The following is a 144,179-nucleotide window of genomic DNA, read 5'->3' as shown; positions in this document are numbered from 1 at the left end:
GTCTAAGATACGTTTTTGATATTCTGAATAGTGAGTTAAGAACTTTTGCTATTTTTGAGAAATAACTGACTTGATCGTCGGAGTGTTCTCGGGTGGACGAACCACCGCCGGAATCTCTTCTTTTTGTGACAGGTCGTTCGGGCTTAATCTATTCTGCCAATGTTTTCTCCAGCTGAGTTCTAGTTTGGCAGTGTGATCAGAAATTCACTCACACAGAATTGATGTGTGAAAATATAATTACTGACAAACTCTTATAAAAGAGATCAAAGTAGAATTGATGTATAAAAATAGAATTACCATCAATCCCTAATCAAGGAGACCTGGAGTGGTGGTATTCACAACAAAATGTATTGCTATGTTTGATTCATTGGTTTGAAAAGAAATTTAAAATATAAAATTATTAAAAAAATATGTATAATATAATTATATTTTATTTATATTTTACTATTTTTTTTAAAAAATTCTTAAATCAAATACAAACTAAGAGGTGGTTTGGCATCCCCTAAATAATCTATCTTTTTATCTTTTTTTCATCACACCACCTCTCTACTTTTCTGCATATCTTTTTATAAAAAGATAAAAAATATATTTATTTAGATCATTCCAAACAACCCCTAAATCATTGAACCAACCACAACACAAAAGAAGTGGTGGTAATTTTCAAAACTAGACAAATCTAAAAGTAGTGTGGGTAATTTGTTCAATAAAATAATGTCCAAATAGTGGCACAATCTTAGTAGGCTTTTGAAATAGAGTGCTGTATTAGTACCTATCAAAATTTTTTGGACCCCCCATTTCTTTAGACCCCAACTCTAAACCCTAAATTTTAATAATATTTTTTTAGACACCTTACTTATTACCAAATCTACCCATATTCATAATATTTTCACAATGAAATGCACACCCACCTGAATCCATTCCAACATTAACTTTAGCTTAAATCCACAAGTAAATGCACGCAATTCACATCCCCAACCACACCCACTCTCTATCTCCCTCTCTTCTCTCTCTCTCTCTCCTCATCAGTGATGTCTCTTCTCTCTCTTTTCTCTCTCTCTCTCTCTCTCTCTCTCTCTCTCTCTCAAAACCCCTTTTGTTCAGATGAGAAAGTGAAGATTTTTCTCTCTCTTCTCTCCCTTCTCTCTCTCAAAACCCCTTTAAATCTCTCTTCTCTCTCCAACATTAACCACATCTAAAAAGTAGTTCCTGAAAACACAATGCATTTACTTGTGGGGTTGGTGTTCTTCATCGATTGGGATTTCGACGACGTGGGTCTCTTTGAAATTTGCCATTGATTGGGAAATTCAGATGAGAAAGTGAAGATTGATGCGAATTGTAAGAATAGAAAACAATGTATATATATGGAAAACTAATCTCCATATTTTCACAATGAAATACACACCCACCCAATTTGGTCACCACTGTGTAGTCGAAAAAATATATTTTGTTCAAAACTGTTTTGTCGAACAATAATGATCCTGTCAGCACTGTATGTCCGAACAAAATTTGTTCATCATTGTGTAACTTGAATCCATTCCAATTCATAACTTAAAATAACATGAATTAAATTCATTCAAAATACATAACTTAAATCCATTCCAATTCACTCTTTTCCATTCTAAGTTAGTTTAACAAAGAAAATTACATAACTGACTATCTACATTAATGTTCGGAACTATGTATTGAACGAAAGGATTATGTTCAGTACTGTATTATCGAACATAATTCTAACAGTCAGCAAACCAGTACCGAACAACTCGAACGAAACAAGAACGAACAAAAACGACCGAGAATGTTGTCCTCGTCCTCCATTGCTCTACACAGTGAAATAATTGATGAAGTATACGTTATACTTGAAGCAAAACTTTTAAGTTCAATAGCGTTGATGATGGTGATGAAGATGACACATTCAGGATTTAAGATAATTATGAAAAATAATAGATTTAGGGTTTATGTTAGTTGGTTATGAAAAGTAATAGGTTTAGGGTTTACAAACATGGAATACGTATAGTTGGAGTTGGAGTTGGAGTTGGAGTTGGAGTTGGAAGTGGGGGTGGAGGTGGGGGGTGAGTGTCCAATATTATAAAGTATTAGTTCTTATTGATAGGTGAGTGTTTCATTTAATAATGTCTTTTAAGGTAATTTTACTTTAGGGTATAATTGTAATAAAAAAAATTATAAAATGAGGGGTCCAAAGAATTTTGACAGGTGCTAATAGCAACACTCTTGAAATATCTTTGAAAATTTCTAAAAAGCCTTGAATTAAAATTATTAAACACCAAATAATACTATATATATTAATTAATATACATACTAATGTATTAATAGATGATATGACATCATTTATATAATTTTAAATATTTGTAACTTAATAAATGTGATCAATAATAATATCGTAATACTAATTAATATACTAATGTGTACATTAATTGATCCATGTAACGCCGTCATTAAACATCAAAAGAAACTACGAAAAAGAAGACCCATAATTTGGGTCCTTCAAGATAAAATTTTGACTCCGTCCCCCATTAGTCTCATAAATTTTTATATCAGTATCAATTAGATTAAAACTCCATTAGAAACATGTCAATATTTTGGGACCATTTGGTGGGGCTTTTTTGAGCCAGCTTATGGCTTCTGGCTTTTAAAAAGTTATTTTGAACTGTTTGGTTAAACTTATTTTAAACAGCTTTTGATTCTAACAACTTATTTTAAGTCAAAAAAACTGATTCTGAAAAACTACTCACCCCTTGCTTCTGAGAAGTTAATTCACAGTTATACTCTTAAATTTTTTTATTTTTTATTTTTTTAAAAATAGAAAAAAACCCAAATGGACTATAACATATTATTATTATTTTTTATGAAAAATATAGACAAATAGCTAATAATAAAAAATAAAAATTAATTGAAAAAGTTACTTCACAGTTTATTTAACAAGCACTACTCAGCAACTTAAATCTATAATCCAACAGTTATACCAAACAGATTAACAGCTTCTGATTAAAGTCATAATCTATAATCTGTTAAGCTATAATGTTTTAACAGCTACACAAAACAACACCTTTATAGCTTCCATTTGGAAAGTGAGTTGGCTTTTTAATTTTTTGACTTTTTTAATTATTTTAGCTTGTGCTAAAAAACTTAGATTGGGAAAGACTTTTTAACCTTTGGATTTTTTTAACTTTTTTACAAAAGAAGAGTGTAATGATTATGGATTAAATGTGATATTTTATTTTTTGTAACTAAAATAACCTATTTTATCTTTTTGTAATTAAAATAACCAAAACAAGCCCCAAATAACTCTTCTCAAACGGAGCCCTATCTATATCAATATCAATTAGATTAAAGAAAAATGCTTGGTGAGTCCCGCCATTAATGATGTGATGTTTTGATCTTGGAGTTGTATTTTTTTTTTTTTTTTTTTTTAATGCATTAGTGCTATTAGTGATGATGTTTTTAATGGGATGAATCATTGTTATTAGATTAAAACTCCATTAGAAACATGTCAATATATAAACAATTAAACGTTCAAAGTTCTTAATCCCGATAAAATTTCAAATCAAATCTCAACCTAACTACTCAATCGCCTAATTCACAACACTCAAACCAGATTACAAATTGACCCAAATTTCTACAATAATATATATATATATATATTTGAGGCTCAGATCTATGTATATGATCAGGCGAGAATCCGGATTCGCCATGGCTGCAACAACGGTTACCCGTGAGAGAAGAAAGAAATGGGAACCCATATCTCTATCTCTCACAGACCCACCGAGTTGCCCCGCCAAGAACGGGTCGGGTTCTCAGTGCCCGACTCATGTGCTCAGAAGAAATTAATCGTCACAGCCTCTCTTTGTTTCGGCGGAGACAGCGCTCCCGGAGGGTTGAGTTTTTGTGCTGTCATCAACAGCCTCAAACCCCATCGGAAGGACTGCCAATGATTATTATTTTATTTTTTTTGGATTTTTTTGGGTGCAAATAGAATTACCCGCGAGAAGAAGATGGAGAAGATCCAATCTTCCACTCGCAAACACAGAGAGAGAGAGAGAGAGAGAGAGAGAGAGAGAGGGTTGTTGATTTGGGAGGTGAAATCATCGGCTCCAATGATCTTTGATCTGTGTGAGAGAAAGAGAGATCATCTTTTTGGGCTGCAGAGAGGGGCAACCACCCTGAAAAACATCCCAATCTCTCTGCTGGGAGCCTCATTCATTCTTCGAGCGTAAACCCTAGCATGTCTCAATGCCATTTATTTGTAGTGCATCATCATCAAAGATTAATTTTATATTTTTATTCAACCTTTAGCAATGTTACAAATTCGACTCAATTATTCAAAAATTACTCATAATTATAACTTCGTAATTTAGAATTATTTTATACTAGCCTATCACCCGTGCTATGTACGGAATAATTATAGATATTTGTATTTGTTTTAGATTTTTTCTAATATATAAATTATGTTTTTTAATATTTTTTTTCTTATCACTAACCATAATGTATGGGAGAAGTTGAAAAGGGTATTGCAGTAACTATACACGAATTGTATCTATAATTATTTGTATGAGGGGATTTTCAATGCTGATCAGGAAATTTTGACCAAATCAATAATTGCAGGCATGTGGAAAGATATGTGGATTGAAAAAAGTTAATAAATACTAATCAGAGGATTTTGACCAAATCAATAAATGCTGAGTTTTTTTTTAAATAAAAAATTTTAAAAATTCAGATTGGGATATTGAAACTCCCATAGGTCTTGGGGATTAAAAACTCCATTTTGCTTAATATATAGATAGATAGATAGATATATCTATTTCTTTTTATTTTTATTTTTGTATAGTTTCTATTCGGGTATTTTTTTTCAATTTATTTAAGATGGAGTTGTGGGTATCTTTTTTTTAAAATTTAATTTATCTGTTATTTCCATTTGTTTTTAATTATTATTATTTAAGTAAATTATGATGTGAGTTAGATATGTGATAGACATGTGAGTTTTATTGATTTAAAGTTTATTTAGATAAACTTTAAAGATTTTTTTTTTAGTTTTTTATTTTTTTTGTTATGTTATAATATAATATATAAAATATAGGTAGATATCTACAACTTTAATAGAAAATATTATCTGATTTTTTGAGAAAGAGAAAATGAATGCAAGTTTTAATATTTTTTTTTGAAAATTTGTGAGAGAGATTAGGAGGGAGAGATTATGAAATATTTTTGTTATTAAATAAATAAATCAGTCATTAGTTTTTTAATCTATTTTGTAAATTAAAAATCAATAATTTTGAAAAATTGATTAATTTGTCCCATTAAGTGATTTAAAATTTTGACAGATATACATAAAAAAAATACATAATTATATTATTAAATAATAATTCAAATTTAGATGTTATATCTTTTTGAGATCTATAGCTAAATTCTTATCTTTTTATTTTTTATTTTTGTGTGTAACCATAGTCTATGGGAGAAATTGAAAAGGGTGTTGCAATAATTATGAGAGAAGTCAAAAGGGATTGTGGGTTGGGAGAAGTCAATAAATGCTGAGGTTGGGTTGGGAAAAGTCAATAAATGTTGAGGTTTTTTTTTTTTTTAAATCAAAAAATTAGAAAATTAGGATTAGGAGATTGGAGCTCTCACAGGCCTTGGGGTTAAAAACCCCCTTTTGCTTAATATATAGTATAGATAGATATGATTTTACAATATATAAATTTAATTTGGGATCAACTTGTGTCCAGTTCGAGATCGGACTGGACGCTACTGTTGGGCCCATGAGGGTCCACCACGGGTCCCTTTTTGATAATTCAAACCATTGAATATGTAGAAATCGTCAAATATTATATGCCTGTAAAAAATTACGTTAATCGGATATCGATAGCTATGTGATCAAAACAGTTTTTTTTTAACCGTTAATTTTTTCACTGTCCATTTTTTTCTATACAAAACTGATTTGATCAGATAACTATCGATATCCGATCAACATAATTTTTTTTAAGCATATAGTACTCGATGAGTTCTACACATTCAACGGCTCGAATTATTAAAACGGGACCAATAGTGAGCCGCCACGGGCCTAAAAACACTACCTAATCTGATCTCTGACCGGACACAAGCCACTTCCATTTAATTTCTACTACACAACCACTCATTTAATTATCATTTATTTTTTGGGAGACCAATTGTGATGAGGTGAATGTTCTGAAGGTGTAGGATAATATAGACATTGGGTAAGCATATTACTACAAAAGGACTTAGCGCAAAGCTAGGAACTTTAAAAAAATTATTAAATTTTTTACTAAACATTCATACAGATATGGGATTTATACTCATTTATCCTATACCCATATGAAAATTTAGTAAGAGATTTAATAATTTTCTTAGAATTTCTAGCATTTTTCAAGGAGGAAAATGGTAAAGGAGAAAGCACTAACAAGGTAAAAGTGATGGAATCAATGTTCAAGTTTTGTGTTTTAATTGATATTTTTATTAATGTTTATTTTAGGGAAACTTATTTATAAGTCATTTTTCAAACACTTATGCTAAGCTAAGTCCTGTGTAATTTCTTATAGAGTCTCAAGTCCTATTTAGATAAGAATATATTTCACAAGATCCTACATAAATGTAACGTAACGTGACACTTATATAAACGTAACGTAACGTGACACCTATATAAACGTAACGTGACACCTATATAAACGTAACGAAACGTGTCACGTTACGTTTCGCAAACTTAATGAGTTTTTATTTTTTAAAATTGAATGTGAAAATGTTGCTGGTTTATGTTGGTGTCACGTTACGTTTGAATGTTACCATAGATCATTGGTGTCACGTTACGTTTATGTAGGTGTCACGTTACATACATGTGTCACGTTACGTTATGTTTATATAGATATGATCTATGGTAACATTCAATTTCCTATATATGGTTTTACTATTATTTATGATATTAACAACTAATATTGAGGGTAAATGTGTCAACAAACTTCCCATAGGACTTATGGGAACATAAGTTTTTTAGTAGGACCATATGTAGCATAAGTGTCCCCGATAGGACTTATAAATAATTTTTCCTTTTTTTTATATGACATTTTTTTATTTTTATTTTGTTAATTTAAAAAATTTAGATTGAGTTCATATGGCATGTTAATGTAAAAGCATTACTAAAGAAGACAAAAAAATCATATAAAAAATTCAAAAAAAATTTACCTATTTACTTTTGAGTTAATCATCAAAAAGTCCTATTTACAAATATTATAATAACTTAGGTCTTATCTAACATTTTTTGAACCAATAAGTTATATTTAGTAAAATTAAGAATATTATTAGCTTTTTTCAATTTTTAAAAATGAACATTATAAATTTTAAATGGTAATGTTTTGGATAATTGTTTCATTAACTGATAAAAAAAATAGAAGATGTGATTAAATATTTTTGCCCTTCTACTTATTAGTTTGATTCAACTATCTAATAAAATTGAGAACATTATCAAATTTTTTTTTCAGTTTTAAAACTAAGAATATTATCAGTTTTTTCATTTTTAAATTTTTTTCTTCAGTTTTGCACATCAATGTTCCATCATCATGCTCCTTTATAAACACAAAATTTTCAATTTTGCACAAATAAATAATTCAATTTTTTCAAAAAATTAGTTTTTTTTTTTTTTTTTTAGTTTTTTCAATTTGAAAGTTGATATTTTAAAGTTTTGAAAATCAAAATAAATGTCAAATTATCATGTTTCTTTATAGATAATCATAAATGATGAACAATCATTGTTGGAAGAGCAATTTCAACTATTAAAAATTTAATGAATTTGAAGGTCCAAAAAATCGTAATTAAGACTTAATAGAGTATAAGTTCATAAATTAAGATTTATGTATAAATGCCCCTTTACTTTTTGCATGTATATTCATAAAAAAATTAAAAAGTTATTCTTAAACATTTCTAAACTTTTATCTCATATTTTAGCTATAAAAAATTAGGTACTCGGTCCGTCAATCCAATTTTAAATTTTGTTTGACTAGAAGTCTAGCTGCTCAAATATTTTGTTCATAAGGACAAACGTAAAGAAAATGAACAAAATATTCTGTCTATATATACATATATGCTATATACACAAACCAAACCCTTACAACCCCCACAAGCCGTCTACTCTCTCGCTCTAGTCTTCGCTTCGTCACTCCGTCGCACTGATAACCGTTGTCCACCCCTCAACCTCCACTTCATCCACGCATCCGCCTCACCTGTCGCTTCTGATAGTTAACAAATGACGCCACGCCGAAATTCTTGAATTGTAATGGCACCGTGATGTTCAGCAGCAACAGCAAAAATTGAATTGATATCTGGAAAAATAAAAGGTGTGCAAAAGTAATAGATAATGAAGAGATATTGTAAATATTGTGCTTGGGTTGCAGTGTATGTTTTTTCCATGGTTGGGAATCACATATATATAAGTATACAAAAGTATATGTTAGAAACTATCTTCCTAAAAACCAGATTATGGGGTTGTTTCACACACTCATATCTGTATACACGTCAAAAAACAGATTCCCTCAGATTATGGGGGTTGTTTCACTCACCCAAATCTTTAACCATGTATCCATATTATAACAACTCCTTTTTATTAGGAGATAATAACCACACTACCCCCATCCACATACATATCTCATATTAAGTAGGAAAGCACTTAATTGTGGTTTAACCAAATCAAACTACTTAGTCAACTTGATCAATCACACCCATTATCCTTTCTGTAAATAAAAGAAAAAAAACTAAACAACCAAATGTTAATCAAATATAATAATAAATTAAAACATTATATATATGAACAAATTAATAAATAAAATATTGAGGGCTATTTGGCCACTCAATCCAACATCTCCCACTTGGCCAATAGACCGAGATATTCTCAATCATTTTTAATCCCTATCGCATTCACATGTTTTCTAAAATCATTTGCTGCAATAGCTTTTGTTAGGGGATTTGTAATCATTTCTTTAGAATAAATATAATGTATAACAATCTCTTTTTTTTGAAACATATCAACAACATAATGGTATTGACGATCTATGTGTCATCCTCTTAAGCCAATCTCATCATTTTTTCATGGTATTTATAGCAGCTTTGTTGTCACACATTATAGCTATGGGCTTCTTGGATATTTCTTTTATTTTTAAATCATCAAGAAATCTCTTAATCCAAACAGCTTCTGAAGTTGCATTACTACATGCCATGTATTCAGCTTCCATTGTACTTTTAGCCACACATGATTGTTTTCTACTACACCATGAAATTGAACCTCCACCTAAGAGGAATACATAACCTGATGTGGATTTTCCATCATCAATGTCTCTAGAAAAATCAGCATCTGAATAACCAATAACTTCTAAATTTTCATTCTTACATTGATAGGTTAGTTTGTAATCTTAGTGCCTTGAATATATCTTAAAATTCTTTTAACAACTACCCAATGCAATTCTCCGGGATTACTTTAGTATCTACTAACCACACTTATAGCATAACTAGATCAAGCTTAGTACATAACATTGCATACATAATACTTCCAACAGCTTGAGCAAAAGGCTTATTTTCAATATTTTGTTTTTCTTTTTCACTTTTTGGGCGCATTTTTTTTTTTTTTTTTTGTTGATAAGATTGTTTGCTTATGGATAGGTGAATCAATGAGATTTGAACTTTCCATATTAAATATTTTCCAAAAAATTTCACAATATTGTTCTTGAGATAATTTTAATGTCTTTGATTTTCTATCTCTAATTATTTGTATTCCTAATACAAAGGATGCCTCACCCATGTCTTTCATTTCAAATTGACTATTTAGAAAATTCTTAATCTCTTCAATCGATGCAATATTATTACTAGCAATTAAAATATCATCCACATACAAAGATAAAATAATAAAATTACTCCCACTATTCCAATAATATACACAATGATCATATTCATTTGCTTTAAATCCGTATGTAGTTATAGCATTATGGAAAGTGTAATACCATTGTCTAGATGATTGTTTAAGTCCATATAATGATTTCTTAAGTTTGTACACTTTATGTTCTTTGCCTTCAACTTTATAACCATTTGGTTGTACCATATAAATTTCTTGTTTTAATTCTTTATTCAAAAATGTCGTTTTAACATCCATTTGAAATAATTCTAAATCTAATGAAGCTACAATTGACATTAAAATCCTTATTGAAGTGAACTTAGCAACCGGAGAATATGTTTCCTCATAGTCTATTCCTGGTTTTTGTGTGAAACCTTTAGCTACTACTCTTGCCTTATATTTATCAATAGTACCATCAGATTTATATTTTCTTTTTAAAATCCATGTATTCCCAATTGGTTTTCTATCTTTCGGTAAATCCACTAATTCGCACACATTATTTTTAATTATAGAATCTAATTCATCTTCAATTGCTTCTACCCATTTGTTCAAATCAGGGGACGATAAAGCTTCTTTGACGATTAAAGGATCATCATTATTTTCTTCACTAATAAATGTAAGATAGTCTTTTAACCTTGTGGATGGGCTTCTTTCTCTTTGAATTTTTCCAATAGTATCATGAAATGTTTCCATTGGTTTTGAAATAATTTCTATATTAGGTGTTCTAATATCATTATCATTTAAAATTTCTTTCCTCTAGGAATCTCAAATAATTCTACTAGCTTTGTAGGATTTCTTGTGTCAATTTCCTCTTCTAAAAATCTTGCATCTCTACTTTCCATTACACTAATAGTACCATCACTATGATGAATAGAAAATCTATAACCTTATGAATTTTCAGGATATCCTATAAAAATTCCTTTGATAGTTGCACTATCTAGTTTGTCTCTTTGTTGAGCTGGAATTAATATATGAGTAAAAGAACCCCATACTTTTAAGTTATCCAAAATAGGCTTTCTACCAATCCATAATTCATGTGGAGTTTTATCAATAATTTTTGTAGGAACTAAATTTAATAAATACATTGCAATAACAATAGCTTCCCCCCAAAATTCTCATCCAAGTGAAAAATGATTTAACATGGATCTAACCATATCTAATAATGTTCTGTTGCGGGGTTCGACAACGCCATTTTGTTGTGGTGTATAACTCATAGTGGTTTGATGTATAATTCCATTATCTTTAAAAAAATTCACCAAATAAATTTGATATATATTCACCATCCCGATCAGACCTAAACATTTTAATGTCTCTTCTTAATTGTTTTTCAACTTCCTTTTTATATTCTTGAAAATTTTCAAATACTTCAATTTTTTTACGCATTAAATATAAATAAACATGTCTAGAGTAATCATCAATAAACGTTACAAAATACTCCATGCCTCTATGTGTTTTAATATTTAATGGTCCACAAACATCTGAATGTATTATAGCTAATAATTCGCTTGCTCTTTGTCCTTTAGGGAAAGGTAATCTAGTCATTTTTCGGGATAAACATGATTCACAAATAGATAAATCTATATTTATTTTGGAAATTAATTCCATATTTATCATCCTTTTCATTTTATTTTTGTTTATATGTCCTAATCTTAAATGCCAAATATAAGGATCATCAACATACAAAGAAGAATCAATACAAGCAGAAGAACTAGCAAAAGCATTATTGTTAACACTAGAAACCACGTTCAAGCGATGCAAACCATCAACCTTACTACTCCACATAAGAATCCTACCATGTTTTCCAATAGACACTTTTCCAGAATGGAAGCGCACTTCAAAACCTTTTTTATCCAAACGAGGGACTGAGATAAGGTTACACCTCATGGTGGGTGAATATAATACGTCAGTCAAGTAGAGGTTTCTTTGCCTAGATATCATGATCTTTATAGTTCCAATACCAACAACATCATAGTAATTGTTATTTCCCATGTAAATTCGATAATCACCGGTTTTCACCTCTCTTAACTCCACAAAAGACTCTCTAGTCTTTGCCACATGGCGAGAAGAAACAGAATCCACCCACCAAGCTCCAATGTCAGAATCAACCAAAAGAGATTCGGTCACAACACAAACAATATCTTTGGAGCTTCCAGAATAAGGTTTCTTCTTATTTTTATTCACACGACAATCAACTTGATGATGTCCAGGTTTCCACAATTAAAACAGGCTTCTGTGTTCCATTTGTTATAGCCACTATTATTATTGCCACTAGTTTTAAACTTTTTACCTTTTCCTTTAAAATTCTTAGAAAAAATTTTGTTTCCAAAATTCGAAGCCTCTGAGGAAAAAGCAAAGAAATTTTTCTTTTCAAATTGTGGTGGCTCAGATGGACCAGCAGAGGTAACGGTTAAAAAAGATTTAGTGGTTTTCTTTTTGGCTCCTTTCAGCCTCTACTCCTAATAAAATAGGTAAATTTTTCATGGTCACAAGTGTTGAAGACAAATTAAGAGCAACAACGACAGGCTCCTAAGAATCAGGTAAACTATGTAAAATTGTGGACACTTGCATTCGATTCGGAATAGGGTTCCCTAAAGTCGCTAGTTCTTTAGCAATGACTGATAATTTATTAACATGTTCAATTACTCTCTCATCTTCCTTCATTAAAGTCCCATTAAATCTTTCAATTAACAATTGAACATATGATTCAGATGAAGCGCGATAAGCATCATTAACAGCATCAAACATGGGTTTAGCATGCACATGATCTTCAATTAAAATTTCAATATCTGGTTCCATGAAAGTGAGCATGATGTCTCTAGCAATCTTATCATCTTGAATAAATTTTTCATACATTCTCCTATTGGCAGCACTACAATTTTCAGGAGGTGGATCTGGTACATCAATATCAATCACGTACTCAACCTTGCCTTGGAAAAGAATGTGATGAATACGACGTTTCCAAGTAGAAAAATTAGTGCCATTCAATTTTTCAGTTTTACTGAGTTCTTGACTGACTGCTTTACTAGCCATAATATAAATTATCAATTAATTATAAGTTCAGATAGACTGACCATAAACGCGCACAAAAATATTGTTGTATATCGAATCTCCTTGGCAACACTGCTTTGCCAGAGTTGCTCCCACTATCTTGATCTCCAAAAAAATAAATGGACAATGCTTGAAGGTGTTGAATCAAAGCAGCACTAATGATTCCAACACTAATTGGTATATTAATGATGGAAAACTTTGCATGGACCCACACAATGAACAATATGCAATGTTGGTTGTTTTCAAAGTCAACACTGATGGAATTGTTGCTACTTGTCTATGGCCAATTAAAGAAATCTTATGGGCTTCGGCAATAGGCTTCAACTTTCGGTTGCTCTGATACTAGTGATAGTTAACAAATGAAGCCACGCCGGAATTCTTAAATTGTAATGGCACTGTGATGTTCAACAACAACAACAAAAATTGAATTAATATCTGAAAAAATAAAATAAGTGCAAAAGTAATAGATAATGTAGAGATATTGTAAATATTGTGCTTGGGTTCTAGTGTATGTTTTTTTCATGGTTGGGAATCACACACACACACACACACACACACACACACACACACACACACATATATATATATATGTATACAAAAGAATATGTTAGAAACTGTCTTCCTAAAAATCAGATTGTAGGGGTTGTTTCACACACCCATATCTGTATACACGTTAGAAAACAGATTCCCTCATATTATGGGGGTTGTTTCACTCACCCAAATCTTTAACTATTTATCCATCTTATAACAACTCCTTTTTATTAGAAGATAATAACCACACTACCCCCATCCATATACATTTCTCATATTAAGTAGGAGAACACTTAATAGTGGTTTGACCAAATCAAACTACTTAGTCAACTTGGTCAATCACACCCATTATCTTTTCTGTAAATAAAAGAAAAGAAAAAAACTAAACAACCAAATGTTAATCAAATATAATAATAAATTAAAACATTATATATATGAACAAATTAATAAATAAAATATAGAGGGTTATTTGGCCACTCAATCCAACAGCTTCTGCCTCTGTCTCTGCCTCACCCTCTGCTTCTTCTTCCGCCGTGGTCTCACTCGATCTCCCCTAGGGTTTCGTTATCGATGGCCGCAAACTAGAATTGAGATCGGTGATCGAACCAGTCCTCCACCGCCAACGTCATTGTTAGATCATCTTCGTTGTCAGATCATCTATGTGTCACTGCTAGAAGCCTCCAAAAGCTAGGGTTCATCTCTCTCTCTCTCTCTCTCTCTCTCTCTCTCTCTCTCTCCTTCGTCACCATCGGTGAATCTAAGGTTATTTTCTTGAATCATGGCGATGAGTTCCAAAGTCTTCTTGACTCTGTTCGGCATCAAACTATGGAGATTCAACTTGTCTCCTTTACATCATTACCACCAGAGAATTTCTCTCTTATATAGATATATAGAGGCGACCAAAACCCTATGATTTTGATCTATCATATTTGAAGAATCATAGCATTCTTCAACTAAGTGAAACCTATGAATTCAATTTGCTCTCGGTTAATTCCTCTAAGATCTATTTCAATGTTGACATTTCTCTGTTTCTCATATGTATGTTTGTGATTTGTACAATTCTTCATGAATTACAAGTTAATTGAGATTTGTGAGCTCTTTTAATTTTGAAAGCAGTGTTAAGAGATCAAAAGCAATGATATTGAGCATCGTAAGGCGAAAATTCTCTCATGGAGGCTTGTCTTCTTCAGAAGTCGAGTAATCGAAGGAGGTTTCTTGATTTCATGATTCAGTGTTGTTCAGACTCTATGGTTCCGATTTGGAAAATGAATGTGCAGAAGAAAGCTTGGCAATGACGGTTTTCTTTGATTTAAGGCATTTTTGTAGCAGATTAACCACCATTGATGCCCTACTTTCACTCGGTTCTAATACAGATGCAGTTGAAATGGATCACTTGGCCGTTGTCTTGAGAGATTGAGATCCTTTACCTCATGTGTTAAGTTCATGGGTAAACATCTTTAAAAAATTCATCTGGTTATTTTGTTTTTTTTTTTTTGAAATTTTTGAATAGATATATTGTTTTATTATTGTTGTTGTTGTTGATAAGATTTCATTTCTTTTTGTTTGGTTCGAAAGAAAATGAATAATAAATAGGTTGTTTTGTTGTTGTTGATGATAATGATGATAAATTTCAACAGGTAAGGGAAATATGTTTAGCAAATTTCAACAAATAAAAAAATAAGTTTTAGTGAATTTTAATAGATAGTTACAAAATTAAACAGATAAAAAATGTAATTGAAAATTTGTAGCAGATAGTTGAAAATTTTGAACAAATAAATATAAATTTAAATAGATAAGAGCAAAAAATTGAAAAAATAGTTACAAAATTAAAAAGATAAAAAATATAATTTGAAAATTTTGAACAGATAGGGAAATTTTTTTGAACAGATAGGAAAATTTTTGAACAAATAGTGAAAAAATTGAACAGATAGAAAAAAAAAATTAGCAGATATATATAAATTTGAACAGATAGTTAATAAAAAGTCAAATAGATAAAAACAAAAAAAGTCAAGGGGTAAAATTAGAAACAAAATGTCCTTCAGAACTTTTCACCAAATTATTTCACAAAGTGTAAACCTCTCATCAACAAAAAATATCCACAGGACCTAATGCCTTATACTCTCCTTAGATTAGATTTATCATCAATTTTATCTATAATAAAAAATTACTAAAAAAATTACTAAAATATCACTTCCCAAACGAATTCTAAAGGTGTTGATTTTTTTCACATATTAATAATTTTGTATAGGTTTTTTCTATTAGATATAAGACAAAATTTTAAATTTAAAATATATATGATAAATGAAATATTGAAGAAGGTGAAGTTTGGAATTAGTAAATTTTCGTGTGTGTGTTTTTTGTTTTTTTTTTTTGGATTTTTTAAAAGTAAAATAATTTGATTACTTTGAGAATTGTTAAAAGAAATAATTTTTATCAATGAAAATGATGAATTTCAAACTTTTTTTTTTTTTTGAAAAAATTACTCATAAATCCCATTTGAAGAAAAATTGTTTCATTTAGTCCTAGAAGTTTTCTTTCAAACCAATTAGTCCTTTTTATTTTGGATATATTGTATTTTTTTGATTTGGAGGTTTGGGAGTTTACTTGTTTGCTCTTGTGTGTGATTTTGTTTGGATTTTTTTCTTGATGTTGAGTGTGTGTGAATGAGGTAGGTTTTTGTGTTTCTATTTTTTTGTGGGGATTTAGTAAAGTGATTTGTAGGTGGACGACGTCATCCCGTTTATGGTGTTACAAGAAAATACATTTTCAAATACTAAACAAACATAAAGATTTGACATTTACATAACAATTTGACTTACAACACCACTACATGTTAATGAAATGCAATTTCACTTAGTTAAGTGTAATGTTGATGATTTACATGTTAATGAAATGCAATGTTAGTCGCATTTGTTCATTGGGTTTTGTTGTTCTTTTGCTGAATGGTTGGAGTGAAATTGCGTCGTCGATACACAGCGGAAAGTGAATAATTTTGTGGTCATGGTTGACTTTAATGACGTCACTCCAATGAGATTCGAGGTTTCATTTACTCATCATCAACTTTTGCGGTTGTGTTAGTGAACGATGGCGTTAGTTATGTGGCCCCCAATGTCGATTTCCTTCTTGTTGTAGTTGATTCGGTTTGTGTGTTCAATGTTAGAGTGTATGTTTGTCTTGATGACATATAGTAGTGTTAGTTACTAAATAATGATTTAGTAGATGTTAATGGTTGGGTGGGTTTCAAACTGCATTGAGGATATGGTCATGTAATGGCTAATTTCTTTTGTAGTTGGTGTTCTGATAGTGTAAATTTATGTTTGACATTGGATTGTTGTGGCATCAGTTATATTGTAATGCCATTAACATGTAAATCATCAGCATTACACTTAACTAATATTGATGTCACTATCATTCCACGTCACCTCCACAATATATACCACTGACAAACAGGGGAAATAACAATACAACAAATGGCATTGCAATTAAACTGATGCCAAAATACACCACAAGAATCCAATGTCAGACATAAATTTACACTACCAGAACACCAACCACAAAAGAGATTAGCCATTACATGACCATTTCCTTAATGCAATTTGAAACCCACCCAACCATTAACATATACTAAATCACTATTTAGTAACTAACACTACTGCATATCATCAAGAACAAACACACACTCTAACATTGAATACACAAACTGAATTAACTACAACAAGAAGGAAATCGACATTAGGTGCCACATAACTAATGCCATCATTCACTAACATAGTTGCAAAAGCCGACGAGTAGTGAATGAAGCTTCGAATCTCACTGGAGTGACGTTGTTAAAGTCAAGCATGACACAAAATTATTCACTTCCGCTATGTATCGACGACGCAATTTCACTCACAAAAGAGGGTTTTTTTATTTCTAGGGTTTGGGAGGAAAAACGAATGTTAATTTGTGCAGGTTGTAATAATGAGTTAACATTACCAAAAATGTTTTCTGCAGAAATGTAGAGTTTTCATAGCACTAACATTGCAAACGTAGAATTTGCCGTCTTTATCTCTTTCGGTTTGATCAAGTGGGAGGGAAACCAAAAAACTCCTTAGTAAGCTTTTGGACAGATTTGTAATTTTCACATTAACCAAACCCCCTTTTTACCCCTCACGTCTAGGAGAAACAAGCAGTGTAATAATGTCCAAAACTGTCATTAACATTGAAATGAGATTTATTAGTCTACAAGAAAAAAGGTAAGACTAAATAGTGCATAAGATCTAAATGTGAGATTTATTGGTACTTTATCCTTTTGTTTTTTAGCTCTTTCCAATCAAATTATAGTTTATTTATACATACATATATATATAACTTATTTAGCCAAAAAATTAATTTTTGAAAAATGCTAGAGATCCCAAATAATTTATCAAATGTCTCACGTGGGTGTAAGACCCACACCATATGGGTCCCACACCCATGCGAGATATTTGGTAAAATATTTGGTAAAATATTTGGAATCCCTAACATTACTCTTAATTTTTTAGCTTATAAAAAACATTCTCTAAGGTTGTATTTGGATCAATAGAGATTTGAAAAGAGAAAATGTTAGAAACTCACAATTTTAAATGGACAACAACATAACAAAGATTAAATTAAAAAAAAAATCTCAAATATTTTTTATACATTGTTTATAGAGTGAACAAACAAAGCTCATATTACATATTAAAAACATATTTGTCAAAAACATTAAGAGGTTATTTGGGAAGTTGGATATTAACACATTTTTTTTTTATCTTTTTATCTTTTTTAGGTCACATTACCTCTTTACTTTTTTACACATCTTTTCATAAAAATTTAAAAAATGTACTCATTTAGATCATACTAAATAACCCCTAAGTCTAATCAAATCATTTCAAATCCATTATTAAAAAATTCTTAATTCTAAACTCGCCCATTTTGTCCACCAATATATATGAACTTTTTTTGTAATTACTATATAAATTGGGCATATTAACAAATATTTAAATTTATTTAAGTTATAAAAAGAAATATAGATTGTAGCCCGACTTTCTACGCTCTTTTTGGAAGGCGAATAGCCTTACAGTTCGAACTCCACGTGTGATTCTAAATCTGATTTCACAAGTGCAATGTAAAATAGTGAAAACACAAAAAGAGTCCAAATCTGGCAATTTTTTTTGGAAAATTGATATTTGAATCAAATGCCAAAAAAATGGATTATTTTGCCAGATTTCAGAGTCGCCAACTAAATATTTTTGGGAAACTAAGGAAACCCAAGACTCATGCCAAAGGCCATTAGTCCGTCATTATCAAAGTGTCTCGGCTCGGGAACTTAGGTACAAGAGAGGAACGCCATGAATTGATCACCCCACTCACCCGATCAAAGATCGACCTCTACTAATCATGATGTGATTTTTATTTACATTACATGCTCTTGTTCCAATTATTAGCTATTTTTACTATGTGACGCACGCATAAGTATAGACTAATTTGCAAAGATTAGAACACTTTAATTTCATGTTTGTTTTTGAAAATTGTTTCGAATATGTATCATTTGAAAAAGTGATCTCATATGCACATTTACTCAAATCATCCCAATTCAAACAATTAGCCTTCATTTATAGGCATTCAAGCAAATATATCATTTAAGCACTTAGCCTCATGGTTTTCATGCTTATCATGGCAACAATCACGCGCATACGGTTATGCTAAAGTAATAAGTACTCACCTAGTACTCCAAGGCAAGCCAAAAGAAATAAAAGAGTTAGAAAAAATGCATAATCCTAAGGATGCAAAATGACTAATGCGACACATGTAATATGCCATTTTAAATAGGCTCCACTATTAACATGGCATACAAATCAATTTGATAGCATGCGGTAACTCACGTATTCAATGAAGTAATAAACGACAATGCTTGTTAGAATAATGAAAAGAGCCTCGATGCATGCGAGACAAGTGTATGCAAACATGGAAAATGTTAAGAGAAACATGATGTTCTAAGCTAACCATCGTAAGCAAATAAGTAAAAGGGAGAAAGACATGGGGTTGGAAAACATACACGTTATTACATATTGGCTTAAGGGGGTTCGAATCAATGTTCGAGAGTCCGAATTAAACTATTTATTACAAAACTAGACGAATAAATGGATGAAAAATAAACTAGCTAATTACTCTGTTACAACAAGGATAATAATGATAAGCAAAATTAACTATTTAAGCTAACTAGCTATAACAATTACAAATTAACAGGATTAATTATAACAAGACTAATAAATTAATTAATTACAACAATGCATGGAGCATTAATGCACAAGGGCTGCATGCACAAGGTCTAAGAGCAGCACTGTTTTCCCCAGGTTTCGTTTAGTTTCACCTTCAGCCACTGCCTTCTGTTTTCTGCAAAATACACTGCTGACCCAACATTGATGGCCGTCCGACCCTCAATGAAGTCTGGCCGGGCCTACAGAAGGCTAGTCGTGCCTCAATGTCATGCAAAATTTTGTTTTGTGCTCTGAAGTGAAAATCGTGCAGACAGAGTGTTTTCAGCTTTGTTTGTCCCTCTTACCCTTCTCTATCATGGTAAGCCTCAAGAGAAGTTGTAGACCGCCCAAACTTTCTCCGCGCGCCGCCACTTTCGGAGAGGGCGCAGATTGGGGTTCTTAGTTACTACAGTTCGGACTCCTATCACGGTTCTGAATCTAATCTCACAAAGTGCAATGTAAGACTGATAAATCACCAAAGAGTCCAATCCGGCAAACGTTTTGGAAAATCAAATTTTGAATCAAAAATGCCAAACTGGACTACTTCGCCAAATTACAGAGTCGCCATCTAAATATTTTGTTTTTGAAAAATTTAGGAAACCCTGACTCGTGCCAAAGGCCACGTGTTCGTCATCACCAAAGTTGCCTCGGCTCGGAAACTTGGGTACGAAGGGGGAAGGTCATGAAATGAACACCCCCGCTCGCTCGATTAAAGGATTGGCCTCTACTAACATGATATGTTGTTTCATAAACACATGTGTTCTTATTCCGGTTATTAATCTAACTTACTATGTGATGCGTTCAGCATACAAATATAGACTGGGTCACTCAATTTGGAACAAAACATCTCATGTTTATTTTTCGAAAATGGTTTGAAGTTGCTACTCGCAAGTAGGCTAAAGCGCGGATTTGCCACCCTCAAGTGGGCTTAAAACATGATCATTTGCCACTTCAAGTAGGCTTAAAACGCACATTTGATGAATTGTTCTAATTCAAGCAATAAAGCCTTCATCCACAAGCATTCAAACAATTAATCATTTAAGCACATAGCCTCATGGCAAGCATGATATCATGGCAACACTCACACTCATGCAAGGATGCTTAAAGCATAAACACTTACAGTGTACTCCGAGCCAAAACAGAAAACTAGTTACAACAATGTATGAATCCTAACTATGCTAGATGCCTAATGCAACACATGCAATTTGCAACTAAACAGGCTCGGCAATCTAAGATGGCATATGAATGCAACGAGTTGATACATGTATTCAAATAGGTATTGAATTGACAATGCAGTTTGAATGATGCGCCGAACCCGGTGCATGCAAAAACAAATGAATGAATGCAAACATGCAAGCATAAGGTATGCTAATTAAAATATGTCCTAATCTAACCATCGAAAGCAGATAAGTAAAATGGAGAAAGACGTGGGGTTGGAAGACATTCACACACACACACGCACACTTATTACAACATTTGCCCTCTCAACGGAGGGTCCAAATAAACAAGCTAACTAGTTATGCTAAGCTAAGCTAATTATTACAAACCAACTAATTAACTATACTAAGCTAAATAAATATTACAAACCAAATTGAGTTTGAATAACTAGCTAATCTAAGCTAATTAAAATATTACAAAGATGAATTAAATTAACTAAACACATCAACTAATTAATTACAAAACCGGCAAATTAACTAACTAAGTAAAGCAGTTAAATGGCCTCGAAGGCGAGGGAGAAATGCTCGGTTTGCTTCGTCTAGAAATGCACTGCATTACGATGAGTTGTCTCTGTTTGCACTCGCGGTGACCTCAGAGCATCAAACAGACTTTCAGGTTGCATCTGCCCCAAAACAGAAGCATTATGGAAAATTTTGCTGCCAATGGTAGGCTGGCCACTTCAAGTGGTCGGCAGGCTACCTCAACTGGCCGGCCGGCCACTTCAAGTGGTCGGCAAGCTAGTGCAAATGGCCGGCCGGCCACTTCCTTTTCCAGAATCTCAACTTTGCTGCAACAGAGATCAACAAAGGCACAACACTGCATTTATAAGGAAATGTGTGTGCAACTACTCTCCTTATCATTTCTCAAGCTCAAAGGGCATAGTACTCGACTCTCAAGCCACCAATCATGCATCTCAATGCATGATGGCCAAAGAGTCAAACTCGCACAATGTTAGTGAATGCACAAACAACACATAAGAGCCTCCACCTCTATCATGCATGATCAAGAGGGTTGGCGACCAAGAAACGCAACACGTTTCATCACTTTGAGTATGAAACGTGCCACATTCCTTGTGTTTGGATTAACGTCCGATCCAAACACAATGTAATACAAACAAGATGCTTATCTTTCAATGCTAAAGTGGCATGCACAAGACTCTATCATGTAAGCAAATCATGCATGGCATGTTTAAAAGCTAAGGCATCAAAGCTAGTGAAGTGTATCACACATGAGGCATGCATTATCAATCTTAAATGGTCAAACCACATATGGACAGACCTAAGATGCTCCAAAACGGTGGCCAATACACACCAAAACTTAGGCACAAAAAGCAAGGAACGCATGCTCATTCGTTTGCTTGCAAGCAAGGCACAAAGCTTAATTTTCAAACACATTGAAAGAGTGACATATATAAGAGCATGATAGAGGTACAAGCACTGAAATCATATGCCAAATGATGACATATCATGGAAACAACATAGGTATACCATGTTAGGGTCCTTAAGCATTAAAGCTAGTGAAGTACACAACACTAGGGCTATACAATACAATGCTCAATGGACTAAACCAGTCCTAAACAGACCTCATGCATGCCAAGACAGTGGTCAAAATGATCTAAAATGATAGCATGAAAGGCAAGAGGACGATGTTCATGAATTGGCTCACAAACAAGACATAACACTCAACTCTCAAAAGCATTGAAAGAGTGAAAAATGTGAGAGTGTGGCAAATGACATATGCTTTGAAATCATGTGTTAAATGATGCCATATCACACAAACATCACAAGTATAGCATGCTAGGATCCTTAGAACTCAAAGCTAGCCAAGGACTTTACACAAGAGGCATGCAATACATAACCCAAACAACCAAACCATCTCTAGACAGAGCTCAACCATGCCAAATCAAAGGTTAAAACATGTTGAAATGATAGCCCAAAAGCTTAGACAAGCATGCATACGTATTGGCTCGCAAATAAGGCCTAAAGCACATCTCTCAAAAGCATTAAAAGAGTGGAACATGTGAGAATGTAATCATGCTATATACACTGAAATCATGTGAGAAATGAGGTTAAGGCATGCAATCATCACATTCAAAGCATGTCAGGGACCTCAAACACAAAGCTAGTGAAGCCCAACTACACTATAGCTATATAAAGCTAAGCATATATGACCAAGATCACTTAAAATAGACCTCAAGCATGTTAAATCTGTGGCAAAAATGTGCTGGAGCAAAGCTAACTCATGCTAGAATGATGAACTAAAGCATGAAGCATGAAGCATGTTAGGCCAACAAGTGGGATTGCATTACAAGTGTCAAAAGCAAGCAAGAGGTGACCCAAACACCCAAAAATAGAGTTAAAGCATGACAAATTAGTGGCAAAAACATGCTTAAACCAAGCTTCAAAAGGGTAGAAAAGCATGCTCGTTTGATAGGCCAACAACACAAGCAAGCAAGACAAGAGGAGATGAGACCACCCTCTCCTATTTGGGGTCTCAAAACCACCTTTCCACCATTAAAATTCCTTTGGAATTCAATGGTTAAAAGGCCAAGAAAAGGTGATCTCAAAGGCTTTAAGAGATAGCACAAAGCAAAGCAAAACAAGCCACAAAAGGGGGTAGACCACCCCTAACTAGAACAAGGCTTTAAATAACCATTTTAGCACTCAAAAAAAAGGTTTTTGTAGTTGACAACTAGGCCAAAACAAGCATGCAAAGGTGGCCAAACACTTGATCAAAATAAAGCTTAAAGAGGGAAGACACTCACCCTTGAAGCACAATTTTAACACAACAACTTCTCTGAGCTAAAACCAGCTTTTTGAGTCCAAACAAGACCCTCAAGTACCTCAGCAACAAGATAATGGTGTTTCACTAGGTGTTGTAGTGCAAATGTGTGAAGAAAACACACTTTAAGACACAATAGAGCACAATATAAAGAGAGTGTGTGAGAATTCTAGAGAGAGAAATTTTGTCTCTAAAAAGTCTGAACCTCTCTAAAGAGGGAGGGAGCTCCCCTTATATATGCAATGCAAGCAAAAAGCTTGCTTGACAAGCTTGAAACTTGCCTCCATCCCTCCATACACGTGTATGGAGGATGATTCAGTGAGCCACAGCTAGCCCAAAAGATCTGAAAATATCTAAAAAGGAGAAAAAGTGGCTACCGACCAGTTAAGGTGGCCGGCCGGCCACTTCTACTAGCCGGCCGGCCACTTGAAGTGGCCTACAAGAGGGAAAAGTGACCAGCAGACGCCAAAAGTGGCCGACAAGGCCCTCTTCTCCTCAAGGCAAGAGGCAACAAGGTTTGGCCCAAAAACCAAGGCCAAAACACAAAGAGTTAAGAGGCTCAAAGACAAGGCACCCAGCCAAGACCTTCGGGCGCTCAAAACAAGCACAAACATGTGCAATCATCGCGTGCACAAACGATGACATCTAAGTCTTAAGGTCGGTCAAAAATAGGGTGTCTACAGAAAGACAAAGTCATTTCCGAAATCATTAATGAGAAAATTGATTGCTTGATGAGTTAGGGCATGATTTTGGACAAAAATTAATGAATGCAATGAATCAATAACCACCCCTCCCTCCTATCATGGGGTAAGCTCAAAGAGGGAGGTTGCAATGCTTCAAGAATCATCAAAATGCCATGAATTAGCATTTGACGACTCTTGACACAAGGAACTTGGCATAATGTCCGGGCAAGTTCAAGCAATTCTAACCACTTTCTTTATATGGGTTGTTCCAAGTTTTAAGCCAATTTTATGAAGCCTTGCTATTTTTTAGTCCATTTGTCCCAAAGTGATATTTAAGTCCTCTAAACGAGAAATAACGTCAAAAGAGAGGTTCTTCTAAAAACATGAGAGAGAGAGACTATACCGTTGACAATGAATCTCTGAAGAAATTAAGTCATTAAATATAGGTCTTACTTACATGTTTTGAGCAACCTCAATCGGTTGAAATCCTTCTCAAGAATGAAAGAGATAGATGGTGGATTGATTGTTAAAATTAGACTTTTAGACATGGAAATAAATTGAAGAAAAGCTTAGAACAATATATAACATGTTATGTATGCAAACTCATGAGACAACAAATGAATTAATTAAAGCTTGAACTAATTAAACAACTTAGGGCAGCCCTCAAACAGTCCTTATTAGATGAAAATAGGGGCTCAAAGTTAATGAAAAGAGCCTAAAAAACCAAACAACAAAGAGAGGGAACAAGGCCAGTAAGCAAGAACAAAGAGAGGTGGCTAACCCCTCCACTTTTAAAACCTCAAAACATGATTTTTGGCCCTTTTTTAACTCTGAAAATCAGTGCAAGGAGCAAAGAAAAAGAGCGTAAAAGAAAGGTTTGAGCTATAGGTAAAGCTATAGAAAGAGTGTAAACTCTCTCTACTCTTTTGGTAGCTCTTCAAACCCAATCTTAAACACTTAAAATAGACTCAAAGCAATACAAAACAAGAAAAACTAGGTAGGAAATGAAAGATATGAAAGCAAGAAGGAAGATAAAAAGCTTATACATTGCAAAAAAGTTAGCTTTTGATTATGATCCAAGCTTAGTCTCAACCCACTCTCAAGCTTGAATTATGCTTCTTAAAGATCAACCAAGGCTCTAAGATGGTGAGACAAGGTTGTGTATGGTGTATGGAGATGACACAAGGGAGCTAGGTTAGCTCAAAGGTTGTTTGCCATGGAAGAAGGAGAAATGAGGTGCTCTCAAGGTGTATATAGGCTTTCTAAATTTTGTTCAACCCTCAAAACAATAACACAGCTTCGTTTTTATAGAATTTGAGCTTAAAATGTGATAAATATCTTCAAAAAAAAGATAGTTGGCAGGATCCCACCCAGAACAGTATTTATCGTCACCAAGACCCGACTAGCCATCATTGATGCACGGCCGGGCCTTGATGCCCTCCCTTATTGTTTTTGTTCAAACTCAGCTCAAGGTGGCAAAAGGTCCAAAAATGAGACTCAGAGATTCAAACAAGGTAAATGGTGACGATTTGAGGTTATTTCGAGAGCCTGACTGAATCCGAATTGCTATGAATTCAAAGAGCACAATTCAACTTTCATCATCGAGTGTATCGAAATAAAGTGCTCGAGTCTTAAGGGTGGTAAAAAATGGGGTGTTTACATATATATATATATATATACAAACTTTTCGTATGTTTATCATTTTTTTAATTTATTAGTTAGTTATATAATACAAAAATAATATTAATATGAAAAATTTACCTATAAATTTCATCTTGAGAAATGGTGATTTGTTTAGTACAAAGAATTTTTATAGACCAATTAGTCCCATTAATTTTGAAAATGCATATTTAATATATTATTTGGAATTCGGGTTAACGATTATCCCCTTATATCTATTATGTTTCTTTTGCTTCTTTTTTTTTTTTCCCCTTTTCTTTTATGCTAGAAAGGTAAGTGTAAACACCCTATTTTGACCGACCTTAAGACTTGGGCGCTTTTTTTTATTACTCAATGATAAAAACAAGAATGTGTTTCTCATAGCATCCTCATTAAGAAAGATGGAATTCGAGCTTTATTCCTAACCCTAAGCCTGTTTTGGCCAAGTACTTGAAACCCATTCAAAACTCTCTTTCAAAACTTTATTTCCGCGCTTTGTTCTGAGCATTTCCGTAGTGTACCGAGGCTCATTTTTAAACTTTGAAATAAAATATTTTCTTAGGAAATGAGCAAAGAACATAGTGGAAATATGAGGAAAGGATGATGATTTTGTCAAAAAATCCTATTTCATGCAAAATAGTCAAGCCAAGGCCAATATTTTTGCCGTCTAGCCAACTTTTTTGGCTGACCAACTAATTCATTGGCTGGCCATCCAACTTTTTGGCCGGTCGACTAATTTGTCCAGGAACAGGGCAATTTCAGCATAATTCTTGTTTAATGCATGTAGGGCATGCCACCTTAGATACTTCTGATACATTCATGCACGAAATGCATACACACTCAGCCTCCATTGCCTCAAGGGCTTGCCCCTTTAAAAAAGAGAGAGTTAAAGCAATAACCCATCATCTCTCTTTATTTTTCATTATGGTTTGTCCTTCATTGTTGTCTTCCACTTATCTCCCACCATCTTTTTGACTAAGTCTTCCACCATTGCCTACACAAGAGATTAGATTGTTGAAAGGGGTAAGGAGGATAGGATAAAAGAAAAAGTCTGGCTTGAGTTAAGAGTTGGCCAAAACTTTCATTCTTGTACCTACACACTATTATGGCTCATCTTTCATTACCAAAACCATCCAGAAACTCATTACAATCAAATTCTAGAGCTTTGATTAAAGAAAGAGTAATCTTTGTCAAGTTTGAGAAAATAAGTGAGTTAACCATTTTCCACCACACATATTGTTAAACAATCCCAAAACACCATTATAGCTAAAATTTTAAGTTTTCGAATTGAGGATTGAGAACATAATTCACAACCTTGAGGGTGATCAAAAGGAAGTTTGGAAATCAAGAAATTCATCCTTTCTTTGGAAGGTGAATTTTCAATCTTTTTCATTTTCTTGTACTTTCTTTCTTATGTTAATTTTTTTGACTTTGATTGCATATTATAAACTGTTGTAAGCTAACTAGAAGTGGTTAGTTGAGCTACCTACATATCCCTTGTTTGTTTTGTTTTGGAGTTGCAACAAAATAGGTTTTGCCAAGCCTAATTGGCCGGCCGGCCAACTTTTTCTGGGATAGAACAAAGCAGTCTTCCAATGATGAGCAGAACAGTTTCTGGCAGTCTCCGAGACTGTGACAACCCTCACCACTGATTAGCGCTAATCTATGATTAAGCATGTTAAGTGACTGATTAACTGAAATTCTGACTGATTGATTGAGTGTTTTAGTTTGAATGTATGTCTATCTGTTTGACTGCTAAATTATCTGTTCATGTATTATTGTAAACTGCAAATTGAAGGCTTTATCGGCAGCCGAATCTGAAATTGATTGATGCTTTATACTAATTGAAATTTATGTGATTTTATGATAAATTTAATTGAAATTTGATTTGGAATGACTAAATTGGATTAAATAAACTAAGTTACAATAGTTGGCCTTAATCACCATTTTGCCACTTAGTGGCCCACTTCATAAAACACATTTGAGCTTTATTTCTAGCACTTTGTTCAGTCATTTCTTGAGCCTAAACCGACAAGAGAGAGAGAGAGATGGGAGGAAAGCTTGATTTCATCTTGTTTTGGCTTGGAGATTAAGAGAGTTGAAGGGAATTTGCATAATTGAGCTTCCACATCTTGAATTCAAGGCATAAGGTAGAGGTACCATCTTCTTGAACTTGTATTTAAGTTAGTTCTTGCATGGTTCATGATATATTGAAGAGTAGAGTCAAAAATTAGCTTAATATGTTGAATTGAGTAGGAATTCATGCATGCATGTACATGTTGTAGAGTTTTGAAGTTGTTTTCATGAAAACTCCCACATGCATGTTCATATTATGGTTCTAGTTCATGAATTCCTCATGTTTTTGAAAGGATTGGCTCATTTGATCTTTTGTTTGAAGCTTTAAATTCATTTAAGCTCATGCATGTTACATTTGAGTCTTGTTCATAAAAGCTCCTTGAAATTTGTGTTCAATTGAACTACCTTTGGGCTTTGATTTCTCAAATTGATCTTTGAAACATGTCATACTATGAGTTTACAAGTGTTTTCTAGAAAATTAGCCCAAAGGGATCGAATTTGATGCATTAAAAGTTGATTTTGAGCTTGAAGGTTCAATCTGGAAATTCTAGATTTTGGGCTCACGCTCGAGCAGGGGAAGTGACGCTTGAGCGTGAAATGCGTGTTTCCAGCACTTTTATATGTTTTACAGTCCGCTCGAGCGGAGGAATGCTTGCTCGAGCGAAAACTTGTGTCTCGCGCTCGAGCAGAGGTCGAGCGCCCGTCGAGCGTGAATTTCGTGCATCCAGTACTGTTACAGTCCGCTCGAGCGGGGGAAGTTACGCTCGAGCGGAGCTCTTTTGTTTGCATGTCCGCTCGAGCGGGGAAAGCCACGCTCGAGCAGGACCCCTGTTTCAGCAAAAATTTGAAAAGTGTTTCTAAGTACATCTTTGCATCCTCATTTCATCTTAGGCATTCCGAGGCCTAGTTTAAGGCATCTTAATGAGGATATTGATGTAGAACCACACCGAGTCAAGATAGGGACTAAGTTATTGTTTCCCAAACGTGCAACTTAGTGTGTGTTCATCCTGTAACTGTGTAGGGTTGGCATCTGAGGACGTTCACTAGCTTATCTGTAGCCTAGAACTCTGTGAGTAACAATGTTGTAAAGATATATTCAATCATGAATATTTTCTAAATGATCAACTGTACTGCTTTCTGAAATGATATTTCTTACCGAATGAATGCTTGTCCTATTTGCGAACTGTATTCGTGGCATCCGTAGCAATTTACTGTTACTGTACTGTATTGTTACTGTCACAGAGATCTCTGTCGGTTCCCATGTTAGAACCACTACTGTTTACTGTTATGATGGCCATCAACTGACTGTTCAGTCTATTAAGACCTACTGTACTGTTTGCTATTGAATGTACCACTTATGACTGCTATGATCGAATAACTGATATACTGTTCAAATGACTGTTTAAAATGCTGAAAGGACATTCATTCTTAACCTCTTTACGCATTTGTTATTCACTGGGCTTTAGCTCACTGTTTATATATATATATGTAGGTGTCTAGGCACCGGAGCGAAGCTAGGAGCATTGGGTTAAACCCCCTTTTTGTCAAGCCAACCAACGTGCCTCACCGCAAGGTTCCAAATGTGTTCAAGCTTAGGCTTTTAGGGTTGTCTCAGTTCACCCTTCTGTCTCTGTTTTATAATACTGTATAGACTTGTATTGTATCGTTATGGTAGGGATTGGTCCTTAATCTGAATGCCTGTATATGATGAATGTACATACTGTTTCGATTTCGAATGTGAATGTGTTATGAAAAGTCTTTTTGCATACAGACTGTCACAGCTCATTGGACATCTTTTATTACTGTTTTGGCTTCCGCTAACCCCTGTACTCTATATTATTGTTATTACTGTTAAGCAGGCCTTCGGTAATCACGGATTACTGGCCGGTTACGGTGCTAAACCCATAGGGGCGGGTTTGGGTCGTGACAGAGTGGTATCAGAGCGATACTAAACCACGAGTTATACCGCACACACGTGTCCAAATGAGCTATAGGATGTCCTAGAAAAGTAATTAGGGCATTGCATGAGCATGAAAAAGTATGTGTTGCCATGACATGAATATATGTGTTAATATGTTTAAGTATGCAACTGCCTATGTTTATTATCATTGTATTGCATATAGTGAAATGGACAATGCAAGGAATGCTGATGAAACAGAATCATCTGATGCCAGAATGGCAAGATTAGAAAGAACAGTTGAACTGTTGACTGAGGCCTTGAGGCTACAACAGAACCAACAGCCCCCACCTCCTCCAGTCCAACCCAAATAGAATGTTCATGATGACATAATTGCTCTAACACAAAAGTTCAGCAAAATGAAACCACCATCCTTTCAGGGAGGCCTTGAACCATTAAAGGCCGAAGCATGGGTGTTAGAAACAGAGAAATTGTTTGAGGTATTTCCGTGTTCTGAAGCATATAAGGTGCCATTGGCTACCTTTACTTTGTAAGAGGAAGCTAGACGGTGGTGAATGCTTGTCCGCGACACCGACACTGTTATGACCTGAGCTCAGTTTAAGGGAGCCTTCTTTGAGAAATACTTTCCACAGTGTGTCAGGGACCGAAAAGTGACTGAGTTTGAACAACTGAAACAAGGCACCATGTCGGTAGTAGAGTATGAATCTAAATTCACTGAACTCGCCAGATATGCACCACATATGGTTGATACTGATTACAAAACGGCCAAGAAGTTTGAAGGCGGCCTTAATGTTAAAATACTTGACAGGATAAACGTTCTGAAGTTATTGAAATACGTGGATGTTCTTGACCGAGCAATAATGGCTGAGTCAAACATCGAAGCATTGAAACAGACTGAAACACCGGGAACTGAATGGCGTGGTAAGAGACGGGGCTTCAAATTTAAGAAAGGCCAGAATAGTTCATTGAACAAGAAGCAAAGCACTGGGTCTTTGAACAGTTCTAGCCAGAGTAACAATTCCATACCGCCCTGTTCAGAGTGTGGCAAGAGACACAAAGGGGTATGCTATAAAATTTCTGGAGCTTCTTACAGGTGTGGCAAGGTGGGTCACATGGTCAAAGATTGCCCTTCCACTTCTCAAGGCAATAGTAAAGCTATACCAAGCGCAGCAGCATCAACTGCTCCACCGAAACCCAACCCCAAAAGCTATTGGAAAAGAGTCTATGAGGCAAGGCCGAGTGTTTGCACTCGTACCGGGAGATGTGCAGAGTACCGAGACCATTGTGTCAGGTATACTCTCAATTTGTACTCAAAATGCTTATGTTCTGATTGATTCGGGGTCTACACATTCATATGTATCGCATGCTTTTTCGCAAAAATTAAATAGACCACTAGAACCTATGAACTATCTGTTAGCTGTATCTTCACTTGTTGGAGGATCTATGACTTGTGCTTACATGTACCCCGCATGTGAAATTATTGTTGGGGATGTTCATTTGTATATTGATTTACTGTCTCTGAATATTGATCATTTTGTACCATCCAAGGAAGTGACACTCGAGCATGAAATGCGTGTTTCTAGCACTTTCATATGTTTTACAGTCCGCTCGAGCGGGGGAATGCACACTCGAGCGAGAACTTGTGTCTCATGCTCGAGCGGAGATCGAGCACCCATCGAGCGTGAATTTCGTGCATCCAGTACGTTTACAGTCCGCTCAAGCGGGGGAAGTCACGCTCGAGCGGAGCTCTTTTGTTTGCATGTCCGCTTGAGCGGGGAAAGCCACGCTCGAGTGAGACCCCTGTTTCAGCAAAAATTTGAAAAGTGTTTCTAAGTACATCTTTGTATCCTCATTTCATCCTAGGCATTCCGAGGACTAGTTTAAGGCATCTTAATGAGGATATTGATGTAGAACCACACCGAGTCAAGATAGGGACTAAGTTATTGTTTCCCAAACGTGCAACTTAGTGTGTGTTCATCTTGTAACTGTGTAGGGTTGGCATCCGAGAATGCTCACTAGTCTATCTGTAGCCCAGAACTCTATGAGTAATAATGTTGTAAAGATATATTCAATCATGAATATTTTCTAAATGATCAACTGTACTACTTTCTGAAATGATATTTCTTACTGAATGAATGCTTGTCCTATTTGCGAACTGTATTCGTGGCATCCATAGCAATTTACTGTTACTGTACTGTACTGTACTGTACTGCTACTGTCACAAAGATCTCTGTCGGTTCCCATGTTGGAACCACTACTGTTTACTGTTATGATGGCCATCTACTGACTGTTCAGTCTGTTAAGACTTACTATACTGTTTGCTATTGGATGTACCACTTATGACTACTATGATCAAATAACTGATATAATGTTCAAATGACTGTTTAAAATGCTGAAAGGACATTCATTCTTAACCTCTTTATGCATTTGTTATTCACTGGGCTTTAGCTCACTGTTTATATATATATGTAGGTGTCCAAGCACCGGAGCGGAGCTAGAAGCGTTGGGTTAAACTCCCATTTTGTCAAGCCAACCAACGTGCCTCACTGCGAGGTTCCAAATGTGTTCAAGCTTAGGCTTTTAGGGGTGTCTCAGTTCACACTTCTGTCTCTGTTTTGTAATACTGTATAGACTTGTACTGTACCATTATGGTAGGGATTGGTCCCTAACTTGAATGCCTGTATATGATGAATGTACATACTGTTTCGGTTCCGAATGTGAATATGTTATGAAAAATCATTTTGCATACAGACTGTCACAGCTCATTGGACATCTTTTATTACTGTTTTGGCTTCCGCCAGCCCCTATACTCTGTATTATTGTTATTACTGTTAAGCAAGCCTTCGGTAATCACGAATTACTGGCCGGTTACGGTGCTAAACCCATAGGGGGCGGGTTTGGGTCGTGACAACGGCACATGAAGTTTCTGTCTTTCTTTTAAGTTGAGAGATTTGTACGGTTTTATTTTGTTGTAATATTTTCTTCCTCTCCTCCCTTATTTGGATATGTAATTATTCAAGTGTTGTAATAATTTCCCTCCTTGCCCCGTTCCTTGCTATCTCCGTTCTTTTACTTGTTTTTCTTATTTGTAAATATATATCATATCCATGCTTTGTATCTATATTTCATGCATCTTGATTCGGCTAAATTTGCACTTATAGATTTAATCAATTTCTATATAATTATGTGTGCTACCTCATATTCTTGAGATGATTCATATGTCATATGTTAGAAGCCGAATCTTTAATTGTATTTCATGAGTAAATTGCATTAGGATTTTGTATATAAGATCATGCATATTTTACTAACTTTGTTTTGTAACTATTCGCGGGACATCGATAAATATATAAATTTTTATGCTTTGCATCCCCCTTGTATGTGTTTTTATTACTATGTTTAAGCATCCTACCATGTGGCTACTTGCTTGTCTGATATATCTCTATGAATGCCAATGGATAGAGGTTGTATTGTTCAATTTGGAATAATATCGATTTTCATATTTGTAAACTCAATTTCTATTGAGTTTCACATTCTTAAAACTCTTTCAAAACACATGAAATCAAGTTATTCCAAAATGAATGACACAATCTATACTTGTTTATAGTAAATTTTAGGATTTATTAAATAAATTGGAATATGAACATATAAAGTAAATAAAACTCATATCATGGTTTAATAGAAGCCAATCTTTGATTGGGTGAGCGGGGGTGCTCAATTAAAGATCTTCCCCTCTCATATCTAAAGTTCCGAACTGAGACATCTTTGGTTACGACGAACAGGGACTTTAGCACAAGTCACGAGTTTCTTAATTTCCCAAAATATTAGATGGCGATTATGAGATCTGATGACACAGACTATTTTTGGCGATAAAATGGATTTTTTATAAAAAGTTGTCGGATTTAGACTCTCATCTACGTTTCATATTACCCTCGTAAGACTAGATCAAATAAATCGAGGGTCCAAACTATTTGTCGTATACAGGTACCCCTGGGTGATGTTACAGTAAGATACACAACCTATGAGAATAAAATTTGTGATGGATTTTTATATGATGATCTTTTTTATTTGGAATGACATGAAATGCGAGATTCTTCAAACATTCCAAAAGGCATATAAAAATGACTTAAAATATGTGATTCTTTAAACAATCCAAAAGGATTTGAGATTTTTCAAACATTTCAAAAGGAGTACGAAAACTCCTTAGTAAGTTTTGGACAAGTGTATAATGTCAAACTATAACACTCTAATTTAACAGTCATACGTAATACTCCAATGTAACACACAAAAAAACTCTTAAATGTATTTTTTTTCAAACGTAACACTCCAATAAAAGATGTAGGATTCTTCAAACCATTCCAAAAGGAGTACAAAAATTTCTTAGTAAGCTTTGACGAATGTATAATTTCAAACTGTGAGTATTACGTTTGAAAAAAGTACAATAAGAGTTTTTTTAGTGTTTTTGTATGTTATATTGGAGTGTTACATTTGGGATTATATTGATTGGAGTGTTACGTTTGAAAAAAATACAATAAGGAGTTTTTTAAGAGTTGTTTGGCATCCCCTATATTAGGGCACATTTTTATATTTTTATCTTTTTTGAGTCACATTTCTACTTTTTTGCACATCTTTTCGTAAAAAATTAAAATGTACAGTTATTTAGATCATTCCAAACAACCTCCTAATGTGCTATATTGGAGTGTTGTATTAGAGTGTTACGTTCTTATTTGTAATGTGAGATTTGTTCTAGACTGGGAGAAAATGCAAAACCTCTATAGTGCAAATTATCCAAATGTGTAATTTTACATTTGAAAAAATTCACTTTTATCCATCAAAAATTAAACCCAAATGTGCAAGTGACTACTATTTTATATAATTTCCACTTCAATAGGACCTTTGAGTTCATGAAAAAAATAGAGGATTAAACAATTCAAAAAATCACATTTTGAGATTTATTGGTATTTCAGCGTATTAATATTTCATAAATGGACAAAGTAAATTAGGAGATTTGGTCAAAACTCCCTCATAATAAAATTTTAATGCATTAAGGACATGTAGAAAAAAAATTTCTTGAAAAATCCAATACATACCACTATTATTAAAATATTAAACTTTAAAATAATATAACTTTTGATATAAATGTTGGTTTTAATAAAATTAGTATTTTTAAAATCTTTTCATCAAGATCTATCAAATACAATCCGTATTGACTATGAAATTCTTTTTAAAAAAATTATTATTATTTTTATCGTCGAAATTGATATAAACAGTAACAGTAACATGAACATGTTACTCTGTTTAACAGTTATTCTATTTGACAGTAATATGTTACTTTGTCTCACCGTAACATATTGCTCTGGTTGATAGTAATATGTTACTCTGACAATATTGTCCAAAGAAAAAAATATATATTTTACTTTGTCTTTGTTCAATTATATATTTTCTCCTTAAGGGTTATGAAACAAAATAAATTGTGGTGTCTTTTTCACTAAATAAGGGTTCAATTGAGGGATTTTGGCTAAATTTTTCAAGTAAATTGGGATATAAATAGAAAAAATTATACATTTATGAATTTTATTTTTTAATTATTAATATTAATAAAATTTACCACTTATTTATAATTAATTTTCAAAACTACATAAGTGAAATTTTCACATAGAAATGCTTTTTTTTTTTTATATCTATACACAACTTTTAATTTATGAAATTATACTCTATAAACTCTTACCTAAGATTTTTTAGTCCTTCAAGTCCCATTAAATTTTTAATAGTTGAAATTACCCTTTCAACAATGATTGTTCATTATTTATAATTATCTGTAAAGAAACATGATGATTTGACATTTATTTTGAATTTTAAAATATCAACTTTCCAATTGAAAAACTAAAAAAAAAAATTATGTGAAAAAAAAAACTAATCACTGTGTTTGGTTTGAGTTTTCTGGATTAAATTTTTCAAAAATTGACTTTTTTGATTTTTGTGTTTTTTTATTTTTAGTAAATATTTTTTAAATTTTAGACATTTTTTTTTACTTTTTTAGATACACCTTACTTAGATGTATCTAAAAAGTAAAAAAATTGTAAAAAAATATTTTAAAAAATTAATAAATACATAAAAATATAAAAAATGTACTGAATTCTTGTATTTTTGATATTTAATGAATTTTTAAAAGATTTTTTTTACAATTTTTTTACTTTTAGGTGTATTTATGTTAGGTGTGTCTAAAAAGTAAAAAAATTGCTTAAAATATTAAAAAAATTCAATAAAAACAAAAAAAACACGAAAAATAAGAAAATAGAATTTTCTGAAAAATGTTTTAAAAAACTGAAAACCAAGCAAGGTGAATATTTTTTTTGACAAAATTAAAAAAACTAAATTATTTTTTTGTGCAAAACTGAAAATTTTGTGCTGATAAAAGAACATGAGAATAGAACATGTGTACAAAACTAAAAAGAAAAAAAAAACTTTTAAAAATGAAAAAACTGATAATATTCTTAATTTTAAAACTAAAAAAAACAAATAATATTTTCGATGATATTAAATATTTGAATCAAACCAATAAATAAAAAAATAAAAACGTTTTATCTCATACTCTATTTTTTTTATCAATTAATGAAATAATTATCTAAATATTACTATACAAAATTAATAATATTCTTAATTTTAAAAATTAAAAAAAACTTATAATATTCTCAATTTTGTTAATTAAGACTTATTTTTACCAATCTACACTTCACCATTGCACATGTATACAACCACCATATCACCACTAACTCCTTTATTTCATATTTAGATTTATTTTGTAGTGATAAATTTATTAATCTTTCTTATTCTTTGTGTATATGGAAGAAGGTGATGAATTCTTACAAATAAGTGATTAGTAAAAATAATAGATATTGATGAATAAATTTATAATAATAAACTTATTAATATAATCAATAAATTTATAGTAATAAATTTATTAATAAAAATCTACAAATAAATAAATTTAATTAATAACACTAACCCTTAAAGTTCCCCAAATTATTAACATCAGAAGAAATTATGAAAAAGACCCATAATTTGAGTCTCCGTTCCATAAATTTTTATACCCAGTAAACTCGGTTCAATATCAAAACAAAATAACCTTCAAATTTTTTAAATCTGGTAAAATTTCTAATCAAATCTCAACATAAGTAACAAGATTCTACTATAAAATCAACTCTATATAAATCTTAACACTCATGTTTTATTTGATTGAAAAATTTAAAAAAATAATTAAAAATAAATAAATAAATAAAATATAAATTTTACCTAATTTTATAAATCTTTTATTAATTTAATCTAATTTCAGAAAATTTTTCATTTTCCCTTTCTAAATTCATTTTTAAATCCCCAACCAATCACAAACGCATTTTTAAATCACAACCAAACACAAACACAAACACAAACACAGGATCGTGAAAAAAAAAAACAAAAAGTTGAGGCTCAGATCTATGAATGAACAGGTGAGAATCAGAAAACGCCATGGCTGCAACAACAATTGCCCGTGAGAGAAAGAAAAAAATGGTAACCCATCTCTCTCTTTATTTCTCACAGAGCATCCGAGTTACCCCGCCAATAAACGGGTCGGGTTCTCAGTGCCCGACTCATGTGCTCAGAAGAAAATACAGTACATCGTCGTAGCCTCTGATTGATTCGCCGAAGACAGCGCTTCCGGAGGGTTGAGTTTTTGTGCTGCAATCAACAGCCTCCAACCCTATCGGAAGGACTGTCAAAACATTTTCTTTTTCTTCTTTCATTTCTTTATGCTGTGTTTGGTTGGGTATTTACGGAGGGATTTGAAAATGTAAAGGGAAAGGGTTTGTGGTTTAAATAGAATTTCCTGCGAGAAGAAGATGGAGACGATCCAAACTTCCACTCGCAAACACACACACACAGAGAGAGAGAGAGTGAGTGAGTGAGAGGAGGGCTGTTGATTTGGGAGGTGAAATCATCGGCTCCGATGGTCTTTGATCTGATCATCTACTGTGTTGCAGAGAGGGGCAACCACCCTCAAAAACATCCCAATCTCTCTGCTGGAAGCCTCATTCATTCTTTGAGCCTAAACCCTAACAATCATATTTTTGGTTTAACTCAAACAAAAAATTAATTTTTTTTTAATTTTTACTGAATTTTTTTAATATTTTAAGTAATTTTTTATTTCTTAGATACACCTCATCCATATATACTTAAGAAGTATAATATTTTGTAATTTGTTTTTAAATTTACCAAATACAAAAACAAATACAAAAATTTAAAAATTCAATAATATTGTGATAAATGTGAATGAAGGTGTTTGGTAATACCGTAATAAATAAGGGTGAATAGACGAGAAAGAAAAATGATGGTGAAAATAAAAATGAAATATTCTATTCGTATATAAAAATTTATACAAAAAATATCATAAAAATATTGTGATAGTACTGTTGTTGTACATATAAATCATGTTTATGGGTGTTTTGTATTAAAGTGAAAGGTCACCATTAAGCTATATCATTGTGTTTGAAAATTTTATATAAAATTTATATTTGTATATCATCATTCAATAAGAATATGTTCATGTACAATTTAATGATGAAAAATTGTAAAATGTAATCATGATGATAGGAAGAAGAAATGGTAGGAAAAAAAATGATAAAATGGTCATTTAAAAAATTTTAAGACATAACATCAACAATCTATGGGGTAATTTGTAAAGAGATTACAAATCTCAAAATATAATTTTTTAAATGTGAGAGGAAATTTTGTATTAAATAGAAATCTCAAGTGGTGTCAGTGTAATTTATCCAAAACTAAAATAGCTAACTTGATAACTAGTTTAATGGAGTTAAAATTTAGTGATTGTTGGAGATGCCAAAATCACTATTTTAGTTAAAAAATAAAAATAGCTAGATTGAGGGAGATGCTCAAAGGTGAAGGTTGTGAGGGTGAAGAGTACTTTAGACATTGGTGAAGCATATTACTTCTTTTTTTTTTTTCTTTTTTTGGTATAAGAACATCTCCAAGGCATTAGTTAACTGAGATTTGTTAGTTATTATAGTTAATATTAACATATTTTAATCACTTTAATGGATTAGCTATTACAATAGTTATTTTAATAAAAAAATTCAAGATTAACTATATTTGAAGAATCATAAGAGATTCTTTAAATAGTTTGTGTATAAACACATAAAATAAAAAATAGTGTTGAAATACATAAATAAATAAAAAGAAAGTTAGAGTTGCTGTAATGAGAAGCATGTTACAACGGAAGGATTGATGAGGAAAATAGTACTTCCATTTTGTTTGTTCCCTTTTATTTTTAAGAGTTATTTACATGGAGAATCTTTAATTTATTAAAAAAATATCACTTTGATTATCTAAACTTTAAAATCGTATAAATAGACTCTCTAAATTATTAAAAAGTGTTGAAATTGATATATTGATTAGTGTTTTTTAATATGGATAATTTTTTTATTTTGTTAATTTAAAAAATTTAGATTAAGGGTTCATTTGACATGTCAAGTTATTTCCAAACACTTCCATTATTAGTAATCTAAGAAGGACTCAAAATTTTAGATGCCTGGTAAAGATTTTAAGCCCAATATAATTGAGGGTATGATAAATTAAATGTACATCTATCATGTCACATCATCGTTTGTTAAAATAAGACATTTTTAAGAATCTCAAATATTTTTCATATTTTGTTTATACTAGAAGTGAGCATAGATTTGGCCGAACAAAGTTTGTATAACACATTAAGAATATATTTGTCATCTTAAATTCTGTTTGACCAAACATCAGGTCTAATCCAGTCATTTCAAGTCCACTATTAAAGCAACTTTTAAATTTTAAACTCACCCATTTAGTCCAATATATGTAAACCTTTTTGTTTTTTTTTAAAAAAAAAATATGATTTTGGAGCATTACCAGATAGAACAATGCTGGGGTTACAAAATATTTTATCAAGTATTTAACCAAACACTCACATGAGTTTGAATCACACATCACTCACGTGAGTGAAGCCTACAGTATGTGAATGTTTAGTAAAAATTTAATAAAATATTTAGAATCTTTAACATTTTTAAGATATATATATATATATATATATATTCATCTGCCTCATACCAAGATTAAGACGACTTAAATTTTCAGCACCCACCCTTTGACCAAATATTTTTTCAATAACTAGAGCAGCTCTAATGCAACTATAGTTTTTATTTTTTTATTTGATGCAGCTACAGTTATAGGTGTGAATTGTGTATCATATGTTTTAATTATGATATTTATAATTAGTTATAACTTATTGTGATTTTAATTATAATATATTATAATTGTTATTTTAATTGTATCTTATGTGATGTTTGATTGTGATTTATTGTTTCTTTGTTATGATTGAAAAAAATTTAATTACAACATTTGTGTACACATGCTAAAAGAGTTGTGTATAGTAGCATGACTCATAATTTTATTTTATTTTTTTTTTTAAAACACGAAAAACAGTTATATTAAAATAAAAGCAAACAACATACAAATCAATAAAAAAAAAAATAACAAGACCTTAAAGGGTTAAACAAATAACCATACAAAAAAAAAAAAAAAAAAAAAGACACAAATTTGCCAAAAAAAAACCCAGTTACAATTAAAGGAAAACCATCAATTTTCTTATAAATGTGGTTTGGAAAGTAAGATCCGTATCAAAACCTATCGTTGACATCGTTCTTGTCACCACTGCCGCTGCCGTACTTCGGACACTACCAGATGCTACCGTTAAAGAGGAAGAATACTCACACTGATATAGGAAAAGGCTTTAGAGAAAGAGAGAACCATTATGGGTGTCAAAAATTCAAAAATCTATACTAAAATCAGGAGAAAAACACTCAAAACCCCTATTTCATACATAAAAGACCCAAATCTGCACTCTATATTTTAGAAATGTAAAGAAGGTCATCGGACCATCGCCAAAGTCCTATCGAAAATCTCCTAGAGAGAGCAGAAGCTCATAGTTATAATATAGTAATTTGTGTTGGAAAATTTATAAATTTATAAAGAGGTAGTTGTGAATTGAAATAGACTCCATTTTGAATGAAAGGGTGTAACCTTTCATGGTGTCTTTTTGTTTTAAAAGAAGGGTCTCTATTTTGAATGAAAGGGTGCAAACCTTTCATGGTGTCTCTTTATTTTAAAGGAAGGGGTATGTCCCTTCTTCATACCTTTTCTATTCAATTTGAATAGGTGCCAACAAAGCCTATATAAAGGCAGCCCCATTCCAATTTTGAGGATTCCGAAAATTCATTTTCCTTGCCTTCATTTTGCTCTCTTGCGTTCTTTATTCTTCATATTATTTTAGGGTAATCAAAGAGAGTATAGATCGCAGGTTTGGTTCGCTGAACAAATTTATTTGAAGTGCTTCTATAAATTTGTGAAGATCATTGTATCCTGGGAGATAGACGCCATTCAACCGTAAGCACCGTAGCGGGGCGAATCTGTTTTAAGGACAGAGTGTCACACACTCGACTTGGTCTTAATTTTAATTCGGTTCGATAAATAAATCTGGTATGTTATTTATTTATTTTGTTTGAATTTATTTCTAGTTATTTTATTTTACACAGAAGATTGTTCCAACAATCTTAAGACAGATTCGAATTATTCTGTTTACAAAATATTTCGTTTGTTTTCCTTTTTCATTCTTCGTAAATAATTTCGGAAGAAAATTATTTTCTGTGGATTTACAAAATAATATTCTGGTTGGAAAAACAAATAGTAATTATATGCTATTTGACAGATAGTAGTAATATACTGTCTCTTTTTTTTGACAACAACTAATAGTACGATACTGGTGTCATTAACAATTCAGAATATATTTTTGTGGAATTTTTTCAGAAATTAATTTTGGGTTTTAGAAATTATTTTCTGAGTTTTCATTAATTAAAATTCTGTTTCAGTATTTTAATTATTGAAGTGTTACTGAAATTAATTTTCTTGTGTGGAATTAATTTGGTTAAATAAAATTTTATTTTATTTCCAAATTAATTGAAAAATAAAAGTTATAGTTTTTATTTCTTTTATTTTACAGAATTTAATTTTCTGTGTGGAATTAATTTGTTTAAATAAAATTTTATTTTATTTTCAAATTAATTGGAAAATAAAAGTTACATTCTTGTTTCTTTTATTTTTACAGAATTTAATTCTGTGAATTTGGTTTAATTTTCTGTGTAGTGTAAATATGAATCACCTTTTGGTGAGTTTTGTAAAGAACATGGAATAATTCATCAAACCACCGCTCCTTACTCACCTCAGCAAAATGGAATTGCTGAAAGGAAAAATAGGACTTTAAAAGAAATGATGAATGCCATGTTAATTAGTTCTGAATTACCTCAGAACTTGTGGGGGGAAGCAATACTTTCTGCTAATTATATTTTAAATAAAGTACCCCGAAAGAAAATAAATCAAACACCTTATGAATTGTGGCATGGAAGAGTACCATCCTACAAATACTTAAAAGTGTGGGGGTGTTTGGCTAAAGTGGCTATTCCTAGTCCTAAAAAGACTAAGATAGGTCCTAAGACCATTGATTGCATTTTCATTGGTTATGCCAAGAATAGTAGTGCATATCGGTTTTTTATTCATAAGTCAGAACATTCCGAAATGCATGTAAATACTATTATTGAATCTCGGAATGCATATTTCTTTGAACATGTATTTCCAAAGAAGACTGGACAAGAGACTAGTACTCATAAAAGATCTTTTGATGCTATTACTAGTCAGGATCAAGAACATGATCAAGAACAAGAGTTAGATCAAAATGAAGAAGAGGAACTTAGGCGTAGTAAACGTGCTAGAACCTCAAAATCTTTTGGTCCAGATTTTCTAACATATTTGTTAGAAAATGAGCCTTTAACTTTTAAAGAGGCTATGTCCAGTCCTGAAGCTCCTTTATGGAAAGAAGCTGTCAACAGTGAAGTTGAATCCATCTTGTAAAATCACACTTGGGAATTAGTGGACTTACCACCAGGTTGTAAACCTCTTGCGTACAAGTGGATTTTTAAAAGAAAATTGAAAGCGGATGGATCAATAGATAAATACAAGGCAAGACTTGTAGTCAAAGGTTTTAGACAGAAAGAAGGTCTAGATTACTTTGACACATACTCACCGGTTACTAGAATCACATCCATTAGAATGCTAATTGCCATTGCATCTCTATACAATCTAGAAATTCATCAAATGGATGTTAAAACCGCTTTCTTAAATGGTGAGTTAAATGAAGAAATTTACATGGAACAACCAGAAGGGTATTCTGTTCCAGGGAAAGAAAAGAAAGTGTGTAAATTGGTTAAATCATTATATGGTTTAAAACAAGCGCCAAAGCAATGGCATGAGAAATTTGACAAGGCAATGATGTCAAATGGATTTAAAATTAATGAGTGTGACAAATGTGTTTATATTAAAAACACAGATAAAGGTTATGTCATTGTATGTCTTTATGTAGATGATATGCTCATCATAGGTAGTAATAATGATATGATTAAAACTACCAAGAAAATGTTGAATAAACATTTTGACATGAAGGACATGGGCATTGCTGATGTAATTCTTGGTATGAAAATTACCAAAACATCAGAAGGATATGCTTTGTCACAATCTCATTACATTGAGAAAATACTTGACAAATTCAGCAAAGATGATGATCATCTTGCTAGAACTCCTGTAGATGTTAATTTGTATCTTTCTAAAAATGTACAGGAAAGTATTTCTCAATTAGAGTATGCCCAAATTATTGGAAGCTTAATGTACTTAATGAACTGCACCCGCCCAGATATAGCTTATACAGTAAGTAAATTAAGTAGATATACGAGTAATCCGGGAGTAGAACACTGGAAAGCAATGATAAGGGTTCTAAGATATCTCCGATTTACTCGTAACATTGGACTTAACTATACTAGATATCCAGCAGTATTTGAAGGATACTGTGATGCAAATTGGATATCGGATACTAGAGACTCGAAGTCCACCAATGGGTATGTCTTTACTCTTGGCGGGGCGACTGTATCTTGGAAATCTTCCAAACAGACTTGTATTGCTAGGTCTACTATGGAATCTGAATTCATAGCTTTAGACAAAGCAGGGGAAGAGGCAGAATGGCTTCACCACTTCCTTGAAGATATTCCAATATGGCCAAAACCGGTGCCTGCTATATGCATACATTGTGATAGTCAATCAGTAATTGGTAGAGCACAGAGTCATGTATAATGGTAAGTCACGACACATTCGTCGTCGACATAACACCGTACGATAACTACTCTCTAATGGAATTATTTCCATAGAATATGTTAAGTCTAAAGATAACATAGCGGATCCACTAACCAAAGGGTTAGCAAGAGAGTTAGTTGAGAATTCATCGAGGGGAATGGGACTAAAGCCTATTAAATAAGAGTTACCACAACGGCAACCCAACCTAGTTGACTGGAGATCCCAAGATCTAGGTTCAAAGGGACAACCGAGTTGTGATTGACTCAGAAGGATCACTGTGGAGTCCAACTCCTACCCATTTCTATGATAAAATAAGTGATGTCTGCAGCGTTTGAGGTTAAGTAAAATTTTAATGATTCTTATATCTAGGTAAACCTAGTGGAGTATGACAGGATACTTTTCATAAGAATCACCTATGTGAGTGTGAACTGGGCCGGTTCTATAAGATTTGTGAAGGGCTACAAGTCTTTAGAGCACTCATGAAGACCAGGTTGTTCAGGGCCAAAATGAACACAATAGTGAGAACTAAATTGTGTTTGGGGATAATCTGTGTGAGTTCTATTGCCTTGGTTTACACAAACGGCTGAACAGTTCAAGACATCATGTTCACTGGTTAGCTAGTAAATCCGATAGTGTCTCACAAGGGAAGGTTCAAAGCCAAAAGCTACCTATCCTTTGCAGAATATTTCCAATTTCTGTACTCTCTGTATTTACATCATGTTGTTGCATTTTTTCTCTGTCAATTTCATTCATGTGGGGGATTGTTGGAAAATTTATAAATTTATAAAGAGGTAGTTGTGAATTGAAATAGACTCCATTTTGAATGAAAGGGTGTAACCTTTCATGGTGTCTTTTTGTTTTAAAAGAAGGGTCTCTATTTTGAGTGAAAGGGTGCAAACCTTTCATGGTGTCTCTTTATTTTAAAGGAAGGGGTATGTCCCTTCTTCATACCTTTTCTATTCAATTTGAATAGGTGCCAACAAAGCCTATATAAAGGCAGCCCCATTCCAATTTTGAGGATTCCGAAAATTCATTTTCCTTGCCTTCATTTTGCTCTCTTGCGTCCTTTATTCTTCATATTATTTTAGGGTAATCAAAGAGAGTATAGATCGCAGGTTTGGTTCGCTGAACAAATTTATTTGAAGTGCTTCTATAAATTTGTGAAGATCATTGTATCCTGGGAGATAGACGCCATTCAACCGTAAGCACCGTAGCGGGGCGAATCTGTTTTAAGGACAGAGTGTCACACACTCGACTTGGTCTTAATTTTAATTCGGTTCGATAAATAAATCTGGTATGTTATTTATTTATTTTGTTTGAATTTATTTCTAGTTATTTTATTTTACACAGAAGATTGTTCCAACAATTTGTACAAAATATGAGCTATAATGCAGTTGCAAAATTTTATCATTATTTCTCTAATGGTGCAAACACAATTTTTTCTATTTTCTTGTTAAAATGTTAAATAAAAATGTCATTTATGGCCAGAATCACACATTTCATATTACTATTGGATCTAGAATTATCACTATCAAGATGTGAATGTATGTTTGAGGGTGTAAGTCCTTATAATTTTTAATTATTTAAAATTTTCTAATATAATATAGGAATTTTGATTTGTAACGCCTATTTAGACTACTTATACTCCATCTAGTCTTGTACAAAATCTTTTATTCTGATGAGTCCTATGTATTTCTTATGGACTCATTTACCCCCAATGTTACTATGTAAGGAATTGATTGATAATAATACCATATGTTGGCATCGCATCTATATGGTTGGGGATTTGAATTTCAAAATTGGCATTATTTTGGGTGATCTGATCTTGATAAGGCTACAATATTATAGGGGAATCAATCGTTACCACAAATCAAACCGTTGTCACACTAACACCAAAAGTATAAACTAGGCTAAGTAGCCTAACACAAATGTGTGATGACATTGAATGTGGGTGTGACATGATCGTGGCGTGATGTCAACTAAGGTGGATTCTTAATATTTAATGTAAACGTATGGACGCATTGTGTAAGGCTACCCTTGGAGTCATCTAGTATTGAAATATAATGGCCTAACATTTTAACGCTCATATCGACAAGTAGATGTTTATAATACAAACATGACATCTACATGGTCATGGCCAATTGGACAATAATGTAATACTCAGATCGTCAACCAATTTTCGATTCCATACGAATTAGCTCAATGTAAATGTGTGATTACATTGTATATGGGTATGACATGGTCGTTACGTGATGTGAACTATGGTGGGTTCATAACAATGAACCTAATGTCATACTCAGATGGACACATTGTGCAATTCAAACATTGGAATCATCTATTGTCAAAATGTGACTGCCAAACATTTTAACACTCGTAGTGCCAAATAGGTGATTCCAATGTTTACGAGACATCCAAACGGACAATGGCAATTGGGCAACAAAACAATGTAGTACTCAAATCGTTGACCAATTTTGTGGTTCCATACTAAATAAGCCAATGGCCCCGTTTGGTAGAGCTGTGGGAAAGTGATTATAAGTTATAGCCTAACAGCTTATAGCTTGTAGCTGTGAACATAAGCTGATTTTTGACTTATAAATTAAGCTTCTCCTCCCCCACTCAAAGAATAAGTTGATTTTTGACTTACAAAAAACTATAAGCTGTATTGTTAAGCTAAACCAAACACATCAAAATAGCTTATATTAAGTTAAAAGCTGAAATAAGCTGAAAATAAGCCCTACCAAACAGGGCCAATGTAAATGTGTGATCACATTAAATATGAGTGTGACATGATCGTTAAGCGATGTCAACTAAGGCGGGTTCATAATCCCAATGTAAAACGTATGGACACATTGTGTAAGCCAAACTTTGGAATCCTCTAGTATTGAAATGTGATGACCAAACATTTTAACGCTTGCATCAACGAATAGATGTTTATAATGTAAACATGTCATCTACACAGACGATGCCATTTGGACAATGAAACAATGTAACACTTAGATTGTGGACCAATTTTGGATCCTCTACGAATTAGCCCAATGTAAATGTGCGGTTACATTATACACGGGTGTGACGTGGTCGGTACGTGATATCAACTGCATTGGGTTCATAACAATGTACCCAATGTCACACCCATATGGACACATTGTGGAAGCGAAACATTGGACTTCATTCGTATTGAAATGTGACAAACACAAATCTTAACACATGTATCGATGACTAGATCTTTATCTAATGTCACACTTGTATGGACACATTGTGCAAGTGGAACATTGGACTTTATTTGTATTGAAATGTGACAACCACAAATCTTAACACATGTATGGGCACACAATGCAACGTGGAAAATGGAAACAAATTAGGGGTACAATAGTTCACTACTAATGTTGATTTAGACCTAATAGGATTCCATAGAACACATTCCTATTTAAATAGGACTTCTAAGTCTATAAGAAATTCCGAGGATCTCACAACAAACAAGTTCCCACAACATGACTTAGAAGTAAAAACCCTTATAACATATTATTTTTCAAACTTTTGAGGGTGATGTCAATAACATATATTCAACATATATCTCCTTGACTTACATGTCTAGATCTCCATTAGGAAGGGAACAAATGCAAAAAGGAATGCAGACATGAAAAGTTGCAAATCTTTCAACAAATAGAATACAAAAAAACAATAAATTGGATGAGAGGATCAATTAAAAACAAAACACACAAAAGACTCATTTGTTAAAAAGAAAACTTCTTATACTACTTCAAATTCTTGTAAGATATTAATAGGGTTGTTTATATATATATATATATATTATTCTAAAAATTCATGCAAGTGTTTTTAGTATCATTTCTACTTAAAATTCATGAAAAAAAAACTTAAATTAATTAAAAAAATTAATTATTAAATAATGATTTTAACTTTTACTTTGTAATAATTAACTTTGTAACTTGTAAGAATTTTCACTAAACAAACTTCTTGTTGAACTATTAAAGCAACTCCAATAGAGTAGTTAATTTGGTATTTCAGCTAAAATAATGAGCAAATCAATACAAAAATAAATTCAACATACTCGGTAAAGGGTTAGTTATAATAAGGGTTAAATACACACCAAAATCTCACTTTGATTCTTCACGTTCAATTGTACAATCAATCCCTACACTTTTAAGTAAAATTCCAATGTTACCCTTCCATTTATTGTTAACAAGGTTTGACAAAACAATCCGAAGTATATGTGGCATTTTTTTTTCTCATCCTATCAATATCTTTGTACTTAAATTTCACTATTATTCTTACACATACAGCAAAATCTCACTTTAGTCTCTCACATTTAATTTTCTTTAGCCTTATTAACAATAGATGAACAAAATTATAAAATTAAAACTTGACTTAGAATGTAAAAGAATAACTATCATAATTGAAAGCGAAGAGAATGAAGTGAACACTTTTGAAAGTAAAAGGGTATTAAATATAATTTACCCTTAAAATAACTTGAACTACAGTTTCTTGAGCCAATCTTCAGTAGCAACCTTAATAATTTATTCCTAATAAATTACTCTCTTAATATTGTTTGAAAAAGTCAAGAAGATAAGAAAGATCATTTGAGACAAAATGGTAGTCCAAGTAGTCAAAGCCCTCTTTATTAGACGTAAGGTCTGAGTTTTGAGACTCATCCTCCGCTCCTAGATTATATTATACACATGTGATGCAAATACTACAACCTTCTAAAAAAAATAAAAAATAAAAAGGGAAGAATATTTTAATGGATGATAACTAAATAGAGAATTTTGTTGACCTGTATATTAACATAGTGACTAGGTAAAATCAGAAAAATAAAATTTTGAATGACTATTTTATGAACTTGTTGAAGTTGCTCTTAGGAGAACATATAACATTGAATTCTCTATTTCCTCTCTGCTGCTATGTTCACATGCCACCATTTTTTTCTGGTTTAATCTTTAGCCACAGGAAAAGTAGAAAAATCAAACCAATCCTACAAAACAAAATCCACACTTCCAACTCAAACTAGTTGGTACACCACCTCTAAAGGCTTAAAATGAATCAAACTATTTAAAAATTCAATTACAAAATAAACTATTCAAACTCAATTAATATTTAACTCATTGAAAGCTCATTTCACATCAATTCATAATCAAAACAAATGGAACTTGCCCATAAACAAAACAAAACAAAACAAAACAAAACAAATGGAACTTGAATAGGTAGGAAAACAATCAATTGAGATCTAATTTGTTTGGTTAGAATCCCAATTTTTTTTTTTAACAAAAACACACTAGGAGATTAGCTGTTCAAATCGCTTCACCTAAATGTCGTATTCGTCCGAAATGTAATTTTCATTACTAATTAATTAATGTGATACTTGACCATAATTATATTGTTATAATTGTATTCTTTGAATAGGTCTTGACACTCCAGTTACAAATGTAATTATGACACATCTCATAGTAAATAAAATATGATTTGCAAATATGATTATTATAATATTGTAATGTGAATTAAAAAAAATTAAATGCCTAAACGCACTAAATTAGAACACATCTTAGTTTAAACTAACTTAATTTACATAACACATAAAAAATTTAAAATAACCCAAATTTTAAATAACACTACTGCAATATGTATTTTCGTTTGAATTTTTTTTTCCCCACAAATTAAAAGTACTTAAAAGAGATATTTTAATTGGTGAAAAATATTTTAAACATTTTAATAATAGATCATGGGAAATTCTAATATACACCCCTTTAAAAAGGGTGTACCATAGGCACCCATAGTTATGCCCTAAGAAGCACAGACACGGATACGGACACGGACACGGATACAGATACAGACATGGACACAGATACGGATGCAAACATGGGACATGACAATTTCAAAAAAATAGGGATATAGACATGGTGGGGACACTGCAATAAAATATGTTTTCATATATTTTTATTTACTATCTAGATTAATATCACATTCACAAACAATCAATATTAACAAAAATTAATTCTAATTCTATATTTTATTTTATTTTTTAAATAAATAAATTAGCACTTACAATTTCGATATTTTTTTATTAAGTATTTAAATATAAGAAAAAAATAATAAACATTCAACATTCATCAAAAGTACTAAAAAAATGAAGGAAAAAAAAAAAGGACAAGTTGGCCCCGAAGTGTCCCCGGTGTATCCCCTGAAAATAAATTAATTAAATAAGGAGACACGCCATGTGGCGTGTTCCATACGTGTCACTGTCGTGTCTGCGTCAAGGTTGTTAAAATCGGGATCCTATGTGGGATCGTTGGAAGGGACTCATGGATCAGATCGTAGAATCTACGATCGAGGATCGTAAGATTCTATTTTCAATGTAAAATAAAATGAAAAAATATTGATAATGATAATATATGTTATGTAATTTTAAAATATTAAAGAAAAATGATAAATTTGATATAATGCATATTTTATGTTAACATCAATTAGAAGAGACATTTGAAAAAAGCATTTATAGTCAACTTTTTTATATAGATATATATGCACATATACATATATATATATATATATATATGAAATAAATAATAACAAAAAAAAAAAATTGACAGGATCGGGATCGTATGCGATTCTACACGATTTTATGAATAGGATCGTAGTAACTTTAAGATCTTACTAAATTTAAGATCCCAATGTGATCCGAATCGTTTGGCTCAACTGAAATCGCAGCATCGTAAGATCCTACAATTCGTATCGAGATTCTGATAACTATGGTCTGCGTGTCTTGAAGTGTTCGTGAGTTCAATACAAATATGACACTTGTTTTGAAGTGTCAATGCTTCATAGGCTATGCCATTTTGTTCTTTAATTATGACCAATTTTCTTCTTTAATTATGACATTATTTTATTTATAACTTATGAGATATATATATATATATATATTTTTTGGTTAGTTATGATTTAGAAAATTGAAATTATATAATTTTTCTTTTTAGTTATAATGTGCATAAGGGTATGCATCATAGTGTTTTCCTAGAATAATAACTAGAAAAAATGCATAGAGCCCTAACTACACACCTCTTACTGCATAAATGAAATTTTTTATCAATCATAACCAAAATAATAATCAGATCATAACAACTTATAGTATAATCAATGACCTTTTCAGTAATAATCAAAATAAAATGACAATAGATTATTGTACAAGCACGAAATCATCTTCTTGTATATTCTTGTTGACCAAGTTTGCACTCCTCCAAACGTCGTCACTTTGCTACCTGAAAACACACATAAGCTAGCCGGCGGATGTGTGCCAAAAATCCCTCCGACGCCTAAGTCAGCAAAGACAATAGACAATAAGCTCTGTGTATTTGAGAGTAAGAATTGCAATACATGTCCATAGGTTATGTCATGAACCTTTATAGATTTCACCTGACACAATCTTAGTAGGACTTTAACTCTCCTTAGCAGAGTCCTTCTAGGAATCACACTGCTAAAGAATAATGTCTATCCTTAGAACACCTTTCTCACTACCCATCAGGTGAGAGGGTCTAAACCTTCTATCTCGGCTGTCAATGCGGTCAACCGAGCTAACTTGACTTTGCTCTGGTCTTGGCAGAACTGTGGTAATCCTTAAATCAAGATAGCGCTCTGCCGAGCTAAACTTAACTCAGCCCTCTTCACTGGTAATTCCTTGGTCCGCTACAAGACTACTTTAATTTTTTTTATTTAGACTAAAATAACTAAAAAAAATTAAAACCCCAAGCTACAAAAATTTATCCCAAATGAAATATATCATGTTATAGCTGCTTTAATCTCCAGCACATGGAAAAATGTAGAGGTTCGGACAGAGGCAAACAAATGACAGCCAATAACCCACACAATTTAGCTTCTGTCCACTATTATCTCCATTAGCAAGCCACGTGTCAAAAATAAGGACTAGATTATCAATCCACGAAAGTTTCAAATTTTATTTGTTTACCTGATCACCCCTTTAAACAAACATATATATAGTTCAAGTTCAACTAGGTTAATTCATTTTACAAAACCTTAGGTCACGTTTGTTTGGCGGATTAAGTTGGATGGAATTATTAATGAAAAGATTGTTAGTGAAGAGATTGTTAATGTGAGAATTATTAGTGAGAGAATTAAGTAAAAGTGTGTTTGCTTTGATGATAGTGTGGGAGATGATTAGTGATGGGATTATTACATTATTTTTATATAAAATGAATAAATAAATTATTTATATATTAAAAAAATCAAAACAAATATTAAAACAAATTAGTGCACTTGGTAAAAAAAATAAATTTTTTATATAAAATAGACTCAATCCCCTCACTATTTTCCTAATCCTACCCAAAAGCTAGCCAAGCTAATCCCCCTATGTGAAGGTATTCATAGTTCCATAAGACTACTAGTCCCTTTCTATTTTTGTCAACCAAACATGGGCTATGTAGGGCTTACAGGATTGGTAGTCCAATCCCCCCACCTATAGAGTCAAACAAAAATGACCTAACATACTTGTTTAGACCGCCTGCGTAAGGGATATTATTATTTATTGGACATTTAATTCTGAGATACATAATTCCTGAACTATTTGGTTGGAAATTATATTTATTCATGTTTATTTAATCATGAGATTAGCTGTCAGAAAATCATTATCTTATTAAATTCTATGTTTGGTTGGAATATTATGAAAAATGATACATGCTCAAAAGTTCGGTCGTACTATTAGTCCAACTTATAATTTCTCAACCACACAAAGGATTATGTGAAATATTGAATATGGAGTCCAATTCCTCCAAACAAATACAATAAAATTTAAATTGATAAAATTATTAATTTAGAATTTATTAAGGTCAAATATTGAGTTTTTATTTTATTTTATAATTTCCCTAAAATTTTGTGAAATAAATTAGGTGATTATTAAAATAAAATATATAGATAATTCGCTAGCTTGATTTAAATCGGTATAATCTAAAATATATGGATAATTCACTAGCTTGATTTGTTTTTATTTATTTTTAGATAGAATTCACTGGCTTGAGTTAAATCGGTCTAATCTACACAATAGATTATACATAAGTTGGCGTGTATGTCAGGTGGTTGTAAAACAAAATTTTAAATTACTCGGTATTCGATTCATTAGATCAATTAATTTTATCATTCACTTGTAAGGATTCCAATTAAAATTAAGGAGTTTTACACCTAAGAGGTTTAGGACCTAAAATCTTAGAAGGAACATACTGCAAGTACCAAGCCTTAACCGCTATGTCAACTCTTTATTTTGGTCGTACAATAGGATATTAAGGGGTTAGTGAAGTCAAATTACAATGAAATTGTTGCAGTCAGTCCATTGACTCGAATCCTGAACATTGGATATTCTCATTGTTTCAAGAAACAATTACATAGACCACTAGGCTAGCTATTTTGTCCAATTTATTTTTAATTTAAACCATTCATTTATCTTCGTTAAGTAAAATTGATGGAAAGAATATTTTTTATTGATTATACTTAATGTTGGTGCATGGAAAATGTCTAATTTACATTGAATTTAATAATTAAAATACTATTTTGCTATTATTTTTATGTAACGAAAATAAGCGTTTGGTTTAGGAAAAAAAAAAAACAAATAAAAAAATTTAAATTTAAATCGATAAGATTAAATAACTCAAAATTTACCTTGTTACTAGGGTTAAATCATGAAATTTTTATTATAAATTTTCCGAATTTTTATGCATATATAATTTTTTTTAAATATTAACTTAATTTAATAATCATAATCACATATTTTTATTATATTTATTAAAATTTATATATGTCGTTATAAAAAATCAAATAAACTCGATAACCAATAATTATTAACAGTTGACTCATGTGATATATGGAATAAAAGAGTTTTTTTTATCACTTACAAAAAATAAATTTTCACTTATAAAACAGCTGCGACTACTTGTTTTATTTAAAAAAAATTACATACCTTTTGGTATTTTTTAATATTTTTTTTATTAATTTACAATTCGTCTACTTTTCTCCTAATGGTGGCATTTTAACAAATAATTTCAAATTTCAGTGGCATATACACAATTTGTTCTCACGAACATAGTGGCCCCGTTTGGTGTAACTGTTAAAACGGATTATAGATTATAACTTAACAGATTATAGATTATGACTTTAATCATAAGTTGTTAATCTGTTTGGTGTAGCTGTTGGATTATAGATTTAAGTTGTTGAGTAGTATTTGTTAAATAAGCTGTGAAGTAACTTTTTCAATTAATTTTTATTTTTTGTTATTCATTACTTGTCTACATTTCTCGTAAAAAATAATAATAATTTATAGTCCATTTGAGTCTTTTTCTATTTTTAAAAAAATAAAAAATAAAAAAATTAAGAGTATAACCGTAAATTAACATGTCCATAGCATAAGTTGATAATCAGAAGCAATGGATGAGCAGTTTCTCCAAATCAATTTTTTTGAGTTAAAATAAGTAGTTAGAATCAGAAGTTGTTTGAAATAAGTTTAATCAAACAGTCCAAAATAACTTTTCCAAAGCTAGAAGCTATAAGTTAGCTCACAAAAGCCCAAACAAACACCCCTAGTATAGTAGAGAGACGTAGAAGAAGAAGAAAGAAATGAAGAGGCGTGGCCTGGGGTAAAGGGATGATGGTCCGTACATCGGATGGCTTGGCGATGATGATCTAGATATTTGAAACTTCATATCAGTTCTCACGCCCGGTAGTGGTGGTGGATCTAGATCTAGAAGCAATTGATTTAGATCGAGCAGCAAAGCAGCAGTGACGACAGATTTGGATTTGCGGTTCAGCAGCAAAGGCAATGTTGAAGACGGCGACCTCGTTGACAGCAGAGTAGAGGATGACGGCTCGAAGTGGAGGATGATGAGATTTGAGAAGAGAAAGAGATAGAAAAGAGAGAGAGAGAGAGAGAGAGAGAGAGAGAGAAAAAAAAAAATGGAAGGGTTTATCAAACCGTATCATCGCCGCCGTGAACCACTGCGATCTCTGCCAATTGAGACATATTGAAGCACCTTCGAGTTTCATTTGGAACTCTGACGAAATGAACCTCAATGGCGGCGTCTCGGCCAGCTGTACTTCATGCTGCCGTTGAGTTGGTTGAAACGCCTACTTCAAGCGGAGGAGATGGCGGTGGCAATTAAAGCCAGCTTCGCCTTGATGAATAGCAGCGGTGGCAGAGTAGCTTAAGGTTAGGGTTCTGGCGAAGGTTTAGAGTGAGAGAAACGGAGATGATAAAGAAAGAAAGTATGTTATCGTTAGGGGTGAGCTTCGGATCTATCGATCCGCCCAAACCAACCGAACCGAACCGATCCGATCCGTTGCATTTTGGACGAATGCGTGATGACAAGCGGATGGTTGCAGATTGATTTTCTCTAATTCGCCTAGTTTTGGACGGATGATGGATTTGAGGTTCCTTTGGCCGTAACCGAACCGCCAAAACGCGAGCACCTGTAGTAATTTGTAAGATTTTGTGTTTTCTATTTGTTTAGATATTCTATTTGTGTTTTCAATTGAAAAAGAGTTTAAATATTCTGTTGAAAAATAGTTTTCAAATTGAATATATTTTTTGATTTTTAAATCTAACTCTAAAAATAATAAATAAAAAAGATGATATATGTTGGTTGGTTTTTATTTTCAAAAACAGATATAGATGTAACAATATAAAGGCATACAATCTCTACTACTGCTTTGTTCATGGTTTTGGTGGTTTGAATTGTTTTTATATTTTAAAAACCACAAATTGTAATACTTTATATGGATGAGGCATGCTGTGATTGTAATATGTGGATGAGGCATGCAATGATTGTAATATTCTAAAGTTTCGAACTTTCTTTCTTTGGATGAAGCATGCAGTGATTATAATATTTTTTTAAGTCATTGACCGTAATACTTTTTTTTAAAAAAAAAAGGAAGTGCACAAGTTGAATTATGTTGAAAATTTATAAAATTTTAAGCCGCTAAACCAATTCGCATCCATCCGCCAATCCGTTCAATCCACATTTGCTGGATTGGAGGACGGATGCAGATTGATTTTTTTCAATCCACCAATTTGGCGGATGGCGGATTAAAGGTTCCGTGGCTGCAACCGACTCGCGCCCACCCTTAGTTATCGTTGTTTAAGACTAAGACCGTATAGCATATATATGAGTGGGTAGTTTGGTTATTTTACAGGACTTTATCCTTTTGGGCTAAATTTTGGGCTAAACAAAATTGAGATTTGGACTTATGGACCGAGTGCCCTTATTTAGTAGGTGTGTGTGTCAATTTCCGACCACACTGCCAACTAAGTATTCAACTGGAGAGCACTTGTAGAATAGATGGCACCTGAATGACCTGTAACAGAAAGAAGAGATTCCGGCGGTGGTTCGTCCACCTGGGGGCACTCCGATGATCAAGTCAATTATCTCTCAAAGCTAGCAAAAGTGCTTAACTCACTATTCAAAATATCAAAAGCGTACCTTAGACCCATGGGGGTGCCTCTCTTTTATAGCCAACACAAACCTAGTCCCAATAGAAGCCTAGCTTCAATGGACTCAGGATTACTGCTAATCTTGGACTCCCAGTAGGATTGGGATAAACTCTCTAAGAGTCTTATCTTTACCCAAACTGAAGTCCTCTCTCATGTAGGACTCTTATCCCTTATCCGCTTATCCCAGATTCCGGTATTCTCGTAGATAACCTCGGCCTAGCCGAGATCATCTCGGCGTCATGACCAGGACACGTGGCACGTCGGCTGGCACTTCGGTGACACCTCGGCCATGTGTTGTCATTCAAAATTTATGTCCCCATAACTGGCCCCTAGGTTCTATTACCTCGTCATTCTAAGGTGATGAAACCTATATCATTTCTTCCATCTAGCACGTCGGCTAAGCTCGCCTCATCATTCATTGCCGAGGTCATCATTTGTCAGCTTAAATATGACCAAGTCTTTCTGTTTTCATTAATTCCTCAGAACCATTAACCAGGTTTTGTTCAAGCTTGTCAGCCGAGATCATCCTAAAAGCTGAGGTACTGTCTCATTAAATCAAGAAACTCCAAGAGCTTCCTCGCGCGTATGAGCTGTTACGCACAACAACTCAACTGTTCTTGCCACGCGTCTTTTCCCTTTTGGGCCGTACCTGACACGCGCCACTAAGTCGCATCGTTTTTGCGCGCGCCGTCTGACACGCACGTCATCTTAGGCACATTAATTGCCTTTTTGCAGCCATTTCGTGTTTTAACAAAACTTCTTCCCTCTCTCTTCGTCGCTTCATTTTTGCATCTTCATTCTCGTGCAAACTCTCTCTCTTTCCTCTCCTAAATCCGCCATTGCTCCAAGCTCTTCAAACTCTGCAATCACCGCCGTTCACCTCTTTCAGTGAGGCTCCTGCTGATCTTCTCCGTTCGCTGCCATCATCTGACTCTGGCGTACTTAACACCGGCTTCATTTTTCTTCGGTGAGTCACTGTTTCTCTCCGATTTAATTTCCCGTTTTAGTTTCTGGTTTTTCTTCAATGAATTCCACTGCTTCACTTGCTGCTTCTGCAATCCTGCTCATGTTTTTGTATCTTGAATTCTACCTTGTTTTGAACATGTTTGTTCCATGATTCTATTTTTGGCCCAATCCATTCCTGAATATACACACACTGCTCACAAATTTGTTGATTTTCTGCCACTGTTCTTGGCTTTGCACCCTTTGTGCACACTCTGTCACAGTGTTCTTGATAGAGCATCACCATTCTTGATTCTGAATCTTTGTTTTTGTTTTGTGTTTTCTCTAGATTCTTTCATTCAATCTTCGTTTCTATAGATCTAGGTTTGGGATTTGTCTATAGAACCCACGATTTTTTAGGAAAACTGAAATAAACTTCACTTAGATCCTCAGAATTTCTTGCCCTATCATTCTTCTTGGTTTTGTCGAGGTCCCTCCAACCTTTACAAAACATATCCTTCTGAAATCCAACACCTTCCCCAAGCCGACATCATGGGTATGTGGAGGCATAGGGTAGATACCCCAACCAAGTTAGAATACATTAGGCAGGAATTTTCCATCCCAGCCGACGTTCATTTTAGGTTGGGTGGGGAGGATGATTCTATCATGCCCACAATTGGCTCCATGCCCTTCCCGGTCATTGCCTTCATTGAGTGTGGACTCAGGCTTCCACTAGACATCCTTTTCCGAGAAGTCCTCCATTATTACAAATTGAACTCGATGCAGCTTGCCATTAACTCTTACCGAGTTATCAATGGTATAATTGCCTTAGCACGTCGAGAAAAAGCTAGGGTAACCTTAGCCGACATTCAATACTACTATACAATGTGTGGCCTTAAGTTAGAAAAAGGCTATATCTACTACCTTAAACCGAGGTCCACTGAATACAAAATTGTTGCTGACCTCCCAGACTCCAACAAGTGAGCCGGGGATGATTACCTCATTGTCTCGGGCAACTGGAAGTTCTCTCCAGATGAAGACCTTCACCTCTACCCTCTTAGCCGAACAGTATTCGTAGAGAGTAATGGTAAGAGCCAAGTGTTATATTTTTTCCAAGTCTTTAATACTTTGTTCTTTCTATATGTTCTGACGTCTGTTTTTCTTCCAGCTCTTCCACAGCCACCAAAAGACTTCCGTAAGTCCTTCTTCCACAGTAAGGATCTTAAGAAGTTGTTGGATCTTCCAGTCCATAGGCGGAGAGCTCCTCTACTGCTCAACTTCATCCCGACTTACAAGTCGGTACTCCCTGACGTTCCAAAGAAGCAGAAAAGCAAGTCTCCACCTTCCACCACAACTCCACCAGCAACTTCATCATCTCGGCCAGATCAAGGGTCAACCTCTAATCCAACAGAGCAGCCATCTACCTTGGCTCCATAACTGATCCCACCATCTCAACGCCGACGCCGATGCCGAACTGCAATTGCCGCCGAGATGGGTCGCAAGAAAGTAATCGCAGAAGATCTTCTTGCCGACATCCCCGATATCGTCAATGCTCAACCAGCACAATCCCAGCCTCAGACAAAGCCAAAGCCCAAAAGACTGAAGAAGGCTCAGCCCAAGGCAACGGTGACTCAAATTGACACTGAGGACACCTTGCCAATTTCAAAATTGGTCGAGAGTGAGAAGACACCCTCTGCTGCTGAGAAGAAGCCCGCTAAGGTCGAACCATCCCAATCAACTCGGTTGAAAGGCCGAGGTTCGAGTCGGCCACAACCTTTAGGCCCATGAAACCAGATGCCCCATGGGCTCTCCCAATCACCATCGAGGACAAGTCGGTCAGAGCTGGCGACAGTGCGACTAACCTTGTAGTCGGCGTTGCCCTCTCTATGGCTTTGCTCCTTCCCAATGATCTCAATCGTAACGCCGAGATGAGCGAATACGAAAACTTCGCTTTGATGTTGCAGCATTCCGTTCAAGTAAGTTCCTTACACTTGGTGTTTTTCTTCCTCTATTTTTCCATACTTAGAGAATTTCTACTTAACTTTTGTTCTATCCATTTTCTTTTAGGCGATCCAGCACGCCCACTCTTTCTCAATCCAAGCTTTTGAAATGAGGAAGGAGTTGGCTGACAAGATCTGGGAGGTTGCTAGTTTACAGAAGACCATCAAAAAGACCGAGGGAAAAATGAAGACCTTGTCAGATCAGGCCAAGGCAGCCATTAAGGCTAAAGATGAGGCCGAGGAAAAAGCAGATGCTGCAAAGGCCATTAAGAAGGTTCTTGAGGCCGAAAAGAAAGAGGCCGAGGACCATAAAGAACTCCATGATGCCTTGGCCACAAAGGAGGCTAAGATCAAGGCCGCTGATGAAAAGGCGTATGCTGAGGGGGCGGCCGACGTCAAGGAGGACTACAAAAAACAAGTGAAGCAGACATGCAACAAGGGTTTCACCCTTGGTTGGATGGCTGCCCTCAAAAAGCTTGATGTCCCCGAGGACTCCCCCCTCAAGAATGTCGACGTCCTCCCCCTGCCATTCTTCCCTACTCCAAGCCAATTCGAAGATGATTCTAAGTCTGAGGAGGAGGCTTTGGTGAGGAAAAAGAAGGGAGCTACTGGGGCCAAGTCCTCTACTCTGAATGAGCAAGTCATGGACTTGTCTTAGGATGAGGAGGGTGAGGTCTCTAAAGATGCCTCCTCTTAGAAGACAAACTCCGAGGTGCCAATCGCCGAAAAGAGACTGGATCAAACTCTTCAGGAGATTGATGCTGAACTCACGGCTGAGAAGGCTGTTGAGAAGTCTTCCCAACTGTCTTCTGGGGATGAGACATAACCCGCTGCCAACGCTAAGTAGTTTATTTGATGTTTCCTTTTTTATTTCTTGTACCTTGTACTCTGTTTATGTTAAGCTTTTAGCTGGCAAACATGCCTTCTCTTGAATGTGAATACAACTTCCTTTCTTTTGAATCCTTTGTATGTTTTTCTTCTTTTAATGCCTCTATATTTAGAATAATTTGCATGTCTTCGACATACACCTTAACTGTGCAATCTTCTCGGGGTGATATGCCTCGGTTATACAAACCAACGTTTTCATCTCGGCAAGTACGCAAGTACTTCTTTCGTTACAACCTTGGCTTAACTTGTAAATTTTTCTAAAAAAATTCAACATATGTTTAAACCAATCTTCCTTTGAGACAACCTCGGTTTAACTTCAATTTGTAAATTTAAAATTTCAACAAGTGTTAAACGTGACCTCAGTTTAGCTTCAACTTGTAAACTTAAATTTCAACAAGTGTTAAACATGACTCGAGTTTAACTTCAACTTGTAAATTTAAAATTTCAACAAGTGTTAAACATGACCTCGGTTTAACTTCAACTTGTAAATTTAAAATTTCAACAATCGTTAAACATGACCTCGGTTTAACTTCAATTTGTAAATTTAAAATTTTAACAAGCATTAATCATGACCTCGGTTTAACTTCAATTTATAAATTTTTTCTCAAATTTCAACAAGTGTTAAACATGTCGTCGGTTTAACTTCAACTTGTAAATTTTCCTCAAATTTCAACAAGTGTTAAACATGACCTCGGTTTAACTTCAACTTGTAAATTTTTCTCAAATTTCAACAAGTGTTAAACATGACCTCAGTTTGAAAATTCCAAATTCCAACTCCCAAGCATCATTCTCCAACTGCCTGCTCCCTAATGTGAACCTAAGTTTCATTTGGGTTCTCATTAAGCATGTGATCTGATTGGCAGGTACTGAGTCTCAGTTTGTGTTTTGACTTTGCCGATATGGCAAATCTATGTTAGTTCAACTTGATTCAACTCTATTATATGCAAGTATAATTCAACTTTGTCATATAATAAGTCTAAGTCATTTGTCATGTTTCAATCAGAAACATCGTCAAGTATCTTATCAGTCATACTTTACTGAAAAAATCAAGCTAAAACTTTATTATTACTTCGGCTAATAACAAAACAAAAGAGAAGAAAAAAATCTAATGATAGAAAAACTTCAGATTGCAAGTATTCTAGGGTCTTGGCAACTCTTTGCCTTCACTGTCCTCAAGCCGATATGCTCCGTTGCCTAAGACTGAGATGATTCTATCGGGTTTCTCCCAATTCGGACCAAGCTTGCCCTCTCTGGAATCCTTCTTGTTGCTAATGACTTTTCTCAGGATGAGGTCACCAACTTGGAATTCTAGCGGGTGCACCTTTTTATTATAAGCCCTGGCAAGCTGCTGCTGGTATGCCCCCAGCTAAATTGCTGCTTTCTCCCTTCTTTCTTCTAGCAGATCCAGATCTCGAGCTATAAATACATCATTAGTTCCATTCTCCACTCCCTGGGTTCTGATCCCTGGGATGCCGACCTCCAAAGGAATGACTGCTTCTGTGCCATAAGCCATGGCAAATGGGGATTTCCCAGTTGGTCTTCTCAGCGTAGTCCGATATGCCCAGAGTACACTAGGCAATTCATCCACCCACTTTCCCTTTGCTGCTTGCAGCCTCTTCTTAATCCCATACAAGATAACTTTGTTGGATGCTTCTGCTTGTCCATTGCTTTGAGGAAAACTTGGGGTGGAAAAATAATTCTTGATTTTGAACTTTGCACAGTAACTCTTGATTAGCTTACTGTCGAACTGTGTGCTATTGTCAGCTATTATTGCTCTTGGGATTCCAAACCTAGTGATGATGTTCTTCCATATGAAGTTCTTCACATCAACGTCCCGAATCTTGGCAAGGGATTCAGCTTCTATCCACTTGGTGAAGTAATCTATTGCTACCAGCAGGTACTTCATTTGTCCAGTTGCTTGAGGTAGTTTTCCAACAAGATCCATGCTCCATTGGGCAAACGGCCAAGGGTTGGACACCGGGTTCAAGTCCGCTGCTGGTTGATGTATTAAAGGTGCAAACCTCTGGCACTTCTCACACTTCTTGACATAGGCCTCGGCATCTTTCTGCATGTAGGGTCACCAGTACCCCTGAGTAATGGCCCTATGAGCAAGTGACCTGCCCCCAGCGTGGCTTCCACATACCCCTTCATGTATCTCGTACAGAAAATCTTCAACCTGTGCAGAATGCACACACCTCAGAAGGGGTCCAGTAAAAGATCTTTTGTAGAGATGTCCTTCTGCGATCAAACTGAATCTTGTCGATTTCAGTCTGATCTTGTGCACTTCTTTTCGGTCATCTGGCAGCTTCCCATCTCTAAGGAATACTATTATCGCATCCATCCAACTTGATCCCATCTCCACACACATTGCTTTACGCTTTGTGTTCAGTGGTTCTATGCTTGGACCTGACAAATAGTCAACCATTATCGTTCTTGCCTCTCCAGGTTTCATTGCACTAGCCAGGTTGGCCAGAGCATCGGCATGGCTGTTGTCATCTCGGCTTACCTGTTCTAGTCGACAATTTTGAAATAAGGCTACCAGTCTGGCCACTTCCTTTGCATAGGTTGACATCCTTTCATTTCGGGCTGCATACTCCCCTGCCGCCTGGTTGACAATAAGCTGGGAATCACAGAAGACTATTACATCGTTGGCTTCTATTGCTACTACCAGCTTTAATCCTGCGATTAGTGCTTCATACTCTGCCTCATTGTTTGAGGCCTTAAACCCCAAACAAATGGATTATTCCATTATTTGCCCATCTGGAGATACTAGCACTACTCCTGTCCCCGCTCATTGTCGGTTTGAACTCCCATCAACGAACAGCCGGAATGAGTCGCCGATGTAAATACTGTAGGGCCTGAGCTTTTCTTCCGTTCTTTGTTTAGCTGTCCCTAGCTGGGCTTCTCCTTGCTCACTTGGACCTCGAACACCTCGACTTAATGGAGCTAGATGTGTGATGGCACCTGGTGTGAACTCAGCCACGAAATCGGCCAAAACTTGGCCTTTGATTATTGTTCTGGGTTTGAACTCTAAGTCATATTGGCCCAAGGCCACTGCCTATCTGGCTATTTTACCTGTCAGATCTCCCTGCTATAACAGGGACTTCAAAGGGTGTTCAGTTAACACTACAATTTTGTGGGCTTGAAAGTAATGATTCAGCTTCTTGGAAGCCATTACTAAAGCCAGTGTTAACTTCTCCAAGGATAGATATCTGGTCTCTGCATCTGCAAGGGTTTTACTTACATAGTAAACAGCCCTCTGTTCTCTATTTTCTTCTCGGATTACCACTTCACTTACTGCATGTTCTGAAATTGCCAAGTATAAGAACAGCTCCTCTCCAGGCATTGGATTTGATAGAACTAAAGCCGTGGTCAAATACTTCTTCAGGTCGGACAAGACGACTTCGCACTCTTCAATCCATAAGAAGTCTGTGGCTTTCTTCACCAAGTTGAAGGAAGGCTTACACTTGTCAGAGCTTCTGCTTATGAACCTATTCAGGGCTGCAGCTCTTCCAGTCAACATCTGCACTTGTTTTGCCGATGTTGGGCTCTTCAGTTCTAAGATGGCCTTAATCTGATCCGGGCTAGCCTCAATGCCCCTTCTGGTAACCAAATACCCTAAGAACTTAACAGACCCAACTCTAAATGCACACTTCGATGCATTGAGTCGGAGCCGATATGTTCTAAGGATGTCAAAAACTGCCTTCAATTCTTCTAGATAATCCTCAGGCTCCTTGGTCTTTACGACCATGTCATCTATGTATACTTCTAATGTTCTTCCAATTAGATGTTTGAACATCCTGGTTACCAATCTCTGGTAAGTTGCTCCTGTATTTTTCAACCCAAAAGGCATTACTCTATAGCAATACAGCCCTTTTGGGGTGATAAACGCAGTCTTCTCCTCATCTGGCGGGTATATAGCTATCTGATGGTACCCCCTATAAGCATCCAAGAAGCTCATCCGTCCATGCCCTGACGTGGCATCCACTAGTTGGTCAATCTTGGGTAATGGGAAACTGTCTTTGGGACAAGCCTTGTTCAGGCTAGTGAAGTCCACACAGACCCTCCACTTTCCATTCTTTTTCTTCACAACAACCATGTTTGATAGCCATGTTGGGTAACTTACCTCTCGAATGGCTCTAGCCTCCAAAAGCCTGTCGACTTCTTCTTCTACTACCTCAACGTGCATCAACGTCGACCTTCTGGCTCATTGGATTACAGGTTTGGCCGACCTGTCCACATTCAGTCTGTGGCAAGTGACCTCGGGGTCACTGCCAGGCATCTCGTACGGCGTCCAGGCAAACACCTCAATGTTTTCTCTCAAGAACGCCTCTAGTTCTTTTTCTTCTTCTTTGGCCAAGCCCGAGCTGAGAAGGAAGAAGCGTTCTTTGTCCCCTTGCTGGACAAGGACTTTCTTCAGGGCTTCCTCACTCTTCTCGGCTGGCTCTTTGCCGACGTCCTCCAAGACTTCTATGTCTTCATCCTCAATATCTGATGGTTTTGCTTCCCGTATGTTACATGTAGATTTCATTGCTACCATGGAGCAATTCTTTGCCTGCACTTGATCCCCTTTAATCTTCTCTATCCCATGCTCTGTTGGGAATCGCAGCAGTTGGTCCAATGTTGAGGGAACAGCCCCCATTGAATGCAGCCATGGTCTTCCCAGAGTAGCATTGTAAGGGGAGGGGGTGTCAATTATGGTGAACTCTGTCCTTATCTTTTTAGTGCCAGCTTGCACCTCCAAGCTCGCTGCTCCCAGGGGCCACGTCGGTGTTCTATTGAACCTAACCATTGGGCCATTGGACTGCTCCATATCATCTTGGTGAAGACCAAGCTCCTTGTAACACTTGACATACATGATGTCACAAGAGCTTCCTTGGTCAATTAAGATGCGCTTCACTTGGCATTCCCCAACCTGGAGGGATACTACCAAGGCATCGTTGTGTGGATGCTGCACCATCTCCAGGTCTTCCTCAATAAAGAACACTACTGGTCCCTGGCTCTCGTCTGCCCTAGGTCTCTTCTTCCCGACCTGATACATATGTTGTAGGTGTTTAACCTTTTGGGTTTCCCTCCTTATCTCATTCTCATTCACCTTCGAGTGAATCACATTGATTACTCGGGGTCCGCCTGCCTGCGGTTGTGGTGCTGATGGGGGTGGTGCTGTTGGTGCCTGGGGTAGTCTTGTAAGTTCTTCCCTTATCCTGGCCTCGTCTACCAGGTCTTTAAATGGCCTTGTCTTACCAGGTCTTCCAGATGTGTCTTCAGGGCTCTACACTCTTGAGTCAGATGTCCATCTTCATTGTGGTAAGTACAGTGCTTACCAAGGCTTCTTCCCATAAATTCTCCTGGTACCCTTGCTGGTGCTCTATAATAGGGCTAGTTTCGGATTTTCTCCAAGACTTTGTAAATCGGGATTCGGAATACGGTTGTGACTGCTTGTGCAGCCCTTAGTCCTGTCTCTGGTTTGTTGTGTCGACCATCACCTTGGCCTCACTTTGGCGAGCCGTTTTTCTTCTCTTGTTTCGGCGCCTTTGTCCCCAGTGTGTCCTCCTCGGCCCTGGCATATTTTTCTATCCTGGCCATAAGTTCCTCCATGCTTTTTGGCAATGTCTTTGCCAATGATTTTCGAAGCAGGCAATCATCTTTTAGGCCGTTCTTAAATGATACGATGGCCACCTCTTGGTTGCACTCTAGTATTCAGTTGAATACCTCATAATACCTTTTGGCATAGGCCCTCAGGCTTTCATCCTTGCCAATTTTCAGAGTCATCAGGGCGTCTACTCTCAATGGTTGTAATTTGTTTGTCACGAACCTAGCCACAAACATCTCGGCCATGCCTTCCCAGGTTTTCATAGTTCCTTTCGGCAACTTGTGAAACTAGTCCGATGCAATTTCCTCGAAGGATGAGGGGAATACCTTGCAAAGCAACGGCTCGTTCCCAGTGTACAATGATATCGAGTTCAGGTACAAATCGACGTGAAAGTTGGGATCCGACTTACCATCGTATATCTGGAACCTCGGCATACTGAACCCTTTCAGGGCCTTAAATTTGTCCAACTCTACAGAGAATGGTGTTCTCGGCTTAACTGGGGAGGTTACCTCGGCATTTTGTTACTTCCTCCGGAGGTAATCCCTTAAGTCCTCTTTGGTCCGCCCAGGAGCTCGGCTATCTCCGGATTTGAGCCTTTTCGGTGCACTACTGCCTGTGTTAATGTGAGTCCTTTTGGATTTCCCTCCATAGGCCGTGTCGAAATAGAGTTCTTTCCCTTGAACATCCCGATGTTTTTTGGTGCGGTCTTCTCTGGTTCATTGCGTTTTCTGGGATTCCTCTTTCCTTGATTCTCCATGCCCGACCTCGCTCGAAGGGCGGTAAGAATGTCCCTTGGTCCCGTCGTGCTGAGGGACTGTAGGAACCGCTTTCTGCCCTCCTTTCTGGGCGTCTTTTTTTGTTATTGGAATCGACATATGTAGACCGCCCGAACTTCCTCCGCGCGCCTCCATTTCGAAGAGGGCACAAATTGGGTTCTAGCTACTACAGTTCGAACTCCTGTCACGGTTCTGAATCTAATCTCACAAAGTGCAGTGTAAGACTGATAAATCACCAAAGAGTCCAAATCTGACAATTGGTTTTGAAAAATCAATTTTGAATCAAAAAGCGCCAAACATGGACTGCTTTCCCAGATTTCAGAGTTGCCACCTAAATATTTTATTTTGGAAAATTTAGGAAACCCTGACTCGTGCCTAAGGCCACGTGTCCGTCATCACCAAAATTACTTCGGCTCAGGAATTTGGGTACGAGGGGGGAAGTTCATGAAATGAGCACCCCCGTTCGCCCGATCAAAGGATTGGCCTCTACTAATCATGATATGTTTGTTTTGAAAACACATGTGTTCTTGTTTGATTATTAGCTAAATTACTATGTGATGTGCACAACACACAAGTATAGACTAAATCGCTCGATTTGGAACAAAACATCTCATGTTTGTTTCTCGAAAATGGTTTGAAGATGCTACTCGCAAGTAGACTAAAACATGGATTTGCCACCAAACAAGGTGGGCTTAAAACATGATGATTTACCACTTCAAGTGGGCTTAAAACTCACATTTTGATGAATTGTTCCAATTCAAGTAATAAAGCCTTTATCCACAGGCATTCATGCAGTTATAGCAACTAAGCAAATAGTCTCCTAGCCAAAACAGAAAACTAGTTAGAAATCAATGTATGATCCTAGCTATGTTAAGATGCCTAATGCAACACATACAAAATGCAACTAAGTAGGCTCGGCTACCTAATCATGACATATGAATGCGACATTTGATACATGTATTCAAATAGGTATTGAAATACAATGCAGTTTGAATAATGCGCCAAGCCCAGTGCATGCAAGACAAATGAATGATGCACACATGCAAGCATAAGGATGCTAATCGAAATATGCCCTAAAACTAACCATCAAAAGCTGATAAGTAAAAGGGAGAAAGACGTGGGGTTGGAAGACATGCACACACACACGCACCCTTATTACAACATTGGCCCTCTCGACGGAGGGTCCGAATGAATAAGCTAACTAGTTACGCTAATTAAGCTAACTATTACAAATCATAACTAATGAACTATCTAGTTAACTATTTACAAACACAAATGAATAGCTAAACACATTAACTATTCAAGTACAGAACGAACGAATTAACCATCTAGCAAAGCAGTTAAAAGGGCCTCGAGGGCGAAGGATGCATGCATGCTCGATCGGCTTTCTCCTAAAAATCTGTCGCTTTGCCACCGGTTGCCTCTGTTTGCATTCGCCTTGATCTCGAACACCAGACCATCCTCCAGGTTGTTTCTGCTCCAGAACCAGAACAACTTTGAACCACCTTCAAGCTGGTGGGCTGTCGGCCACCAGGGGAAGCTGTAGGCCACTTCTTCTGGCCGGTCGGCCACTTGCTCCTGCACACTCCAATTTTGCTGCAAACAGAGTACAAAAGGGGCAAGGCAAGGCATTTGCAGGGTATATGTGTACAACCACCCTTCTCATCATTTCTCAAGCTCAAAGGAGTGCGGTACTCGACTCTCGGGCCACCAACCGAGCATGACAATGCACGATGGCCGAGAAGCCAAGTTTGCACAAGTTTATGAATGCACAAATAACACACAAGACTTAAGAGGCCTCCACTCTATCATGCACAATCAAGGGGGACGACAACCAAGAAATGAGGCACGTTTCATCACTTCGAGTATGAAACGCCCCTCGTTTCTCGTGTTTGAATTAACGTCTGATCCGAACACATGCAATGCAACACACATGCAAACAACATGATTATCCATCAATGCTAGAAAGGTATGCACAAGACTCTATTATGTAAGCAATGCATGCAAGACAATGTTAAGCGACCAAGAGCACTAAATCAAGTGAAAAACATTACACATGAGGCATGCACTACTATGCACAAACAACCAAACCAGCCCCAAACAGAGCTATAATAGGCCAAAACAGTGGCTAAAATGAACCGAGAAGATATCATGAAAAGCAAGAAAATGTGTTCACGCATTGGCTCATAAACGAGGCATAAGGCTCAACTCTTAAAAGCATTAAAAGAGTGGAATATGTGAGAGTGTGACCATGCTATGTGCATTGAAATCATGTGAGAAATGAAGCCAAAGCATGCAAACAACCCAAGCAAAGCATGCTAGGCACTTTGAAACTCGAAACTAGTCAAGGCCCTTTACACTACAACCATACAAGGCAAGTCTCACATGGCCGAAACCATTCAAAACAGAGCTAAGGCATGTTAAAATACTAGCAAAAACATGCTGAGATAGAGCTAACATAAGCTAGAATGAGAGGCATAAAGCATGATGCATGTGAAGCCTACAAGGAGGATTGCACTACAAGTACAAAAACCAAGCAAGAGGTGCCCCCACCAACTAAAATAAGAGTTAAAGCATGTCAAAATAACACCAAAAATATGCTGAAGTGAAGCCAATACATGCTAGAATAACAAGCTAACTCATGAAGCATGTTAGGCTAGTGTACAAGTTTACATTACAAGTGCAAAAAGCAAACAACAAGAGGCCAAACCAACCCAAAATAGAGTTATATCATGTTAAAATAAGGCCTAAAACACTACAAGAAATTGCATTTTTCGCAACGCAACAAAATATGTTGCTAAAAGAGAAAATTCGTCGGCAAAGAGTTTTGCCGACACACAAAGCTACGTTGGCAACCCGTAGGCAAAAGTGAGTCGGTAAAAACTTTTGCCGACTAAATTATCATTGTTTTGGTAAAAGTAATCCCTTTAGCGACGAACATAGTCGTCGATAAAAGCCTTCATCCATGGTCGGCAATTTACCTTGCGTCGGTAAAAGTCATTCAAATATGATGATTATGTGGCACTTTTCGCTACACAAATTTACGTGGGCAAAAAATATACTTTTTGCAACAAAATATGCGTCGGCAAAAGTAAACTTTTGGCGACACATTTACGTCGGTAAATGTTGCCATTTGCCTAAGATTTGTTTGTCGATAAAACTTCACTTTTGGCAACACCTTTACGTCGGTAAATATTGCCATTTGCTGACAATTTGTTTGTCAATAAAGGTTTACTTTGGGCAACGACAAATTGGCATTGACTAAAAATACACTTCTAGCAACACAATATGAGTGGGCAAAAATAAACTTTTGGCGACACATTTACCAACAAAAATAATTGAAAATAATTTATATATTTTTATAAGATTTATAGATTTACAAGAGGCATCCCTCAGGCACCACTATTACAAACTAATAACATTGATATGAAATCACCTAAAGTTGATGTGCAAGCAAAAAAAACACTGCTGATGCTACTTCTAGAAGCAGTGTATAAAAACTAAAAGGGTAAACTCACTTAAATACCCAAATACATCCAAATTGTGAACCCACATTAGAAACAACATATAACAAAATGAAAACATGAAACTAACAAAGACAGGAAAAACGACACAAAAAGTATCCACAAACTTATCCAGCAGACTAACATCTAGTAGCAGCCGCCTCATAGCAACATTGCAGCCCAGTAAGCATCAGTCACGAGGGCGGTAGCAGCAACAAACCAGCAGCAGCAGACCAGCAGCTACAGCAAACGAATCTGATGTAAATAGTGCCCAACTCATCAATATTTCAAATTACAAGAAGCATGCACTATACGTTGTTGATGCAAAATTACAAGAAGAAGTGCCCCGACGAATATTTCAAATTTGCCTCTTCTTCTTTCTTAACAGGAAGGTAGTTTCTTTTTTCTTGGTAGAGGCACGGAGAGATTAGATGTATATGATGTTTCAAAAGTATCACACGTGGGAGTAGCACAAGATGAATGACAATTTTAATATCTAAGTCCCAGAAAAAACTTCAAAGTATTAAATAGATCAACAAGTACAGTGTGCATTCTTACCTTAGGCCAAGGTGAGTCCAGGCTTGCATATGATAAGACATGAATACCAGGTGAAACTTCTATAACTGAAACTTTATCTTCTTCATGGTCTTTATTATCAGGTTAAACCCATTAATACTGATCAGCATCCTTCACAAGTTCCTCTGCAAACTCATTAGGATGTTTCTTGCTCTGCAACCACATAAACAATAACAATTACAGGAAGCTTCCAATAGAAATTATCTAATAAGACCACAACAGCAGGTAAATAATTCCCAATCACACCAATAAAAGCAAATCAACCATCTAAACCATAGATATATTGTGGTCTGGACCAGTTTTATAATACCAAAAGTACATACTCAGTAATAAATAAAGCTAATAACAAATCTAAACATAATTACTGTGTTCTTTTTACCTAAAATAATGAAAAATGCACGAAGTTCATGTTAAGCATCAAAATTGGCGTTAAGACGATGAAAATCAAACTTGCTCAATTTTTAAGAAGAGTAGCAAATCCCACATGAGAAATTTCCACTAGTTGTGCAAACAAAAGACATTTGTTGTTAACATTTGAGTTTGTGTGGTCATACAGAACTATAAGAAAAATGGCTACAATACAATCTAATTTTTATGGTGAAATGATCCATTGGAACAATAGAACAAAAACATTGTATGTGAGTGTGAATGTCAAAAGCTAACCTCCAAGAAGCGAGCGGGTAGGTGACCTCTGCTCTTTGCTTGAAGGATTGACTGGACTTCCTGAACATTAGTAAGGAAAGCAATCCTTCCGTCTGTGGTGGAAGCCAACCATGTCCCTCCGGCAAGCCCATCTCTTCCACCCAGCATCTCACAACCACCACCTTCCACTTCCCACCATGCCAAAGGCTTCGTAGGCCTTCCAAATTACAAAGAAATAGCCGTATTTGGTAAACAATTCAAGCAGTTTATTAATCAATCAAAAGTAAAAACTCACAGATTATGATATTTGTCTCTATTGAGCAACAAAAGGAACGCTTAGAGTGGGTGAACTTGCCATATAAACACCACTATACACATTTCCCTTCCATCCTTCCTTCATTTCCATCCTTCCTTCCCTTCCCTTCTCTCTCTCTCTCTCTCTCTTTCTCTCTCTCTCTCGTCTAAGTCTTTGCAACTTACTGTAGTTTTCAAAGAGGGGAGCTCAAACTAGCTGCTGAGGTAGTTGAATAGCAAGCAAAACACTACAAAAGAGATAACAGAATGTGGTTACAACACAATTACATCTCATATGATTAGCTAAAATCTTACCCACTATCATTTAATTTGTGTATAAAAGTGAAGTGATCCTTCACACCTTTATATACAAATTTCATAATGGGTATGACAAATTTAGATGAAATCAGTGGTAGAATCATTCAAACACAAATTGGATAAGTTTTTTAGTCCAAATTGACATATCGTAAACCCAAATAAAAACCAATTGTATATTTTGGTGATGAACCCAAATTGACATATCATAAACCCAAATAAAAACCAACTGTATATTTTGGTGATGAACAATGCATTTAACCCTAATTTTGGTTTTAGTATGGGGGTGTTTTTGAACTGTCATTTGATGCTAAATACATTATATTTGATAACAGTTTAAGAAGCCAGGGTTACATGTTGGGTTAACTCATGACCCAACCTAAATTTGAACTAGAGATGTTTTTAGGTCCGCTAACATAAAAGAAAGGAGTCAACCAATTGAAAAGACTATAAAATCTAGATGAACTTTGTGTTTTGGAAGATAGCTAAAACCGTCAAGACACTCCAGAACTATTGTGTGATATCTAAGTAATAATCTCTCGAGGTAATCTCATGCAAAGCACAAAAGTAAAAAGAAAAAGACCTCAGTGTATTGATTAAGACTTATCGGTACAAATAAACGCCGGAAGTAGTTTTAAAGAAAGCCTTCTATGTTCCAATCATCGCCAGACTGCCTTTGTGTAATAGCTTACCGTTCAGGTGCTAAAGCTGAGTTATCATCACCACTGGAGAAAGGAAGAAGATCAATGAGTGTGGATGGGGGTTCCGTAGTCAAAATTATAAGCTACATCTTCACGCTATTTGCAAGGGGCAAAAAAGAAAAAAGAGAAAAGAGAAGCACCAGGTTAATATTGCAGAAACAACAAAATCAAAGCCAATCAGCAGTTAGGACTCTCACTGACAAATCTTCTCAATCTAATCCTAGTTGCATAAAGTCTAATAAAAGTTCAATTTCAATATCTGAAATGTTTCACTGCTTTGCCTTTGTATTACCAAGTTAGTAAAAAAAATATATGAAACCATTTGAAGCATAAAACAACCATCGTAAGTGAGTGATAAGTCTCCCAAACACACAACAACACAACTCTCAAATGAGCCATACCAGCAAGCACAACAAGTTAACAATCATCCAAGTAGACAAATTACTACAACTAAAAGAACAACAAGGTCTTTAACACTCAATCCCTGGGATGCAAAAATTGTTTTGAGGAGAGTGATGTTGCCAAAGTTCTATGATGAACTTGTGTTGTAATGTATGACAACATTATTGGAATATATATTCTAACTAACAACATCAAATTTCCAAGAGCCTTGCAAAATATGTTCTGCCAATGCACATAAACATGAAATTTTAGAACTAATGGAATCAAGCCATATTTTACTTCAAAATAAGATAATTTTCTTTTATGTACTTGTGAATCTCCATAGCATAAACAGTTACCCCACCATGAAATTAGGTTTGAATTCATCATTATGCACAGAGGGGGAAAATATGGAACTCGGAACTTATGCACGAGTTCAGGCATTTTCCTACTCTATCTTCGACCAAACCAATTTCCAAGGTCCGCTTTTTGTTCCTAATCTGGGATTCAGAAAAGATTAAAAAAAAGAAGAAGAAGAAGAAGAAGAAGAAGAAGAAGAAGAAGAAAAAAAGAAAAAAAAAACAAAACACTTTTATCATTGAGAAAGGTCAGATGCATTATGTTAAAAGCATCCAGATTTAGGGCAAAATTTTCAACCCAAAAAGTAAACCAATCAACTTAGACATTCATACATGAAAAACTAAAGAAAAATTATCAGCTAAGGGAAAACCAATGCTTTCTTTATGGTCATGTCACATGGACAGTGGCAGCACATGGGTAAGACAACCAGTGTGGTTTCTTCACCTGGGCAGCAAGGACACAATGTTGCAGCAACACAGCCATGTATAAGAAAAAGCATAAGAAAGGAATAGAAGATGTTTCTTACCTCAATAGAAAGGAACATACTCTTCTAGCTCCCCCCAAATAGGGGCCTATGAGCCCACCTACAGCCCCAGCTGTGGCTGTAGTAGACTGAACCAGATTTTTTTTCAGCTTCTGATGGTTTAACCATTACTGGCTAACCAAGAAGAGGCTAGCTAGAGAGTGCTATTGCCATAGGGACTGGCATTGCATCAAAAAATTCAATATAACTGCAAAGAAGCTGCATTAGCATCTAGATGGTACTAAGAAGGGAAATGGACATTGATTAGATGTGAAAGTGAATACAATAATAAGATTAACAAATGATACTGCCCAGTCTAAACATATTTTTTTCCTTTTTTGGAGGTGGGTGGGGAATATATTATTAACCACACCATCAAACCCACTAACTTGCAGGGGATACAACAAGCAATAAATGGAATGGACCATTATGACTTATAGAATATACCAGCAGTATACAATTTAATGAACTCGAATCGTACAATCAAACACTCTCTAATTGTTATTGATCAAATATCTATTAATGCGTGGAAGCACTAGGGAAAGTAAACAACTTCCACTAATAAATGAAATATGAGACATCAAAGCAAATACCATCCTTCACCAACAAAAAAAAATGTCCTTCAGTTTTTTTCCACAATATTCACCCTTAATATTTTAAAATCACTAGAACAATACAAATCCATTAATAGCTACGCAATGTTTAAAACATTTCTCCATTACCGAAACCAAATTTTAACCAATGCAATTTCATGAAGCCCATTCCCAAAACCAAAAAAAATAACTTGGCGAGTTTACATTGTGTGGGGGAGGAGGGTGAAAGAGAAGGGCAGGGGGTCATCATCTATCTTACAAAGCATTGGACTTGGCCTTACTGCAATTTTGTTAGCCCATAATTACTTGTCAATTTGGCATGTAGACTTTTTCATTATGATTAGTGTGCCTTTTGCTCTGTCATCTTCACTTGTTGATAACAGCCTTAGTTGTTAAAAGAAGTGTAGACTTCTATCTTTGACCTCATTACGAGATGACAAACCTCCACTAATGATAGAATTAAAATAGTTATAGCATAATAAAAAATTAAATTGAGATAATTTTTTGGCTGTGGAAGGAAAAATTGAACTTACCCAACTCTCTTGGAATGACTTGAATTGCGGTCCATTATAAGGCGTACATCTCAGACCTGGGACTGTAATTCAACGGTATTAGAAATACTCAACACAAATAATTAGTTCACCATCAAACGTAATATACCATCACATATTACGTTATAGCCCCACAGTGAGTAGCCCAAGAAGCACAAAACTTCTGGTGGCAGCTACAAGGTAAGCATGCACAGAGTAAGTGGGTCTCTAATAGATGGCTTTGATTGCCTACCAAAATCTTATAAATCATACGCTAAAGATAATAGAAATTAAAATCAATGTGAAAATTGATTCATTTTGGCCAGCTTCATTTACCTGTACAAAATAAAATAATAGATCTTCAAAGTTCAAACATAGTAAAGAAGTAATTGAATTTCATTTAGCACCCTTTGAACTTTTTTAAATAAAATATGGCAAGTTCCAATTTCTTGTATAAAAATACAGTTAAAAAATTCCCAAATTTTGGATTTTATTTAGGTTTGCCCAAGACATAAAATGTAATTGATACAGCAATAAAAAGTTCATAAGCAAAAACCATCCGCTGATCTCGTTCAGGATCAACCTCCGTCTCTGCCACTTCTTCCTTTTTCTGTTTATACCGTCTGCTAAAGAAAAAAAAATCTTAAGTATTATCCCAACTTGATCCATAAATAACAATAAATCTGCTTCAGTTAAAGAAGGGTAAGTCAAAAGAGTGGAACAAACTAACGAACCATAACTAAGGAAAATACATTTGGTCCTTGAAAAAATTAAAGTACTTAAGCAGCAAAATTCCTCGAGTTACTATGCAAAAGAGGAAAGAAAGAAAAAAAAATATATATGTATGTCAATCCACATCAAGGAAGTCAAATATATACTCAATGCAAGTTATTCTTCATATGTAATTCATACATTTCAAGCATATAAACCTATAATTGAATAAATATACATATATATATATATATATATGTATGTATAGAGAGAGAGAGAGAGGAGCTAACCCAACGTCGTCGCAGTAGAGACGATTGATGAGGACATCGCCGTGGAGATTCAAGTAGTATATGGCGGAAGCAGCCACTGGCATGGTCTCCGATCCAATGGATCCAATATTCAGAATGCTGAGGCTGATCGAAAACAGATCAACTCAGATCTAGGGTTTTGCCCAGCAGATTCGATGGCCAATGAAGACCTGTCTTTGTTCGATTTTGTGGTCTCGCGATTCAGAGCTTCGCAAAGAATACGAAGAAAACACTACTTACTCTGTTTCTTTGTGAAATGGTGGAGAGAGAGAGAGAGAGAGAGACAGAGACAGAGATAGAGAGAACCTTCAAGTCGAATTTTTTTTTTATCTGCTTCATGGTTTTGAATTAGATTCGAAACAATAGAACTCATATTCGAAATCCCTTATTACAAATTTGGGGAATATCTGAAAAAATCAAAATTAAATAATTTTCATACAAAATAAGGTAAGGAGAGGAAGAAGCAGTCTATGAATCTACACAAATATGAGGGGGGGAAAAACCAAAACCAAAGATGAAGATGAAGATGAAGACAACCAACTTACCAGTCAATGAAATACACTCTCAATCGTTGCTTTCAAGGACTCCTTACAGGAAGAACACCATGAAGAAGAGATGGATAACTCTGATTTCAGATACACAAGAGAGACCGATTCGGTCTTACAGAGATTGAAACCCTTCCCTCTCTACGTTCCCTTTCCAAATTAGAACCAATTAGAAGCCAAAGAGATTCTTGGGGGAAAAAGTGTATAAGAGAATTTATTTTGCCGCTTTTTTTTTTTTGGAGAAAATTTATATTTTCGCGCTTATTTTTTTTTATCTTATTATTAACGACTTAGATTATCCATCATAAAAAGTTTAATATTTTTAACGGTTGACTTTTTGTGCGTCGTGAAAAATTTAATATTTTTAATGACTGACTTTTTGTGTGCTATGAAAAGTGTAATATTTTTTACGGTTATCGTATGTGCCTCATGTGTAATTGATGTATTAATGGCACGCCATATACACGTCGTAGAAACTTTTATTATTTACAACGTGCATTGCAAGCCGTAAAAAAATTATCGTTATTATCATTCACGGCCTACACAATAGACACGCTGTGGTTGAAAAAGCATTTACGACGTACAAAAAAAACAAGTCGTAAAAGTGAGAAACTACGGCATGCATTTATTGTATTTCGTTGATGTGGTGCCGTAAAAAGTCAGTTTTGTTGTAGTAAATCAAAAATACAAATCACTAAATCACATAATTCCACTAGCAAAACTTTTACCGACGAATAGTGTTATCGTCGCTAAATGGTTAACTCTTTGCCCACGCCAACTTGTCGTCGCCAAATGTATGCACACTAATAGCAACGCTCATTGTGTTGCCAAAACATAAGCCTCGTAGCTAAAAGTTTTGAAATTTTGGCGCCAACCAAAAATTTTGGCACTAAAAGAATGCTATGCTTTTTTAGCGACGGTAGCAAATTGCGTCAGTAAAGGTATACTTTTACCAACGAAATTGATCACTGTGTCACCAAAAATATACTTTTGGCCATGAAAAATTGACGTCGTCGCCAAAAGTAGTTGCCAAAAATATAATTTCTTGTAGTGAAACATGCTAAGATAGAGCCTCAAGAAAGTAGAAAAACATGCCAAAGTGTTAAGCCAACAACACATGCAAACAAAGCTCCAAAGGGGGGGACCACCCCTATCCATTTTGGGTCTCAAAACCCACTTTCCACCACTAAAATTTCTCTGGAATTCAGTGGTAAAAAGGACAAACAAAGGTGATCTCAAAGGCCTTAAAGGATAACACAAAGCAAAGCAAAGCAAAATCAGCCACAAAGGGGGTAGACCACCCCTAATTCAAACAAGGCCTTAGACAACCATTTTCAACACTTTAAAACAAAGGTTTTTGTAGTTGAAAGTTAGGCCTAAAATAACATGCGAAGAGGGCCAAATAAGTAATGAAAATAGGGCTTTAAAGAAGCTATGGGACTCACCCTTGAAGCACAGCAACAACAACACCACTTTTGAGCCAAAACCAGCTTTTAGAACTCAAATAAGGCTTCTAAGTACCTCAGCAACAAGGTGAAGGTGTTTGACTAGGTGTTTGTGTGCAAAAGTATGAAGAAATAACACTTCTAAGCACAAATATAGAGAGAGAGGGAGAATTCTAGTGAGAGAGGGATATTTTAGCTCTTCAAAAATTCTGAATCCTTAGAAGGGGGAGGCGCCTCCTCTTATATAAGTAAAGCAAGGAGAAGCTTGCTTGAATCCCTCCTTACACGTGTAGAGAGGATGCATTCAGTGACCAATAGCTAGCACAGCTGACACCAAAAATATCTGCAAAAATAGAAAAATGGCCGTCGGGCACTTCAAGTGGCCGACCGGCCACTTCAACTAACCCACTGGCCACCTCAAGTGGCCTACAAGAGGAAAAAGTGGCTGACAGGCCCTCCTCTCCCTCTAGGCAAGGGGTAACAAGGTATGGCACAAAAACAAACCAAAAGAAAGAGAGTTACGAGGCCATAAGACAAGGCACTCAGCCGAAAGCCTCGAAAACTAACCTACGGGCCACTATAAGTGGCCTACAATAGGAAAAAGTAGCCTACAGCTACAAAAAGTGGCCTACAGGCCTCTCTCTTCTTCCAGGCAAAGGCACCAAGGCATGGGCCAAAAACAAACCAAGAAAGAAGAGAGTTAAGAGGTCCCGAGACAAGGCTCTTAGTCAAAAGCGCTGGAAACTCAAAACGAGCACAAACATGCGTAATCATCAAGTGCACAAACAATGACGTCTGAGTCTTAAGGTCGGTCAAAAATGGGGTGTCTACAGCGTATCTTGTAGTGGGAACGGTGGCTGCATGAAGTTGTTCTGCATCATGAAATTGACCACCGTTTGTAGGTCCGCCAATTTGTTCGCCATGGCTTTCACCTCATCGTCCCTCCGCAGGCATCTTTCTTTCCATACCTGGAGGTCGTCTTCCTTATAATACTCGTTTCGGTCTGTTTTCTTTGGTACATCGCCCTCCTGGCCGACGTCCTTTCCTCCGTGATTCTTATCGTGAGTCTCTTTGTTATAGTTGTCTTCTTCGACGTCAAGGTCAACAGGTTTCCCACTCCCAATAGGAGTGCCGTCCCCAACCTTCTCTTTCTGTCCGTCGTTGACCATCTACTCTCATTTCTTTCCCACAGACGGCGCCAAATTGTGTGTGTCAATTTCCAACCACACTGCCAACTAAGTATTCAACTGGAGAGCACTGGCAGAATAGATGGCGCCTGAATGACCTCTAACAGAAAGAAGAGATTCCGGTGGTGGTTCGTCCACCCGGGGACACTCCGACGATCAAGTCAGTTATCTCTCAAAGCTAGCAAAAGTACTTAACTCACTATTCAAAGTATGAAAAGCGTACCTTAGACCCATGGGGGTGTCTCTCTTTTATAGCCAACACAAACCTAGTCCCAATAGAAGTTTAGCTTCAATGGACTCAGGATTACTGCTAATCTTGGACTCCCAGTAGGATTGGGATAAACTCTTTAAGAATCTTATCTTTACCCAAACTGAAGTCCTCTCTCATTCTAGGACTCTTGTCCCTTATCCGCTTATCTTGGATTTCGGTATTCTCGCAGATAACCTCGGCCTAGCCGAGATCATCTTGGCGTCATGACCAGGATACGTGGCACTTTGGCTGGTACTTCGGCTGGCACTTCGGTGACACCTCGGCCACGGATTGTCATTCAAAATTTATGTCCTCACAGTAGGTGTTTGGCATGCATTAAAAAAGTATACTTTTTTTATACATACATTTATTTGGGTCACATCAATCAACATCTATCGACATCTCATATCTACTTTTCTACCCACTTTCTCTACTTTTCTATATATATATTTTTTATTTTATAAAAAGTCAAAAAGTACACTTATTTAAAACATCTCAAATCACCCTTACTTTCATAATCTTAGCTCTGTCATTCCATAAAAGTGTTACTTGAATACTTATATATAACAATTTTAGTTAAATTATTTGTATATTTTGATAATTTTAATCCTACCGTGCTATAAAAGTGTAATTATAATATAATGATTTTACATGATATATATATATATATATATTAAATTATAAGATAGTAAAATAAACATTCATTTTGATATTAAAAATAATAGTTAAATTGAAAAAAAATAGTAACATAAAATTAAAAATGATTCTAATTATTTAATTTCATTTCATATTCATTTGGAAAGTAAAAATATGTAGAAATAAAAGTTATACAATTTTTTTTTTAAAAAATTAAATATAAATATGTTGTAATTGAATTAAGAAAAAAAAATACATGGATTAATTTTGTAGAGTATTGATTTTTTTTTAATATTTTTTTTTGAATTATTAATATGTATTGTATATAGCTATACAAAATTTAAACTAAATATAAATATTTTGTAATAAAGAATTTCATGTTATGTTAAAAAATATATATAATTTCATATTAAATAAAAAAACTCAATATAAATTAATATTAAGATATTAATAAGGTAGGCGAAAAAATAAAAACTATCTTTAATATTTAATAGAAAAAAATTAATTTGTAAATATTAATTTCATAGGTAATAGTATAATTCTTTTGCTTATTAGATTTTAGCATTAATCCAGTATAAGAATATATTATTGTGACATTTTTAAATAGTAAGAGAGATGAGTGACGCATAACATAGGAGAGAATTCAGGTAAACACTATTTTAATAATATATATATATATATATATATACTATTTGGATTTTTAATACATGAAGTGTTTCGCTCACAAAAATAAATGATTTATGATAGAATTATAGGTAGAATCACAAGAGACAAATTATATTATAGAAAAATAAATAAATAAAATGAATGGATTTTATTTTCTTATTTTTTAGAATAAATTACAAATATATCTCCTGAGATTTCTTTAAATTGCAAACTGCCTTATTTGTTTTAAAAACTTACAAATGGCCTCTTATCAGAAATTTTTATTTAATAGAATTAGCCAAAAAAATAAAATTTCTAATTATTTCCCTATACAATGATAAAATTATTTGAATTATTAATTGAAATATATTTATGATATTTTTGAAAACTATGCATTGACTTGATGATTTATTAATAAAATGTGTCATTTGTTATATGATTAGAAACTTGAAAGGGTGAGATGTATTTTTCAAAATTGCAAAGGATTATTCATATTTTAAACAAATTTTAAGAGTGTATTTGTAATTTACCTTATTTTTTTATTAGGATGAGATAAAAAAATGTTTTTTTGTTTTATTGTTTTGTTGTTGTAATAGTTAGATAAAAAAAATCCAAAAGATCTAAAAATATAAGATGCCATTTCTTAGATGACAATCTAAATAATAGCATTTTGACAACGCTAAGTATTTCAAAATAATATTTGATTTTGTACTATCAATAATATTATAATGATTATATCTGTACATTGTATTGCATAATGTCCGCATATAGGGGCAATTTGGAAACTTGGTAAATGTTAATTTTTTAACTTTTTAGTTTTTTTACACCAAAAAAAATCACAAATAAGCCCATTTTTTTAGCTAAAAAAGCCACCACAAAGTCAAAAAAAAATCAAAAAGTCAATTTTTTACCAATTTCTCAAAATACCACATAGTATACATGAGCTGCAAGATACAACTATCAATAAATTCAACTAGTAAATTTATGAAACAAATAAGTATTTTGTGAAGATAATTAAAAATTATTTTTTGATTTTTTTTGACTTTTTTGTAAGAGAATAAAGTGGGTTAAAAGTCTAAATAAGCCAAAGTGTGTTTAAAAAACCTCAAAAACAAAGAAAATTAAAATAGGCACAATTCCCGAGCCTTAATGGTAAGTTTGTAATTAAAACACAAAAGTAGGTCATTTTGGGAAGAAATGGCAAAATACAAGCCTCCATACATTATATGCATATCACATATTAATTTAAAAGACGCTTATAATTATAATATTAATAATTGATGAAAAATCATGTACCATGTACAACGCACGTGTCCAACTACTAGTGAATATAAAAGAAAATTAAATAAGTAGAATTAATTTTAGTTTTATGTTATCAATTCTCTTTCTAATTTAACTATTATTTTTAATATCAAAATGAATGTTGAATTCACTATCATATAATTTAATATATAGCATATAAAATCATTATATAATAATTATATTTTTATAGCATGATAAAATTAAAATTATAAAAATAAATAAATAATTTAATTAAAATTATTATATATAAGTATTCAAAATGATAAGACTAAAATTATCGCAATAAATAATTAGAATCACACTTTAATTGTAAATTAAAATTAAAATTATTCTTTTATAACACATATATTGCAATATAAAATGTTATTTTAAAGAAAAAAATAGTCTATGCATCACACTAGACATAGAGATAGATAGATAGATAACAATGAAAATTAATCACATTTATTTTAAAAATAATAATAAATAATAATAATTATTAAAGATGTATTAATTTATTTAAAAAAATAAATAAAAGAGTTTTTATTTTTATTTTTTTTATTGTATATCACTAACAGGATTGTGAGGTTTAGTGGTTTTTTTGGCTTCGCCTCCCTCGTCTCTGTTACATGTGAGAGAGAGAGAGAGAGAGAGAGAGAGAGAGGTTTTTTGGGTACAAAATCTGAAGATCTCTATTGTACTCAATTACTGAGACCTCTCTTATGATGGCTGAAACTCTGATCACACCCAATTCACACCCAGATGAGTCATCGGACCCTCCGGCTCCGCCGTCAATCGAATCTCTGTTCAGCAGAAAAGTCGATTTCCACCCAGCGAAGAAGCCATTCTCTGGGTTCAGCAATGGCAGCGGAGGGTTTCGGTTGGAGACTCTGAACCCAACTACTATCTCGGATCCACGGAGGCTCGGTGGGTCGGGCCAGGGCAGTGGTCAATCGGGTCTGGCTTGGAAGAAACCAGATGGGTCGGAGTTTTTGGATGTTGGGTTGGATCCTGAGCTCAGTTTTGGGATTACTCTTCGGAGAATTGGGAGTAGTTGTTCAGTTGATATGTATATAGATGTGTGTTGTGTTTTTGGTAATTTCTGCTTTGTATTGTTCTATATATGGTTTAACAGTCTTTTGCACTTTGTTCTAGATTTTGATTGGTTTAGTTTGTTGTTAATTTCTATACATTTTTTCGCTGTTTGTATTACTTTTTGTATACCTTTTCAGGTTTTTTTGTTTGTTTGTTGGGATTGGGTAGTTTGCTATTTTTCAATTAGATTGTTTTTCTTTAAAATTCCTTCTCTAATTATTGTATTTGCTTATAGATTAGGCTTTTGGTTGATGGATGCTTTAGTTTGTGTTTTATTTTAATTTTTTTCAAGGGTTTATTGTGATTTTGCCATCTTTAGTTTGATTTGGCTTATTTGTATAATCAGCCATTACATTATTAATTTATAGGTGTTTGATTATTTATATAGTTGTACATTTACATTTACTTTTATTAGTTTGAACTTTGTTGAATGTTGACTTGGTTTGAAGTTATCGGTTTGCTTAACTATTAGGATGGTATGCAGGACTGGAAAATCTTGGAAATACTTGTTTTCTCAATTCGGTTTTATAATGCTTCACATATACAGAGCCTTTAGCCGCATATTTACAAAGTGGGAAGCATCAAAATTCTTGTGAGTTTCTATCACCCTCTCTCCCCTCATCTTGCACACAATTTACTAGATGAATTGCACTCATGATTCTGTGATGCTATATTTTCATGTTCATTATATATTTCCAGAAAAATTTCTGAAGTTGGATGAACAATTGGTGATTCAAACCTTGAGCTTGGCTCAACCTTAAATACCCTGAATGCAAAATGGACAAAGACACAACCACTTGTCTTCTAATATGTATATGTCCTTGACACAAGTACATTTTATTTTCTCATTGGTGGATTGTTTAGGTAAATATGTGTGCACATTATGCATTTAAGTTTATGCACGAGTTTCATAAAATTCGACATACACGCTTAAACTTGAACCTGAATCAACCCATCTTATAAGACCCAGAACTTGGGCAGGCAACCCTACCTGTTTTGTGTTCTCATTCTCTTCCGCCGATGACCATGCCCATCCCCTAAATTGGCCGTAGATATTCATAAGCATTTTAGAGTACTCACCAATGAACTGCAGTCGTATGCCAATCATATAGATATTAATATGCTCCCAACCCGTAGAATCAATACTTGCTTGTTGAAGATGCATATGTAGGCAATCCAAAATTTTTTACGTTGAAACAGCTTATTGAGTTGGAAGAAGAGTACACAATTAGTAATAGTCTTTAATCTTTTGTGCAATTTTTGCCAAAACAAGTAAATCAGTGGTGGAGTTCAGATTTTTTTTTTTTCCTGGAGTCCATCAACAATTAATTGATTATGCTAAATTTTAGTTTATATAAAATATATCAGTGCTAACTTTGCCACAATCTTATATATGTATATCCACTATCATAGAAAATGATGGAAAACAAAACCCTAGCATACAAAATTAATTCACTAAAAATTAAAACTAAACAATTGATTTCTACAAAAATTACTTCATTTCAAAGAATTGATGAATGAAAAAATTAAATTATTATTAAAGAAGTTTTAGTGAGACCAACCGAGGCAGTACGGAAGAGATGCGATGCGGTAACAATAGATGAAAGTGTTAGGAGACCGTGTAGGCCTAGATTAACGTTGGCTAGCGTTGTAGATAGAGATATGGATCTACTTAATTTGACTAACGAAATGGCTTTTGATAGAGTGACGTGGAGAAGAAGAATTCATATTGCTGACCCCATTTGATGGGATTTAAGGCTTGATTTGGTTTGGTTTATTAAAGAAGTGTTAGTTCAAGTTTTGTTTACTTATATCTTCATAACAAGTGAAAAAGATGTCAATCACAAAGATGTAAACCCCTTTTAAGAATTATTTATCTCATGACGGGGGATATGCGACTTGAAAGTTCACTTAAAGAGATGCTTCTGAATATGATTTTAAGTTTAGTTTCATATTTTAGGAATTTGATTCACTACTATTATTGGATGTTAACCATTGACTGGAAAAAAAAAAAAATCCTGAAATATTTAAGAGAATACTAAATTGGCACCTATTCTTTTGAAAATTTCACTAAGGTCATTTGACTCCACTCAAGAGCATGCAGCTCTGCTTCTGAAGTCAATAATCAGAAAATCTTGACAATTTGTAACTAATTATTGACGTTGTATCTACACAAGGAGAGAGTATTACAATTACCTCTAGGGTATCTTACTATAACCTCAAATTTGCTTAATACAATCCTTTCTTTTTGTTTATTTGTGTGTATTTTTTGTCATGTTTTAGTATTTCTCAAAGGGGATAAATTTTTTATTATTTTCTCAAAAAGGGCTAAGCATTTACCCCAAATTTGCTGTGCGGATAAAGTGAAAATTTGCACTCCATTTAGAGTTTCCCACACTCCACTTTGAGTGTGCTTTAAAGTTCCAAAATGTTTGAAGAAATGGATTAGGTAACATGATAATGGACTGCTAATAGGTCTGCTGTTATTTTTCTCTTTTTATATTTTAAAGATTTTTTTTGGTTGTATATATGGTCTTCATTTTTTTTAATGTTGATTCCTATGTCTAGAACATTTGTTTGTGTTAATATTAGTATTCTTCATACCTTAATTTATTTTTTCAATCGATTCATGAAGGTCGTACTGCTGGATTTTGTGCTTTGTGCGCTATACAAAAACATGTTAGCCGTGCCCCTACAATTAACTGGGAGAAGCTTAGCACCAAAGGATCTCGTCTCAAACTTGCGGTGTATCCTTATATTGTTTTATCGTGAATCACTTTCTTGAATTTCTGTTAAAGTTGCAAGGTATTTATTTATTTATTTTAAATTTTTAGCTTTATACATTTGAATGTATTCATTATCTGCTTTACCCGTTATGGACGGCAAAGAGGTTTTTGCAAGAGAAAATTTTTTATGCACTGTGGGTGTTGAGTTAAAGTTTGAACATTGTGGAAGCGATTTTCCCTTTCTCTTTTATTGAAATTGTGCCAATGCATGTTTCTTTTTCATAACAATATAAGGAAAATCTGAATTTTTGTATACAAACTAAGGTTTCAGGTAGCTCAGAAATCAAATTTTGTATCATTATAATTTTACCTTGCATCTAGGATTCAAGGAATTTGGACACTACTGGTAGTGTGAGGACACATTTCCCGCATAGCTTCTATGAGTCGTAAGTTAAATTATTGTTCACAACCCCCTCCTCTCCAAAAAAAAAAAAGGTTAATAAACCCAACCACCACAACATGGGTATTTTCTTCTTCTTTTTCGTAGTTTTTTGAATTTGGAATCCGTGACCACATATTAGGCATATCTCGGAACTTTCAAAATGCCAGACAGGAGGATGCTCATGAGTACATGGTAAATTTGCTGGAGTCAATGCACAAATGTTACTTACCTGCAGGAACACCAAGTGAATCACCTAGTGCTTACGAGAAAAGCTTGGTTCACAAGATCTTTGGTGGTCGCCTCTGTAGCCAGGTAAACATTTTTTCTTGTATGCCTGTTTCTGGAACATATTGCCGTTGTAAATAACCATGAATTTCATTGTTATATAAATACTGACAATAATCTAGAAGAAGTTTTTGATGGATTTGCTCACAATAATAGAGAAATCTATTAGCATATGAGACTCTAGCTGTTTTCTTCATTAAAGTCTTGTTTTTATTTTCAGGTGAAATGCATGCAATGCTCTTTCTGCTCCAACAAGTTCGATCCATTCTTAGATTTAAGTCTTGAAATCAACAAGGCAGAATCATTGCACAAGGCACGCATGCATTTTACTGCCAAGGAATATTTAGATGGAGGAGAGAGACAGTATCAATGTCAAAGGTGCAAGCAAAAAGTAAAGCCTCTCAAACAGCTCTCAATTCACAAGGCCCCTTATGTTCTTGCCATCCACCTAAAGCGGTTTGGTACATATCAACCTGGGCAAAAGATTGACAAGAAAGTTCTGTTTGGTCCCACATTGGACTTAAAACCTTTTGTCACTGCACCCTATGTAAGTGAACTTTTTATTGATGCCTGCTATAATACTCATAGCTTGTATAGGTATAGTGGGGAACCAATTTTGTTTAGTTGTAACCAAATTTCTAAATTTTGAATTTTCAATGCCTCCATTTTCTATTAATCTGGAAAGTTCATTGATTTGAATATTTTATGTCCTCAAATTTGATATTGTCATTGACAATCAAATGGATTTATGTTTTTGAAATTAACAAAAATTGGAATGGTTTCAAGTATACTAGCTACCAATAGAAAACGGGCATGAGATGATATTACACATACATAACAGGATTTAACTTTTTGTATAGAACATTGGCAAATGTGGAAACATGAACCAAATTAGAAGCATAATGGTGAATAACTTGAAAACTTTCACGTGGTTATGCATTTACCAGGCATTTTCACCTGGTTTTTGATACATTTTCTTGCCAACATTTTATTCCGGTTACCCACATGTTGTGTTGGTTTTATGGCAGGGCAAGCAATGTGATAGTGGCATCTGGAACATGTATTGGGTGTGGTGACTTTCTGCCATGTTCAATCTCAGATGATAGATTTATTATGCTCAAAACTCATCCGCACGTGTAACACTTGAGTTACCAGAGGATGAATGATAAATTGCTAATAATTAAAAAAATCTGGAAACCAGATTTTTATAAATAGCCAGTTGGATAAAAATTCCTGATGGACCTACAACTTTTATTGATCTAGAAACTAAATCTGTTGTATATGCTTGGTAAATCTCTTAGGTAGCATTTGTACCAATTTGATGAGAGATTGATACCCTATGTGTTTGTGCCACGGCTAATTCTTTGATTGTACTTGACAGGATGGAGATTTAAAGTATACTCTTTATGGTGTTCTTGTTCATGCCGGTTGGAGCACACATTCTGGCCATTATTACTGCTTTGTTCGCACATCAAGTGGCATGTGTTACTCCCTTGATGATCATCAGGTATTAGTTCTATCTGTCTGTTTGTTGCGGTCTTTTTGAAAGTTTGTTTGGACATACTCCATGACAATTTGGAGCTTTCATCTCTTAATGGTTTCACTTTGAGCGGTGTACTTGTTCTTTAAAATGCTGCATTGGTTGACAAGGGATATATTTTTTATTGCCATGTTTCCTAGATTTGTTTTGCTAGACCTTACAAGGTCATGTGGCATCAATTAGGATATAAACTAGCTATCATGTTGTATCAAGATATTTGTTTGCAGCCAATAGACCATTTTTACATACTTTAGCTTTCTTCAACTCATAGATGGTATGATACAAGCTTACTTGATCCTCCAGTTAGCTTAGCTCCCTTTGTGTACAATTTATGTTGCCAGACTGGGAAGATTACCCATTGCTTTGATTAACAGTGTCCCAATACAGAACTGTGGAATTCTTGTTTAATAAAAAAATAAAAAAATTGATAAAATAGATCTTTTTCTCAGACAAGCCATATAGTGGATATTAACTATGCCACCAATAGCTGAGGAATACATAACTCATTGGATCTATGAACTAGAAACAACTTGTCCTTATTGTTTTATTATTGCAGTTTTGACCACTGTGCCTTTGGTTCAAATCTCAGGATGAAGCCAAATCTAACAGTTACTAGGCAATCTGAAAACCCCTTCTGGGCTCATAACACAACAGCCATGGTCTTACTACCCACCCTTAGTGTTCACAAATAAATTCTTCTTTTCTCTTTATAGATCCCTTTTTTCCCTGTGTTTGAAGAAAAATTTTCATCTCTTGGTTTTCTATTAGTAATTTGTTGATTATGATTTTCTAACATCATTTTAGTTTGGTGATCATGCAAAATTAATTTAGGAAGATGCTTAAAGTTAGATCATTCAAATTATCTTTCTTAACTCATCGTGCGATACTCATGGAATTGTGGCAAGACACAAAATTGAACAATATAAAAAAGTATCACACGATTCTAGTTACAAGCTGATGTCGACACACTATATCTTAAGCCATACAATATGAGATAAATCGAACAATACATATAATTATTGTACGATTCTAACAACATTGCATAATACATGTGTCTCAAACTAGCCACCTTGATAAGATTGTTGCTATATGCCCCGCCAATTTCTTTAGACCCCACTTATTCATATTTTTATTACCATTTTGCCCTAGCACAAAATACCTATTTTATCTTTATCCCTAACCACTCAAACTTTACCTCTACCTCATTCCCACATCATCCATTAGATGCTCTAGCCTTTACCCTGCCCTTCCCCTTGCTTTAGCAACCATCTCCCGCCCATCCCTTGCTCTTCCCCACCCTCACCCGCCCTTTCCTAGCCCATCCTTGGCACCTACCCCACCACTTTCCCCCTCTCCCCCCCCCCCCCCCCTCCCTCTCTCTCTCTCTCTCTCTCTCTCTCTCTCTCTCTCTCTCTCACTCTCAGTTAGAGGGGAGGCCGTCAGAGGGTGGAGAGGACTAGGGTGGCACATGGAGGGTGGGGGCTACGGAGGTGGTGGGGAGTTGAAAGAGGCTGAGGGAGGACAGGGAAGGGATGCTAATGGTGGTGCTGGAGGTGGGAAAGGGTTGTGGAGTGGCGGTCGGAGCCTGCTGAGGGGCAGGGGGATGGTTGTTGGAGCTGGTTGTAGTGGGTTGTGTGTGGGGTGGGTAAGATTACGGTTTGCTAGTGGATGACACTTTCGGTATTAAGTGGGGGTTGTGTGTGGGGTGGGTAGGATTACGGTTTGCTAGTGGATGACACTTTCGGTATTAAGTGGCGTGTCTAAAGAAAAATAAAAAAAATCAAAATTTGTCGGTCGGTGCTCTAAGAAATTTGGTGACGCTATTAGCAACACTCCCTTGATAAAATGATTTACTTTGGTGTGACCTTACTACACTTGGTTGAGTTTGTTAATGATTTCCTAGAAATATGATTTGGTAGGACATTAAATTGCAATGTTGCCACAACGTTACCCCTAACCACAACTTTATTTGTTGATTCTAAAGCATCAGCCGATTCATACCTCCACTTAGTTTCACCTAAGCTTCAATCTGGTCATCGATAGATAACCTAGCGTCACATCCACTACCAGTGACAGTTACCCCATGCAGATTCGCTTTTGCTATGGCTCTGGTGGGTTCCCTTAATCAAAGCCACTACCTATTTGATGGGAATAGCTATTGCACAAAATGAACTCTCAATTATTTCATGGATCGTATTTCTATTTTTGTGAAGAAGAGCTCATGACCAAGGGGATTCTTTCTTGTACAAATGGTGCTTTGAACTTGGACTGAGTATGAAAAAATTGACTACACTCTTATCTTTTAAGTTGTTTTGTCGGACACAACGTTAAGATGGAATGATACATAGTAGCCTTGTCTCTATGCTTGAAATTGACTATACTTTTATCTTTTAAGTGGGTTTGAGCATATTGCCCGATGATGAACATGAGAGATTGTTTGAAACTTTTGAATTGCCTGCTTTTGTTCGAAATTGGATGCACTTATATATACTTTAGCCTAGTCAAACACCTTCACCAACCTTTTTCTAGACCAATCGAGCCTTAATAGACCTCTGGGGTTCAAATTCTTTTCGAAACCGCTTTCACTTGTTACGATCCTAAAAAAGGATTTTGTTTTTGTGTGACATGTTATGTGAAGAACTTTGCAAATTTCAAAATTGCCTAATATGTAGTAAAGGCAAAATGGATGCTTTATGTAGTATATTGGACAACATAGATTGTCACGTCCCCGATTTTTAAAGATCAATTAGGCAGAAACAAATTAGCTTGGTGACAAAGCCTTGGGTCTTGGGGGTGTACTCTCTCCAAGGTTCAAGGATCAAAACTTCTTAAGTGTTAACAATTCCTTGGGGCCATCAGACCGGGGGAAAACCCTTGAATTAACCATGGTGTACTTGTGGAAAACTCCTTACCGAGGACTTGTGCACTCCTAGGACATTAGTCGGGTTTTGATCTAGACACCTCCGTGCCAATAAAAAAAAAAAAACCTAAGCATGAGGTTTTAATTAAAAACCCCCCTTATTACTTAGTTCATTCTCAAAATCCCTTTCCATAGCCAATTCTCATTCAATTATGAAATTTAGGTATGCCTCGTAAAATGTGATTGTATGAGGCTGGAAAAATGTCCATTTTTCCTTTATAAGAGCCTAACTGAACTTTAGGTGACAAACAAGTGTTTTGATAAAATTCAGCCTGTATTAGGAAGCGTGCCATTTGATAGTTTTTGAAATAATTTGCCCTTTTTAAGTTCAAAAACTCTAGTGTTCTCTCATGTACTAAACACATTCTCACTTGGCGCCCAAACTAATAAAATGAAGTACATCATGCGATAACAGAAATAAATGTTTAAGTTATAGACCCGAAATTAATTAATATAATAATCCAACAAAAGATGTGAAGGCACGTAAGCCCAATTAACGTAGGGTTTGAACTTAATATGACAAACTACGCCCCAATGCTCATGCCGGCAGGTGTCCATTAGTACCTACACAATGCAGGGGGGGTGAGTATTGACACTCACCCAATAGTAATTTCATTTCTTACTAGGTAAACATGTTAGTGTCGTGACAAATAAATTATGTAATGGAATGTCCAATTTCTGGATTAACTTAATTTTATTAAGTCCATCTTATTTAATTAACTCACTAGAGATAATTAAATAATGGAAAGAATCTGAAATCAATAACCACCAATAGGGCTTCAATAACCTGCCAACAGGGCAAAAAATTTAGCCTCGCCAACACATACCATATCCAAGCTATAAATAAGTACATACTAGGTCCTACATTGATCTCACCCGATGCTCCCTCTGAGCTGCATGTTGGAAAATCCACACACCCTCTGCACAGAAGCTACTATTGCTATCAACTGCGCAGTGTCCGGGGTTCAAACCCTCAAATAGCTCAATCCACTATCTCCTGAAGCTTATTGGCAATACTAAGACTATAACTCGGGCCACGCCTATAAAATCAATAGTACTGGGACTCGACCGAAAATCAATGGAGTACAAATAAAACTCCAAACTTGGTTATTTAACGCTCAGTCACAAATTTACTTTTACAGTTGGAATATTTTTCGACACTTGGCCATTTTCTCAAAAATGTTCTCCTTGGCCAATTCCCGTAAGGGTCCAATCTCAATTATGCCCCCAAGGCATAATTGACCTAAATGCCCTTTAGGCACAAATTACTAAGATGCTCTCAAGGACAAAATTACCAAATTGCCCTGAAGGCATAAATTATCAAAATGCCTTCAAGGCATCATTTACCATTATATCCCAATTAACCAAAAGTTAATTTCTTATATGATAAATTCAAGAATTTCACCCAAATTACTTTTAATGGATTGTTTTACTATCCAAAATCACCATTTATCCCTTATAGTCTCTAAATTCATTAAATAACCCAACAAATCCACAAAAGTAACTTAAACCTTAAAATAATCATAAGAACATATTTACTCAAGAAACTAGCAAGAAAAACTAGTTTGAAAATTTTGAAAAAAATAGCAAAACTCAACTAAATCAAACCATGTTTTTAATTAGGCTATTTAACCCCATGATTTGTCTAACTACATTATTTTTCTCAAATTTTCAACACTTCTAAGATTTCACACAATTCTAAAGTAGTCCAAAAATTATGTTCTTTACATCAAAAGTTTTAGAATATGGCATAGACAACACCTTTTGATATTTGAGTAAAAAGCCCCAAATGTTTCTCGTACCCAATTCTTTCTTTGTTTTTGTTCTCTCTTTTACATGTTTATGTAAATATATGTATTATGTATTAGGGTTTGTGATATAGAAGAGGGAAAAGCCAATTTGCAGAGCAAGGGCGTCAATGAATCAATGATGAACCACTTGCATTGAAGGTTGGCAACAGTAGAAACATTGCGATTCTCCGTGCCTTTCAAACATAAACTTTCATTTTGATTATGGCCTCGAACAAATCGCTACATTCCATGTTTCTTTTTCGTCTCTTTTTTTTTTTTGTGAATTTAAACTTAATAGTTTTCTTTGATTTGGTTTTTTTATTTACTTTTTCTTTACGATCTCATCTGTTTTCCCCCCCTTACTTTCTTCATAATTTTTTTACTATTGTCAGATTTTCTGTTGTTTTGCTTGATTTTCTCCTCCACCAAAGAGGATCTGTGTATTGAAATCCGATATGTTTTTTGATGGATTACGCAGATAGATACGATTTGTTACCCATATTATGACTATTGAATATTGGTGATATGATTTTGTTGACGTTTGAATTTATGAACATCATATGATTTTTCAGCCGCAAAAGAATTAACCACAAAATTATGAGTTAAATTATTTGAAAAATATTATTTATAAAATTATTGGAGATGGTTAGAGACTTGGGTGATGATGTATAATGGTTCAAACCAATGACGGAGGGGTGATTGTGATTTGTAATTAGGTGGCAGAGAGAGGTCAGTGATATTTAAACTTGTGGGGATGTCTCCATCTTGTCAAATCAAATCTCACTAGATAGGTCAGTGTTATTTACCCAAATATTTAAAATAAATAAATCTTGGACTATATCATATTTCTTAATTTTTTACATATAGTAGTAACAAAACTAGATTCAATTTAGTTTACCCAATTATTTAAAAAAAAATTCTTGGACTATATCATATTTCTTAATTTTTTGCATATAGTAGTAACGAAACTAGATTCAGTTTTCACCTTTTTGTTTGTGGATTTTGATGTATTTTCTAGTTTAGAGCTTGTGATAGAGCCATTTATCTATTATTTTCTACTAAAATATTTATTGATTGCCAAATGGAATTCTAAGAAAAATGCTGCTAGTTTAGCTTACATATGGACTTCCTCTTTGCTCTCCAGATATTTTTTCCCTTTGATCCTTCCGAATTTTTGAGAGTTGTGTTATGACTCTTTTTGGCTTTGTAGTCCATTCTTATTCTCTATTTTTAACCAGCTTGATCTCAAGTATAGTTATATGATGCCATTTGTGGAATGACGGACTTTTTGGGAAACATTATTAAGTTCATTTAATCCTCTCCATGATATTGGTGTTTTTTAACAATTAGGATTACTTCATTTTTCTTCGTGTATTTTTAAGGAATTGGTTGTGCTATATGCTTCTATCATCATATTTGATGGTTGGTGTTATATCTTTGTTTTGTGATTTTTGCCCCTGTTTTCTTGTTTGGCTTTAATTTTCACTTTAATTTGATTTTTTATTGAAGCATTTTGGGTGTTAATTTGTAGGGTTCAAGAGGGAATCTGGAGGGAAATATATAGAAAGATGGAGGGAGAGAAAAATGGTGGCGCTACTTGCATAACAACGTCGCCAAATTGAAGGTTGCTTATAGTAGTCCATAGGTTCCTTTATTTTTCTTTGCTCAATCAAACTTTGTTTTGTCGTTGGAATGACTCAATTTTTTGTTGATAGAGCTACTATGGATGTAGCAGTAGATATTTGAAAATTGAAATCAGTTTGTGTAATTAAAGTTTAATGCTTTGATTTACTAGGAAAATATTTGTTGTTTATTTTTTTCAAATGTAAATAATCATGTTTTTAAATTTAGAAAGTCCAGGATTTTTTTTATCAAATACCAATCATGGTTAAAATAGAATGGAGATCTTTTGTCATTTACAATGACACTAATTGAGATGTATGTTTTAGAAGTGATCAGAGTTTTATTCAAAAACTGAGATCTTTTGCCATTTATAATCACACTTTGTAAAAAAAAGTTGATCTTTTGCCATTTACAATCGTTCTTCTTTAAAAATTGAGATGTATGTTTTAGAAAAGATCAGTTATGTAGAAAAATTGAGGTCTTTTGCCATTTACAATCGTGCTTTTGAAAAATTGAGATGTATGTTTTAGAAATGATCAATTATGTAGAAAAATTGAGACTCTTTGCCATTGACAATTACAATTTTTGAAAAACTGAGATGTATGTTTTATGTATGATCACAATTTTATAGAAAAGACCGAGAACTTAATAAGAATGTTAAGCATACTTTAAAATTTTATTGTGTGTTTTTAGTTTACTATCATGGTTAGAAAGTGTGATGGAAAATAAGGATAAATCATCACATTTGTGTGTTTTTAGTTTACTATCATGGTTAGAAAGTGTGATGGTTTGAAATTGATAAATACTATTATGTTAAAAGCTGAGATCGTTTCGTTTTTTGTTTTTGTTTTTTTGTAGTAGATACTCTTACCAACAACCAGTTTAGCTTTTTTGTAGTGGTTAGGCTGACTCACCAACAACCAATTTAGAAGAAATTTGGCTCAATTGAACCATAAAAATTGCAACTGATGTAAAGCTTTAAACTGCTATGCAAGGACAGGCCAAATAAAATGCAATTAAAAACTACTACAGAAGCAAACTAACATTGCTGAAAATCTTCAAAACATTGCGCACAATGGCAGATCTAGCGGATCTAGAAATTCAAAAGAAAGGGGCACATATTACTCACAACATTGAAAAAAAAAAAAAAAAAACTCACAATAAGCAACGAGATATTATTATTATTATTATATATATATATATATATATATTTTGGGAGGGTCAGTTGTTGAGATTCAATATTACAATTATCATGAAAATTACATCAACATAACTTATAAATGTACAATCGACAACCTCACTGAATTTACGATTAACAAATCCAATGCAATCAATTAAACAAACCCGCAAACCCCATTGTAACGGCCCAATTTCTATAGATCCGATTAACATTTAAAATTCACTTTAATTCCTCTATTAGATTTTCATTCAATTCATACATGCGGAAGCCGACATAATATTCAATATTATCTGATATTCATAATGAAAGTAAATCTTCTTTTCGTATTCCTCATTTCATCAAGTAAGATGTACAAAATAAATTCATAACTCTTAAGCCTAAATCTACAGCAAGTGACACTATTACAAAACAATTAATTTCATGTCTCAAATTAAAAATAGCCCCAAGGGCTTACTTCTTTCAAGGAATATAACCTTGTTAAAAAAAGAGGGGTTTGATTAAAATTTCTCAGATTTAGTTAAAACAATTTCTCTGGTTTAAAATCATTGTGCTAACATTTCTCTGGTTTGGTTAAAATAATTTTTTCTAGTTTAAAATTGTGAACAAACATAGAGAAATTTGTGAACAAAGCCATAGAAATTCTCTATGAATAGAGCCAGAGAAATTTCAATTTTTTCTAGTTTGAACCTAGATAAATTATTTGGAAAGTCTAAAATTTCTTTGGAGAAGTCCAGAGAAATTCCCAAAATTTCTTTGGAAAGAATTTCTCTAGATCGATGTTAAGGGACCTTAGACATTATGAAAATATTGGATGTCCTTTATGCGATAAAATCTTAATACCAGAGATCTTAAAAAAAATCTCCTTGAATCTATTATTCATTAAATATGTATATGTTAATTCAAATTAAATATTTTGAATCCTTTTTTATTCTCAAGAGCTGAATGAGAAGAAACTCTCACATCCAGTTTTGTAGAAGAGATGGAATTTAGAAAAAACCATCAACTATAACCCCAAAAGAACTAGATTCCGTAAACAACATCGAGAAAGAATGAAGGACATATCTTATCGAAGTAATCATATTTGTTTCGGAAAATATGCTCTTCAAGCACTTGAACCCGCTTGGATCGCATCTAGACAAATAGAAGCAGGGCATCGAACAATGACACGAAATGTAGATAAATTAAGGGATAAAATTGAAAATAAAATGTCATTCAAAACGAATAAAATGACTTCTCATCAAACTATTTTACAAAGGGTGGATCTCTCACCAATAAAAAATATACGCTAAACCTAATGTCTTATATTTTCCTTAGATTGGATTTATTACCAATTTACTATTTTATTTATTTATTTATTATTCATTTAGAATGGTCTTCAATAAAAAAATAATTTCCTAGAGTTCAATAGGAAAAATATGCACCATGTAATTATCTACACGGTAATTAAACTTCAGGAAAAATGTAACCACACCACCGAACCCAATTATAGTTTCCCTCCTCCAATGAATATCACCCGTTGGGAATCTCTCTAATGCATTTTATTTGATAGGCCAAATTTTATTTTGATCCATAAGCGGATTACACTTTTCTTATTTGAAAATAATCATATAGTCCTTTTGTAATTTATAAACAGAAATACACTATTAGGTCAATTAAAAATTTAATAAAAAAGACAAAAATATTCTTATATATAAGTAATCTTAGTATCTGAACTACGAATATTTTTGTTATTTGCTTCGGAAGCAAAATACACTTTAACCCCTAATCCTTTATTCCATATGCTCCTTAAATTTTGAAAATGAGTATATAATTTCTTTATATTTGGCATATGTTTCACATTTACTATTAAATATATTTAACGGTTCATTTTAGTTCACAAATCATAAAGGGTTATGTGGTTATTTTCAAATGAGATGAGTAATTTGTACATAGACAAAAAGATAAGAGAATAAAGTGAAATTTATCATATTTAAAATAGTTATAGTTGTACATTATTCTATAATTTCTGCAGTGCAATTATGTGCAAGGTAATTAATTTTTTTTTTTTCTCTCATGCATTTTTTTTTTCTTTTTTCTCAATTAAATTTAGATATGACAAAGTAGAAAACTGAACCTCACCCACCATCCGTAATAGAAAGCTTGGAGTAGAAAACCAAGGAGAACAACCGTTTAAACTCCATGAAAAACAAGAGTTGAGAAGCTTCCATGCTTGACCTAGGATTGATCTATCAATGAAATGCAAAATAAAATCAAGCGCAAATGAAAAATCCAAAAATGAAGATTTAAAACTTAATAGAAAGTACATCCCTTCTCTAGTCTCTCTCCACCATTGCCACCACATCTCCCCTCTTAAACCACCCCCGTTGCTGCCTTTTCTTCCCTAAACCAACCCCGCCTCGAGGAGATGGAAGGTCAAACAAATTTGCAATTTCGACTTTTTCTTGTTAACTTTAATGAAGTTAATATTGCAATTTCGCTCTAAACAAATTTGCAATTTCACTTTTTCTTGTTAACTTTAATGAAGTTAATATTGCAATTTCGCTCTAGTTTATAGGGAAAGTCTCTACTTATATTTGAATAATAAAAGGGTAAACTGTTCAAGCTTTTAATCATTAGGGGTGGACATTGGCTCATTGGTCTGCCGAATCTGCTCGGCTTAGGTTTGGGATTAATTAATTATTTATTTATAATACATTAAAATATATATATATATATTTTTTGTTAGAATCTAGACTTTATTTTTGTTGATTTTATTGAAACTCATATTTATGGTGATGTGTGATTGAATTTATTTAAAAAATCCTTTAATTTATAATGATGTCAATATATTTATTTAAGAAATATAATGTGTGATTGAATTTGCTTATGAAATGATTTAACTTTTTTTTTAACATATAGCCTGATTGGTGAGTTCAAGATTTATAATTATTTTTTGGACCAGGTTTAGACAGATCATAAAGGTCTGATGTTAGAATTGGGTCATACTTGAACAAATACAAAATCTCTTTTATGTAGTGCCGTTCTGGCCCGAAACTGGCCCGGCCCTATGTTTGTCTACCCCTATTAACCCCAAGGTAATAAAATTAATTTTATCCTAATTTTTATGTTTACCATGCTAAATTTCAACAATTTAAAATATAGGGTTAATTACACTTTTCACCCTAATGGTTTGATTCAAATTTCACTTTAGTTCCTATAGTTTGCAAGCTTCACTTTACCCCCTGTAGTTTGGGTTATGTACGGTTTACCTCTAATGTTTGGAAATGACCACATAACTCTCACGTGGTTTGTGGACTGAAGTGCATCGTTAAACACTGTTGAACATTTCATCCAACTTAACAACAAGTGAAACATATAACATAAGGGGGTTATGTATTCATTTTCAAATTTCAAAGGAGGCAAATTGCTTGCTCATTTTCAAATTCAAGGGAGTAAATTGCACATAAAATAAACATATTTCAACGGAATAAATTGCACACAAAATAAGCACAAGGGGTTAGAGTACACTTTATCTTCCAAACAAATGTCAAAAATACAAGGCTATTTTAGTTTTTTTATTAAATCGTTAACGGTCCTAACAGTGCACTTTAGTCCACAAATCACAAGAGGATTATGTTGTCATTTCCAAATGTTAGGGGGCAAGCCGCATATAGTCCAAATATCACAAGGGGGTAAAGTGAAGTTTGCCCTAGTTTCAATTTGATCTCTACACTTTAAGTCTAGTTTTAATTTGGTTATTCCGTCTAAATTTTCGATAATTTTGTCCACATGTACAACTTAGAAATCTGATAAATGTTCCAAAATTATTACTTTTAACATTCAATTTAAACGGAAGAACCAAATTGAAATCTTAAAAAATTGACAAGTGTTCCAAAATTGTTAATTTTAATCTTCAATTTATACGAAATGACCAAATTAAAACTAAACTTAAAATGTAAGAACTAAATTATTTAAATTAAAACTATACGGATTAAAATAAAATTTAAATCAAATTACAATAGTGAAAAATGTAATAAATCCTAAAATATATAATACACTGCTGAAGTTGCCTTTCAAATTACAATGAGTCATATCTAAAAAAAAAATTACAATGATAAGTGATAATTAACCCAACAATAGGTCATAATCAAATAACACAAATGTCATTATTAGAATTGCATATGATATACCATATAATTTTCCTACTAATAAAAATTATCCATTTAGGTGAACTGTCAAAAAAATATAAAAAATGGGGTTAATTGGTGATAAACCCAATATAAGGAGGGTATAAAGCATTAGATCTGAGAGAGGTTTTTTGTTGATGAGAGGTCCACACTTTGTATAATTGTTTGGTGGAGAACGTTTTGTTTCAAATTTTACCCTTTGACTTTTTTTATCTATTTAACTTTTCGTTGACTATCTGTTGAAATTTTTTATCTATTAAAATTCTTATCTGTTCAAACATCATATCATCACCAAAGAAATCTTTCACTTTCAAATTTAGATGTGGCTAATTGCTAGTCAGAGACCTCCATTGACCAAAAAAAAAAAAGAAAAAAAAAAACCCTAAAACAACTCTAACAAGTTTTCTGTTTCATCTCTATCAATATGCAAATCAGTTTTATCTAAAATAAAATTGACTGTTCCATTCTTCCTTGGCCACCAGAGAGAGAGAGAGAGGTAAATTTATTTACATCAAAACAGTGGTAGAAAGAATCATGAAACATTATTATCACCTCGGTTCAATTACAGAGTCAGAAAACAAAATATAAAAAATCAATGAATCTCAGGAGTTTTAAGTCTCTAAGCTGCTACTATTCAGCACTAAAAATGAGTGATTTTATCATATAAGGGTGTAGTCCCTTGAGAGCTTTATAAAATAATGCATAAATTACAAGTTTATCAATTTTATCTATTGCTTACTGATTATTCAAATACACAAACAACTATTCAACAAATCAGGTATATATAAACATATATAGCACTAAGGTATATTAGATCTATAGACATATTTTTCTATATTTGCTGGTGGCAGTGGCTGTGGTGATGGCAGTGTAGTGTGGTGGTGGAGGTGAGACTGGCGGTGGTAGTGTAGTGATATTAATAAGACTTTAGTCTAAAAAATATTTGCTACCTTTTAAAAGGGAAACATTTCATGCCCAAATAAGCTTGTGTTTTTGTTGATCATGAAGAATATTTTTTGTTGACTTTTGTTTTTCATTATATCAATCGCCAGTAAATACGGACCAAGCAAAAGACTCGAACCCAAAATCTTCAATATGAGAAACATCTTTACTACTTGAGCAGCACGTAACATTTATTTTTAAATTGAAATTAAAATTTATATTTTACAAATTTGATAGCACACTCATCGATAGATACACACCCACTAATATATATATATATATATATACATATACATTCTAACCTTTGATACCGCATCTTCAACTTCCCAGCACTACGTAATACATCAGCTTGACCACAATTCGCCATGCCTCCGAAAGCTGCGCCGCCAATATCAGATTGAAATGCATCGCAGCTACAATGCACAAATCAAAGATAGCTACAATTATTGAATTCCGTGAACATGCTGGATTTGATATGCATGTCACCCAAATATATTTTGAAAACCATATACGCTTATTAGATAGCTTCAATTAATGTATGAAAACGATAAAAAAAAATGAAAACAATGAAAACACTTCTGGTGTTTCTCAATTTTAATGGGGAAGGATTTTCTTCCATCCACTGTTTTACTAAAGGGTTGTTTCACTAGAGGGGTGTTTGTTGGGGTTTAGAGAGCGACCACATGTCTTATTTTGATATATAATTAAAAAAAAAATAGATTATATGTTTTCATTACATTTGTTTAAAGAAAATGAATAATAGGTATAATTTTGAAATTATCCATTCATTTTTTTTAAAGATCAATATGAAAAAAATTATATGGATAAAAATATGGCATCAATCTTTACTTTATCATGCATGATCTAGACAAAAAAATCAAACAAATTATACGATTCAAATCATCGAAATGAGATTTATAATGTGTCTGACGAACCAATTATCACACTTGTATTTTAACAGTAATTAGATAGATCTCCTTCCCATATTAATAATAGAAAGTAAAAACGTGAAAGAGGGCTTGTTTTCTTCAAATTTGAAGAGAGGTCTATACAATTACTCTAAACTGTATAACCAAACACATGTTTGTTTTATTCATTATTTGAGAAGAGGGGTAGAGGGGAATATAGGTGTTTGGTTGTAGCGTGTGAGCTATCTAATATTGTTTAATATAGTGTGAATAAGAAAATAGGGGTTTAGTTGTACAATTTAAATATTCTAAATTCTTAAATTACTATTTTTACACATTAGATTAAATTTTCACTATTATTGATTTGCAGAGATTGTCTTCAATTAGACTATATGAACTAAAATAAGAAACAATAGGGACCAAATAGATGCATCTATTAATTTAGGAATGAACTAAAAAATGTGACTATAGTTTAGGGTATAACAAAGTATGACAATTTAAAAAAAATTCGTTAAATACAACAAAATACAAAAATATATTGAATTTTTATATTTTTTTTATTATTTGGAGAGTTTTTAAAGTTTTTATTTTCTCAAATATTACTCTTTTTAAGTGTATATAGATTAGGTGTATATAAGAAATAAAAAATTTTCGTAAAATATTAAAAAAAATCACTAAAACGGAAAACAAAAAAGAAAACTCAAATTTCTAAAAAATAAATTAAACCAAACAAGGTAAATATAATTTTTTTCATCCATATAACTATCGAATACTGATGCAAATAAGCTAAGTATAACACCCACGGTAATTAGCAGAGGTTGGTGTAAATTTACCTAGCCAAGCACTCATTCTTTTATTCATTATTTGAAGTATAGAGAAATATGGGTGTCTGGTTGTTGAGGGTAAGTTGTCTAATATTGTGTTAGTAAGAAAATAGATATTTAGTTAACCATCAGATTATATTTTTCTCATTAATGATTTGGACAGATTGTCTCCAATAATCAGACCATATGAACTAAAATCATAAACAACAAAGACTAAATATATGCAATTAATAATTTAAGAATGAAGTAGAAAAAGTGACTATATTTTAGGCTATAAAAGTAAATTTCAAGAAAAAAGAAAAAGAAAAAAAAGAAGACTACTAAAAAAGTGCCCAAGTCTTACACCTCTTTCAATTGCAGCCATTAGAGTCAATAGCAAACCTTTATTTTCACTACTCATTTATTACTTCCATGATTTTATTTTATTTTTTATTTTTCGCAAGATGATTTAAATCAAGTGCTTTGGATAAACATCAAAGGAAATAAAATACCTGTATTTTGTATGATACAAATAAAGTGCTATAAAACTAAAAAAAGACTAGATAGCAACCATAACCAAGCTATAGTTTTTCATGATCAAGCAAAAGAATGCAGAAATTGATTGTAAATACTTACCGAAGGACACCATTTGCATTGGCTAATTTCACCTTGCTCTGTTACTGTGAGAATACTTTTTAAATATCTTTCCGCTTTTGTTTCGTTCACCTTCAATGATCCTCACAAGCCATTGAGGTTTTCCTCTAGAGAACATAAAATATCCCATAACAAGTCCCCACACCAGCCCACATATATAACCCGGTAATATGACTTCCCAATTGAATCCACTGGAAGTATTGTCTTCTGGCTGAAACATCAAGGTTGGTGGTTGTGGTGTCCTTAGATTGCATGCATTTAACAATGGAGGTCCACATAATGCCAAGTTGTCAATGTAGGAATCATTTGAAAATGTATCAAATTGGTTGCCTTGTGGTATCGGTCCTATTAGTTGATTCCGCGAAAGGTTTAAGACTTCAAGGGATTTCAAATTCCTTAGTTGTTGAGGGATCTTCCCAGTGAGTTTGTTGGAAGAGAGGTCTAGCCATTCGAGCATTGTCAAATTAGCAAGAGATGCTGGTATATGACCTGTGAGGCTATTGTGAGACAAGTTGAGCCCTCGGATTGAATTTAGCTTTCCAATGATCTGTGGAATTTCACCTTCGAAATTGTTGTTCGATAAATCAATTGCAGTGAAAATGGTTAAGACTTTTACCATTTCTATGGTTGATCCTTTGATTACTATAGTCAAACAATCATTATAGTAATATGTTGAGCCTGAATGACTAAGCGTCCCTAAGTATTGCAATTCAAAACTAGCTTCGTCGACATTCATCATAGCATTGAGATTCTTGAAATATTTTCTTGGCAACGGACCAGTAAAATGATTGTTTGATAAATCCATAACTCGCAAGTTGGGGAAGGGAAATTTGAACTTGGAATTTGGTATTGGTCCATGGAATTTGTTAGATCTCAAAATTAGAACTTGTAGCGAAGTTAAATTTCCCAACCAATATGGAAATTTATCGGAGAACTTGTTATGTCCAAGGTCTAGCACTTGTAGCATTTTGCAATTCTCTAAAGATTTTGGTACTAGCCCCTCAAATCCATTGCTATCAAGGTTGATAGTTTCGAAGAAATTTTCCTTCGCAAATGTATTAGGAATGGTGCCAGAAAAATTATTCTTCCGCAGATCGAGTACAGAGAAATATCTACTGAAATTTCCTAAACATTGTGGAATAGAACCATTAAAGCTATTACTAGATAGGACAAGAATTTGAAGGGAAATTGCATGACAGATCATGTCTAGCTCACCACTGAAGTTATTTGATGAAAGAATGAGACTAAAAAGGTTCACGAGTTTGAAGGTTGAACTTGGAAACCTACCATGTAGGTTGTTATTGCTCAAATCAACAACAGTTAAATGACTGGATTTGAACTCTTTTACATGGCCAGTCAATTTGTTATTACTGAGGTTGAAGTATTCCAATGCTGGTAAGCTGAAGACCCAAGATGGGATTGTACCGTTGATTAAGTTATCAGCTAAACTTAACGACGCTAGATTTGGAAGTCTAATTATTTGTGATGGAAGAGGTCCTCTTAGCTGATTATTCGACAAACCTAACGCAACAAGTTTTGTTAGGTTTGCACCCAATGATGGAAATGGACCGCTGAAGCTATTTGAATCAGCATATAAATAAAGAAGACTTTTTACATTAATTAAAAAATCTGCGATTTTACCCTCAAAATTATTACACTCAACTCCCAAGTAGACGAGATTTCCAAGGTTTGAAAGTGAAGATGGGAGCATGCCAGTGAAATTGTTATATCCGATGGCTAATTCAGTCATTTCCGTAAGGTTTCCGAGCGACGTAGGGATGGATCCATAAAATTTACAACCAGCGGCATCCAACGTTTTCAAGGACTTCAAATTCCCAATTGAGTCCGGTAGTTCTCCAGAGAAATTAGTCAATGTAAGCACCAAGTACTGGAGAGGACTGCTCGAGTTTATAAATTCGGGAAAATAACCAGTGAGAGCAGAATTATCCCATATACTCAGCTCATTCAGATGTGGTAAGTGGAATATTCCGTCAGGAAATTTTCCAAGCAATCCACACCCACTAAGATGGAGAAGTGTTAAAGAAGTCAGATTGAGCAAGGAATTGGAGACCACTGAAGATATGTTTACACTTTCAAGATTAAGTTCTCTTAACTTGGTTAAGTTTTGAACAAGTAATTCAAATCCAGGTTCTTCCAACCTCAAACCATAATTGTTAGAGAGATCAAGCGAGACCAATTTGCTCAGAAAGGAGACTTCTATAGGGATTTTGCCAATAAAACTAGAGTCAGAGAGGTTGAGGTGTGTCAATCTGGTGAATCGACTAAATTCAGAAGAGATTCGAGACATACCAAAGTCATTGAAAGCAAGGTTGAGGCTTTGGAGGTGAGGAAAGTAGTAGAAGATGGTGGTATTGGGGTGGATGGTGCCGTTGAGCCAGCTGCAACTGAGGTCGACGCCAATTACTTGACTTGTGTTGTTGTCACACTCGACCCCATCCCATGAGCAACAATCAGAACCCTCCTTCCACGACTCCATCTTCGGGTAAGAATGGATTCCAAAAGAATCACACAAATCGGAAGCAGATTTATTGAAGGAAAATTGTTGCTTAAATTGGAGCAATGCAGAGGTCTGTTCTTGAGTGCAGAGTTGGGCATGCAAACAAGTAATATGGAAAAAACAACGAAACAAAAAGAGGTGAAAGAGTAGATTGTTAGAGACCATCTTTGCTCCTAGATTCAAAAACAAAGGTTGTAATGCTTGCTGAGTATTAACAGGGGAGAGGCCAAATGCTTTATAGGCAAATGTAGGTGCAATGCAAAGCCTACAAACAAGTAAAGACTTTGAGTAGTCAGTCTTTCATTGATGTGTACAGAGCTGGACCCCCTAACGTGTTTTTCACTCATCATGGAAGACTTGACTTCATAAAAGTTGATAATAATCAATGGCTTAAAAGGACAATACACCACAACATATTATACATAACATAATTATAATGTTTTGAAATAAACATCGTAACATGTTATAATTTTTATCACTGAATTGATTCGTAACATTTCTTATCATAAATAATTTGTAACATTTACATTACATCGTTCATAACATAACATAATCATAATAATATGTAATTTTGACTTTCGGATGTATATCATAAATTTGTTCATTCATAATTTTTAGATAAAATGACCTAAGGCACTCACCACAAATTATGTGACTTTTATGGTAGAAAATCGTAATTTTGTTATCACAAAAAGATGGGTGCATGCTAGCATTTTCTTAAAAATTGTGTGAATTACTAGCAACTTTTTAAAATAAAGATCATTATATATCACTTGTTCTTTTTTTTCACATTTTTATATCACCAGCCAAGATACATGACAAGGTATCATTTATTCATATTAATTTCTTAATAATTATCTTCAAATAAAGTAACTATTAATAAGTATTTGGCAGCACAAAATAATAATAGATAATCTGCAATATATAACATTTCTCTTTTTAAAAGGTATCATTTGTTTATATTAATTTCTTAATAATTATCTTCAAATAAAGTAACTATTAATAAGTAATTGACAATACAAAATAATAATAGATAATCTATAGTATATAAATTTCTCCTTTTAAATTCACTTACAGGACAAGTAGCTAGTAAGTAAGAGACCATAGATAAAATGAACTTTAAAAAAAGTTGGAGCAAGGAAAAATCCTCTCCGGTCCAATTTTTGGATTAGAAGATATTGTTTGCACCTTTGGGGTCTATTACAAATCTAATTTTAGTGATGTAAGTTGTTCATCTTGTATGCTTTAATTAGTCAAAAAATTTAAAAATTGATATGATAATTGAAGCTACATCAAAAAAAAAAAAAAATTCTTCTAAAGGAACATTTAAGAGTTGATTATCAAACGGCATAGTTGATTAGATCCCATATTTGAAAAAATTATTTGGTACTTCATGGGTGCCGCCTATCTATGCTCCCCATTAATCATCATACATCATATCCCTTGCTAATTCTCAATTATTTAACACAAAATCATGAATTTCACCTTCTTCTCTACACAAAATTTAAAAAGCAACACATTGCCGTGACACCACCAAATAACTTCTCTCATATTTGCAATGCCAAGCCTACAAAACTAAACTAGTCTTCACTCATGTCTATAGAGCCCCTATAGCGTGTTACTTTGACTCCATAAGTGTTGATCATAATCAATTGCTTAAATGCAATAGTGGGTGTTTGAGGTTTGTTTATTTGGTGACTATGTTTTTAGTTTATTTTCATTTTTATTGAATATTTTTTAAAAAATTTTAAAAATTTTAAGTTTCTAAATTTAACTTGATAAGACAAACCATATAATTTTAAAAAGTCAAAAAAAAGAGAAGACTTTTTGGCTTATTTTTGGCTTTTTTATTATTTTGGAATTTTTTTAAATTCGTCTATACAAGACGGCCCAAAAAATTAAAAAATTTTGACATAATTTTGAAAAAAAAAAATAGGATGAATTATACTAACGGTCCCTGTAGTTTGGGACTTGTATCACTTTGATCCTTGACATTTTAATTGTGATACATTTGATCTTGAATTTTGAATAACGTTCTAAATAAAGACAATTGAAGAAATTTTTACACCATTTGAAGGCAAAGTTGTCAATAAAAAACAACTAGTTTGATAAAAATAAATGTCAAAAATTATTTTTAAATTTTGAAAAATTATTTTTACTCACCAAAGATAAAATTATATAAAAATAATAAATCTTTTTTATTTTTTTTACCAAATTAATTTTTAGTATGTATTTGGATGATGATCATGTAATGCGTGGTTGTTTTTGTTGATATTTTTAGATAGTTATCATGTAATAAATAGTTGTATTTGTTGTTAAAAAATATTTTTGGATGGTTATCATGTAATGGATTGTTATTAGATTTTTAATGTATAATTGATATGTTTAATATATGAAATGCTTTTAATTTTAGATTTTTTTATTTAATGAATTGGTTTAATAATGACATCAAAGTTGTCGCTATATTTGATTTTTGAAAAAATAAAACTAATTTAATGAAAATAAATATCAAAAAAAATTATTTTAAAAAATTATTTCTACTCTCCCAAAAGATAAAATTATAAAAATGAGGTTTTTAAATTTTTTTTTCAACAATTTAATTTTTAGTTTGTTAGAAAAAATTTCTGAAAATAGATTTTGAAAACCAAACTAAACAAAACTTTATAGCCAAAAAAGTTCCAATATTATTATTAAAAAAATGATATTATATTTTAAACAACATATAAGTTAACCAATACAAAATAAGTTGTATGACAACTTTATCTTTCAAATTGAGCAACAATGTCTTTAATTGTCCTCATTTAAAACAAGATTTATGTAGCGCCCCGAAATAACCCAACACAAATTAAGTACATTAATCAACGTCCATTAAGAAATAAAGATAGGTCTCCAACCTTTACATCATTACTTAGCGAAATGGGTACAAAAGTTCCACATGTGAATTATACATTCAATAATATAGAAATATATGAATCTATAGCATGTAGAACATCACATCCCAAAAATAATAAAATGCCCTCATGGGCTTACAATTTCTAGCACTTAAATCCGGTTACACAAAAGTGGCATCTCGGACCCATACATGAATAGCCCTTGGCTAGCAATAAATCACAACAAAACAGAGTTATTTACTGTTCACAGAATATGTCCACGCCCTCAACTTGGTAGGATCACCACATCCTTTCGTGCACCAAAATCCCATAGGGGTAAGCAGAAAGCCCAGTAGAGAATCCTTACAAAGTATATACAGTTATGCAAATTTCCAATGCTAAATGCAAATGCTAATATTTAATGCAAATGCCATGCAATACCATTTAAAGAGAATTTCATTCACATGCTCTTTTTGAAAATCACCATGTTTCAACAATAACTTGGAATCTCAACAATTCCGAAACTTCCAATTTTATTCAATAAGGGCGGTAAATACGACTCAGGTAATCCCTAGGTTGGTGTCTGCAAGTAGGCTCAACAAGCACTACCAAAAGCCCCACTTTACTAGTTGCTAACCGGAAGGGAAGTGGTGCCTCCTCCACGCATGTTTTCGGTCTTTCACCCGGACACTTAGGCCAACTTATCAATTCATCTACACCTCCTAACCAGACTTACCAACGTATTTACCCCATAAACATTTCCATAATTTCGTTTCACATTATTCATTTTTAATAAAAGTTTCAATTCCCAATCCGATGTTTATGACATGCAAGGTTTTAGAGAAGCCAATGCAACCATTTTAATGCTAGAAATGCCAATACAATATGCCAAGGACTAAATACCAATCTTATAATAATCAATTGAATGAATATGCAATGCAATAATCAACATTATTATGTAACATTTCTTCATCATCGATCTTCCTCAACATTGATTTATTGTAATCAAACTTTCCACTCCACTTTCAACAATATCAAGCATGATACCCACCATTTCATTTTAATTCAACAACACCAAATACTTTTCACATTTCATTAACTTCATCATTTCTACAATGGCAAAGATATATATATATATATATATTCTATTTCGTTCTTCCCTTATGACATATCAACAATTTTTACCTATATCATAGGCTCTCATCTCATCTCAACAAAATTTCGATCTTTATCCAAGATTAGGCATCTCTTCACCTTTTTGAAAGAGCACACACACATAAAACATCCTTTCTCACATAATGGAGGTGAAACCCTCAAAGATCAACTTATAGACATTTGAGATTTTAAACCCTCATTTGAAAATCTCTACATTCTTGAGCCAAAATCAAACTTTCAAAATAACTTCAAGAAAACTTTAAAATCAACATCAATCTTGCAAAACATGCATATATAACTCAAAGAAGTCCCTACCTCAAGTTTTGGAGAAGATGAGAGAAGAAACCCTACAAATCAAAAGTTGTAGAAAGTTGATCTCCACCACACATAATGTAGTTCTTCCTTTGCTCACCAAGATTTGTGAAAGAAGATGGATCAAAACTCAATGGCTTGCAAGAAATCAAAGGTTCTTTGAGTTTGGTGAGAGTTTTTAGAGAGAGAGAGAGCAATAACATGATGTTTAGAGTGAGAGAGAAATTCCCCAAATGTGATACATACATAGCCAAATAGAGAAAAAAAAAACAACAGAGATTCGGACTACCTGCGCCCCGCACGTGCAGAGCCTACTTTCCACACGTGCGGCCTTCATTACTCGGCACCTGCTTATTAGGCAGTGTCCAACCTTCCCAACTTACCCTTCCCCGCACGTGCGGCCTAAGGCCCCGCACGTGCGGCCTTGGCCCAGCAGCCCAGAATTTCCCTGGTTCACTCCCGGACACTCAGAACTCGACCGTGCACCCTCCGAAGCAAGAGAAAAACAAACCCAGAACAAACAAGGACAGGAATTTGAAAAAAGACATCTAGACACCACAATCCCAATGAAAACAAAAGTGAAGGGACGTATAACGAAACCGGTCATCACAACCTTCCCACCATAGGAAATTTCATCCTCGAAATTTAAACAAACTGACCAAACTAAAAGGTTCTAACAATTATGACCATTCTGACAACATTATCAAGTCACAACATCAATGTTCAACCAACATTTGCCATTCTCATCATTATCATTTCATCAAAACAACAATTGCTTATACTAGGCATTCAAAATGAAACATCTTTGTCACAAATTTCTTCTCTCACAATCTCATACTTAGATTAACAATACATTCAACAACATGTGATTAACAAGTTTAACACTTTTTCCCTTCAACACTAGGGAACATTACAAATCAAAACAACTAAGCATTTTTAAATAAACTCGGCTACTTGGAGCGGATCTCCGCTTCCCATTCCCAAGTTGCCTCCTCCACTCCATGGTGTGTAACGCCCCCAAAATATAATACCATAGATATGATCCACAACAGCATAAATAACAGTTACATAAATCAGAGTATAAGTAATCCTTTCATTACATGAAGTAATAATACAAAAGAGTTTAACATAACGAATGCCCTAAGGGCTTATATCTTTCCAAGACATATTTGGTTACAATAAAAGAGAGTGTCATAAACTCTATACATATAAAGCCCCAGGTCTGAGTAAACATTTAAACATGAAAATCACAAAATATAGCCTCTAGCTCTTAAGTCCTCCCATGCTACGTTCTTGGAGAGAGCATGTCAGCTGTACCTGAAAATGGTTTCCCAAGTAGGGTGAGCCAAAGCCCAGTAGAAACATCCTAACACAATATATGAAGTTTAACTAAGATATAAGCGCCAAGTAAATGTTTCATATTCATAACCAGCTCACATTCTGACCATATTCCTTCAGTATTAATACCCATAACTCAATTCCATTTCCATCTATTCAGTTCATATTAATCCAGTAAATTCCGAGTCAACTCATGAGACAAGTCATTGTTATCTAGACAATCCAAAATGAGGCTACAACTCAATGATTCACAATTGAATACAACTATTACCTAAACACTTCAATGTTGCTATTTTACGGAATTTTCATCTGAGGGAACTGGCACCCATATATGTATATGATTTCAAGATTTGCCATTTTACGGAATTTTCATTCGAGGGAACCGGCACCCATATATGCATATGATATGAAGCCTTGCCATTTTACGGAATTTTCATACGAGGGAACCGACACCCATATATGCATATGATTTCGGGACTTTCACCCTAGACACTCCGGCCAACTTAATTATGCATGGAGTCCATCCCCTATCTTCTCCCAAACAATGATACATACGCAATGTATTAAAAGCATCGTCATGTACAATGACTATCTATGGCACATATTCAACATCTCAATCTTACCATCATATTCAATGAGGTAAATTTAAACGACAGGTTTCAATTCACCTAATCCACATGCAATTTCTACAACAATCATGACTATCCTCCACCGATAGCCCAAAACAGATATTTCTAAACAGTTATACAATCCTTTAAACAGATAATTTATCAAATTTCCATAGGTGAATGATTTAACAAATCTAACTACATCATTCTTTCACACAACTTCCCAAGTTCATATTTCTTACACCAATTCCATTATTTATACCAAATAATTACTTAACTCATCTTAGGGAAAATTTCCCCCTTATTCTAAATACTAACCCAAAGATCAAATTCATCAATTTTACACAAAATCACCTCATATTCCAACCCCATAGTCAAATATACCACAACACACAAAAACCCATCTATCATAAATTTGAACCAAGCCCTAGGTTTTCTCTAAACATCCCAAATCTCACCATATTCTCATAACAACAAATAACTAGGTTAAAATTCATAACAAAGTGTAGAATATTCCTACCTCAAGTGTAGAATTTCAAAAGAGAAGAAGAGGAAAACCCAAGTTGCTCCAAATCCAAACTTTTTCGGATCAAAAGATAGCCCGCACGATGCTCTACCCTTTTTACAAAGGAGTTAGGGTAGAGACACTCTAGATCAAGTGTATTTGTAGAGAGAATGGGTATTTTAGAGAGAGAGATAGCCAATCCTGGGTTTTGGAAAAAAAAAAAGAGGATAAAAAATGGAGTATTACACCTCTGCTGCGAACTGATATACACGAGGCTCACTCGAGCGAGGGACTTGTCGCTCGAGCGACCAGACACAAAAGGACCTCGCTCGAGCGAACAATGCAAAGCTTCAGGTCTGCAACGCAAAAGCACGCTCGAGTGCAAGAGTTCTCGCTCGAGTGAAGGAACACATAACATAGGGCTCGCTCGAGCGTAAGAGTGCTCGCTCGAGCGAAGAATACCAACCTTCAGATCCTTCAGAGACGCAGACGCACGCTCGAGCATAAGAGTGCTCGCTCGAGCGAAGAGACACACCGCACAAAGCTCACTTGAGCGCAAGAACCATCGCTCAAGCGAAGAAGGAAATACCCAAGGCTCGCTCGAGCGCAAAAAATCTCACTCGAACGAGGAAGCCAAAACCTGGACAGTAACCATTTGTTCCAACTCACAACCCACCTATTCCAAACTCACTCAAAACATCCCAAAACTCAAATACAAAGGATAAATGATGGAAATAAGATATAGACAACAACATACAACCACGGATCCCAAGTCCGAAATACAATAGATAACAGCGAAGAGCCTGGAGTGCTATATGGTGCGTCCACAACACCTTCACTAACGGTATAGTTTTACCCTGTAACACCTGCTCCCAAGTATCTAATTTTTGAACCGGTCGCTCTTCATAAGAGGCATCCTCATCTACCTCCAAATCAATCCAATCTAGCACATGAGAAGGGTCGGGTTCATACTTCCTAAGTATGGACACATGAAACATATCGTGAACCCCCGAAAGTTGTGGCGGTAAGGCTAACCGGTATGCCACTTCCCCAATTCTCTCCAATATCTCGAAAGGCCCAATAAACCTCAGAGATAACTTTCCACTCTTACCGAACCTCATTAAGCCTCGCCTAGATGAGATCTTAAGGAAAATGTGGTCACCCACTTCAAAAGACAAAGGTCGTCTCCTTTTATCGGCATAACTTTTCTGTTAGCTTTGGGCTGTAGCTAACCTTTTCTGAATGAGAGCAACTTTCTTGGTTGTCTCCCTAACAATTTTTGGACCCAAAAACGGTGCATCCCCCACCTCGGCCCAACAAACTGGCGATCTACAAGGTCGGCCATAAAAGGCCTCAAACGGTGTCATCTCGATACTAGCTTGGTAACTATTGTTGTAGGCGAATTCGATCAACGCAAATGTTTCACCCAAGAACCTTTGAAATCTAGGACACAAGCTCTAAACATACCCTCCAAAATCTGAATGGTACGTTCTGACTACCTATCAGTTTGAGGGTGACAAGCGGTGCTAAAAGTCAACTTGGTTCCCAGTGCCTCTTGAAGGCTTTGCCACAACCGGGCTGTAAAGCGAGGATCCCTATTCGATACAATGGTTACAGGAACCCCATGAAGTCAAACTATCTCTCTAACGTACAACTCTGCTAAGTGTTCAACTGAGTCGCTAGTACGCATCGGAATGAAATGTGTAGACTTAGTCAACCTATCAACAATCACCCAAATGGCATTATTGCCCCGCTGTGCTCTAGGAAGCCCGACTACAAAATCCATGGTAATGTGCTCCCACTTCCACTCGGCTATTGGTAAGGGTTGTAACAAACCCACTGGTCTTTGGTGTTCGGCCTTCACTTGTTGACAAGTAAGGCACTTCGACGCGAAGGATGCGACATCTCGCTTCATACCCCTCTACCAAAATTGACGGCCAAGATCACAATACATTTTTGTGCCTCCCGGATGTACTGCAAGGCGTGAGTGAAGGAACTCCCGAAGCACTTCCTCTCTATAAGATTCAGGTACAAATAAACGGTCTAAGTAACGTACACTCTGATCCGAGTGAACGTTTAAACCCTTCTCTTCCTTCCAGTTAGAGATTCTACTACGGATTGACTTTACTTCGCGGTCCCCTTGTTATGCCTCTATAACTTTGCTAATCAAGATAGGTTGAGCACTCAAAGTAAACAACGTTGCACCCTCTTCGGACTCACCCAAGTACAATTCAAACTTGCCGATATCTCCTAACATAACCCATTCTCGAACGGCCACACTCGCTAAACTACTCACGGATTTTTGACTTAAGGCGTCGGCCACTACATTGGCCTTTCCCGGGTAGTAGTGTAACTCGAAGTCATAATCCTCCAAAAACTCCATCTACCTCCGTTGACGTAAATTCAAGTCTTTTTGGGAAAACAAATATTTTAGACTCTTATGTTCGGAGAAAACCTCAAACTTGTCACCATACAAATAATGCCTCCAAATTTTCAAGACAAACACTACTGCTGCTAACTCCAAGTCGTGGGTAGGGTAATTCTTCTCATGAGTTTTTAATTGCTGTGAACCGTAAGCTACAACCTTTCCCCCTTGCATCAAAACACAATCAAGCCCATCTCAAGACGTATCACAATACACGGTGTAACCCAAACCCCTCTCTAAAATTATCAACACCAGTGCAGTAGTCAGTCTAGTTTTAAGCTCTTGGAGTGACTTTTCACAAGCCTCACTCCACACGAATTTAACCCCCTTTCTAGTCAATCTAGTCAAAGGCGCGGCTAATCTAGAGAAGTCCCTCACAAAACGTCGATAGTACCTCGCCAATCCCAAGAAATTTTGAATCTCAAAAACATTCTTAGGTTGCTCCCAATCCTGTACAGAGTCTATCTTTGAAGAATCTATAGTTACTTCCTCTCTTGACACTACATGGCCCAAGAACTTCACCTCGGTGAGCCAAAACTCGCATTTCTCAAATTTGGCATACAATTGATGCTTCCTAAGCAAATCAAGCACCACCCTCAAGTGAGCCTCGTGTTCTTCCTCGGAAGTCGAATAAATGAAGATATCGTCCACAAAGACGACCACAAAATGATCCAAGTATTCTCTAAAGATTTTGGTTCATCAAATTCATAAAGGAAGTCAGTGCATTAGTCAACCCAAATGGCATAGTGGCCATAATGCGTACGAAAGGCCGTTTTCTGGATGTCCTCCTCCCGGACTCTTAACTGATGGTAACCCAACCTCAAATCTATCTCCGAAAAGCAAGACGACCCTCTAAGTTGGTCAAACAAGTCATCAATTCGGGGTAAGGGGTACTTGTTCTCGACAGTAACCCGGTTCAACTTGCGATAATATATACACAACCGTAACGACCCATCATTCTTCTTCGTAAAGATAGTCGGCGCTCCCCAAGGCGATGTGCTAGGGAGAATGAAACCCTTGTCTAAAAGTTCTTGGAGTTAAATCTTCAACTCATGCGACTCCACGGGTGCAAATCTATATGGCGCCATGGAAATTGGTGCCGTTCCAGGCACTAAGTCAATGGTGAACTCGATCTCCCGGTAGGGTGGAAAACTAGTAAGATCCTCAGGAAATACGTCCGGGTATTCACAAACTACCCTTGACAACTCAACACAAGTCCCGTCACTCTCACTATCCAAGAGGGTAGCAAGAAGACCGCTAAGCTCATTTCTACTACAAGGGTCAAATACTAGCGATAAGACCCGATCAACCCTGTCCCCCAGAAACTAAAAACAATCACCACCCGAGGTGCACACTGTGACCCTATGGTGAAAACAATCAATTACTGCTCGATACGAAAACAACCAATCCATGCCTAGAATAACATCAAAACTCAACATGTCTAGCAACACAAAAGCAAACGGGAGTCGACGCCCCACAACCTCTATCTCATAACCACGACATCCCCAATCTAAGTCAACTGTACCCCCGACTGGTGACTCAACTCTGAGTGGAGACGCAAACCGTGCCACCTCTAACCCCAATGCAGATGCGAATGCAACAGATAAAATGAATGAGACGCTCGTGTCTATCAATGCGTTAGCCAAAGAGTTACACACAACAAAAATACCTCTCACAACTGAGGAACCTGACAGCTGCTCTGGCACGGTAACAGCATACACGCGTCCCTGTGGCCTCTGATCAACCTGCTCATCTCTCGGAGCATAGGCTTGTTGCATTGACTGAGCCGAAGCGGCTCCCTGATTAACTCGCAAAGTCTGAACTAAGTGAGCCTGCTGGTGGCTCTGAGTCTGCCTCAACCCTAATACGCCAGATACGCCTCTCAATTGCGGGCAAGCTTTCTTCATGTGCCCTGACTAACCGCACTGATAGCAAGTAGGGCCCTGTCCCCTACTTTGAGACTGACCCTGAGATCTATTTTGTTTTAAAACTTTTTTCGTCAAGATTTACCATGAATAAAAGTTTTCTAGAGAGTTTGTAAGCACACACATATGTATATCCCATTCAAGAACACATTAATAATTTTCAAAGAGTAAATAGATCAAAAGTGTTGTTAAATTTTTACTTACAATAACATGTTTGTTATTCTCTTCGTTGAAATCTTGCAGACGATTCCCACAGACGGCACCAATTGTGAGACCCAGAAAATCCTCTCACATGGATTGTTGAAGAGATCCAACGTAGAGATGAGCTTGACCATTGTAGATCTGCAAAGATGAACATAGTCGGCACCACCCAACTAGGGTTGCCGACCGAAGACACTCAGATGATAAAGTTAGCAACTTGAATCAAAGAAGGAAGATGAATAAATGAAGGGTGTTGTGTGTGCTGTGTTCTAGAGATTAGAGAGAGCCCCCTGCTTTCTATCTCCTCCTTTCCTTTTATAGAGGTGTAATATTTGCTTGGTAGATATTTGTTTGGTGGGCTTGCTTGTTTGGGCAAGGCCCATTGTTAGGCCTTGTTAGGGTTAGCCGCAATAAGCTGATATTTTTTTTTTCTGGCTCCCACAACTATGTATACCCGTTACACAAAATACCAACTTGGTGTCTTGGGATTCATACAAAATTGTGCGGCTGGGAGTGCATTGAGATAAGAAAAAATAGAGATTTAAGTGTAGAAGTAATGTATTGATGTGTACACTTAGGCTTTCATTTACCTTCTTCTCATGTTACATTTACAAACCCCTAGTCAAAAAAAGTCTCTAGCATCTTGTGATTATCATGATGCACAATTGGCAACTTGTATGACAGCTTGTTCCCCAGAAAAGGTGCTAGTACTCTTGTCCCTAATGACTAATCTAACTCAAAAATCAAACTTGTCCATGGGCCTTTAATTTTGTAAATGCCTTGAATATTTCTTCTTCTTGAGGAATCTACAAGACTAGCAGGTTTCCTCTTACATACCCCTCATGTTTACAATTAGTTCATATTGACTCTGGTGCAACAATGGATTTTTTTTCTTTTTGTTCTGTTGTGAACGAAATTTGATCATGGTGTGCAGTTGCGGTATTATAATTACTTGAACAAATAATTTTTATGTCCATGTGCTTTCATATTGTTTCTAATTGCAGCTATGCATATGTTGACTACAGTCATGAAGAAACTTTCTTATCTTGAAGAGTTATACTAAACAACTGGAACTGAAGGAAAGAATTTGGTGGTTTCGAAGTGTTTCATTGTCATTCAGTGAATTCAAGAATCTACGTGGTTCTTGCTTGAATAATGGGTTCAAGAATTCATGTCTGTCTACTGGTTGTTTCCGTCCAAATTTTACTTGTAGCAGCACAGACAAATAAGCTGGACTATAAGTTCCATTCTTATGCTTAAGTTGTTAGTTTTATTGACATCAGTATTTATATTAGTGTTTAATGATATATGCATAAGAGAGCTCCAATATCTGTTCTTAGTTTTTCCAATGTATCCTCACACCTCATTTATTGTGGGGGTTGATCGCTGACAAAGGAGAAGAAACAAAAATGAAATAAAAAAATTTGTGTTTTATTGTTTCTTATATTGAGAATTGAAATGATCTCCACTGCTGGATATTGTCTTTTCTTGGTTTCCAAATGACAGAAGATTTGAGATTCAAAGTTTCAATATCTATAAATATATTTTTTATAGTTAGGCCCAAGTCTTTTAGCAATCAAAGCATTAGATGTATGTCCTTTACTTGGTTATGAGAAGCTATTTCTGTGTGGGGTTGTCTAATTTAACTGGGAATACTACAATGTAATGCTGTGAATCCAATCTCTGGAATGCATAATTGGTTTGATCTATTTTAATGCATTTCGTCAATTGTACTCCACATATTATTAGTGTCACTTCGAAATATCATACTGCTTCTTCAAACATTTAATCTCTAATTTTTCACATTTTAGATTCCACCATATATTTTTGGGGTTTCTAGTATCTTTTCTAGTTTCATATTGTCGCATTATATATATATATATATATATATATCTAATATTGTTAGGTTTGGTTGTGATGTTGAACTCACTAGGAGGTCAGTGATTTGAATCTCCCCACTTACGGGTGGGTCTTGCTCTCTGTCCCACTTTGCGAGTTTCTTTGTATTGACTGTGTTGTGTTTGATATATATTTTTGTGATTGTAATTCATTGAGTTTCATTGTAATATCATATATGAATAAATAAAAAAATAAAAAAAAAACACCTGTAACCTTTACATATGTTGCAGAAATCTATAGCGTGCACCCCTAAAAAATGCCTCACAATAAGAAAGTTTTGTGGTGAAAGTTACAAATGTTTGTGGTGTGTTATGCCACTTTGTGGTAAATCTATCGTGTGTGCCTCTAAAGTACATTTTTAATTTCTATAATTTGATTCAAATTTTATTTTAGTCCCTAAATTTTAACTTTGGTTTCACTTTGATTTTTTTTTTTTTTTTTTTTGTTTAAATTGGAGGTTAAAATTAATGATTTTAGAGCACTATCTTCTAAGGTGTACATGTACAAAAAATTAGCAAAAATTTAGATCAAAGGACCATCTGAAATTGGACTTAAAGTATAAGAACTAAATTATTCAAATTAAAATAATAGGGCCAAAGTGAAATTTAAATCAAATTATAAGAATGAAAAATGTATTTTATCCTATCATAAATAAATCTTAATCGTTTATTTATAGGAGTTTCATGTAAATCTCACACAAATAAACAACTTGAATTTATTTATGGCATGACTATGTTACTGTCATATGTAATAGTGAATAATTGCTCACCAAACTCACTTATTAAATGGCTCATGACTACTATTAAAACTAGAACATGAATGAATGGTACAATGTTTGAAATTTGATCCTCCACAAAATTGTGGAAGTTTGGAACAATTACCAAATAAGATTGGCATGAAGATAAGGCAAATTACATTTTATCTTTTGAGCTGTCACTTACTTTATTCCATAACTAAATAATATAAATTTCTTGTCAAGAATTTATGTGACTTATACATGATATCTCAAATATTACAAAATGTCTGAAATTACTTTATTTTCTTCTATTCATGATGGCAGTCATAATACTCCTAGTGTAAGTAACTATGTGGGTGTTTGGGAAGTGGCTATTTTTTATATTTTTTGACTATTTTAGTAAATTATTTTAGTTTTTCTATTTGGAAAGATAGAATGAATTTTTATTTGAGTTGTTATATTGAAAAATGTGTTTGAAATGATATTTGAGGCTGAAATGATAAATTTGTCCCTAACCGCACTTTTTCCAAAATTTGCCTAAGGGAGCAAAATTGTCATTTACTATATGTGCCTACACTGTGGGACTAAGCTGAACCTACCATGTGCCTACACTGTCAGCGTGACAGTGTAGGCTGCCCCATGCCAAGCTACTTTTTTTTAATATATATATATATAAATCATTGGTTTAGGATATTTGAGGTTATTTGGCTTTTTTTAGTGTTTGAGGCTATTTTAGCCTCAAAAGTGGGTTCCCAAACACCCCCTATGATTGCTAATGAGACCCAAAAATAAATAAATAAATAAAAATAAAAAAATGAAGAGGAAAAGAGAAAAAATAAAATTATTTTAAGTATTTCACAATATTTTCATGTAATATTTATAATTTCCGTGACATGTTTGAATGTCAATTTGTCTAATCATAAATACTAATGACAGAATAATAATATATAAGGTGAGTAATGGTAGGGACTCTAAATAATCTCCCAAGTTTTTTACCAAATCTCTCACATGAGTGTGGTACCCATTTGTGTGATCTCACACTATGTGAAAAATTTAGTAAAACATTTAGTAAATTATTTGGAATTCATAATATTTTTCATATATAAGGTTGGTGTGGAGTGAATATGTAGAACTCCACAAAGCTGACTTGGAGTCAGGTTAGTGGGAGCTATGTTTGGATTTTCAAACTAATAAGAAAAGTCTTTAAAGAAGGTCCAAAATTTTGAAAACACACAAAGGGGGCTTTCAAAATCAGGTTGTTGTGCTTAGTAGTAATTAAATAATTTTCAAAGAGGGATGGCTATTGAATAGAAGTAGTTAACTACTACTAATCCACTTGCTTTTAGATTTAACTATTCTAGTTGTTAGGCAAATGCTAACAATTATTCTGATTATGGGTTGGTGAAAAATATTTTATAAGTCAAAAGTGTTAAAAAAGATTTTATAATTGGTGAAAAAAAATTTGAAACTCTTTTTGTTGTGTTGTAAGAGCAACAAAAGCCTTTATTATTAATATTATGTTTGATAATCAATATAAATTTAATGAATATTACAAAATTAAATTATAAATGCACTATTTTTTCACATTATTTTATACTACGGATTTACAATGAAAGTAGACCTGATAATGTGGAACCCACTTCATTATGAGTCGGTGACGTAAAATTATTTAAAAAATAATACATCTATATAATATGACTCAAGTGTGATAATAAAAATAATAACTATTTCATTAAAAAAATCACTTTTCAAACAAATTCTTAAAAATATCATGTCCCAATCCCTTTGCCAAACCAACCACCAGCGAAAGGGATATAAAAAAATATTTGAAATTATTTAACTCCAACATGGGCCCTACATGTTTGCCCTATCAAACTAAATGGGAGGTCTCCATGTTGCATTAACTAGTTGAACACAACAGTATAACTAAAGACAAATAGAAGAGAAGTAAAGACAACTGTAAATGGCTGCAAGTGAGAGCTATATCACATGCCACAACTTTCACTTGCATCGGATACAAACCCACTCACACTTCCATGTATCAGTCTCCTATCCCTTGCAGAAAATCACATCACAATACTGAAATGAAACAATGTATGTTCACAGGAAAAATGGGGGACATTCGACAATGCCCACATGGTGAAGAAGCAATTTGATGATTGCAACAAATACAAGATTGGGGCTCTTTTCTTTGGAAACTTATTAGATACTCCCAAAGTATTATATGACATTGCCAGCACACATTTAAGTAGGTCATCCTTTGTCTCCTAACTACTTAACAAAGGTAAATCAGCATGTCTTGCCCATAATTTTTTTTGCTATATGATTGGTTTGGAGCACCACGTAAATAATGCCACATGGTGATCTAGGTCTATTAAATAATTAACCTTCTATTTCCTTTTTCTTTTGTTTGGCCAAACCATGACAAAAGGAGAGTTGCAAGAAAATGAATCCCACATTAGTAGCAGATCATTGTTTTTTTTTTGGGTCCCGCAACCTACTTGAGAGGATAATTTGTGAACAAATTGAGCCGAACTAGGAAAAATCTTCTTTGAGAGTTAGGCCATGCAATGGGCCAAGATAAAAGCTGATGTAGCTCGGTCTTGGGTTAAGAAGACACTAGGTCGGCCAAAGATGGGTTGCTAGGGTCTGGACCCAGCTATCTTAAGGCAATCTTTTATCGAACCGAGATGTTGTCAATGGAGAGGGCCGAACTATGTGTAGCTTGGCAGGGTGCAATTCGGTAAATCGGCTTTCGATCACACGGCCCGAACGACAGGGGACCGAGATAAGGCAGCTCGGTCAGGAATGTATATCCGAGCATATGGGAGCGGCCATCTCAGTTGGCTTGTAGTGATGAGGGTGTTCTAAGGATAAACATTATCCTTCGGCATGAGACTCCTAATAAGACTCTGCATAGAGTCCTTCTAGGATTGTGCAAACTATCTCACTTGGTTGGTAACGAGTAGAGTGTTATCGGGATAGACACTTTTTATTGGGAGTGTGATTCCTAGGAGGACTCTTATAAGGAGAGTTGGAATCCTACTAGGATTGTGCCAAGTAGAATCTATAAAAGCTCATAGCATGACCTATGTATAGGTATCATAATTTATGCTCTCAAAAACATAGAGCTTTTTGTCTATTGTCTATTTGCTGACTTAGGCATCGGAGAGATATCCGGCACACACCCGCCGGCTAGTTCACGTTTGTGTTTTTAGGTAGCAAAGTGACGACGTTTGGAGGAGTGCAAACTTGATCAACAAGATTATACGAGAAGATTATTTTCGTGCTCGTATAATTGGCGCCGTCTGTAGGAATACAACAGAGAACAAACCTTTTGATTTAAGTGTTCCTTCAATCAATGTCAATGGCGCATAACGAAGACTTGCCACATTCTGCTATTGATGGGCACACCCTAGAAGGAGGAGGGAGGTACGAGGGCTTGCCTTATGTTCTGTCCATGGCAGAATTGGATCTCCAGCGACGGAACCCACAAAGAGACACGCGAGAAAGACGGGGCTCAAGTCCGCGTAGCTCTCAAAGCCTTGATAGATAGAGGCAGATGATGAATCCCCAGGTTCTGGAAGATCGCATAAGGGAACAAAACGAAGTAATAAGAAGAATGACAGCTAACATGGAGACTATGAAGCGCCAAATAAAGGGCAAAGGGGTGACAGAAGAAAAGGTGGGCAAAGATAGAGCGCACTCTCGCCACTTAGAAAATCGTGACAGGCAAGTCACACCGTCTCATACGGAAAGCAGAAGCCTCAGGATAGGCGACACACGGTCAAGAACCTTTAAGACTCGTTACTCCAAGTCTGAGAGAACGAGGACTGCAAGGTCATGTACGGAGGGAAGCAGTTATCAGCCTTTGCACTCGCACCAAACAACATCTAGGCACACGGAGTTGCCCAGGTCGGCGGACCTGCGTACAGTGCTAGAGGAAAAGGCTCGAAGGAAAGAAGACACTCAGACTCGCATCCCTTGCAGAGTCTCTGCGCTATAACAATTGGTTTCTAGGACACATGGGAGTGTCAAGGTTGGAATGTCGATACCACACTTTGCCTATGAACCGACAGACAAAGCGTTAGCAAGGTTACAGAGCTCGCTGTTCGTTCCAACAATTTACCCCCAGGCTTCCACCAACCCAAATTCACTACTTATGAGGGGAAGTCAGACCCCTACATACACTTGAGCCACTTTCGCCAAGTTATGGCCGTGTATCGGCGAAACGAGACTCTAATGTGTATCCTATTTCCTTCTAGCCTTGGCGACCTGGGTTTAACATGATTTGAAAGGTTGCCAGAAGGTAGCATAGCTTCATGGGCGCAACTAGCGGAGACATTTGTGACCAGATTCAGAACAAACACCAAGATGCCGGTGAAGATTGACCAGCTTCTCTCCATAGACATGGGCGAGAAGGAAACATTGAGGTCCTACAATAATTAGTATTGGGAGACTTTTAATTAGATTGGAGATTGCCTCACAAACCTAGCTATCGCACAGTACAAACAAGGTTTGCCGGCTGACAATAAATTAAGGGATTCAATGACAATGATGCCGCCTCTTACTATGGAAGCCCTAATGGAGAGAGTGTACCAACACATCTTAGTAGAGGAAGATGGGATGCGCACCAAGGCAGGGTCCGATACAAACAGCGATGTTGGACAAAACACCCTCGGTAAAAGTTAACACGGTCGACAAGAAGGACCTACCGCGCAAAAATCTTTGCCCAACTGAGGGCAAAGTGGGTTGGCATGTTTGACCAATTCTTTCTAACAAATTTGTGCCCAACAGGGGCAAAAAGGGTTGGCAGGTTTGACCAACTCTTTCTAAAAAAATTTTAGACTCCTTAGCCAACTGGGGGGCAAAGGCAGTTGGCAGGTTTGACCCACAAAACTTTTTTGCACCCTTCAGTCGAGATCAGAATGTAGGCTAAAGGCGGTTGACAGGTTTGACCAACAAAAAATTTTTAGACTCCTTGCCCAACTGGGGGGGCAAAGGCGGTTGACAGGTTTGACCAACAAAACTTTTTTGCACCCTTCAGCCGAGATCAGGATCTAGGCTAAAGGCGGTTGGTAGGTTTGGCCAACAAAAAATTTTTAGACTTCTTGCCCAACTGGGAGGCAAAGGTGGTTGGCAGGTTTGACCAACAAAACTTTTTTTCACCCTTCAGCCGAAATCAGGATCTAGACTAAAGGCGGTTGGCAGGTTTGACCAACACAAAATTTTTGTACTTTTTGACCGGGATGACAATTACCTCGGCCAAAGCAGGTTGGCAGGTTTGACCAACAAGTTTTTTGGATTCTTCAGCCAAGATGTGTATCTCAGCCAAAAAAGGTTGGCAGGATCAGATAAGGCCAAACTAATTAGTTTGGCTAGACATGTAGTCGGAATGATGCAAAACATTGAAAAAGAAACACAGTAATCGCGCCAAGAGATCGAAAATTTTGATTAATTGGAAGATGATTACAAAAGGATATATACGTTGAAGACAAAAAGGTGAGACTATTCAAATTTTTGGCATGACGACTGTGACTGGAGAACGGGGCTAATGAGGGCACGCCACATGCTAGATTAGTGGATGGACGTGCTGAGCAACTAACAAGACTTATTGAAACCGAACAACTTTTCTAGCTCAGCAGAGTTGGGCGTTCTTAGCTCGGCTGGAGGAAAATAATCCCAAATATGCTACGCAAATGGAATTAAGAGGGTAATTTCTGAACAAATTGGGCCAAGCTAGGAAAAGTCTTCTTTGGAAGTTAGGCTGCGCAATGGGCCGAGATAAGAGCTGATGTAGCTCAGTCTTGGGCTAAGAAGACACTAAGTCGATCAGAGATGGATTACTAGGGGCTGGACCTCGCTATCTGAAGGTAGTCCTTTATCGGACCGAGATATTGTCAATAGAGAGGGACGAGCTATGTGTAGCTCGGCAGGGTGCAATTCAATAAATCGGCTTTCGGTCACATGGCCCGAACGACAGGGGACCGAGATAAGGCAACTCGGTCAGGAATGCAGTGATGAGGGTGTTTTAAGGATAAGCATTATTCTTGGGCATGAGACTCCTAGGAGGACTCTGCTAAGGAGAGTTAGAATCCTACTAGGATTGTGCAAACCATCTCACTTGGCTGGTAGTGAGTAGAGTGTTATCAGGATAGACACTCTTCACTGGGAGTGTGATTCCTAGGAGGACACTTATAAGGAGAGTTGGAATCCTACTAGGATTGTGCCAGACAGAATCTATAAAAGCTCATAATAGGACCGATGTATAGGTATCATAATTTCTGCTCTAAAAAACACAGAGCTTTTTGTTTATTGTCTATTGTCTATTTGCTGACTTAGGCATCGGAGAGGTATCCGGCACACACTCGCTGGCTAGCTCACATTTGTGTTTTTAGGTAGCAAAGTGACGACATTTAGAGGAGTGTAAACTTGATCAACACGATTATACGAGAAGATTATTTTCGTGGCCCTACACTACTAGATGAATATAATTTTTATCTCGAAGCAGGCAAGGGAGTCTGACTCTCCTGCTACCTCGAGAAAACGTATCCTTGAGGAAGGATAGCCTTCTGAGCTCCACTTCCTCATAAATGGAGTTGGTTCGGTCGCCTTTAAATAGCATGACGAAGTAGGTTTTGTGGACCAATGACACACTGCAAACATCCCAAAGTTCAATAATTTCCTTTTGGAGACTCCTGAATTCTGAGGGCTAATTCGAAAGACTCTTCAAACTATCAAAAAATTTAAATATAAAATTGTAAACACATTGCATTTGCATCCGCTGCTAGTATATATATACACACCCATATATATGCAGGTCCTAAAGGGGGAAAAGATAGGAACACACCCATTTACACTTTCAAACACACCCATAGAGAGAGTCATGGGTGTGTGTTTGGAAGTGTAAATGAGTGTGATTGTTACAAAGTTGGGTCCTAAATGGCAATTGTCAATTTTAACCAGTGTATGCCACGCATGGCAATTGTCAAAATGTTACCTTGTGCATGGGCCTTTGGGTCAGGCCTATGGTCTAGGTTTTAGGTAGTCCATCGGACTGGACTTATGGGCCAATCCATGGGCCTTACCCTTTTGTCCAAGCCCAGCTCATATTTAAGGACTAGGCCAAGGACCAGCTCAGGCTGGACTGTGGGCTATGAACTTTTTGATGAGCCTTGTATGCACAAACCAATAAAAAGAGTACATTTTTTATATGAAAATATTCAAAATTACCTTTCCATGTACCGTTGTGTCCATGCCCTACACTTTGCCATGTTGGCATTTTCATTTTGTCTCTTACTCAAGTTGTTGATACAAGAAGAACAAAGCCATGAATCTCAGCCACTCGGGCTTAGCTAAATGGCTGTCGTAAATCATAAAGTGCATTTATTATGAATCCCCATAGCATAATAGGTGTCGACTGTTCTCACTATGCTTAATTAATAATGATGTCATATATAACTGGTAAATGAAAAGAACACATAAAAGTTTCTCTAGCACTTGTTAACAAATTCCTGCTTTGGCATCAGCATAAACTCTGTTGAGCCATAGTTTTTCACAGAAATATTTAAAATAAAAGCCGGAAATAGAAATAAAACTCACTGGATTATCAGCAACTTGCTTCTCTTGCTGAAGCTCAGCCTTTTCCTCCATTCATACAATGCATGTATTAACACTAGTAATATTATCATCAGTTGAAGTTCTGCCTCTGTGTGCTTCAAGATCAATAGCAGCAACACTCCTGATAGAAGATTGAGAACCTTTTCTTGATAGCCTTTCAATGTTGGCACCATAGTTCAATTCATAAACCCTTCTTCGGATATCCTCAGGTCTTCCAGTGAATTCTTTCTAGAACCCAGTTGGTGGTGTGTGCTCATTATCATTATTTTCCACCTTCTCAAACCATGGTGAATATGGGCTAGTCATCAGGCTTGCTTTGCAGCTTCTACTTTTAGTTAACTTCAAGCTTTGAGAGCCAGACATGTACTCTGTTAATGGCCATGGAGATGGTTTTTCATGAGAATGAGCAATGAAATGGGTGATATAACTTAACATACTATCTTCCTTTAGTGGCGGTGACACGAACTCCTGATCTATTGTGTCTCCGTTCCCAGCCACCATCGATTCAGAGATTTCAGTGCTTTGTTCAGGAGATGATGATCTATTCGATTCTTCTGCCTCTATGCATCAAACTTCCTTGCATAAATCCTCCGAAGTCCCATGTCCCAACTCCGTCCAGAATTGCTTCGGATGAACATAGAAACACCAACCAACAGCTGTGGAGAAGTATCATTCGGCACAAAGTTCTCTTCAAATTCAGGAAGAATTTGTATGCAGTGATCATCAGAGCTTCTCCCACTATGTCCATAAGAATAAAGAGATCTCTTGACTGATCTAACACCAATGTCCAAGGAGTGAGGACTTGCCAAAGAGGATGTCTCTGGTACTGGATTTTCAAATTCCGGTGACTTCCGAACTAGCAAGCGTGGGTAGTTATTAAAACCTACCTGGAGAAGTACAAAAGGAAAAAATAAATAAACTCAACTAAACAAGGCACGCCTAGATGATATGGATGCTTCGGTACAACAATTTAACTACAGTTACCCGTGTCATTGAATGTCCCTCATCCCCAACCAGTTGTAGCAAATCCTGAACCTGACATTGAGCTAAGTCTCGTTGAACAGTCAGATCTATCATCTCCTTCTCCAACTGCACAAGTAGAAAAAGTAAATAAATAAAAAGAAAATGGCATTCAACGCCTGAGCCCATAAGACAAATGCTGCTTCTTGCATGGATGGAAAAATTTGCAGCATGTTCGTGAATTATACTTCAAATGTTAGTAGCTCAAGGTGCACTCTTAACTTTCCCCAAAAATGTCATTTGAAATTGAACTTTTTAAGCCTACAGCTATCAAAAAGTCAAATAAGCAGACATTAGAAGGATTTCCATATGTGATGCCATGGTTCTTCAGACTTTTTAAGCCTACTTCCTTCTGCAATGATCTTGTGTTTTTTTTTATCAAATCAAGACACATTAGCAAAGTATATAATTTAACAATTGAGTTAAAACTGAAGTAAAATGACATTAAAACCATAGATCCTAAAATGACATAGTTTTGTTTAACTTTAAACATAGGCCAATGGATTACTACAAGAAGTCCAAAATTCGTTGTAGAGAATCTTGACCCGGGCAACGATGGTCCACCAAATTAATTACCATTTTCTGTTAGGTTAAGTTGTTAAAGATATCCCTTACGGTGAAGTAAAAGTCAAATGAAGTATCTAAACCGCAACCTTGCAATGTTATTAAACCAAATGGTTCATCAACAGATCTCATATTTTCAAGTTGGTATTGTTCTTGAGGTGGATTTTGTTGACATTTCAACTGGTCCTCTCTTGTAATAATCTAAGAGTTACAAAATTATTCTGCTTTTAGATCACAAAAGTCCTAAAAATCCAACCAAAATTGAAATGAGATTGTCAAAGGATTAGAAGCAAGACGAGGAATAAAGATTAGAAATGAGTAAATAGACCAAGAAAATTCTTTTTGCATGTTCCGTGCAGAACAACAAATATACAAAAGGCTTAATATGAAAAACAGACAGTGAAAAGGAATGAAAGTCATGCAACCTAAAAGAAAAAATGGAATTAATTATAAATGATGGCGAAGGATGCACGCGGAAATAAGGGTTTAACAGCAAAGATTACACTTATGTTTGCCAAACTAACTCACTCTAGTGGATGTGATCATGTGACATAATTTAGGGAAAATTTCACTCTACCCTCCAATATGGTTTAATCTATGTGCGGATTACTCCCTATCAATTGGAAATAATCACATAATCCCCTTGTAGTTTGTGGACTGAAGTGCACCATCAGCATTATGTCCAAGTTAACAAGTGCGAAACACATGCCAAGACATAGATGGGTTATGCACTCATTTCCAAATGTCAGAGGGATAAATTGCACATGGAGTAAAACAAAGAGGGTTAAAGTAAATTTTGTCTCCCAAAAAAATGAAAAAAATGTTTGTGGTTTGCATAATCAAGTTACTTATGTACAAGGTTTTTTAGTCCACAAACTAGAGGGGGTTATGTGCTTATTTCCAAATGACAAGGGTTTATGTGCACATAGGCCAAACCACAAGGGGGTGAAGTGAAATTTTCCCTATAATTTTTAATTTAAGATTCAGAAGTACCACATTGTGGTTTTAAAGAGTCTTGAAATTTATATTCCTCATGCAACAATTACACATAAATTTATGAACTGTTCGATATTGAAGAGGTATTGCAATTTGATAATGAAAGCCCAATCATTACCTTTTCAATCTGAAGGCCTTTCTCTCTCAGTAATGCCAAATAATGTGATGCAACAAAGGTGGGCCCTTGACTTCTCAGTTCACTCTCCAACCTAGCTAATTGTCTCTGCAGATGCTTTACTAATGCTTTATCTGATATGACTACATTAACTTGAGTGTTAGTTGTTATTTCTTTCGCACAACTTGCAAACAATAGGGTATTTCTTGATTGCTCAACATGACTTCTCGCGGGGCTCATGGTACGGATGATGGCAGTTCTAGCATTGCCTCCCAACGAGGATTGCAATATGCGAGTTAGCTTAGAATCTCTGAAAGGAACATGCTCATTTCTTCCCTTGCTGCACCCAATGATAGGACAACACAAATGATAACAAAACTTGCAATCAACAAATGGTAATGTTCAGGATGAAACATCATACAATCAAACCAAAAAAAAACACAGACAAGAAAAAGGAAAGGCAGGTAAAAGGATTAAAGGCACAAAATTCCCGAGAATTTAATCATTTTGGTTGATTTAAAAAGACCACAACAACAAATCTTTGACATAATAAGATCATCATGATTACCCAAAGGAGTGTACTAGCCAAAAGTGATGATAGTAATCTGAGAGAATGTAGAGTAAAGCAGCACAACCAAGTGATTAGTCGTATGATCCTGACAACTGCATTGTCTTAATAAAATAAACAACTAACCATTACCAGCACCTGGTTGATATAAGTAATTACCAATCAACGAATTTGAAAATCATGGGCTAAATGATGACGGTCAGAATCAAGTTTCAGTTAATCTGATGAAGATAATTCAAGTAGTCCTTGATTTTTTGCTTTAAAACAATTCATTTGGCTCTTGCTCCTATTAAGACCATCAACAGGAAAAAAAAAGAGCAAAAAGTCCATGGTTCAGTGAAAGGAGTGTTTAGCTTTGCTTCAGTTCTCTTTGTTGTTCAAGCCAAGCAATAACGCAACACAGTTTTCACAACATAGATGAATGCAATCCTTGACAACTAGATAATGATTTTTCCTAAGTATCGTTGGATTGAATTATCGTCTCTTTACCCCTTATTGTTACAGAGGGAGGTTTGAACTTCCACAATCCTTCCATGTGCTAGCTTTGAGCATCAAGTTGTGGAGACAACGTCAATGTAATATGTGACTGTGGGCAAATTTCTTTATAGCTAAATATTGTCATGGAATTCATCCTCATTCTTGCGCTCTCCATACATTTCATTATCATACTTGGAGGAGGCTTTTTAGAAGCTAAACCTTTCATAGAAGATATACGACATACCTTCCTAATATATGTTGTGTATACTTCTTCAGGGTAGTTGGCTCGGAGATGGTGCTAGTATTGACAACAAAAGTACATAATTTACCATGTGCTGAACCATAGTAAACGATCATGAATGATGGAACTTAAATTTAGTGGAACATCTCCCATCTTCTGAGGATCTGATTATTTTGAGTTGGTCCAAATGATGGGCATTCTTAATTGACTCTGCTCATGAGGGTGTTTATTCTCAAGGTTCCACCACATAGTACATTTGTAACTAATTGTAGAAGGAAATTCCTATTAAAATATATTCATGTGGAAATTATTTCATTACATCATTGCATTTAACTTAGTGGTTGCCAAATGTTGGAGTGTCAACCTCTAGATGTAAATGTGGATTAGACAGGACATTGGAGTTTATGGAGCATTGGTATTCTACTGACAATCTTGCTTCACAGATTGTGATGCACTCAGTGAACTTACTTGGTCTTAATTTTTCCCATCATATTGATATTATTCATCAAATTAGTTTCTGCTCGTCCAAATGCTCCGAATCTTATCATTAGCCCATTGAGCTCATCAAGGTGTCACTAACTTTTTCGCATTTGGTGGGGAAATTTGAAAAGGACGAAATAAATAAATAACTCAGAACTGGATTGCAGATACTTTATTGGTTTTTATTATTTGCAGGCCTTCTATAGATTTTGATAATATTGCTTTTGTTTAGGGGTGCAACTTGGGATGGTTCAGTCAGGTTGAGAGGTTGTTTAGGCCAAACCCAAATTGTGTTGAGAGTTGCCCAAACCAGCCCAAACCCAACCTCCAACCTGATCTTGTCTGCCCAAGCCTGGCCCAAGCTCAATAAATTGAACTTGGCTAAGCCCAAATTGCCCACAAATTTATAATAGAATAGCATGGATGTAATTTTTATCGAAAAAGCCATATGGTCAAAGTGTAAAATAAAATACCGTTGTGTTATTTCTTGTGCTAAGTTTTGGACAGGAAATAGCATTATGCTATTTTAGCATTATGGTCAAAGTGAGTGTTGTTGCTGAACTGTGCTAGTTCAACAATGCCACATCTTAAAACTTCACCGCTGGAGCTCTAAAGCTCTTCACAGCTTTCTAAATCTGTGTAGAATTTAGTTCTCATATATATAGGCTATAGCACCAGTAACTTTTCAAGCAATGACTTCAAGTTAGTTTCATTATCAAAATGGTTAAAAAAATTGAAAAACAAGCTAACCTTAGCTTGCAGATAACAGTTCCCAGGGTCAGTAAACTACAATTTATGTGGCAACCCTCCTTTAGCCTGGTGCCAATTGATAATGACTGAGATGCACGCTCACTTCCTGCAAGATCAACAAAATTCTACACAGAATGTATCAAAAAAAATATTAATATAGCGCAACATGGCATATATTAACATCTTAATAACCATTCAAATTAATCTAACAAAAACTTGACGATCCATACCACAGCAGCTGTAAGGGTGCTTAAGTAGTCCTTGACTAAAAATTGCCGAGCAGAACTTTCAATTGTCTGCAAAAACCCATTCATCAATTCAATGGAAAGAACAATAAGTTATGTTTAGAACAATCATTGAAGAAAACAACATTCCTACCAATCTGATTATTTGATGAGATTTGGAGCTTGTTTCATTCAGGGTAGTTTTCCCTATTTGTCTTTGAGCTTCATGAATGCACCAAGACATTTAGAATATGCAGTCACGATCATCTAGTAAAAGTCAGATGACTAGAGAATATCTTACCTTCGCAGATGGAGAGGAGTTCCATTACATTATTCCAGTCCCTGAGAGGTTCCTCTGTGAGTTTCTCAGTAACAGTCCCTCTCTGTGAAATAGCTAAGAATTAAGCATAATGGAAAAAAATCAAATACTAATTACTTAGTCGACCAAGAAAGTAACTGACCTTGGGATCATCTAGAAGTCTAAGTGGAGAACTATCTGTGCTGAGGAGGTCCCTGACAGATTCATTGTAAATCTCCATAGCAGAGAACTTCAAAAGAAATTCTCTTTCATTGTGCTGCAAATAAAACAAACATGTAAACAACGAACAGTTGAAGCCTAAGAAGCATAGACACAAACATGCAACATGACACAGATACACGCCGACGCTGAAAATTTTCAAAAAAGCAAGACAACACTTGTGTGACACATGCAAAATATATAGTTTTATATGTTTGTATCTGTCATTTATTATATATATGAATATTTTATCAAAAATAATAATTAAGAAAATGAAGCATAACATTAATTCCTAAAGTTTCGCAAATAGGCATAAAACTATATTGTTTTTCTTTTAAACTTATAATGTGTTTCACGTGTGTCTAAGAGGTGGATATGTGTGTCCTTCAAGTATCCAAGGCATGTCAGGTTCAACACGCATTGGGAAGTGTCAAATGAGTGTCAGTGTCCGACATAGACACGCCATCTTCTTAGAAGTGTTGGTGCTTCTTAGGTGAAAGCCCAAGGAACATAGTACTATAATAGAATGCAAGAACATCAAGTAGTAGAAACAGTGAATATTAGTAGTTTCTTAATTACCTTCTCTATATAATCATAAATATCTGCTATGGCATACTCAGTAATTCCCGTCATCGTGAATGTCTTCCCACTGCTTGTTTGTCCGTATGCAAAACAGTAGCTGAAATTTATGCCCATTATTTGACATAAAGAAAATTGTCAATGGAATTCAAGTGAAATTCAATATCAGGAAAAATGGAGAAGCAAAGAGAAATAATACTCACAGTTAATACCACTGACAACTGAAAGAGAAACGTCTTTCTCATACACCTCCTTTGTGGAGCAGTCACTCCTAAATACTCTGTCTAACAGCGAAAAAAAGAAAAAGAAAGATCAACACGAGTATCCAAACCATGACACCAATGCTGATATGAAATTGTAACAATAATTCTTCGTAAGTTGCATTCAAACTTAGGTTTCTCAAATCTAACATACTAAACCATATGCAAAGCTTTACGTTTAACAGGAAACTTCACAACTTAACTGTGGCAATAGATTCTGTAAAATTGATACCCTGACAGACCTGAATTTGAAGGCCTTCAACCCTTTTACAGTTCTTTTATTCAAAATTAAACAAATAGTGTATGGACAAACTATATTCTCAAACTACAGTAAAACATGATTAGCAATCATACTTTTTAAAAAATATGGTTGTTAATCACGTTTTTTACTTAACACATACCACTATCTGAACTACCTTTTCGCATTATATAAAAAATGTGGTTAGCAATATTTATTTTTTGGGTGCGAGTTACTAACCACGTTCTAACATAATTTGGGAATAAAGTCTGTTCCACACTATTAATTTAATTTTAAATAAATAAATAATAATGTAAAAGAATTAAAGAACCTAAATTTGAACCCTCCTGGGAGGAACAGTTGTACAAGGAAAACTCCAATAGAATCGGCTAAATGAAGAAAGAACAAAAATGGTTTCCTGTTTTATCAACCACAGCAAATGTTGCAGATTTAGCTCAAATAATGGCTCAAATTCTCTCCCACAAAAAAAAAAAAAAAAAAAAAAAAAAAAATACCCACATAGTTTAACACAAACTTCTAGTCTTGGATCTTAATTTGGATAGAGAATTATGAAGCAAAGAGAAAATAGAATGAAAATGTAAAAAATAAAATAAATTAATTTATACTTCATCCATTCACATTTCACCATCATTTCCTTCTCACTCCACACATTACAACCCAAATCAAATCAAATCAAAGATCCCAACAGAGTCTTAAATTTAAACACTCAAAAACAACACAAACACATAAAAAATTCACACAAAAAATGAAGGGAAAAGTAAATTATCATACCAAAAGTGTAGGCAGTTGAGTACATGGAGCGAACTGGAAGTGGAAGATTACAGTTCTTGAAAATGATGGTATCTTCATTGATGCATTCCCAATCACGCACATCGTTCCTTGCAATCTCCTTCTCATTCAAAGGCCTCAACCTCACCGACACAAATATCTTCTCCTCACAGCCTCCGCCAGTCATTCCCCTATTTTCAAGCTAAACAAACTTTTAGAAGTTTAAAAAAGAAAAATGTTTGGGAGAACTAATTAGTGCTATCACTAATTAATTAGGTGGCAGTAGATTCCGTCATGAATGATGTGATGTTTTAGTTTTGGAGTTGTAATTTTTTTATTTTTTTTATTTTTTAATACATTAGTGCTATTAGTGGTGATGTTTTTAGTGGAATGAATCATTCTTGTTTAAAAAATTGAGCTTTCTAACCCCAAAGATTACCTATATCCGGTTAGGCCTTTTATTCCTTTTGTACTGACCTATTCCTTGATAGTATGTAGCACTCTGTGAATTAAAAACAAAAAACAAAAAAAAAAAATTACTCTTTAAATTCTTTTATACGAAGTTTAAAAAAAGAAATTTAAAATTCATTGAAAGACAACTTTGTCAAAGAGTATGTAGATCATGATTTAAAAAAAAAAAAAAATTTAATTCCATTGTTAAATGGGGAGTGTTTTTTTATTGGGTTTTTTTTTTTTTTTTTGGTTCTTTTGGTTCTTTATTGAACATTTTATGCAAAAAATTCAAAAACAATTTACACTTTTCAATTTTACTCGACTAGATGAACTAGAAAAGTAATAAATAAATAAATAATTTAAAAAAAATTCTTTAAAGATAAATATAAAAAAAAAATCCAAGGCAAATTCGACTTTTGTTGGTTTTCTTTTTGGATTTAGTAAACTTTTTAAAAGAAATTTAAGTCCATGTTTGATTTGTGTTTCAAAAAAAAAAAATTAAGAAATTTGTTTGAAAAAGTAAAAACTAATTTGATAAAAAAATATTAAAAATATAATTTCAAAATTTTTAAATTATTTTTGGCCTCTCAAAAGATAAAATTATATAAAAATGCTAGATTTTTTTTTTCTTTCGACAAATTAATTTTTTGTTTTTTAGCAAAAATAAAATAAAATATTGAAAATCAAACAAAACATGGCATAATCTTTTTCTTATTTTTTTTTTTTAATTATTCCACACTAGACCAACTAGAAAAGTGAAAAGAATTTAATACAAATTTAAAAAGATCACTAGAAGAAAACAATTAAAATACGTATATAACTTTTTAACTAAATGGCAAACGAAACCTAAATAAATTGCAACCAAATGGTTAGAATGTTTTTGGCTTAAAACAAATATCCGTTTTACTTTTTATGGTTGGCAAATTACACTTACCTCCCCTAAGATTGAAAAAAAATATAGTTAGTTCCACAATTTTGACATAATTACATTGACTTTCTCATGTTCTAATTTACATAACACTTAGGCCCATTTTTTATTAGTAATTCGCTAGTTATATGGATTAAAAAAAATGACATTATCATATATTTTCTACTAAAATGTATATTTATCTTTATTTATTTCAGTATCAACTCACATTGACATTAGTTTTGGTCTCGTAACTGTACTAAAAAAGATGAGTAATGCTAGAGATCCCAAAAGTTCTACCAAATATCTTATATAGGTGTGGTCCACACCCATGTGAAACATTTGGTAGAAATTTTGATAGAACTTTTGGGATCTCTATCATTTTTGGAAACGATAATTAATGTAACGATGGTGCTATATGCACCAATTAGTACACTAACTGGTGTACCAACACTAGTTATGATATCATTATTGACCCCACTCATTATACAAGTTACAAATACCAAAAACGTCTTAAATTATGTCATATCATCAATTGGTATACTAGTTAGTACATTAATTTGTGCATATAGCATTATTCTTAGTGTAACGGTTATATTAAAGGGTTTTTGTAAGGATTCATTAAATACACTTAACTATCTCCACTATCATAGAAAAGATAAACCACGATAAATATATTTTGTTAGAGACTAAACTACTCTTTTACTTAATTCCTTCTATTTTAACATTATACACTTTTATAATGGAGTTTTTTTTTTAAACTTTTTTTTATCATAAAAACAAAATATATGCCTTTATTTTTAAATAACATTTCATGGATTTTTTTTTTAAAATTTAGTAATGGATTTTTTTTTTAAATTTAGTAATGGATTTTTTTAAATTAATCTAAGGTCAGTCTCCCATTTTTTAGTAATGGAAGAGATCCACAATATTATTTTATAATATCTAAAGTCCCTTAACCCCACACCCATGTATTACAAAGAAATTTGGTATACCTCACGGCTTCAAACCTTCACCCCTCTCTTTCTCTCTCTCTCTTCTCTCCCTCAAACTCACGCTTCACCTCTTCTCTCCCCTCGCTGCTCTTCTCTCTCTATCGTCGATCCAGTTCAATCAATTCAAGAAGCCCTATGTCAAGAACTCCTCGGCCACTCTTGCTCCGGTTGAACCGCCGTGTAACGCCCTCAAAATAATACATATAAACCCACATTCTTGACATGCATAGACATAAGAGAATAAAACATATTTCTATTTATCAGAGTATTCATTACAAAAGTATTACATGTTGACAACAAAAGTAAATGCCCTATGGGCTTACAACTTTGCAAGCCAACACTTAGGCCTCGTTTGGGAACAGGCTAATTTAGTAACTTTTTGGCTATTTGGCTAAAATATGAGCTAAAAAAAATTAGTATATTTGGGATGACTTTTTGGCTTTTTATGAAAAGATGTGCAAAAAGTAGAGAGAAAAGAGAATCTTTGACTTTTTGGTATGGGTTGTTGGCTTTTTGGCTAAAAAGTTCGGTTGCCAAACGAGGCCTTAGTTACAAAAAAGAGTTCTAACTCATGCACATTAAGCCATCGGCTTGAGTCTACATGTAATATCAAAATAGCAAAACAACTAAAAGAGTCTTCAACTCCAAAAACCTTCCAAGCCATGTCCTTGGAGGTAGCATGTCACCTGAATCTGAAAATGATGTCCTATATAGGGTGAGCCACAGCACAGTAGAGATATACTAAACCAAATATGAGCAATGACTAAAACAATAACATTTGATAGATGGTTAACACTTATAAACCAATTTATATCACAATATAGTTCCATGACAATCATGTTCATGTTACATTCCACTTTCCTTACTTATCCAAATCATTTCATAAACATGGCTCAGAACTTGGCCAAACAATTCAATGAGACTATAACTCATATAAAGACACTTCCATACTTCACAATTTACATGAAATTACAACTCACATTAAAAACACTTCCAAACTTCAAATGATACACATATTTGCTGTATCAATACTTCAATTTAATACACATATTTGCTGTATTAATGGAGTCCATCCCGTATCTCCTCCCAAACAGGTTTGAGAGTCCATCCCCTATTTTTCCTCAAACCATGGAGTACTTCTCCTATCTCCTCCTACACAATACACATATCCCAAGTATATAAATACTCATCATATACAAGGATCAATCAATACACATATTTGATGTATTATTCCAACCGTCGTATTCAATGACATATTCAATGTGATTAGTTTCAGTTTTCACTAATCAACATACAATGTCTACAATAATCAAGACTATCCTCCACCAATAACCCAAAGCAGTTATTTCTAAACAGAAAATAAATGCATTAAACAGATATAATATCAACATTTTCATAGGTGAGTGATTAATTCATCCAACTCCACCATTCAACTTTATAATTCTCCAACTTCATAATTTCCAACTTAATTTCATATTCCCACAAATTAATTATTCAAATTAATTTATCACATAGCTAGGGCATTTTTCCCTAATTCTCAATATCAACCCTAAGGTTCAATTTCGTCAATATAACAACAATAATTTCATTTTTTTTCAAGGTCTCATATACCCATGGGATTTAACATTTTGAAAACCCCCTTTTTTTATAAATTACGAATCAAACCCTAACTTTTTCCAAAATTACCCAACAACACCAACTAATCAAAATGATCAAAATTTATGACAAAGCTCATAAAATGGAGTAGGGTATTGTAGACGCGCCCGCGGGGGTCACTACAGTTCGGACTCGATTTGTGTCACGGTTCTAAATCTGAACCAAAGAGTCTAAATCTGGCAAATCGTTTGAGAAAACAGATTTTTTTGAAAAGTAGTGCCAAACATGGACTGCTTTGCCAGATACAGAGTCGCCACCTAAATATTTTTAAATGGGGAAATTTAGGAAACCCTGACTCGGTGCCGAAGGCCACATATCCGTCATCACCGGAGTTGTCTCGGCTCGGGAGCTTGGGTACGATCGGGGAAGGTCAGCTATGAGCACCCCCTTTCGCCCGGTCCAAAGACCGGCCTCTACTAACCGTGATATCTAATTTTGAAAACTTTACGTGTTCTTAATCCAATTATTAGCCTAGAATTACTATGTTATGCGCACAGCAAACAAGTATAGACTAGATTACCTAATTTGGAAATAAACATTGCATATCCGTTTACTTTGGAAAACTGTTTTGGAATTTGCTACTTGCAAGTAGGCTAAAACACGGATTTCAACGAGCTATTCCAACTCAAGCAATCCAACCTTCACCCACAGGCAATCAGGCAGTTTATCACATAAGCATCTAGCCACATGGTAAACATACTGTCATGACAACACTCACACGCATGCGATATGCTAAAACATGAAACATACTTACATCGTACTCCGTGCCAAAATAGAGAACTCATTAGTAATCAATGCATGATCCAAGTCCATGTTTTAAATGTCTAATGCAACACATACAGGATGCAATTAGAGTAGGCTCGGTTAACCTAAGCATGGCATGTGAAATGCAATCATTCGATACACGTATTCAATTTGGAATCGAAAATACGATACAGTTTGTATGATGTACCGAGCCCGGTGCATGTAAACAAATGCATGAATGCACGCATGCATTGCATAAGGTATACTAAAATAAACGTGCCCTAATCTACCATCACAAGCAGGTAAATAAAAGGGTAGAAAGAAATGGGGGTTGGAAGACATACACCCACTCACACACACTTATTACAGATTTGCCCTCGCTCGGGGGACCAAATAAATATTACAAATTAATTAACTACGCAAGCTAATTAAATATTACAAATTGCCTAATTAATTAACAAATTAACTAAGCTAATTAAAACAATAAACCGCCTCGGAGGGAGGGCCAAATGCAGCGCATGCTCGGATCTTGCTTGGAATCGCAACGCCATGCATAGCCTGCCTCCGTTTTCTCTACTCTGCTCCTCTGGAGGTTGTCAAAACCTTAGGACTACTTCTTTGGACATTGAGGAGTGCCACCGGCTGAATAAAATTGCCACTGGCAGCTTGGTGTAATAACCGGCACAAAATGAACCCATCGGCTGCTGATTCACTGCCGGTCGGCAATATATACTGCCGGTCGGCAAAGAAGGCCTGCAGAACCTGCAACTCACAGCAGCAGAGGGCAACAACTTGCATGGCAATGCAATTCAAGCAATTTATGCATCAAACACATTCCTTATCATGTTAATGACTCAAAGGAAGATGTGCCTCGATTTTCAAACCACCAATCACGCATTTTCATGCATGATGGCCCAAAGAACCAAGTATGCACTTTGATTTCAAATGCATGCAAACCAAATCAAACAAACCAAGGCCCAATTCCTATCACTAAGTCAAGGAACAAGGCATGCATGCAAGATGCAATGCAACCTAGGCATACAAGCTAAGGATGCAACATGGCATGGCAACAAACTTATGTAAGCATACAAGCAAACATGAAGCAATGCCAACTAATGGCAAGATGGACTTAGACATGATTTAGGTAGCTCTAATAAGACCCAAAACAGTAGTCAAAACGACCAAAACGAGGGACCAAAACACATACACACACGCACATGCTAAAAGGGCCAACACTTAGGCACTAGCAAGGAAACTCTCAAGCACAATTGAATGAGGATATCATGGACAATTAGCATGCCACATAAGCTCTGAAAATCATGTTAAGACATGGTGCCAAATCAAGCAACAAGGCAAGCTAAACACGCGACAAAATGGTCTAAGTACTTGAAGCAAGTCGAAGGAGCTTGAACCATGGCTAAGCCAACCAAGCCTAACAAGGCTAAGAGGACTTAAAATAGGTTCAAGACAGACCTAGACCATGCAAAGGGGGGTCCCCTAGATGGCATCTAGGTGGCTCAATTCAAAGCATGCACTATAGCCAAAACATGGAACATGCTACACATGCTTTCAAAGCATTAAAGGAGCATTCGAGGCAAACACATAGGCATGAAAATGGGACTGAAATAACATGTAAGGTGGTCCCAAATCACCAAATCAATGCAAAGATGTCATGTTACACATGCACATACTTAAGGCCAACGAGCCGGAATGCAAAGAGGCTATACTAAGCATGTCAAATCCGACCCAAACAACCTAGGACAAACCTTAAACATGGCAAAATGAGCACAAAACCTTCACAAGGCTAAGCCTAAAACATGCTAGAACTAAGGCTAACAACCTAAGGCATATTAAGGTCATATCATGGCATTACATGGCAACTATGCTAAGCATGCATGGAGTACCAAAACCAACAAAAAACAGAGGTATGTTATGACATATTAAGCATGAAAAACAGCTGAGACATGATCAATACATACTCTAACATGGTGCTCCCTCAAGAGGCCAAAACATGTCCTTTTCAAGGACAACAAGGAGAGGGGGTGGCCCTCTCCTTCTTGGGACTTCAAGGCATCACCTTCACCACTGAAATCCCTCAAGATTTCAGTGGTGAAGAGATCCCAACACCAAAATCCCGGAGCTCTCACAAAAGGGCACAAAAAAGAGGCCTTTCAAGGCCTAAGGGTGTTCAAACTTACCCAAACCACAAAACACTCTTAATAAACAACCAAGAGGGCTAAAAAACAGAACTTTTTTGTGTTATACACCAAGCTCAAAAACGAGTTTAAGATAGGAAAAAACAAGATGCAAAAATGGGGTAAAAATGGGTAAGGTTCTTACCCTTGAAGACCTCTTCAACAATGGTGCTCCAATGGCCCTCCTTGGCTTGAATCCAACACCAAAACACCAAAATCAGTCCCTTAGAACCTCAGGAGTCAAAGAAAGGTGAAACACTAGGTGTTTGTGTGCAATAGTGTGAACTAAAACACCTAGAGCACCAAGAGAGGAAAAGAGAGATAAGAGATATGTATGAACCCTAACCCTAAAACCAGAGCTTCTCTCAGTCTTTTTTGGCTCTAAAATGTCTAAACTCTCCAACCCTAAAGCCAAGAGAGAGCCCCTCTCTTTATTGTCTTGTAAAGCTTACAAGACAAGCTCCCAAAGAGGGAGATCCCTCCATACACGTGTATGGAGGGGAGCAAAAGTAAGATAGCTGTCTTAAAATATCTGCAAAAGCAAATACATAGTAGTCGGCCGGCCAAAAATGCCATTTTGACAAAAAGGAGTGCCGACCAGCACTAAATAGTGCCGACCGGCAACATAATATGCCGACCGGCAAACTACAGTGCCGATTGAAGCAAAAACCAGCCGGTGGCCTCTAGCCACTGCTGGTGGTGTGTGGGGATGCCTCACAAGGCATTCCCTGCCCTTCCAAGGCAAAATGCAAGTGTTTGGTGCAAAACCAGACACTAAACGGTCGAGTTCGGAGATCCTGAGGCAAGGCGCGTAGCCGAGACCTCCGGGAACTCCAAACGAACACAAACATGGATGATCACCGAGTGTTCAAACGGTGACGTCCAAGTCTTGAGGACAGTCAAAAATGGGGTGTCTACAGGTATCCCTACCTTGAGATGGAGAGACCAAAGAAGAAGATGATGCAAACTCAAAGTGCTCCAAATCCACTATTTTTCAGATTAAAAGGAAGCCCACACTACCTTCTATCTTTCTTACAAAGAACTAAGGGTAGAAACACACTAAAAATAGATGAAACCCTAGAAAGCAAGTGTATAGAGAGAGAAAGAGCATCTGGCCTCGGGTTTGAATGAAAGAAGATGGTGAAAAAGTGAAGTGTAACCCGTAGCTACCCACTGATATATTCGAGGCTCGCTCGAGCGAAGGAGTGATCGCTCGAGTGACCAGACACAAAGAAACCTTGCTCGAGCGTAGAAAGCCTCGCTCGAGCCAACAATTCGAAGCTTCAGGTCTGCAACCAGAAGCACACTCGAGCGAAGAAACTCAAAACATACACCTCACTCGCTCGAGCGAAAGAAAACTCGCTCGAGCCAAGAATTATAACCTTCAGGTCCAGAACCAGATGCAGACGCAAGCTCGAACGCAAGACTCTCTGCAACCAGAAGCACACTCAAGCGAAGAAAAGCTCATTCGAGCGAAGAAACTCAAAACATACACCTCGCTCGCTCGAGCGAAGGAAAACTCGCTCGAGCCAAGAATTGTAACCTTCAGGTCCAGAACCAGATGCAGACGCAAGCTCGAGCACAAGACTCCTTGCTTGAGCCACCAGACACATCACCCAACTCTCGCTCGAGCGAAGGAACCCTAGCTCGAGCGAAGGATCTAAAACACAGAGCTCACTCGAGCGAAGACACAAAAATTTGGGCAGCAACCATTTGTTCCCAATCGCAACCAACCTGTTACAAATCTGCCCAACACATCCTAAAACTTGATTATAAGGAATTAAAGGATGACAACAA

General features: G+C 35.0%; 3 protein-coding genes and 1 non-coding gene across 16 annotated transcripts; 2 read left to right on the top strand and 2 right to left on the bottom strand.

The window, feature by feature from the left end:
• Positions 1-83,014: 83,014 nt before the first annotated feature.
• On the top strand, positions 83,015-94,981 carry LOC114323544 (ubiquitin carboxyl-terminal hydrolase 23-like). Of its 12 annotated transcripts, none has more exons than XR_014366470.1 (8): positions 83,027-84,115; positions 86,159-86,270; positions 86,831-87,003; positions 87,197-87,523; positions 88,005-88,043; positions 88,358-88,483; positions 93,305-93,385; positions 94,758-94,981. XR_014366470.1 is itself a non-coding variant. In XM_082924890.1 (8 exons), exons 3-8 carry the CDS (start codon positions 86,201-86,203, stop codon positions 94,788-94,790), a joined length of 768 nt encoding a protein of 255 aa, XP_082781016.1. In that variant the 5' UTR covers positions 83,032-83,523; positions 84,008-84,115; positions 86,159-86,200; the 3' UTR covers positions 94,791-94,981. The 12 variants fall into 12 exon arrangements, 6 of the variants coding, with proteins under 6 accessions (XP_082781019.1, XP_082781015.1, XP_082781017.1 ...); XR_014366473.1 differs by having other exon boundaries at positions 88,005-88,048; XM_082924890.1 differs by lacking the exon at positions 93,305-93,385 and having other exon boundaries at positions 83,032-83,523; positions 84,008-84,115.
• On the top strand, positions 93,341-93,473 carry LOC114320908 (small nucleolar RNA snoR86). The gene has a single exon (XR_003650076.2). It is a non-coding gene; the product is annotated as a small nucleolar RNA snoR86 (small nucleolar RNA).
• Positions 94,982-101,291: 6,310 nt separating the features above from the next.
• LOC145824636 (uncharacterized) lies at positions 101,292-106,233 on the bottom strand. Its single transcript, XM_082924887.1, has 2 exons — positions 103,485-106,233; positions 101,292-101,550 (listed from the first exon to the last, which is right to left on the bottom strand). Exon 1 carries the CDS (start codon positions 106,183-106,185, stop codon positions 103,513-103,515), a length of 2,673 nt encoding a protein of 890 aa, XP_082781013.1. The 5' UTR covers positions 106,186-106,233; the 3' UTR covers positions 101,292-101,550; positions 103,485-103,512.
• A 21,196-nt stretch (positions 106,234-127,429) lies between these two features.
• LOC114304771 (kinesin-like protein KIN-7G) lies at positions 127,430-135,656 on the bottom strand. 2 transcript variants are annotated; one of them, XM_082924880.1, is made up of 11 exons: positions 135,436-135,656; positions 134,345-134,429; positions 134,146-134,245; positions 133,511-133,624; positions 133,351-133,432; positions 133,204-133,271; positions 133,056-133,121; positions 132,826-132,950; positions 130,313-130,649; positions 128,599-128,703; positions 127,430-128,501 (listed from the first exon to the last, which is right to left on the bottom strand). In XM_082924880.1, exons 1-11 carry the CDS (start codon positions 135,617-135,619, stop codon positions 128,175-128,177), a joined length of 1,593 nt encoding a protein of 530 aa, XP_082781006.1. In that variant the 5' UTR covers positions 135,620-135,656; the 3' UTR covers positions 127,430-128,174. The 2 variants fall into 2 exon arrangements, with proteins under 2 accessions (XP_082781006.1, XP_082781005.1); XM_082924879.1 differs by having other exon boundaries at positions 134,349-134,429; positions 135,436-135,622.
• Positions 135,657-144,179: the final 8,523 nt, after the last annotated feature.

This window comes from Camellia sinensis, chromosome 4 (assembly GCF_055761805.1).
Source record: "Camellia sinensis isolate YWXY chromosome 4, ASM5576180v1, whole genome shotgun sequence".
NCBI lineage: Eukaryota > Viridiplantae > Streptophyta > Magnoliopsida > Ericales > Theaceae > Camellia > Camellia sinensis.
This window is presented reverse-complemented; position numbering and strand designations above follow the sequence as displayed.

Bases quoted from the DNA above. Each gene is read 5' to 3' on its own strand.
- LOC114323544 (XM_082924889.1), top strand. From the start codon at position 86,201: ATGTTAGCCGTGCCCCTACAATTAACTGGGAGAAGCTTAGCACCAAAG. The intron at 87,524-88,004 runs GTAAGTGAACTT...GTTTTATGGCAG, and splicing joins CTTTTGTCACTGCACCCTAT to GGCAAGCAATGTGATAGTGG. The intron at 88,484-94,757 runs GTATTAGTTCTA...GTTAATTTGTAG, and splicing joins ACTCCCTTGATGATCATCAG to GGTTCAAGAGGGAATCTGGA.
- LOC145824636 (XM_082924887.1), bottom strand. From the start codon at position 106,185: ATGGTCTCTAACAATCTACTCTTTCACCTCTTTTTGTTTCGTTGTTTT.
- LOC114304771 (XM_082924880.1), bottom strand. From the start codon at position 135,619: ATGACTGGCGGAGGCTGTGAGGAGAAGATATTTGTGTCGGTGAGGTTG. The intron at 134,430-135,435 runs GTATGATAATTT...TTTCGCTGTTAG, and splicing joins CTCAACTGCCTACACTTTTG to ACAGAGTATTTAGGAGTGAC. The intron at 133,272-133,350 runs GTAAGATATTCT...GCATTCATGAAG, and splicing joins ACTCCTCTCCATCTGCGAAG to CTCAAAGACAAATAGGGAAA.